At 34.2% G+C, this 119,153-nt stretch overlaps 18 protein-coding genes and 1 pseudogene across 21 annotated transcripts; 12 read left to right on the top strand and 7 right to left on the bottom strand.

Moving 5' to 3' along the window:
* The first annotated feature begins 9,358 nt into the window (after nt 1-9,358).
* On the top strand, nt 9,359-12,521 carry LOC125810999 (alpha-dioxygenase PIOX). Its single transcript, XM_049490489.1, has 10 exons — nt 9,359-9,482; nt 9,694-9,957; nt 10,399-10,548; nt 10,628-10,764; nt 10,844-11,057; nt 11,130-11,275; nt 11,368-11,595; nt 11,668-11,870; nt 11,962-12,205; nt 12,290-12,521. The coding sequence occupies exons 1-10, from the start codon at nt 9,369-9,371 to the stop codon at nt 12,519-12,521; spliced, it is 1,932 nt and encodes a 643-aa protein (XP_049346446.1). The 5' UTR covers nt 9,359-9,368.
* A 2,337-nt stretch (nt 12,522-14,858) lies between these two features.
* LOC125810847 (alpha-dioxygenase 1-like) lies at nt 14,859-19,689 on the top strand. The gene is made up of 10 exons (XM_049490339.1): nt 14,859-14,991; nt 15,365-15,607; nt 17,469-17,618; nt 17,740-17,876; nt 17,940-18,153; nt 18,319-18,464; nt 18,533-18,760; nt 18,846-19,048; nt 19,128-19,371; nt 19,459-19,689. Exons 1-10 carry the CDS (start codon nt 14,887-14,889, stop codon nt 19,685-19,687), a joined length of 1,899 nt encoding a protein of 632 aa, XP_049346296.1. The 5' UTR covers nt 14,859-14,886; the 3' UTR covers nt 19,688-19,689.
* Nucleotides 19,690-20,103: 414 nt separating this feature from the next.
* LOC125810997 (xyloglucan O-acetyltransferase 3) lies at nt 20,104-22,911 on the bottom strand. Its single transcript, XM_049490488.1, has 5 exons — nt 22,880-22,911; nt 22,471-22,580; nt 22,057-22,352; nt 20,622-21,012; nt 20,104-20,520 (listed from the first exon to the last, which is right to left on the bottom strand). The coding sequence occupies exons 1-5, from the start codon at nt 22,909-22,911 to the stop codon at nt 20,138-20,140; spliced, it is 1,212 nt and encodes a 403-aa protein (XP_049346445.1). The 3' UTR covers nt 20,104-20,137.
* Nucleotides 22,912-24,951: 2,040 nt separating this feature from the next.
* Nucleotides 24,952-31,097, top strand: LOC125810840 (uncharacterized). Of its 2 annotated transcripts, none has more exons than XM_049490332.1 (9): nt 24,952-25,096; nt 25,413-25,571; nt 26,771-26,830; nt 27,169-27,267; nt 28,115-28,207; nt 28,288-28,431; nt 29,931-30,038; nt 30,711-30,762; nt 30,852-31,097. In XM_049490332.1, exons 1-9 carry the CDS (start codon nt 24,998-25,000, stop codon nt 30,887-30,889), a joined length of 852 nt encoding a protein of 283 aa, XP_049346289.1. In that variant the 5' UTR covers nt 24,952-24,997; the 3' UTR covers nt 30,890-31,097. The 2 variants fall into 2 exon arrangements, with proteins under 2 accessions (XP_049346289.1, XP_049346288.1); XM_049490331.1 differs by having other exon boundaries at nt 28,100-28,207.
* Nucleotides 31,098-31,553: 456 nt separating this feature from the next.
* Nucleotides 31,554-38,983, top strand: LOC125810839 (uncharacterized; annotated as a pseudogene). Its single transcript, XR_007441889.1, has 10 exons — nt 31,554-31,606; nt 31,897-32,046; nt 32,318-32,476; nt 34,251-34,310; nt 34,908-35,007; nt 36,284-36,391; nt 36,471-36,614; nt 38,043-38,150; nt 38,587-38,638; nt 38,718-38,983. The product of XR_007441889.1 is annotated as an uncharacterized LOC125810839 (transcript).
* Nucleotides 38,984-39,291: 308 nt separating this feature from the next.
* LOC125810845 (uncharacterized) lies at nt 39,292-42,492 on the top strand. The gene is made up of 4 exons (XM_049490336.1): nt 39,292-39,696; nt 40,425-40,478; nt 41,043-41,102; nt 42,099-42,492. Exons 1-4 carry the CDS (start codon nt 39,376-39,378, stop codon nt 42,222-42,224), a joined length of 561 nt encoding a protein of 186 aa, XP_049346293.1. The 5' UTR covers nt 39,292-39,375; the 3' UTR covers nt 42,225-42,492.
* A 1,778-nt stretch (nt 42,493-44,270) lies between these two features.
* LOC125810823 (uncharacterized) lies at nt 44,271-52,725 on the top strand. The gene is made up of 18 exons (XM_049490311.1): nt 44,271-44,550; nt 44,679-44,870; nt 44,940-45,095; nt 45,310-45,603; nt 45,876-46,093; nt 46,198-46,272; nt 46,416-46,482; nt 46,890-47,212; nt 48,529-48,762; nt 48,863-49,050; nt 49,138-49,279; nt 49,372-49,480; nt 50,118-50,220; nt 50,312-50,480; nt 50,669-50,767; nt 50,866-50,924; nt 51,975-52,080; nt 52,322-52,725. Exons 1-18 carry the CDS (start codon nt 44,304-44,306, stop codon nt 52,484-52,486), a joined length of 2,946 nt encoding a protein of 981 aa, XP_049346268.1. The 5' UTR covers nt 44,271-44,303; the 3' UTR covers nt 52,487-52,725.
* A 628-nt stretch (nt 52,726-53,353) lies between these two features.
* Nucleotides 53,354-55,611, top strand: LOC125810831 (mediator of RNA polymerase II transcription subunit 4). 2 transcript variants are annotated; one of them, XR_007441887.1, is made up of 3 exons: nt 53,354-53,401; nt 54,011-55,361; nt 55,514-55,611. XR_007441887.1 is itself a non-coding variant. In XM_049490322.1 (2 exons), the coding sequence occupies exon 2, from the start codon at nt 54,034-54,036 to the stop codon at nt 55,228-55,230; it is 1,197 nt and encodes a 398-aa protein (XP_049346279.1). In that variant the 5' UTR covers nt 53,354-53,401; nt 54,011-54,033; the 3' UTR covers nt 55,231-55,611. The 2 variants fall into 2 exon arrangements, 1 of the variants encoding a protein (XP_049346279.1); XM_049490322.1 differs by having other exon boundaries at nt 54,011-55,611.
* A 3,976-nt stretch (nt 55,612-59,587) lies between these two features.
* On the top strand, nt 59,588-61,071 carry LOC125810837 (peroxidase 63-like). The gene has a single exon (XM_049490329.1). The coding sequence runs from the start codon at nt 59,825-59,827 to the stop codon at nt 60,809-60,811; it is 987 nt and encodes a 328-aa protein (XP_049346286.1). The 5' UTR covers nt 59,588-59,824; the 3' UTR covers nt 60,812-61,071.
* Nucleotides 61,072-63,543: 2,472 nt separating this feature from the next.
* Nucleotides 63,544-65,937, bottom strand: LOC125810828 (U-box domain-containing protein 40). The gene has a single exon (XM_049490319.1). The coding sequence runs from the start codon at nt 65,698-65,700 to the stop codon at nt 64,240-64,242; it is 1,461 nt and encodes a 486-aa protein (XP_049346276.1). The 5' UTR covers nt 65,701-65,937; the 3' UTR covers nt 63,544-64,239.
* A 5,516-nt stretch (nt 65,938-71,453) lies between these two features.
* On the top strand, nt 71,454-72,282 carry LOC125810844 (zinc finger AN1 domain-containing stress-associated protein 12). The gene is made up of 2 exons (XM_049490335.1): nt 71,454-71,579; nt 71,750-72,282. The coding sequence occupies exons 1-2, from the start codon at nt 71,475-71,477 to the stop codon at nt 72,206-72,208; spliced, it is 564 nt and encodes a 187-aa protein (XP_049346292.1). The 5' UTR covers nt 71,454-71,474; the 3' UTR covers nt 72,209-72,282.
* A 150-nt stretch (nt 72,283-72,432) lies between these two features.
* Nucleotides 72,433-76,331, bottom strand: LOC125810838 (uncharacterized). Its single transcript, XM_049490330.1, has 8 exons — nt 76,270-76,331; nt 76,108-76,184; nt 75,821-75,951; nt 75,616-75,665; nt 75,007-75,497; nt 74,166-74,246; nt 72,942-73,004; nt 72,433-72,702 (listed from the first exon to the last, which is right to left on the bottom strand). The coding sequence occupies exons 2-8, from the start codon at nt 76,150-76,152 to the stop codon at nt 72,646-72,648; spliced, it is 918 nt and encodes a 305-aa protein (XP_049346287.1). The 5' UTR covers nt 76,153-76,184; nt 76,270-76,331; the 3' UTR covers nt 72,433-72,645.
* Nucleotides 76,332-78,552: 2,221 nt separating this feature from the next.
* Nucleotides 78,553-83,830, bottom strand: LOC125811057 (ferredoxin-thioredoxin reductase catalytic chain, chloroplastic). The gene is made up of 6 exons (XM_049490547.1): nt 83,521-83,830; nt 82,879-82,991; nt 80,117-80,166; nt 79,916-79,987; nt 79,184-79,244; nt 78,553-78,954 (listed from the first exon to the last, which is right to left on the bottom strand). The coding sequence occupies exons 1-6, from the start codon at nt 83,624-83,626 to the stop codon at nt 78,910-78,912; spliced, it is 447 nt and encodes a 148-aa protein (XP_049346504.1). The 5' UTR covers nt 83,627-83,830; the 3' UTR covers nt 78,553-78,909.
* Nucleotides 83,831-87,798: 3,968 nt separating this feature from the next.
* On the top strand, nt 87,799-91,735 carry LOC125810681 (NADH dehydrogenase [ubiquinone] flavoprotein 1, mitochondrial). The gene is made up of 3 exons (XM_049490154.1): nt 87,799-87,941; nt 89,063-90,535; nt 91,477-91,735. The coding sequence occupies exons 1-2, from the start codon at nt 87,939-87,941 to the stop codon at nt 90,521-90,523; spliced, it is 1,464 nt and encodes a 487-aa protein (XP_049346111.1). The 5' UTR covers nt 87,799-87,938; the 3' UTR covers nt 90,524-90,535; nt 91,477-91,735.
* A 512-nt stretch (nt 91,736-92,247) lies between these two features.
* On the bottom strand, nt 92,248-99,447 carry LOC125810750 (CRM-domain containing factor CFM2, chloroplastic). Its single transcript, XM_049490232.1, is given in 13 exon segments — nt 92,248-92,937; nt 93,026-93,156; nt 93,558-93,789; nt 93,888-94,157; nt 94,893-95,018; nt 95,121-95,180; nt 96,415-96,707; nt 96,792-96,948; nt 97,028-97,333; nt 97,464-97,594; nt 97,669-98,176; nt 98,696-99,258; nt 99,261-99,447. Coding segments are annotated over 13 exon segments (3,147 nt in total). The 5' UTR covers nt 99,406-99,447; the 3' UTR covers nt 92,248-92,712.
* An 867-nt stretch (nt 99,448-100,314) lies between these two features.
* Nucleotides 100,315-103,750, bottom strand: LOC125811127 (uncharacterized). Its single transcript, XM_049490621.1, has 6 exons — nt 103,418-103,750; nt 102,832-102,867; nt 102,025-102,226; nt 100,904-100,982; nt 100,705-100,822; nt 100,315-100,559 (listed from the first exon to the last, which is right to left on the bottom strand). Exons 1-6 carry the CDS (start codon nt 103,591-103,593, stop codon nt 100,535-100,537), a joined length of 636 nt encoding a protein of 211 aa, XP_049346578.1. The 5' UTR covers nt 103,594-103,750; the 3' UTR covers nt 100,315-100,534.
* Nucleotides 103,751-105,073: 1,323 nt separating this feature from the next.
* LOC125811072 (uncharacterized) lies at nt 105,074-106,455 on the top strand. Its single transcript, XM_049490564.1, has one exon. It carries the CDS (start codon nt 105,238-105,240, stop codon nt 106,246-106,248), a length of 1,011 nt encoding a protein of 336 aa, XP_049346521.1. The 5' UTR covers nt 105,074-105,237; the 3' UTR covers nt 106,249-106,455.
* A 198-nt stretch (nt 106,456-106,653) lies between these two features.
* On the top strand, nt 106,654-110,008 carry LOC125810996 (F-box/kelch-repeat protein At3g23880-like). Its single transcript, XM_049490487.1, has 2 exons — nt 106,654-106,755; nt 108,885-110,008. The coding sequence occupies exon 2, from the start codon at nt 108,887-108,889 to the stop codon at nt 110,006-110,008; it is 1,122 nt and encodes a 373-aa protein (XP_049346444.1). The 5' UTR covers nt 106,654-106,755; nt 108,885-108,886.
* A 902-nt stretch (nt 110,009-110,910) lies between these two features.
* LOC125811071 (protein NRT1/ PTR FAMILY 5.8) lies at nt 110,911-114,617 on the bottom strand. Its single transcript, XM_049490563.1, has 4 exons — nt 114,393-114,617; nt 114,031-114,248; nt 112,003-112,523; nt 110,911-111,816 (listed from the first exon to the last, which is right to left on the bottom strand). The coding sequence occupies exons 1-4, from the start codon at nt 114,445-114,447 to the stop codon at nt 111,006-111,008; spliced, it is 1,605 nt and encodes a 534-aa protein (XP_049346520.1). The 5' UTR covers nt 114,448-114,617; the 3' UTR covers nt 110,911-111,005.
* Nucleotides 114,618-119,153: the final 4,536 nt, after the last annotated feature.

The raw sequence follows: 119,153 nt of genomic DNA, 5'->3' as shown, positions 1-119,153 counted from the left end.
AAGTATCTGTCCGTTATTAATTAAAGTATCCGCTCTGCTATATTAAGTATCCACACTGCTATATTATGTATCCGAAAAACACTAAAAAAAAGGATTTTTGGTAATTAATGAAAGAGTAGGGAAAGGAAGTTGTTTTATTTAAAAATATATATATAGGGAAAAATGACTTAGTTTTCGAAAAACCGATTAAACTTATGGTTTAAGAGAAATCGGGTTTCCAAAAGGACAGAGTCGCCACTTAATTTTTTTTTTAGTAAAAATCAAGAAAAACTATAAGGTTTCCAAAAGATTTAAACAGACAAAATCAATTGAAAACGGGTTCGAGTTCAAATGTACATTCCGAGAAGGTGTTAGGCCCTCGGAATGCCTGCTAACTTGCGGTTGACCGGCGATTTGACTAAAAGTGATTTTTTGACTAACTTTGAAATTTTAACTAAATAAAAGAACTCATTTATATTAACTATATATTTTTTTGAAATTTTAACTTAGTAAAAGAACTAATTTATATTAACTATATATATATATATTTATTTATTTATGAAATTGACTTAGAAAGAAAACTAATTTATTTTGAAATTTTAGCTTAGTAAGAAAACTAATTTATCTTGAAATTTTAACTTAGTAAGAAAACTAATTTATTTTAACTTATTTATTTATTACCATTATTATTTTTATCACTTTATTTATTTTAAAGGGGAATGAACTAAAGGGGAATTTTCAAAAGGGGAAATAACATAAGTGACAAGACAAATAAAATTAAAGCTAAGTATAACACAAAGATACTTTAATTTAAAATAATTTAAAAAAAATGGCTATCTTGAGGAATTTAATTAAATTAAACCATAGGATAATCAAAGTGTTAGTCAAATACAATATCAAATAAATAGGAAAGGGAAAGGAAAGACAATATTGATTTTGGGCCTTTTGGCCCAAATCCACAAATCTGCTAAACCTGCAAAAAATAAATAAATAAGTAAATTGGGCTTTTGGCCCCATTTCCATCCTCCTTGCTCACGATATACGCCAAGTGTATATTCGATGTATACACCGTGTATACCACTAATTCTCGGACTCCCAAACCTGTATTTTGTTTTAAATTCCTTAATTCTGCATTTTTTACTCTGCACATTCGCGTTTTGACCTGTATACCATATTTTCTGACTGTATATCGTTGTATACAGCAGGTATATTAGTCTATTTTCAGCTTCCCGGAACCTCAAAACCTGATTTACAGCCCTGCATTTCACTTTTGGGACCTGTACTTCATTGTGATTGACTCGATAACGGTGTTGGGTTTCAATCCGACTCCAAATGCAAGGGAAGAGTCTCGTGGACTCAAGGCAAGTGTCACATACAAAAGGAATACAACAAAGATTAATATTCACACTTAAAGGGCGAACCATGAATTATTTTAACAAAATTCGCAACTATATACAATAAGAAAAAAATAAAAAGAGTTGAGGAAAAAAATCACCAATTGGTCATTCGAAAGAAAATTAAATATGCTAAAATCATGCTTAGACTACAAAACTAAATATGCTACAATCATGCTTGGACTATAACATATAATAGTTGTGCTCAAACTGACCGAAGTTCCACTTAATGAATTGAAACTTCACAAGAGAATAAGGCAGCAGATGGAGGCATATTGACAAAAATGCGAGAACAAAAACAGAGGCGACCATGAACTCATCCATTTTTAATAATAACAACACATAGAGGAATATATGAACTAATCGAAATACTACTAACACAAGATATCTAATAAAATAATGAAGTAAACTAAAGAATGTATACTACTATGACATAATATATATATCACGAGAATGCCAAGAGTAAGGAAGATTCATCTTTTTTATTTTTTTATTTTTTACAGTAAGGCAAGTTAGATATGTAAAAAAAAAAGAAAAAGAAATGAGCATTATGAACAATAAATGACAGAATGCATTATTCCTTTCACAACAAACACAAAGATTTAACTCTAATATCAAACCTAAATAAAAAAATGGAAGGAAGAGAAAAAACACAAAAATAAAAAAAATCACGAGCTAGTAAACTTGCACTTGAACATCAAACTATTTTAAGCAAAACGAGTCATGGATTCAGCCGACTTCCTCAAAACAGAATAAAACGAACCAACAGTAAGACAACTAAAACTTTTAACTGTCAAACTTTCATCTCCAACAACTAAGGAAAAATATCAACTAAGACATTAAACGAGCGATTATCGAACTTTAACAGTGAATCAAAATGAAACAGATGCATTCATGAGAGGGAGAGAAAGAACCGACAGAGAGCTTCAATTCCCAAATGAAACGCCAACTAAAACGAGTTAAGATCAAAAGAAGTTTACCTTTCGGGGAGCAGCGAACTTGGGACAGCTGAGCTGGAGCGAGCTCTTCCACCACACGACCACGAACACCGACAACAAACCAGAGAAAACGAGCAAAGACTCTATCAAACCGAAATTCTCACTCTCTGATTTTAGTTTCTGTATGTCCTCCCAAATTCCAACAACTTCCTCTTAATATTTTCTTTACTTTCTTTAATGATTCTCTAACACAAGAATATTTTTAACTCCGAAAAAAAAAATAATCCCCCACAACTTGTAGAAGAACAAGGTATTTATAGTAGAGAATCAGGGTTCGAATTTTTTGGGGGGAAAGGGATAAAGCTCGGATTCAAAAGGCCAAATTTGAAATTCAAAACTTCAAATTCCTTTCACCAATTAAGGAGAGACACCTTTTCTTGCAATTTTTGCCCCATTCCGAAAGAGGAAAGGGGAGAAAATCGTGCTTCTTTCTCTGCTGTACCAGTTCTGGGTTTCTTGAATTGCTGGAGAAGAAGAATGATGTGGGGTCGGTTTTGGGTTATTTGTTGTATGTATTGTTGTTGATCGGTGCTGGAATTGGGCTGGGAATTATTTGTTGTTGGGCTGCAGAGAATGGGTTGCTGAAAAATTGAACTGAAAACGGAGTGGGCTGAAATGGTTTAAGGAAAAAGGCCCAAAATAGTCTCAATTGGGTTTAGGGTGGGGAAATTTATGGTTAAAATTGCAATAAAAAGGTTAGGCAAATGAATTAACAATCTAGCCAAATTGAATTTTATTAGTGAATCCGACTAAAGATTAAATGAAACAAATTAATATTAATTAACGAGCTTCTTAATCTTTACAAAATAAAATAATTAACTTAATTATAAACTAATTAATTTAAAATAGAAACTATTACTTAAACCAAATTAGTTGGCAAAATATTTACCTAAAACTAAAATACTTTTGAGACAATAATTCGAATATTCATAAAATATACTAACTAATAATATATATATATATATATATATATATATATATATATATGTGTGTGTGTGTGTGTGTGCGCGCGCGCGTGTGTATACATTATTTAAAAGTTCCCAAAAAATGACAAAATCACATAAAACTAACTTGAAAATATTTTGAATTTTATAAGGTCAATTATTTCAAATCGTTTAGAATTTATGAAGCTCGATGATTAATTTATATTGTGGAGGTTCAAAATTGGGTGTCAACAGAAGTAATTTCTTTCTTATATTATGTCATTTGCCTAATTTTTACTAAAAAATACTTGATTAAAATTGTTAGTAAAATGTATAAGAAAATATACACTAATTATATATATTATGAATTTATATGCAAAAATATATACTTTTCGGTTGTTATTTTAATGGGCAAACGGCTAAATAATGTAAAACTTCCATTGTGTTAAATAGTTCAACATAGTAAATAGAGAAAATGATAAAGGAGAAATCATTATGTAGGGTAACGTGCACGATTGCTAACATTAATTATGGTATGGTACAAATGGATGCGAAATGAAAATGATTACTAAGATATTTTGTATAATAAAGAGTACAATTATTTTAAAACCAGTTTTCCTCAAAAATTTCTATTAAATACTCGTGATGATAGACCTAATATTATATTTCTTATTATCTTTTTGCATACTCTTCAAACTCTTTGACGTGTTCCTATATATATGAAATAAATTTGTCAATTCTTGAGCCACTTTTTCCACATTCACCAAATAATGTTAACTTACTACCCTATCAGCAGGGCGGCTCTAATAGATCGATGGTCAAAAGTTAAATTCGAATATATATTTTTTATGAAGTTTATTATAGCCAATCATTATTTAAGTTTTCTTGAGATATAATATTCATAATTTGTCAAACTTCTATTACTTCTTTACTCTTTTATGAAAAAAAATATTTTCTACAAATAATACTCGATATCTTTTTTTTTTAAATGTACTTTTTTTTAAAAATTGAGGCCTCTCAAATTTTGGGCCTATGGCAATTGCTTTTTTTCTTCAAAGCCGTAGAGCAGCCCCTGCCTATGAGTCTATGAGGATTTACGTAACAGTCATTCTTAATTTAAATTCAATTAAGAAAATCATTTTTAAGTCTATTGTTATACTCTATTTAAATATTAAAATACTTTTATAATAATAATATTGTACACAAAAGTGATGAAACGTCAATTTCGTGACTTTTCTTTTTATAGATATTATCTATTTCAGAGAACATGAGGGGTACACTTTGGCACGTCTATTTTCAAAATATTTCCCATTTGGTTCTTTTTAATAAAACATTGGAAATTTTTACTTTAAAAAAAATATTTCCTCCGTCCCATTTTATGTGGCACTTTTCAGATTTCGAGATTCAAACAAGTCTATCTTTGATCGTAAATTTTTCATAGATCTTTTAAACATTTTGAATTATCAATTCTTGTGACTTATAGTACTTTTTACGTAGTTTACAAATATATAAATTTCATTTAAATTTTTTTTGAAAATTTCATGCGCAAATTCCCGGTCAAACTTAAATTGTTTGACTTTCAAAAAATGAAAAGTGTCACATAAATTAGGACAGAGGGAGTAGTTATTATTATTTGGTTTTTGATAGCACTTGATAAATCATGAATCAAAGAAGTTGACAAATATTATGTATTCCTATCATTTTTCCCATCCATCCAATCTTTAATGCTACTTTAGCATACCGTAATTAAAAATGAAACTTTTATTTACATAGATTTAAAATTAGGGTTGTTCATTATTATGGTTAAAAAATTAAATCGAATCGCAATTCGAATCAAATCGATTAAAAATTGATATTTGGTTAGGTTTGGTTTTAAATTTTGAAAAAATTGATACTATTTGGTTTGGTTTTGGTTTTACTAAAAAATAACCAAACCGAACCGATAAATTATATATATAAATTTTATAATTATTTATATATCATTCATAAATAAAATATAAATATTTTGTTAAATTTTAAGTAACTTAAGTCTTTAATTTTACCATTTTCTCAAGCCCAACACTTAAATTTTAGTCCATCTATTACAATCATAAGTTCAAGTCCATAAAAATTCATTATTTTAGTCTTTACCTACCATACCTTTCATAAGATAGTTACACTCTCTCTTAATTGAATCACTTTTTTCGTGTAATGATAACTTTAGTATTGTTTAATTGCTTAATTGAACCGACAATAGTTTTTCAGTGGATTGCTCATGTACTAGGTGTTTGTGTCTATCAAGATACGTATGTCCTCAAAAATTTATTACTTTCAAACTGAAAAAATCAGAAAAGGGCACCAAACCGAACCAAACCGACGGATATTTTTTTCGTTTGATTTGGTTTGGTTTTAGATATTTAAAAAACCGACTAGATTGATTTGGTTTTGATTTTAACCAATAACCAATCCAAACCGAACCACGAACAACCCTAATTAATTAAAATGTGTCAATGTTTTTTTTTCCTCAAGAAAAATAAGCTATGTATTACTACTTGTGTCAACTTTTAATTGGATACGATTGACAAGGAAAATTTCAAAATTTTCATACGTGTAAGATCAAAATTCTTATTGTGCCACCATAAATTAAATTAATGAAATCCAAACGAGTTTGAATGAGAGGATTAGTTGTGAAGAAGATAATTAAATGACTACTTAAGTACTTTTAGAAGATTAATTTAATGATAATATAATTTTCTTATTGGTTTCCACTCCAAACTTGAGAGTTGAGACCATTCTTGTACTCTGATTGGTATTGAAAACTTTAGATACCGATGTATTCAAATTCTTTGGTTTGTTATTCAAATTAATACGAAATTCCTATGATTTTACTCTTCATCCCATATAATTTAATATACTCCATTTATATTTGTTGATTTCTGAAAGAAATTTCTTAGGAGGAATTGGGATAGTTGACCATTACAAATTGAATAGAAGAAATGACATTTTCAGATCTTTTATAAAAAAAGGTTACAAAATTTTAATAGGTGTGCCAAATTAAAATTTGATAAATAAAAAGGGATGGAGGGGGTACACTTATTAAGAAAATAATTATTAGTATAGTGAATTTATCATTTTACCCCTATTAATTGATAGAGTCTTAAACATATTTACTCACTACATTTTTCAAAGACATTAGCTCAATGTTAATAAATTAAGGATATAATAGGAAGAAAATTATCCTTTCTTGGTTTGTGAAAAAATGACAAGTAAAAAGGGAAATCAAATTAAAAAATATTTGACAATTAAATAAGGAAGGATGGAGTATATTGGTAGGAAAATAATCAAGCAAATGTGATTGGTTAAATTAGGCTGGACCGATCTCTACTACTATACTTCAACTCTATTATCATTTCATGACACGTTTTTTTATGTTATTCGGTGTTCGGTATCTACATTGGTGGTAATGTGCTCATGAGAAAAGTAACTCTATACCCAGGGAACTCGAAACCAAAACCTCTAGTTAAAAATGAAGGATTATTTACCATTCTATCACAACCCTTAGTGATCATGACACATTTTTTATTCCATAAATATAATTTAAACAATTTGCCCATACCAATGCTGGAATGGGCAGTTCAATCCATCACAAGTGAATCCCACAATACGTGACATTTTAATAGATCTAGTTTTTGGTGCTATAAATCTAATTATTGTCTAAACTAAATGTTTATGATATAATCAGTACGTACATGGCGTAGTTGAAACTGCAGCATATAAAAACATTGACTGGGTAGTTAGAAAGTGTACAAAGTCACACGACATGATATCATTTCTATATGTTATTTTTTTTCCAAGTTATACAATTTTAAACTGTTACTTACGTAATTTTAAATTTTTTGATTGCGTACATTCAATTGTTGTTCACATTTAACACTGCCATATTTAAATGAGAGTCCGAAATCAAAAGGGCAATAATTTTTTTCGAAAATTCCAAAAAGGTAACTCAATTAATTATGAAATCAAAAAGGCAACAATTCTTTACACCGTCTAAATTAGGTTTCCAAAAACAAGACTCAAATTTCAATGAGCCTTACAAGGCTCATAGGAATTTGAGCCTTGCAGGCTATTTTTTCTTTTTTTTAAATATTATCGTTTTATTTTGTTGTTTGTTAAAAGTCTAATTATAATAGTAATAATAATAATAATAATAATAATAATAATAATAATAATACATAGTTGTTGATATGATGCATAAAGATAGTTTAGGCCTTATTGCTAGCCATTACTTTGTGGCTTTTCAAACGAACTAAATCCAATAGTTTAGACGTTATTTACTACTTAGTTGATATTTTTTTTCTTCAACTTTTTTTATGTGAAATTATAATTTGATTTATTCACTTGTAGAATGATAAAATTCAGCCTTCTTTATTAGTCATACTTTATTTTGGTGGAAAATGCCCTATTGATGAATATGTTGAAAACATGAGAAAAATTATACTTCATATCAAGGTAAAAAAAAAAACAATATACCCTTTAAATGAATTTATAGTAAACATGAACCGTGCATATATGTTAGAGTTTGAAAACTTCAATTTATATATATATATATAATTTGTAAAAATTGATAGAACATATAAGGGACATGATAGAAAATATAAAAGACAACACTTCTAGAGATTATCGTCTGTCTTGATGAGGTTGTTGTTGTTGTTTATGTCTACCGGTTCCACAGGTAGTGGGTACGTGTGGCCTTGTTGTTTTTCGAGGGTTGTTGATGTTCTGCCAAATTATATTTATTATTGAATTCTATTAATATTTTATAAATGTCAAAATTGAAAATTTATCGATTATAACAACATACATATTGTTGTGAAAGTCCAACTTCATCATCATTTTGATTTTGTGACATGTCATCCTGGAATAAGATGTAAATCATTAACATATAATTTAATATAAATAAAATATTCTATAAATTATTTAAAGAGTATATTGTTTACCGTCGAAAAACTCAATCTCCCAGCATGAAATGGTGAGTTTTGAAATTGACGTTGTCGTACAAAACCATAATTTCCTTCGTTGAATTCTTCAAAACCCAAATTTACAAAATATTTTTTATGCATCATATCAACAACTATGTATTATTATTATTAGACTTTTAACAAACAACAAAATAAAACGAAAATATTTTTTTTTTTAAAATAGCCTGCAAGGCTCAAATTCGTATGAGCCTTGTAAGGCTCACTGGCGGCTGAGCCTTACAAGGCTCATAGGAATTTGAGCCTTGTTTTTGGAAACCTAATTTAAACGGTGTGAAGAATTATTGCTCTTTTGGTTTCATAATTAATTGAGTTACCCTTTTGGAATTTTTGAAAAAATTTATTGCCCTTTTGATTTTGAACTCATTTAAATGGTGACAAAGCAGATTAGGTCACTTTGAATATGAATGTAAAAAATAGTTTTAGAGTTAACCTAGCTAGCTGCCTGCGTTGACCAACTCATGATGTGCGATACTTTTCTACAATTTTCTTAAAAAATCAACCTAAATAGTGGTTCATCCAATGGAACAAATTAAAAATAGATGACACTTATAATATGTGTGTATTCACATGTATAGTGAATATATAATCTATGTATATTAACTAGAAAAGTAAACAGTGAATTCAACTAACTATTTATTTCTTGTAATATAATCATATGATATTTAAAATTAACTAGTTCGACTGATTAAATTTCACACCATGAATTAAGGGAAAAGTTCTACTTATCAATAATTTCTGCATTTACAATTTGAACCCAAGACTTTTTGAAGAAGGGTACTTATGTACGTAGAAAAATCTCATACATTCGTCAAATGCAAATTTCAAGTTGATCTGCTTCATTTAATTTGGCAAAACAATAGAATTGTCAAAGGACCATATCTAACATGGATTTATTTATTTATTTGGGGGGGCCGGCAATCGTGCCTTGTGCATCTGTTACGTATCTCTATATATAGTGAGGAGTTGCCTTCATATATACTACAAAGCGTATATAGAACATCACATTACATACAATTGTATTGTTCTTTTTAATTACTATCATATAAACTAGGAAACATGACTATGATTATGCTCAAGAATCTCTTGTTCTCCCCTCTTCGTGGTTTCATCCACGGAGATTTTCATCAGATACTTGACAAAATGAATCTCCGCGACAAACTTTCATTTCTGGTAATCATTTTACTTAGTCTATATCTTTCTGATGCCCTAATTCTTACTTACCATATAATCACTTATCGCTTCATATATATGTTGTTTTAAAAACGTGTTTCTTCAATTATTTTAACTTTTCATACAAAGATGTGTCTGATGAAAGAAAGAATATTCTAGATAAAATCATATTATTAACCATATTCTCTTAAACGTGCCGATCAACATGCAGATAGTTCATATCATTGATAAACATAACTTGTGGCATCGGGTACCGGTGTTTTTGGGGCTAGTTTATCTTGGACTTCGTCGGCATCTTAATCAGGAATATAATTTGATCAACGTCGGTAGAACACCTACCGGAGTCCGATCAAATCCCGGGGACTTCCCTTATAGAACTGCAGATGGAAAATATAATGATCCTTTCAATGAAGGAGCAGGAAGTGAATTTTCTTTCTTTGGGAGGAATATGATGCCTGTTGATCAACATGACAAGGTACTATAACACTTCTTCTTGCCCTTTCGTTTAATGTTATCATAAATTAATTAATCATAATCAAAGTCATTATGTTCATCAAGTTGTATATTCTTATGGTCCTCATGCTAATACTTATATATAATTTCTACACTAGCTATCGTCTATAGTGTAGTAGGTAACATTTCTTTTTAAGTATGATTAATCTTACTTTTTATGAACCGTACGTCACTTTTTATATATATGAAAACGAAGCTGCTCCTTTCCTTGATAATGATTTTTTTGGGTATTAAACGATGTAATATATTATAATAACACCATGTAATATTGACTTGTAGATATTTATGTTTACCTCTTAAAATTAGAACTTAAATTATTATTTTATTTTTTTAAAAAAAAAAGGCGAGTTGGCATGTTAATGAATGTGGTGTTTTCAAATAAAAATTTGTAAAATGCATGCAGTTAAAGAATCCGGATCCAATGGTAGTGGCAACAAAGCTGCTAGCACGCAGAAAATTCATAGACACAGGAAAACAATTTAACATGATAGCTGCCTCTTGGATACAATTTATGATTCATGATTGGATCGATCATTTGGAAGATACTCAACAGGTATTAATTCCCAATCGAACCAATTTAATAATGACAGTGGAAAAATAATGTACTATTCTAATTGTTTGTTACCATAAAGATTGAGGAGCTTAGGGCACCTGAAGAAGTTGCAAGTCAATGTCCTCTCAAGTCCTTTAAGTTTTACAAATCAAAAGAAACTCCTACCGGCTTTTACGAAATTAAAACCGGTTACTTGAATAGGCGTACCCCTTGGTGGTAAGAATATACTTATTTCATAAATATAGTATAATATGTGTTTAGCCGTTAAGTAATTTTTGCTTGCGTGTACATGAAGGGATGGAAGTGCTATTTATGGGAGCGACGTAGAGATCTTGAAGAAAGTAAGGACATTTAAAGACGGAAAATTGAAACTATCAGAAAATGGACTCCTTGAACAAGATGAAAATGGAAAAATCATCTCTGGTGATGTTCGCAACACTTGGGCTGGACTTTTGTCACTGCAGGCGCTATTTGTACAAGAGCATAATCTTGTTTGTGATGCCTTGAAGGTACGTACGAGTACTCAAAGACGGATCCAAGATTTCATCATACTTTTATATTATAATTAAATATTGTTGCAGAAAGAATATCCAGAATTGGAGGATGAGGAGTTGTATCGTCATGCAAGACTGGTGACTTCTGCTGTTATAGCAAAAGTTCACACCATAGATTGGACTGTGGAGCTTCTCAAAACGGACACCTTATTAGCAGCAATGCGGGCCAATTGGTTAATATATATATATATATTCTCATACAAATTAGTTATTTCTAACTTAATTTGTCATTCGTACTTAATTGACTATATATATATTTGGACAGGTATGGATTGTTAGGGAAGAAATTTAAAGATACATTTGGGCACGTTGGAGGTGCCATTTTGGGTGGTTTAGTTGGAATGAAAAAACCCGAAAATCATGGAGTGCCTTATTCCTTAACTGAAGAATTTGTGAGTGTCTATAGAATGCATCAACTCTTACCTGATAAACTTCAGTTAAGAAATATAGATACAACTTGTGGACCAAATAAATCTCTCCCTTTGACTAACGAGTAAGTCATTGTGTGTATATAATTATTTTACCTAATAAGTGGAGTAATATAATTGCAATAATGAAAATACAGAATCCCAATGGGAGATTTAATCGGAGGCAAAGGAGAGGAGAGTTTATCAAGAATCGGGTTTACTAAGCAAATGGTTTCAATGGGGCATCAAGCATGTGGAGCACTTGAGCTTTGGAATTATCCAATATGGATGAGGGATCTTATTGCTCAAGATGTTGATGGAACTGACAGACCAGGTCATGTTGACCTTCCAGCTCTCGAAAGTAAGTAAGTTTATTTTATACTAGAAATTGAATTATAATTCCAGTACTATCGATTTCTTCAAATTCTGAATTATATGTGACGTGCGTGCAGTTTATAGAGACAGAGAAAGGAGTGTTGCTAGGTACAATGAATTTCGTAGAAGGATGTTGCAAATTCCCATCACTAAATGGGAAGACTTGACGGATGATGAGGAAGTTATTAAAACACTTCATGAAGTATATGGTGACGATGTTGAACAATTGGATCTGTTAGTTGGAATGTCTGCAGAGAAAAAAATTAAAGGATTTGCCATATCTGAGACTGCCTTTTTCATATTCCTTCTCATGGCATCAAGGTATGTAATTGGTATTAATTAATTGGTACTTGCATGTGAATTTACATGTTGATTTATAGAATTAATTAATCTGAATAATTGCAGGAGGTTAGAGGCAGATAGATTTTTCACAAGCAATTACAACGAGGAGACATACACAAAGAAAGGATTGGAATGGGTGAATACTACAGAAAGTTTAAAAGATGTGTTAGATCGTCATTATCCCGAAATGACTGATAAATGGATGAATTCAAACAGTGCATTTTCTGTTTGGGATTCTTCTCCACAACCTCACAATCCTCTTCCACTCTACTTTCGCGTCCCTAAACATGATTAATCTATTTACTTATCGAAAATGAAATATGAAGAATTGTAAGGTTTACTCATTCCATTACTATGCCATTTTACGAAACAGTTTCAGTTTGTTAAATTAATGGTGTTTATCTATCTTTATTTAATGTTTCTTAATAAGATAATTGTATTTTTTATGTTATAATAATATATATTGGAGTATAATGTTCTTATGTTGCCTTGTAAAAATTGGTCTTAATTTTTTATGAACAATAAATGAATCGGAAATTTTACTAACATCAAAGAATGATTTGAAGTTAATAAATAAAAATGGAGGCACATTTTAAATTATTAATCATTTGATCCGAGCTAAACCACGGACAATACATTATGACACCATTTACACACCCAACTCATTTAGGCCCATTACTCTCCCAGGGCCCATCTCATTGTTATATTACAGAGGCGGACCCACGTGGTATTGTAGGGATGCACGTGCACCCATTTACTTTGGAAAAAATCATGTATATACATGTACATCTATCTTGAGAAACTTATAGAAACTAAATATAATTAATAGTGTCCCATAAAATATACGAAATGGTGCTTTGTACTAGTGATACAAGCTAATAGATCCACCCAAATGACCAGGGATCAATCCCAAAAGTTGTGTGTTCGACTATTAATTTTATGTACAAGTATGTATTAAGATTCAATATAATGTTCTATCTTTCATTCGTTTAATTTCATCTGCTGAGCCAATATTTTTTTGAAACTGTTCAGTTTGTAATAAATATGACTTTTCTAATTTAAATAAATGTTAGTTAAACACATATTAATCAACAAATTGGTATAGCTGATCAAATCTATAATTTACCTTTTGTATAAATGATGACGAAGGAGATTTGCTCACTTTTCAATTTGCGTGCAAAAATAGTTTGCAGCCGATGGCTTGACTCATTCGAAATTGAGTGGTCCAATCGAAAACGTAGTTCATATATTTAGCACCAAGCACTTCTTTGACCTCAATTTTCTTTTCTTTTTTAAAATGAGGGAATTTTATTCATCCTTATAACACGCTTGTCAATCAGCCAATCAAACAGAAACTTAAATTGTAGATAGAGCAAGAGAAAGTGAATTTTGATTACACTATACATCATGATAAGTTCACAACAAAAACAAATGTTTTAAATTTCTTCTTGTCGGATTTGATGTTGTACTCATACTAGATGGTAACCCTAACATATATATATATATCGTGCATGCTAGGGTGGAAAACCAAAGTTGGGATGGATTAAGATGGGTTGAATCAATAGATAGGTTAATGTACTCCATCCAACACTTTTTAAGATAGGCTAACATGAGTTGAGTCAAGATGCACTAAACACTGAGTAATAGTTTAATCCGGTTTAAAGTTAATTCAAATCGCTATTTTCCGGCCGCTGCTAGTATGTCAACAAAGGAAATGACTTTCATGTATCAGCTAATATTATGATTTACATATAGAATTACTAACAGATAGTGTATTTGAGTAATTTCAACAAGGAGACATACACGAAGAAATTAACAACTTAAATGAGTAAATAAGATAACTAAGAAATGGATGAACTCCAACAGCACCCGGAAAACCCTTCATCAATATATATACTTATCAAAATTTAAAAGGCCAAAAAATATGTGTTTGACTGTTAATTTTTGCCTGCAATTTAAATTTGTATTAAGATTAACTCAGTTCTCTATTTTCACTTGTTTTATTTTATTCGTAATACTATGACTTTTCTGATTTAAAGATAATGTTGCTTATCCTATCATGTCCGTCACACATACAGAACCAATCATCCAAACCTTATTTTTTTTAAAAATATTCTTCGCAAAAAAAGGGTTAGGAGATTACTATCATCCAAACCTTAAAATGCAGATCTAGAGCAACGCAAAGTGAATTTCGATTACACTATACATCATAAGAACACACAAGATCACAATTCACAACACGTCAAATGTAATTCTTTTTGTCTTGTCTTATTTGATGTTGTCATTCATATATTTTTAAGCTCTTTCTTTTTAATCCACCCGATAATTTTTTCAAAAAAAATCGTGGTCCTATTCTCAACATGACATATACGGTATTATTTTCTCGTGGAACTATTCTTCTTTCTTTCCTCGTTTATCTTTACCTAACTATATTAGACTTGTCAAAGCTATAAAATGTTCTACGTTTTTTAAATTTATAGTTTTATAAAACGTGCTAATACATTATTTACGAGTATTGTTTTTGTAGGATACTCGTGCCTTTATGCTTCTATACTTATCTCTATATATAGAAGGGATATGTTTCCACCAAAATTAAGCATTTAGAGCCCCATATATATTACAAGTGATATTTCTAGCTTGTAGGAAATTAAATTAACAATATGTCTTTTGTTAATCTCTTACTATTTCCTCTTCGTTGTTTCATTCACAAAGATTTTCATGATGTCGTTGACAGAATGAGTCTTCTCAACAAACTTTTGTTTATGGTAATATATTCTTTACTAATTATGTTATTTTTTCTTTGTTGTCCACCCAAACTAAGTTTTAAACGATATTGAATTGAAGAATATTTTTGAGATACCAAATACGAGCTAATTGATTAAGAAGTCTAGAGTCTTTCAGAAATGACATTTCTACCTTCACAAGGTGGAGATAAGAATCTGCGTTTGATGTATGTTATTATTGTTCGATTTGTTGGTTGTGCTCCTCAATCGATCTGTAAATAAATTTATTTGCTATATAGTCTAGTTACCTTACCTCTTGGTATTATGTTACAGTACAATCAAAATTGTTTTAAATTAATCCTTTTTTGTACGTACGTACATTTTATAATTAAAGTTGTGACATGCATGCGCGCAGATGGTTCACTTGGTTGATAAATTGAACCTGTGGCATCGGCTACCGGTGTTCTTGGGGTTACTTTATCTCGCAGCACGGCGACATCTTCATCAGGAATATAATTTGATCAACGTCGGTAGAAAACCTACTGACGTTACATCAAATCGGGCCGTTGGAAAATACAACGACCCCTTTAATGAAGGAGGTGGCAGTGAATTTCCTTTCTTTGGTAGGAATATGATGCCTGTTGATCAACATGAAAAGGTATAAATTACTTGCTTATAAACATTTTCTAATTTATCTACTCATTTGATAAATACTTATAAGCCAAAAATTTAATCAAAAGTAATATATTAGTCATCCCCCAATTTATAGGGGCCTGTTGATATAATTACTTGGGTTTAAATAATGTGTGTGATATTAACAATCTCAAAAATTGAACTCATTAGATATAAAATTTTGAATCCACCTAGCAACTTATAAGCGATTGTGGATTTACCAAGGTTTTACCTATCTAAGCCTTTAGAGCCTGTTTGACATTGTTGTTAGAAGGTCAAAAGTGTTTTTTTTTTTAAAATAAAAAATTAGTGTTGGCAAATCCTTAAATGTGTTTTTAAATGGAAGCAAAAACAATTTTTTTTTGTTGTTATAAACTAAAAATCTCTCTTCTTAACAGAATCAGAAGCAGAAATAGAAAATTATTTTTTTAAAGACTAAAATAACCCTTCCATAATATACATATTTACGTATATACCCTTATTAATTAGCATATCTCATAACTCATAAGTTTGATTATGTTTCATTTAAAAAAAATATTTTTATTTTCCTTACCAGGATACTATTAAATTTATAAGTTTTATAAAAGTAATCAAGGGTACATACTTTAACCATTCTAAGAAAGAACAATTTATGGCACTTTTATTTTCTAAGAAAGAACTATTTTAATTAGTGGCAAGATTTTGAATTGTCAAAGGTTTAGGCAAAAACACAAAGCTCTTCTGGTGCAAAAGTGACCTCGCATTGCATGTATGGTCCCAATTCACAAAACTTCATTTCAGATTTGGATTTTCTGAGGGGACCATACGTCAAAGCGCAGATACATCTGAATTCAATATTTTAAAAATAAAATAAAAAATTATGTTTAAAAATTTATAAAAATTGCAAGAAATTAAATTATAAATATGAACGGATGATAACTTTAAAGATATAATCTATATAATACTGAAAATTTTAAAAATTAAATTAATAATAATACTTAAATTTGCGTTTGTGTGAATGGCTTGCATGACTAAAACAGTACTTACCATGCACCATATCATGATCTTATAAATAATATATATAATATTTGTGCATAAAACTTAACTCAACTTTGAATATACTCTACGTATGTATAGCAGTGAATAACGATAGATAGCAAGGAAAACGATGCTACCACAAAGGACGTACTCCTATTTCCTTTGCTGTGCAACCACGGGTGTCCCTAGTTTCATTTGAGTCCCTTTTTAAAAGCAAATGAAATCAATTAAGCTGATTTTTCAAATGATGAAATTAAATCAAATGAAATTAATTAAATTGATTTTCATAACTTTGATTTTTGTTGGTATTTTTGGTTATTTAATTTTGGGAAAAGGGTAAAAAATACCTCTCAACTTTATTTTATTGGTTGATTATCCACTTACCGTTAAAATAAAGTTATTCTTACCCTTGCCGGTACTAATTTCATCATTTGTACCCCTCAATTGAATGGAAATCCCCAAATCAACTAAAATAATCCAATTTTAACTCGATCCGACCCACTTAAATCATATAATCCATTTCTTTTACCTTGATTATGACAACATATAGTCAAGCGCATATTATGTTGACTAGTCCAACATAACATTACCAAAGCCACTTTCAAGGAAATGATAAACTTTCTTACAATAATTTTTGTTTGTTTGTTTGAGCAAAAACTAAAGACCTACTTGTGAGTTGTGATATACTAGGAGATATTTGAATTAAACATTAATGATGAATAGTTGATCAAAGGACTCAACGACAAGTTATTTTGAGCATGATTTAGATTTTTGAAATTATATATCAAAATAAAAAATTTAAGAAATTTATTTCTTTCTTAAAACTGTAGTTAAAGAATCCAGATCCTATGGTAGTTGCAACAAAGCTGCTAGCACGCAGAAAATTCATAGACACAGGAAAACAATTTAACATGATAGCTGCCTCATGGATACAATTTATGATTCATGATTGGATCGATCATTTGGAAGATACTCAACAGGTCAGTTTGGTAATGAAATGCTTTCAATCAATTTGTGAAAATTAATGATTCGTTACGTACTGTAATTTAATTAATTTTAATTTGTTGGTAACCAACCTTTTATAATTTGGTGCATACATAGATTGAGCTAAGGGCACCTGAAGAAGTTGCAAGTGAGTGTCCTCTCAAGTCCTTTAAGTTTTTCAAGACCCAGCAAACTCCTACGGGTTTATGTGATGATATCAAGATTGGGCACTTGAATATGCGTACTCCACAATGGTAAGATTTCATACTGCAAATTTAAGTAACTGGAATTTGTGTAATTTGTACTTGTAAATGAAGGGATGGAAGTGCTATTTATGGGAGCAACGCAGAAGTTTCGAAGAAAGTGAGGACATTTAAATACGGAAAATTGAAACTATCAGAAAATGGGCTCCTTGAACAAGATGAAAATGGGAAAATCATCTCTGGTGATGTTCGCAATACTTGGGCTGGACTTTTGTCACTGCAGGCACTCTTTGTTCAAGAGCATAATCTTGTTTGTGACACCTTGAAGGTACATATATAATTACAGGATACTGTCCAAATAAAATTTGAAATTAGTAACCTGGAAAATAAAGTAAGTTATAAACTACTCCTACAATACAAGTACTTAAAATGCACTGTTTATCTAATTGGTGATTACTCTTACAACCTGATGAGTTGATTTTCAAATTTCCAGAAAGAATATCCAGAATTGAAAGATGAGGAATTGTATCGTCATGCAAAACTTGTCACTTCTGCTGTAATTGCAAAAATTCACACCATAGATTGGACAGTTGAACTTCTCAATACCGACACCCTTCTAGCAGGAATGCGCGCCAATTGGTCAATATATACTCTCAAACACTAGTTATTTTTATTTTGTCAAATAGTGACTAATTTTATGTTTGCAGGTATGGATTGCTAGGAAAGAAATTCAAGGATACATTTGGGCATGTTGGAGGTTCCATTTTAGGTGGTTTTGTGGGAATGAAGAAACCTGAGGATCATGGTGTGCCTTATTCCTTAACTGAGGAATTTACGAGTGTCTATCGGATGCATCAACTCCTACCTGATACGCTTCAGCTAAGAAATATCGATGCCACGCCTGGACTAAACAAATCTCTTCCTTTGACTAATGAGTAAGGCAGCATTAATTAAATTATTGTAAGTAGCTAATAACTAATTAATTTTACCTGATGTAATAGTTGCCTATTGAAACTATAGGATCCTGATGGAAGATTTAATTGGGGGTAAAGGTACGGAGAATCTATCAAGAATTGGGTTTACTAAGCAAATGGTTTCAATGGGGCATCAAGCTAGTGGAGCTCTTGAACTTTGGAATTATCCACTGTGGATGAGAGATCTTATTGCCCAAGATGTTGATGGAACTGACAGGCCACATCATATTGACCTTGCAGCTCTTGAAAGTAAGTTTATTTCTCATGACAGACAAATTACTCAAAAAAACCTGTATACATATAACTGATCATGTTGTTCGGATGCCAGTTTATAGGGACAGAGAAAGGAGTGTTGCTAGGTACAATGAATTTCGTAGGAGAATGCTTCAAATTCCCATCTCCAAATGGGAAGATTTGACAGATGATGAGGAAGTCATTAAAACTCTTCATGAAGTTTATGGTGATGAAGTAGAACAATTGGATCTGTTAGTTGGAATGTCCGCGGAGAAAAAGATTCAGGGATTTGCTATCTCTGAGACTGCCTTTTTCATATTTCTAATCATGGCATCAAGGTTCGTACTAAGAGTTAAAAAAATCAATCCATTTATGCATAATATTAGTATGATTTATAGAATGACTAATGATTTAAAAATTTACAGAAGGTTAGAGGCAGATAAATTTTTCACCAGCTATTACAACGATGAGACATATACGAAAAAAGGACTTGAATGGGTGAATACAACTGAAAGCTTAAAAGATGTACTAGATCGACATTATCCAGAGATGACTGAGAAATGGATGAACTCCAACAGCGCCTTTTCTGTTTGGGACTCGTCTCCAGAACCTCACAATCCTATTCCACTCTACTTTCGCGTTCCTCGGACATAGGCCCCTCCCTCCCTCCTCAATATACTTAAAATCAAAATAAAAAGAAGTAATATGTGTGTTCATTATTTTTTACCTGCAAATATGTACTAAGATTCCATGTACTATCTTCCCTAGTTGTTTCATTCAGTGAGCCGTTTTATGAAACTATTTCAGATTGTAATATGAATTTCCTGATATTTTTTTTCCAATAAAAAAAGAGAAACATGTGGTTTTGTTTCATACTTTTCTACATCTTTATTGTTTCAAACACATACTTTAACCAACAAACTTGTATAATTGGCTGAATTGAACAATTAGCATTATTATACAACAATTTAACATCATTTACAATTATTAATTCATTTAGGCTGAAGGCCACTAACATTACTCATAAGACATGTCCCTCCCTACCACAACTCAAAGAACAAAATTTTGAATTGAATAAAATGAGAATGTTATTCTTCACTAAAATCAATGGAAATTGGGGAATTTTCTTCTAAGAATTTCCTGTAAAAATTCATTCCACGTATCAATCGGCCCTGGCAAACACCAATGGATACAATCACTATAGCCCTTCATCCATTTATTGCCCCAATAGGCTCCTGGATGTCCATCTGGTCTCATTAACATGGCTCTTGTCACGTCCACAACTTCAAACATGTTACCATTTTTTTCTCCATCTTTTCTTGCTCTTTCAATTTCTTCGATTTGAATGTTCCGAAATTCCCAATCTTGATCACCAATTTTAACTTCATCTCTAGTAAACGGTCTTGTTCTGTTGCAAAATCCTCCTTCATTCCATGCTCCTTGCTCGAATTGGCCAGCGGAGAATGTCCTCAAAAGCACAACAATACCTATTCAAAAACCGTGCAGACTTTTTAGGAATGAGTTCAACGTATTTATGATTAATTTTAAAAATTGAACCCATCAAGATTAAAACCGAGTCTATATATACCTGAGCATTCCACGCATTTGTTTATGTAGTTGAAAGCAGCTTGAAATGCTCTTCGAATGGCATAACCAGGGCCAAGATCTTGAACCCCTGCTTCCCCACAATAAACACATCCAATAAGGTTTCCATTTTCGTAAAGATAATTAGGTCGAAGGAACCAATGTCCATCTGAGAAAATAACATAATCTATGTTGGTTAAATGTTGAGTCCAATTCCCATTTAATTTGTCCAAATGCAAGTCAAATCCGCCCGTGAATGAACCATTGATAACTCTCTCAGTAGCAAAGACAAGAAATTCTGTGCGGAGGACCATGAGAGTGAAGTTATGACGAGGAAATAACCATGTTCTGAATTTGTCTTCAACATCCTTGTACATGTCTGTTGGACTTTCTTCCTGCAAGTTTTTGTACCAAATTAAATCTTACTTTTTGTTGCATAATTCTTTTTTTGTCAAAATCTCAGTTGTTGCATAAAAGATGATGATAGCTTAGTGGTTCTTTGCGGCAATATTGCACATGATATTTGTGTAATAATAATAATAAAAAAAGGCATAATGTGAATATAAAATCTATGTTGCATGTGAAGGGAGCAGTCGAAGAATGAGTCACGTAAATTTGACATAATTTTAGATAGAAAGAACAAAATGTAAAGATGGTACACCTAGCCTAAGCCCAACCAAATTCCAAAAATCAGCTCGCCAAGAGAATACAAAAGTGATAAAATAATTAAAAATACTCCCTCTGTTCTTTTATTTTTCGAGAGTCAAACAGTTTAAGTTTGACCGAAAATTTGTGCGTAGAATCTTTAATCTTTTTTAATGAAATTTATATATCTGTAAACTATGTGAAAAGTACTATAAGTCACAATAATTGACAATTCAAAATAAATTGAAAGATAAATGAAAATTTATTATCAAAGATAAACTTATTTGAATCTCAAAATTTGAAAAGTATCACTTAAATTGAGGCAAAAAAAAAGTATGTTTTTAATCTAATAAACAAAGAAGTAGTATTTTTTATGAGCATTTGTGGAAGAAAGTAAAGATGGGACGTACAATAATAATGTGTTAATTGCGAAATTAGCGTCCGAATGAACGGAACATGGGGAAACAATTGTCCTCCAAGTGTCAAAGTCAAATTGACAACAAAAACATACTCGATCACATCTTGTCATAATTTTCCTTATTTTAAGACCTTAGAAAAAAGAGCAAAGATCACGCATCTCTATGCAATTTTAATAGTTTCAATAATTATTGGTGCACCAAATTACGCAGTCCCTAGAAAGATACACAAATAACTATGTTCATTCTCTGTACTCTATTTATAAAAAAATTAGCCTGAATTTGGAGGTGTAGTTTCAAATTATATCATGTAACTATGTGTAGTTGAACATGATATTGAATAATTATAAATTTAGGAAGAAAAGTAGAATGACTAACCGAAGATAAAATACAGAGTAGGGACTCCATATGATTCCTAGCGAGGGAATCGCCTATAAACGCCATCGTCTTTCCTTTAACAAATGTTAAAAATGTTTTAGCATTAAAACGGGGAAGCGTACATTCTTCTGGTTCCCATCTCCACTGCATAAATTCTTCATCTGCCCTTCCGTTCAACAAACAGTTTTTCGAATGAGGAATTGTTGGACAGCTAAAGTTTGTATAATACAGAGAATTACCCTTCTCCTCTAAAACCCAACTACCATTCAACAAGTCACAATCGGACCTACTGTAATCTGCCAAAATATAGAAGGATTATTATTGAGGTTGACACCCAACGCAAAATTAGTGATTAATTAATTAAAAATCTTACAATAAGTGGATTAAAGAAAGGAGTTTTGTCAACTTAATTACCTGCAGGTTGAGAGTGATTAATAATTTGTAAGGAGTTAGTAGGAGGAGCTGAATCTTGTTTGCTTGCAAATTTGAGGATTGGGCTGAAGGGAAAATGAAGCATGTAGCAGCTGAAAATCACAGTTAAAAAGAGTGAATAGAGCAATAAAAAACCTGGGCTTCCCAAGTTAAGAAACTTGTCCCCCTTGAAGACATTATAATTTTGAACATTCTTTCGTGTCTGGACAGAATTACACAAATTCATCTTCATTTGACAACAACGAGAGAAGAGAAAAATATGAGTCAATTTATATCGGTGTTGTGAGAAAAAATAGCAGGGAGGGACAGAGAGAAATGTGGTGCGTGCCCTACTTTTAGAGAACAATGGGTTCATTTTTCTTGAGTAGGTAGTGGTTAGGTACACTCTCACTGAACCCATTTGCACGACAGGTCATAATCCATCTTATACACACATGACCACTTCAGACCCAACATATATATACTATATAATCCTACGTGATAAACAAATTTAGCAATTTATCATTAATGTTCACCACATGAATTTAACATACATGTACCATCAACGTTACGATAGAGTGGTAAGTACTCTTTCGTTCTTAACTAAGAGGTATCGGATTCCAGTTCCCTTAGGTACAAAGTTGTCTTTGTTAGAGAATGTGTTTACCCCAAAATGAAACTTCCAGGCGCGAATCCAAATTTAATCAAGTTTCAATGTGGTATTGGACACCAAATGAGAAAAAAAGAATTTAACATATAAAATATTTCTTGTTCATCTTTACTTATCCACTATAGTCATTAATAATCTGAAAATATTTTTATAAGTGATTAGAAATTATTTTTTCGCCATGAAAAACTTATCCGTTCACTAAATATGATTTAGAAACACTTCATGAAATTTACAGGTTGAATCTTCGTCTTATATAGCGAGGACTTTTTCTTTAAATTTCACTCTTAACTTTTATTTTATGTACGTTGTTCAATAATTAAGAAATTTGTTCAAAGGCATAAATTCCAAAAACAATTTGATTTATGATTTGAAAATTTTCATTTTATTTTTATGAACGAAAATTCTAATTAAACACTAGTAGAATCTCTTGATTGACTATTTAATTTTTCATTGTAATAACTAATAATAAGCATTCAATTATCCACCTTTGTAATTCCCTTTCCCATACCCCCAATTTGAAAAAAAAAAAAAAAAAAACAACTTTACATTACTCAACTTAATTCATGTTTTGATTTGATATGGAATAATAACAAGAACTATTTGATAATTTAAACAAAATAAAACAAAAGAAAAGGGTTTGATATAACCCTTAACTGTCATTTAGAGGTAAGGTATCCCTCGTTATAAAAATGACTTACATATATTTTTTCTGCTACAAAAATGACTCACATATACCTTTTTTCATGGAAAGTGAAAAAATAATTTTAAATCATTTTTTTACAAAAAAAAATAAAATTTCAAAATAGTTGTGATATTCTGGCCAGTGGGGAAAATTGTGCATAATAGCGAACAATTAATTCAAAATAAATTTTATAGCTATAGTTTGGTTTAATTCTAATTCGTAGAAAACACTTTGCCATTCTCGTCTCTCTCCCCTAAATCTCGCTCGCCACTCTCAATTCTCTCCCTCACGTCTCTCACATTTATACAAACACAAATGTATAAATTGTGTTTGTGTTTGTATAAAGTGAAAGAGACTATATATACAAATACAAATACATATCTCTCCGTCCTATACACTTACAATTATACTAATACAAATTTTTCCCTGCCCAATTCTCTTTTGTCTCTCTCTCTCGGTTTATATAAACACAAATTATACAAATACAATGAACAATTTGTGTTTGTATAAAGCGAGAGAGAGATTTGATATACAAATACAAATGTTTTAACTCGATTCAATTGTATACAAATTTAAATTTTCTGCAGATATACAAACACAATCATTGATACATATACATAGTAGTTACATATATACAATTATGTATCCAATATACATATACATTTTTGCTTGTGGAGTAGCCTATGGGCCGGGCCGCTTGGAAATATTGAGCCCAATTGAGGTTTCCACCAAACAGCCCAAATATGCAGTTTCGGATCAAAATTAGCTGACATATTACACGACTTCCCAAAATGAAACTTGAGAGATCAGCATCAGCTATTGACAAAGACAAAACTCCATTAAAACTCCCTTTCTTCACCTTCCAACCAACTACTCCCTTCACTCTCCTCTTCCGCTCGGTAAGAATCTTCCTTCCTTCCTTTCACTTTTCTCTGTTTTCGAATAAACCCTAATTCGATATATCTCTGCCCGAAATTCGAGTCTATTTTTGAATAAAAAGAAAATGCCCTAAATCATATAGTAATAATACGTAGACTGTACATTGTTTTGTGAGTCTTGAAAATTGGCTCTTGTAGTTGTTGTTCCGTTTCTTCTTTTGCTAAAACTTATGATTGTGTTGATACAGTGCTGGAGTTACTTGCAAACTCAAGTCGAAACGTTGGAGTTGGAAACATAAAATGGGGGACGAGAAGGATGCGTTTTATGTCGTGCGCAAAGGGGATGTGATCGGGGTTTATAAGAACTTGAGCGATTTGCAAGCTTTGCTACGAACATCTGTATGTTTTCCTTAGCCTTCTAAGGTTAAATAAATACTTTTCTGCTTTTGGGCCAAAGACAGTTTCCTTTATAGTCATTGTTATCCATTGTACTGCTACTTTTTTTTTTGGGTCTTTTATAGCTCTAGTATAAGAAGAGTTTAATTATTCCAGCTTTTGAACAATGATGAAGAAATAGAGCAAAATGGATACATTATAGCCAACCCAATTAGTTTAGGGTTGAGGCTTAGTTGATTGATTGATTAATTAGAGCAAAATTAATAATACTATCAGATGTTTCTTTTTTGAATGTATTACTTTAATTCTAATCTTTCAGATTGGTGAACCAGCCATAAGTGTTTTTAAAGGGTATCGCCTGACTAAGGAATCTGAAGAGTATCTGGCCTCTCATGGACTCAAGAATGCAATGTATTCTATGGATTTCAGTGATGTTCGAGACGATCTCTTTGGGACTCTCATCCCATGCCCATTTCGGGTTAGAAAGTTAATCATTCTACTGTTGTTGAACTGGCATTAGACGCAGTTGTCTTATCTATTTGGTAGTACTGTCAATTTGATGATAGTTGGGTCAAATTTTGGCTATTTTCCGGCTTTGAAAGATATATATCAGTCCTTTTGTTATCATGATTTAGACGATAGAATTGCGCCACTAGCTTGACTGACTGCGTGAATTTTCTCGGTCAGGCTGAAACTGCCCCCCCCCCTCCACCTTTTTTTTTTTTTTTTGAGAATGTTAACTTTTCTACTATATATTCACAGGTACTAGAAAATTGAAATAATAATAATATTTGCTGGCGACGATTTTTTTTCCGGTGATTTTTGAACGGATGACACATTAAATAGATGTGATTGGATAAACTTTTACCAAAGGAGAACTTTGAGTTAAGATGCATGAGAGGGGAAGTGAAAGTTGAGCTAGATTTATATGTACATGAAAAATAAAATTGACTGGTGGAGGACTGGGAGGAAATCGTTTCTTTGCTGCATTGGATAAGAGAGCAAACCGAGTGAATACTGTTGAAAAGCTAGCAATTAAAAACAAATGAATACTATTGAAAAGCTTAATGTGAATAAGCTGAAGAATAATTTTTTGAAGTGTTATCTGGTTATGTGATACGTAGTAGCATTTCAAAGAGAAAATGTGATACTTGCCTATTCTCGTGGCACACACCTTCCTGGTGATAATGCTACTGCCATATGTTATATTGCTTCAAGACTAATTCTCATATTTGGGGGGAGGGGGTCTGGATCTGTATCAAATGCATAACTGTACTACTGTTACCTTATGGTCACAAAAGCTTGCTAATAGCTGTACAAATGTGATTATTGGGATCCAAATTTAATATTGATTATAGGTTCTGTCACTTTGGATTTGTTAGTTTTTTCTTGCTTTGTCATTGCCGTCATGTCGAACTACTTCCTCCATTGTGTCTTGCAGCCACTAACTGGTAACTACAAAGTGAGCATAATACTGCTTTTACAATTTTCAGCTAGACCCAACTTGAAATGCTAAGATTTTTTTGGCATCCAATTATTGAAATGTCTGTCTCCTTTTGCTCTGTTGAATACATTTTGTTCCATGAAAAGAAACAACATTAGCATGTTTTTTTAGTTATAATTTTACATCAAGCACCATTCCATGCGGATGGATTTTAATGTTTCATGTTTTTGCAGCAACCCGGCTCTTCAAAAGATAAAATTGTCGGGAAGAATGTTCAGGAAAAGAGGATGCAGGTTATCTCTTAATGGCCAATCCATATTATTCTTGCATTTATTAAATGGGGCATGTCTTTCTTGAAAATCATAACTGATATACTTCATTTAGCTCATCAAACTATATCATCAATTATTGCCGAGCATTAATATATTCTGAAGTAGGATAGGATGGAAAGTTTGTACACGTTGTCTATTATTAGGCTTTTGCTTTTCCTGGAATAGGAAACTAATTGTCTGGCCTAGTGATGGTGGTTTCCTCGATAACTCTTTTAGTGTAATGAGAACTAACATCTAGTAGTAGAATAAATGTCGTGGATAAGTATTTGATATTCACTTTGTTTTATTCCTTCGTTCAGATGGAGTTGGTGGCATCTCCTTCATTTGCAGCTTCTGGTCAGCAAAAACTTGCTAAATTGGACAATTTCCTAGAAGCTCCCCCAATTTCGTCATATCCTGTAAGTTAAATTTTTTTTGCATCAAGATGTGCAAATTTTTTCATTTTCTGCTTTACCTGTATGTTGATATTCTGAGGGATAGGATCGTGTTAGCCTGTCACGACTGAAACCACCCAATGTCCTTCATCGGGCAAACCAACAAGAAATAATTCTTCAATCACTTTGGCAATAAGAGGTAATAAAAATCTAGAACAGTGAATATAGCATAAATAACAATATCTGATAAGCCTCAGGAACTGATGTCACAACTCACAAGTCATGAGTCACTAAGAATATGAGGTACAATTCTGTATGAGATTAATGCATAATCAATCTGAAGTACAAATCAGAACAAAGAGACCCTAAGTTACCATGAACAAGCTGATAGCTCAACAGCTCACACTGGGATGTTGATAGATCTTGAATTCTCACTCACTCCGCTGAAGCTTGAATCCATATCTGCACACTCGGTGCAGAAGTGTAGGGTGAGTAAGAGTACTCAGTAAGTATCTTTGACCTCTCCAAATAAGATAGTGGCAAGAGACAATATAGAAGGTACTCACTTTTAAACCTGTGCATTTACTATATACAATAATTACAGAAATAGTAATGTGCTTTGAACTTATGTTTTGAGCCACTGTATTTATTTTGCGGTACTTCAGTTCCAAGTCAAAATATCATGTCTCTGTGACATAAATAAGATATTGTAGCTGAGTTGGTCTTATTTCGCCAAATAGGGTGGTGTGACTCGCTTGTAATATGATGAACACACTGTTTTCTTTTAAGTACTAGTATCTTTATGTGATCTTTGCTTGAAGCTTGGAGGAACAATTTTGTAAATAGAAACCTTCAGTCTCCCTACATGCAGTGTTCATGCATTCTTGAGTTTGATGGGGCTTCAAAGGGGAATCCTGGTCTAGCTGGTGCTGGGGCTGTGCTGCGTGCTGCAGATGGAAGTATGGTATGCTCCCTATCCTTTTAGAAGATGTGGTTTGTCACCACAAATTTACAGGTTTTCGACTTTGTGATTCTTTTCTGTAGGTTTTCCGGCTGCGTGAAGGTGTAGGTGTGGCAACTAACAACGTTGCTGAATACAGAGGCGTAATCTTAGGGCTAAGATATGCTCTTGAGAAAGGTTTCAAACACATTAAAGTCAAGGGCGATTCGAAACTTGTCTGCATGCAGGTCTTCTTTCTCTTCTTCTTACAGCTGTTTTTTTTTTGTTTGTTTTAGTTTTCGTTTCATTTTTAATTTACTTTTAGTAAATTAGTCAATTTTTTCTGCTTTCTCACTTTTAATATCCTGTCAAATTTATATATCTTCAGTAATTTGTTGAAACCACTGATTTCTAAAACAATTGCTGAAGAGCTTTTGCCATTGAGTGTCTGAGACATATTCATTAAACTGGGCTACACCAACAGAAAGTGGACCATTCCAAATAATGAGACACATGGTTTTTAACCAACTAGTTTTTGGACACGTACATCCCAAATTAACTAGAATATGATTTTGCATAATCACATAAAATTAACACAAATTAATTAAGTAAGATTCATGAATGTGATTCTTAGCTCGCGACTTGATGGTTGAGCTCAAAATATGCCCATATGAAATTTGACAATTAGAACAAATGTATTTCAAGACTCAATGACCCCCCACCCCAAAGCACCACACACACAGAGAGATAAATGAATGTGTGTGTATAATTCATTTAATCATATTTCATAAATAGTCATAGCAAAATCAACCAAATGGAACATCAACAAATCTAATTTTAAAAAAAATGAATTTTGTGGAGGATTTAGAGAGTGAATATAGTTTACCTTTTATTGCACCAATACTTTCAGTTCTATAAAGGTCTCTCCAGCTTCCTTTTAATGCACAATGTTATCATTTTTTTTCTTTTTTCAAGCATTATCCAACCACACTCCATGTCTTCACCTCGACTTTTTTCTCACAAATTGTAATTCTGCATATTATCTTTTTTCTTTTGATGAGTCAGTTGATTAGGCCAGCTACATAAAAACATGAAATACTATAATAAGAGAGAGAGAGAGATGATCAAAGAAGGCTTTTAAACAGAAATGACAAAAGCTAAGCAATATCCACCAAGTTTCGAATTGTGCATCACTGCCCTCGAGGATTTCTCGGTTATAATTAGAAAATGGCAAAGCTAAGAGCTGTTGTGGAATAAAAGAATGCAGCAGCAGGCTAGCAGTTTGGCTGCCCACATTGTCTTGGGAAAACTTGCTTCTCAACATCCCAATTTGAATCCCAGAGAGCATAAGGTGTAGGATAATGATTAATTCAAGAAACTTATTTTACTTGGCTTTTATTTGGCTTTAGTTTGACTGTTTTGCTGAATGCCTATGATTTTACAGTGACAGGTTTAGGAGCGACTATAAAGACCCTATAGGATTTGAGACATATTCAGCCTATATGTAATTTGATAGGAATTATGGGTCGGTATAGCTTGCCTTCTTGATGGTACCTCATCCACTCCATCCCAAGAGACACCTAAACCAGTTCAAAAGTGAAGCTATTCTTCCCTTGCAACCTATGTGATCTTATGCTGAGATCATATGTGCTTTTGCCGTGCTATTTATATTTCATTTAGTTTTATGTTTTTGCTGGAACTGCTTCTGGGCCGGTTTCTCGTTTTTACAAATTTCTTCATGGAACAGACTCAAGGAATCTGGAAATGCAAGAATCAGAACATGGCTGAGCTATCCAAGATTGTTAAAGAGCTTAAAGATCAGTTTATGTCATTCCAGATCAACCATATGGATAGAGTATGGCCAATTTTTCCTCTTTTGCTAATTTGGAGCTTACTGAGCTTGTCTATCAGAATTTAGATTTTCGAAGTCATTATATCTTGCAACTGCATGTTGTTTTTGTGATGAAAATGGAATAGTGTGGTCTCCTGTGACCAAAAAAGGTGCAAGTGGTATCCTTCGGGGTGGCCCAGTGGTTTGGGCTTGGGACTTCCATGTCAGAGGTCTCAAGTTCGAAACCCCTTGCCAGCGAAAGCAAGGGGTTTGCCTTCTGGGTCGAGCTCATCGCACCGGGCTTGCCTAGTGCGGGTTACCTCTCCTATGTGGTTTGTGAGCTATTGCATAGGAGCGGGGGTTTTACCTTGTGCGCACCCAAAAGGGTAGCGGCTGCGGGTTTCCCTTGTCATAAAAAAAGAAGAAGGTGCAAGTGGTGGTACTTGAATGTCATGTTTAATTTATGCACTATATATAATTTCTCTTTCTTGCTAATTTGTTCTATGAAATTGATTTTATCACCTTGTTGCTAGAAGTGAATAGTCATGCTTACCTAGTGTATCAATTCACTCTGTTCTGGTTGCTCTGCATGACAAGTTCAGATTTTTCCTACACACATAATTGTTCCTTTCTTTTTAAACATTAAAAGCTGTCTTTTCATCCAATTCCGAGGGTTTTACTTGTTTAACATATCAGGAATCCAACACTGAAGCCGATGCCCAGGCAAATTTAGCCGTGTATCTCAAGAGTAAGGGTCTTTATCTTGTGGCCCCTTTCTTGTGTTTGAATAAGTGTCTCTTTTCCCGTGAGAAATCTAATAAGAATATTTTCTTGCAGATGGCGAAATTCAAGTGGAATGTGACATGATAACTTAATAAGTCTCAAACTACCTCAACTTGTTGGGATTTAGGAAAGGATGAATGACCGCCAAGACGGACCATATTGGATTTTCAGTTGTCTAAAACTACGTCTTGTAACATGTAGATATATGATCTGAATTATGTGCATGTAACCTAATTATATATCTGGATTGAAAGTAGCTTCTGGTGTAACCTAATTTGCAATGAAAATTGGTTGGGACAAGTACCAGGCATCTTTTTTATAGTACTGATATTGTAGCACGTTGAAACCTGTCTTACTGTTGCTGTTGTCACGTAAATTAGTTTCACTGACATATTCACACACAGGGCTGTGTTTTAACATTGAATTATGAGAAGGAAATTCAAAAAAAGCTTTTATATGATTTTTCTTTTCCAGATCTTGCTTTTGATGTGGAAGCTTACCAAATTGAACATAAATAAAGTATAGTAGTTGTTTAGTTTAGTGTTTGAGTTGTACCAAATAAAAAAATACTAAGTAATTGCGTAAAGTATAAGGACAGAACAATGTTCAGAGATTATAATTGGGCCGGAAAGACACGTATCTGGACAGCCCAAATATGCAGTTCGGACCCAAATCAGCTGACCCGTTTACCCGGGACTAAACGAAAGTGGGGAAACTATTAAGACCTGAGATGAGCAGCTGGCAAAAAAATCCAATTCTCTCTCCCCCAGTCCCAACTACTCCCTCCCTTCACTCTCTTCCTCTGCTCGGTAAGAATCTTCATTGTATTCTTTCTCTTTTCTATGTTTTCAGAAACCCTAATTCGTTTATCTTTGTGTCTGAAATATGATTATTTTTTTAATACAAAAAAGCCCTAATTGAGATGGTAATTGAGTATCATTGATACTATATTAACTGCAACTGATCATACATGCAAGGTATTATGTATACTGAAAATTGTTCAGTGAGTCTAGAATGGAGTTTTTTTATGAGTGGAACTTGGACTTTTAGTATTTGTTTTTGTGTTTTTACTAAGTAATACTGTGTTGTGTTGATACAGTGGTGGAGTAACTTGCAAAGCCAAGTAAACGCATTGGAGTTGGACACATAAATGGGGGACGAAAAGGATGCTTTTTATGTCGTGCATAAAGGGGATGTGATCGCTGTCTATAAGAACCTGAGTGATTTACAAGCTCTGCTACGATCTTCTGTATGTTTCCTTTAATGTTTTTTCTGCTTTTGGGCCTTACACGGGGTTATCTGTTGGACCACTTTTTTGGAGTCATGTAGAGCTCAAGTATAAGAAGAGTCTAATTATTACAGCTTTTTAACAATGATGAAGAAATAGAGCAAATTGGATACAATATAGCCGACCCCACTAGTTCAGAGTTGAGGCTTAGTTGATAAGAGCACAAGTAATAATATTATCAGATGTTTTTTTTTTTTGAATGTATTTTCTATTTTTTTCTGTGATCTTTCAGGTTGGTGAACCAGCCATAAGTGTTTATAAAGGTTATCACCTGGCTAAGCAATCAGAAGAGTATTTGGCATCTCATGGACTCAAAAATGCAATGTATTCTATGGATTTCAGTGATGTTCGAGATGATCTCTTTGGGATACTCGTCCCATGCCCTTTTCGGGTTAGAAAGTTGATCATTTTACTGTTATTGAACTGGTGGTAGATGTAGTTGTTTTATCTATTTGACAATTTTGTCTTAACTGTTTGATAATAGTTGGGTCAAATTTTGGCTAATGTCCGGCTTTTAAGTTTCATACCCAGTAGTGTGCTGCAACCTTGACTGACTGCATGATTGTTCTCGGTCAGGCTGAACTAATCCTTCTTTTGATCTTCCAACTATGTTATCGGCAATTGAGTAGGATTGATTCTCCAGTTAGTGACCTTTTACTGGTAACTGAGTGGTAGTGATTACCAATTGTAGCTACTCCATTTAGTGACTTTTTATGTCTTTAGGTGTATGTCTTTTGCCTAGCTTTGATATCTTCTTTTGCATGGCGCTGGTGCTTCCATGTAGCTCCTTTTTCTAAAGAAAATGGACAAATATTGAATGCAACTGTTATTTATCGCTTTGACATGATGTCCATCTCATTGTTCCTCTTTGATGCACTTTCATCTGATTGTTGAGATAAGAGATAGCTCTTCAGCGCTCTCTATTGTCTTTTCCTTCCAATTTATCTCATGACACAACATTTTGGCGCAGCAGAAATGGTTTTGAGCTCATGAGATTAATTTTTCCTATGTAGGATAGGTTCTAAATAATGAAGTGCCTTGTGTTTTGGAAGAGGAAAATATCACTCCATCTTCTACAATCATATGAGGACAATCATTACTGGAAGAATTACTCCGGGATGATGTGTCTTTATATCTTTGCTTATACAGTTTTTATTGAACACTTAGCTGAGGCCCGTATTTGGTAAAAGAGATTCTGAATTTTTTTAAACTAAATATATTTAGGTATATAGAAAATTTAAATAATATTATTTTGCTAGCATTGATTCTTTAATGGTGATTTTTGAACGGATGACATTTAAAATTGATGTCATTGGATAATTTTGTACCACCAGCAGAACTTTAAGCCAAGATGCATGAGAAAGGAAGTGAATATTTACTTAGATTTCTATGTATTTGAAAATAGAAATTGAAAGGTGTAGGACTGGAACTGGGAAGAAATCATTTATTGCTGCATTAGATGAGAGAGCAAACCAAGATGAATACTGTTTTAAAGCTAACAAAAAAAAGATGAATACTATTGAAAAGCTTAATGTGAATAAACTGCAGTTTTTTTTAAAAAAAAATCTTAAGTGTTCATCCGATTATGTGGTACGTGGTAGCATTTCAAAGAGAAAATGTCATACATGCCTACTTTTTGTGGCGCATACTTCTTTTTGATAATGCTACTGCCATACGTTGTATTGCTTCAAGACTAATTTGGTTCATGGGTGGAAAGGGGTCAGATCTGTCTCCGATGCAGAATTGACTACTGTTACTTGTGGTCAGAGAAACTTGCCAAGTAGCTTTACATATGACATTCTTGGGATCCAATTTGATATCGTTGATAGGTTAATTCACTTGGTTGATTTGTTAGTTTTTCCTCGCTTTGTCATTGCCATGGCACTACTTCCTCTATTGTGTCTTGTGACCACTGACTGGTAATTAAAGAGTGCAGATAATACTGCTTGTACATTTTTCAGCTATACCTAAGTTGAAAGTCTTAGATGTTTTAGCATTTAATTATTGATATGTCTGTTCCCGTTCGCTCTGTCAAATTCAGCAGTCTATGGTTTATAATTGTGCCTTGAAGAAAACCAAATTCAGCATGTTTTCTAGTAACAATTTTACATTAAGGACGATATCATGCATGCAGAATTTTAAATTTTTTTGTTCTGTTTTTGCAGCAACCTGGCTCTTCGAAAGATAAAATTATCGGGAAGAATCTTCAGGAAAAGAGGATGCAGGTAATCTCTTAATGGTCAATCCAGATTGTTCTTACATTGATTGGATGGGGTATGTCTTTCTTGAAATGTCATAACTGATATACTTTCTTTATGCCCAACTTCAGTCATCAAAACAACTATATCATCAGTTACTACAATGCCTTAACATGTTGTGAAGTAGGATGGGATGGAAATTTCGGATGGTGTTTATTATTAGGCTTGTGCTTTTCCTGGAATAAGAAACTAATTGTCTGGCCTAGGGATGGTGGTTTCCTCAATAGCTCTTGAAGTAAAATGAGGATACTCATCTAGTGGCGGTATAAATGTCAAGGATAAGCCTGTTTGCTGCGTGTAGTTGCTTCTATTAACGAAGTTGTGGTTCACATTTATCGTTTCTAGTATAAATCTGATTTATTGTCCTAAGAACTCAATTTTATCGATGGTTCAACTCACAAGTTTTAGTTAATCTTGTCTTCGCCTTATGATAATTTGTTCGGTCCTCCATTTTGTTTAATATACCTTTCTAATTTAATTGAGTCAGCATGTGAAAGTCTTGCTATTATGAAAAGGTGTGTGTAGTGTCTTTGATATTCACATGATTTTTTTCCTTACATTCAGATGGAGGTGGTTGCATCTCCTTCGTTTTCAGCTGCTGGTCAGCAAAAAACATGCCAAATTAGACAATTGCCTAGAAATTCCCCCGATTTCGTCATATTGTGTAAGTATATTTTTTTGCCTAATAATTCTTGTATCAATATGTTTAAATTCTTGTCATTGTCTGCTTTATCTGGATGTTGACATTCCCAGGGGGGGGGGATGATTTGGTGGGTGGTGTTAGCCTTGGATAGGGCTTGCTCCTATGTTTTGACTTTATGCTGCTGATGTACAAAACTAGTGAGGAAAGTGATGCTTATTAGAGCTGATTTGGAAAATAAAAGGTTGAAAAGTCCTGATTCGGCAACCACTGAACCAAGGAGGACCGAGTGATTCTTAAATCAAACTGTGAAGGGCAAAGTGGAACTTTGTTGGTTAAGGTTGCACAAAAGTCCAAAGTTTGAAGATGGTAACAAAATTTACATGTAATCTATGTTGCTCGGATTCTCCAATAAATAGTGCCGCACCCATGCTAGATCCTCCAAAAATGCACTACTTTTGAAGGATCCGACATGCTCTCGTCAACATTTTGAAGAGTCCGAGCAACATAACTTGTATTAAGTTTATTTTAGAATGTAAGGGGTCGTTTGGTATAAAAATTAATAACACACTGATTAGTAATGCAAGGATTACTAATGCAGGGGTTAGTAGTGCAGGGATATGTAAAGCAGGGTTTATTTTATCTTGTGTTTGGCTCATTGTTTCCCACCCATCTTGTGTTTGGATTAAAACTCTATAAAAAGTTTTTCTCCAATTATACCCTTGAATTATTATGTAATTGGGTCAAGCTAGATAATTGCCGGACAATATTATTTTTCTATGGCTTTCTAACTAGCTAGGGGTTGAACAATTTTGTTGTCATGTTTGCTATTTTTTCACTTGAATTATTTAAGGATAAATAGTTGTCATCTTAATGAATTAATCACTCACAAAATGTCAATTTTCAATTTAAAAAAAGATAAACCATCTACTTTTAAAACCGAAAAGACGGTAAACAATAGGAAAATTGAATAAATCATCTACATTTACACATAAAAATTGTAAGTTGTAGTTTTAATATGTATGCAATTTTATAAATTGTTCAAAATACAAATAATTAGAAAACCACTATATATATATATGTAGATGATTAAAGAAACAACGTAAAAGAATCTATTTGGACTTTGTTCTTATGTGCTAAAAAAAGGAAAAAAGGTTCCCGTTGAACTTATGTTTTGAGCCATTTTGTAGTGTACTAATTCTGTTGGCACTTCAGCTCCAAGTCATGATATCATGTCTACTATCTGTATGTGATCTTTGCTTCTAACTTGGAGGAACATTTTGTAACTTGATACCTTCAGCCCCCCTACGTGCAGTGTTCATGCATTCTTGAGTTTGATGGGGCTTCAAAGGGGAATCCTGGACCAGCTGGTGCTGGTGCTGTGCTGCGTGCTGCAGATGGAAGTATGGTATGCTCCCTTTCCATTTAGAAGATGTGGTTTGTCGCCACAAATTTACAGGTTTTCGACTTGTAGTTCTTTTCTGTAGGTTTTCCGGTTGCGTGAAGGTGTGGGTGTGGCAACTAACAACGTTGCTGAATACAGAGGTGTAATCTTAGGGCTAAAATATGCTCTTGAGAAAGGTTTCAAACATGTAAAAGTTAAGGGTGACTCAAAACTTGTCTGCATGCAGGTCTTCTTTACTCTTCTTACTTCTGTTTTTGTTTTATTTTCATTTTCCCTTTAGCAAATTAGTCAATTATTTCTTCTTTCCCACTTTTAAATATCCTGTCAAATTTATATATTCCAGTAACTTGTTGAAACCACTGAGTTCTAAAGCAATTGCTGAAGAGCTTTTTCCGCTGATGTCCTAGCAATTAAGAGTGTCTGAGACATACTTATAATCCCCGGGCTACACAGATGCCCCAGAAAGTAGACCATTCCAAATAATGATAAATTTGATCTCTATTGATGGACTATGGTATTAAGTATTACTCCCTCCGTTTAAAAAAGAATGACTTCCTTTCTTTTTTAGTCTGTTTCAAAAAGAATGACCTCTTTCCTTTTTTGGTAACATTTTAATTTCAGCTTTCCACGTTACATGTTTAAAGTCACAAGATTGAAGGGCAATTTAGTACATTTGACATAACTTTAATTTAGGACCACAAGATTCAAAAGTCTTTTTTATTTTCTAAAACTTTGTGCCAAGTCAAACCAGGTCATTCTTTGTGAAACGGAGGGAGTATCATCTTAAGTCATCCCTAGTTAGCCTGGGATGGAGTAGCTGTAGTATTATCTTAGTGTATACTCCACAGGTTGTAGTGTATACTCCAAAATCACACAGTGGAATCCACACTGTGGATGAACATGACTGGGTATGTTAGGGAGTATAAGATAGTTTAGAAGTGCACTCGAATAAGGTAAACTACAAAAACTAATTTGAGTTTATTATTATGTAATTCTGCATATTACTTTTTTCTTTTTATGAGGCAAAGTCGGTTTAGCTACATAAAATCTAGAAACCAATTAATACTATATTACATTCAACACTTGACAGTGTTTTAAGAAAAGAAGAGAGAGAAATGATCCAAGGAAGCTTTTAAAAAGAAATGGGAAAAGCTAAGCATTATCCACCAAGTTTTGAATTGTGTCTCATTGATCCTCGGGGATTTCTCTGTTATATTAAAAAATGACAGAGCTAAGAGATGATGTGGCATAGAAGAATGAGCAGCAGTAGGCAAGCAGTTTGGATTCCCACATTGTCTTCGGAAAAATTGCTTCTGTTCATCCCAAAGTGAGCTGGAGAATAAAGGTGTAGGTTAATTTGATTGTTTTGCAGAATGCCTAAGAGATTTTGCAGTGATGGATCTGGGAATGAGTATAAAGACCCTATAGGATTTGGTATAAGCTTTCCTTCTTGATGGCACCTCACCCCTTCCATCCTAAGAGACACTCAAACCAGTTCAAAAGTGTAGCTATTCTTGCCCTTGTAACCTGTGTGACCTTATTCTGAGATCATGTGTTCTCGCAGTGCTATTTATATTGCATTAAGTATTAAGTTATTGCTGGAACTGCTTCGGGGATGATCTCTCGTTCTTTAAAAATTTCTATCATGGAACAGACTCAAGGAATCTGGAAATGCAAGAACCAGAACATGGCTGAGCTATCCAAGATTGTGAAAGAGCTTAAAGATCATTTTTTGTCATTCCAGATCAACCATATTTACAGAGTATGGCCAACTTCTCCTCTTTGCTAATTCAGAGCTTACTGAGCCTGTCTATCAGAATTTTGATCTTCGAAGTCCTTATTATATCTTGCATCTGCATGTTATTTCTGTGATGAAAATGCTATAGTGTGTGTATGTGTGGTCTCCTGTGACCAGAAAAGGTGCAAGTGGTGGGTGCTTGAATGCCATGTTTAATTTATGCAACGACGAGTTTCATCTTTTCTTGCTAATGCGCTCTATGAAATTGGTTTCATCACCTTGTTGCTAGAAGTGAATAATCATGTTTCTCCGGTATTCACTTTGTTTCGCATTTCTCTTCATTTGAGTTTAAACTAAACTTGTACGTATGTACTAAACACATGATTGTTCCTTTCTTTTAATCATTAAAAACCTATCGTTTCATCTCATTCTGAGGGGTTTTACTTGTTTAACATATCAGGAATTCAACACTGAAGCCGATGCCCAGGCAAATTTAGCCGTGTATCTTAAGAGTAAGGGTCTTTCTCTTGTACTTAAATAAATCTCTCTTTTCCCGTGACAAGTCTGTCTGATAAGAAAAATTTCTTGCAGATGGTGAATTTCAAGTGGAATGTGACAAGAAAACAACTTAATAATGTGAAGTCACCAACTACCCCAACTTGCTTGGGATTTTGTGAAGATGAATGACACCCAAGACCGATGCATAATGGATCTTTTGTGGTCTAAAGCCAACGTCTTGTTTGTTTTTTGTAGATATATGATCTGAATTATGTGCACGCATCTGGATTAGGGAAACTTCTGTTTAGGAGCCTGCTCGAATCGATTATTCTCTTCTCATTTGCAATGAAAATTAATTGGTTCTCTAAAGTTAATATTCTAGCACTTTGAAATCTGGATATCTTGGATTGCTTGAATTATGTGGAAAGGAAATTTATCGGCAAGAGTTGGCTACAAGTGGGTTTTAACAATGTTAACAAAATAAACATTGTATTTAAACTAATAATACAATGATAATAAATTATTAATATTAATATTACTCAATCTTTTAAAATAGTCTTAATAAATGAAAATAATTTAATAAATTATACTACTTTATATTACCCAACATAATTGGTATTTTAGGAGGAAATAATCTACTACCAGCAGTATTATATTCGAAATATACTTATTTTGTCCCAAATATCCATAGGTCCCTTCCATTTGTATTCTTGCTTCTGGATAAGAGTGAAAAAATCGTCGGAAAAAAAATATGGCGACCGTCTCAGCATTTTCCGTTTGCAGAGCTAAATCTCATTCTCAAATTCCCCATTCTTTATCTAATGCAGTTCCCCAGCTTTTCCCAATTCAATTTCTTCGGTTTCAAAGTAACAGTGGCATTTGCGGTGGTTATTCTTGCTCTCCAAGTTCGGTGAAAGCGAAGGTACCATTGAGAACTACTAGGATATGTTCTGCAAATGAGGAAGATGGTGCTACTGCTGTTGCCGAAGAAGAATCTGCTGCTCCCACTACATCTGATCAGACTGTTTCTGTTTCCGTCTCCCCTTCCGACGTCCTCACTATGTTCTTTCAGGTTAACCCCTTCTTTTCTATTTTGGTAAAGTTTCTAGTTTTTTCAAAAATGAACTCAACCAATGTGAACCCTTCGGGTTGAAGTTAGGAGGGTTGCAGTAGGTTAATGCCTAGTGTAGGAATAATTAATTTGGTTGTAATGAATTTCAGTCTCTGCTCATATTGGTTTGAACTTGGTTCTAGTGAAGTTTCTAATTTTGTCAAAAAAATCAACCAGTGTGAATTTTCTGATTAAAGTGAAGAGGGTTGCAGTAGGTTGATGCCTAGTGTAGGAATAGTTTATCTGGTAGTAATGAATTTCAGTCTGTGCTCATATTGATATGAAATGGGTTCTTTTGAGGTGTCTAATTTTATCCAAAAATTCTAACTATGTGAATTCGCTAAGTTAGGATAAAGGAGGAGGGTGAGGTTAATTCTCAGTGTAAGGCTGTAAGCATAGTAAATTTATGAAGAATTCTGGTAGTACTGGTATTTAGTAGTGCTTGCTCTTATTGGACTATTGGAGTGAAATGGGTCGGATAAGAATGCATATACAGGATTGGTATAGCCCAACTCCAACTAGTTTGGCAGTGAGGTTTAGTTAATTAATTGATTGATTGTCTAATTAGTGCTCAATGTGTTAGTTTTGTTTGATTTTTTTTTTTCAAATTGTTACTTGTCTGTAACCCTTAAGCTTCTTGTGGATTCTTCTGTGAATGGTAAACTGATTTTATACCTTTCTTATCACAGGCAGAAGGAACAATGAATGAAGCTGCTATTCCTTCTGTGACTAACGCTTTAGAGGTAAATTCAGTGTGTAAAATTCAACTTTTTCTTGTACATGGTAATTTGTTGACACTTTCGCAAAAGACGCTACTTGTCTGTGCATTTGAAATACAATGTAGTTGTAGTTGCAGTAGCATGGGACTCTGAATTTTTATTTTTCTGTGTAATTTTAATACTAGTTGCGGAGCACCAGAAAGACTCGCTATTACATTGTAGATGGAAACAAACAACACGGGGTTTTTGCACTTTAAAGGACAAATTAGAGAAAGCAAAACGTTCTGATCTTAAAGAGGGATTTAAACTATTTTTTTCTTTGGGACTAGGCATATCTGAAATCTTATAATCTAGAATCAAAGAACAGGTACAGATATTCATCCGATTCTTGGTGTTCAGAAGCTGCAAGAGAGAACAATTGATTTTGTGAATGTTTGATGAAGAGCTATATCTCTTTCTCCATCTCTCTTCCAAAACATCTGATTTTAGCTAATAATTGGAATTGAAGAATACTTGCAGTTTGACCTTATCAAAAAAGAAAAAAAATATTTGTAGTTTGACCTTTATCGTCTGTCCATATGCATACAGGATATTGAAGGCATTACAGGTCTCAAAATTCAAGTTGTCGAGGGCATTGCAAGTGTCGAGGTGATTCTCATATATAATGCTTCTCTTACATTGACTTATTAGCATATCTGTTACAGGAAAATTATTGTAGAAAGTTGACATCTCGATCAGCATATGCGCCTTAGAGATACTGCATTAAAGTACTAAATCTCTGAAGCATGCTTTAGGTTCCTTACAGATTTCCTAAATTCAATATGCAACAAAGTGGACAACTTCTTGTGCTGCCTTTTTGGCTTCTCTAGAAATGATAGTAACAGTCTATCTAAATGAACAATATCCTTTACTTTTCATGGAGAGGGGGGAAAATAATTTCTTCTTCAAAAGTAACCTGAAAAATAATTATTTGTGAAAAGAATGTTGTTAAAGTACTTATTACATTTTAATCTTTAAGATATTCTGTAGAAAATTTAACAGTGTCAAAGCTATCTTTTGAAGCTTCTATTTCCCCTAGCATACTAACAGCATCAAATCCAAAAATTGAAGAATTTCATTAGCATAGATCAAGCATATAAAAGAGGAAGGTAAGGTTACTATCTATTTCCATCAGAATTTCAAATCTCAGTTCCTTATTTCAGCTTACCACCTTCAGTGCATATTAGTATCCTTGGTGCCATGGAAGTTAGGATCTCATTGCAGAGAAGAGAGCCGGAAAGGATTTGTGAGTGTCTAGGATTTTCATCATATAATTCTGCATCCAATAAAATTTTGCTGAATTCCTTTGATCTGGTTATACAATATAAGGTCATAGAACCTGATAAAAAAAAATATAAGACCTTAGAAAACTGACGAGGTGAGGGCTAAAGGTAAGTTCTATCTTTCTTTTTGATGAATAGAACAGGAGGAATCAGTCTTGTGGTGAATTATGTAATAACATCTCTATATCTACACATGGAGAAACTTTTCCTTTGAACTTACTGTTGCAAAAGTACATTCAGAAGATAAGGCATTTGAAGAACCGAGAAATGAAACATGGTATATCCTTGGTTCAGTGTTAACCTTTCTTGTTATTTGATGTAGTTAACAAAGCAAACGACAATACAAGCTACAGGGGTGGCTTCCAGTTTGGTTGAAACAATACAAGGTTCAGGCTTCAAGTTGCAAACATTGAATCTGAGCTTTCAGGATGAAGAAGATATTAGCTAAGGGGTGGATTATAGAGTTCAGAGACATGATGATATCTTTCACGAGCATCTTAAGATGTCTCTATTTCCCTACTTGGATGCCATTAGTTCAGTACTTCAGTAAGCCTATATCTGTAACATTTTTGTATTATGCAGTTCTTCGATCTATTTTCCCCTAGCAGATGTTCCTTCCCACAACGTATAGAACACTTGTGAATTACTAATGAGCAGCAGAATCAATTTGTTTATTTGAAACAAGTGGTATACAAAGGGAAAGGTACTTTTTATGAGCCGTTGGAGTCATAATACTTGCAACTTGCAAGTCAGGCCCAAATAGGAGGGAATGTCATGTTAAATTAGTTTATTCCTTGATGTATCTTGATTTGAACTTACGGTCAAGAGCAAGAGGATAAACTTGATTATTGAAAACTGACCAAAATGGACAAGTTACAACTTACAATATTGGATAACCCAAAATACGAGTAGCAACTGTACCAAATTACTCTATGTTGGCAAGGAATCGATCCAAATGGTAACTAGTAGTAGGTCATTTCTCAATTGTTAATGAATCTGTGACATCGATCGATTAGTCAGGCCAGTAAACAGCCTTGATTAATTGATAATTCCATATTATAAGTCATCAGCTTCTGCCACTTGGTGATTTTTTTTTGTCTATTATCAAGAGTTTTACAGAATGCAACTATCGAAAAGGACAAGAAGAATTTGCTAGGAATTGTCTATTTCTAATGCCAGCAACTCAATTAATTAAACAATTGTGAAAGGCATGCATTTTCCTATAAATAGCTTGTCTGAGAACCTGGGATTAAGCAGATTTCGAACAACCACCTTAATTTCCTTCAAATAGGCAAAGATGGCCCTCCAAAGGTTTGTTTTTATAGCAGCAATTATGCTTATCTTCATGGCTAATTTAACTGTGAGAGCACAACAAGTAGGAGCACCTACTCCAACTCCAGGGGGTCCTTCAGACAACTCTAATGCATCACCAAATGGATTCGTTTCGACTCAGCAAATATTGCTTGGTTTTCTGAGCATTGGCATGTCCATGTTTCTTTTTCTCCTCAAACACAGAGTTTGACACTTGGATTTTCGATCCTCCAATGTTTCAAGTTTCTCAAGTTAATGTGTTGCTGTTGAAGTGTGACCTGTGTCTGTTTTCTTGTTATCAGTTAAGGTGTATTTGTATCATGTCAATTCAAGTTCACTCAGTGTCCATTTTCCAGTGGAAGCCATAGTCAGTTTGTTTGCGTTTTATTATGTCTATGAATACAAATACACGACGTTGCCTCTTATTTGAAAAAAAAAGAACTTACAATCACCTCAAACTCGTGGGCAAGATTGTGGTAATAAGTTGACAAAGCTCGTGTAAAATTGAGCATTCTCCCAAAGTAATGCTGATTTTTTTTTCCGAAACATAACCCCTTTTTATTATTGTATCAACAAAATACATAGTTTAAACATATCTTTTGCATTCTGAATGATCCAACTTGGGAAAAGAGATTTCATTCAACAAAGAAATAGAGTATCTAGCTAAACTATCAACTATTTTGTTCACAGATCTAGAAATATATGTAAATTCAACATGCTTGAAAGCTTTCAAATGTCTTATTGATCAAAATATAAATCAATAAAACTATCTGCCATTACAGTTTGCTTCTCTTAACTATTCTATTTTTGTATCGCAGTTTTTACGTCTAACATGACAACATAATTTCCCAAGTTTGTCCTCTCTAATTATGTAATTATATTAAGAAAAAGACAAGGGTCAAACCAGACCCCTAACACCAAAGGCTTTGATGACAATTTCATTTAATTAAAAAAACAGGATCCTTGTATATAGGGAAAAAAATTTGTCATTGTTTGCATTGAATCTTTCTCAAAAACAAAATAAATGAAAATTTGGGTAAACTATACCAAATATAACCGCAAGTGTTGGCAGAATTGGTCAAAATCACTACAATAATTACTGGAATTTTGGGTTTAACAGAGTTCGTTAATTAGTAACTACAGTTGGGACATCAAACAGAAAATAGATCGACCAACTTGGAAATTGGAAGACGGAGAACTGATACATACACAGGTCATGAGGACCGATGGGATCTTGGGAGCCGGAAAGAGAGATGGCCGGAGATCCGCCATTAATACTGCTCGGAATAAGCAGAAATGGCTGAGCAGAAAAGAGAAATGGTTGGTGGCTCTTGGGGTTGTACTTCATGCAGTGTACATGTTAAGTATCTTCGATATTTACTTCAAAACCCCTATTGTTCATGGAATGGACCCTGTCCCACCTCGTATCGGTGCCCCAGCTAAGCGCCTTGTTCTTCTGGTTGGTACGTTGCACTTGCACACAACTTACTCGACGATTTGACACAATGAAATATATTCGTGTTTTTTTATTTTTCTTGCATTGAATTGGCCAGTGGGTGATTGCTTTTTCTTTTTTGTTGATAAATTGCAGCCGATGGTTTACGGGCTGATAAGTTTTACGAGCCGGATTCAGAGGGAGGTTACAGAGCTCCATTCTTGAGGAACATTATTAGGAAAAAAGGTCGATGGGGAGTGTCTCATGCTCGTCCTCCAACGGAATCTAGGCCTGGACATGTTGCTATAATTGCCGGGTTTTATGAAGATCCTAGTGCTGTCACTAAAGGTAAGGCTTTTATATATTTCTTGTTTAACCAACTGCCTCTCAACCTCAACAAGCTCAATAATTTGGCAGGTTGGAAGGCAAATCCGGTTGAGTTTGATTCAGTATTTAATCAGAGCCGGCATACATTTTCCTATGGTAGCCCAGATATTGTTCCCATATTCTGTGGGGCCTTGCCCCATAGCACTTGGAATTCATATCCACATGAATTTGAGGATTTTGCAACTGGTGCGTTACAGTTTTAAGTATCCGTTTATATTAAATATGTATTACATGCTAGTAGTTTTCACAAGGTTAAGTGATTACGAAAATGATATTATGTTTCATTTGGTAGAGCCCTGATTTTCTCTCCTTGGAACAATCAGTGTAGCCACCAACTTTTTGGTTCTTGCTAGTCGTTTACCAAATACCAATTTATCAATTTGATAGTGTTTACATGCAGATGCTTCTTTTTTGGATGAGTGGTCATTCGATCAATTCCAGAACCTCTTGAATAGCTCCAATAAAGACCCCAAATTGAAGCAGTTACTAGAACAAGACAAACTTGTTGTTTTTCTGCATCTGCTTGGCTGTGATTCCAATGGTCATGCACATAAGCCCTTTTCATCCATCTATCTAAATAATGTTAAAGTGGTTGACAAGATAGCGGAAAAGGTTTACAATCTTGTGCAGGACTACTTCAAAGACAATCAGACCGCATATATATTTACAGCAGATCATGGAATGAGTGACAAAGGTTTGAATGACGCTCAATTGTTTTTCTATTTCCTAATGAGTATAATAGACATTTGACCATGTAAACACAGCACAGAAAACAGTTTATATATATGATCATTTGATAAGTACAGTATGCACACAAGTTAAGCTGTTTTCATGCTAGAGAAAATCTTCACTTTCTCAGCAAGTGATGTTTGTGTTTAATTACCTGGATCTTTGACTATGTTTGTTCTGTGATTGAGCAACTACAGCGTAATGTAGCGTTTTGATTCATAGCAATTTTTGGTACAGGGAGTCATGGAGACGGACACCCAACAAACACGGACACACCTCTTGTGGCATGGGGAGCCGGTGTCGGGAATCCCTTGCCAATTTCCCGCAGTGACCATCACGAAAATACTGCTCGCTTTATTGATGACCATCTGCATGATACAGAAACACCCTCAGAATGGGGACTCAGTGGCATGACGAGGTTGGATGTTAATCAAGCTGACATAGCACCACTGATGGTCGATTACCTTGTCCTCTTCTGAAAGTCCTATCTTTGAAGTGCCTTTCGATCATATCAACTTCTTCTAAAGTCTGACTCTGATATGATCTCTAAAAATTGCAGTCCACTCTTCTTGGTCTGCCATGTCCTGTCAACTCGGTTGGCAATCTGCCTCTTCAGTACATGAATCTGAACAAGGTAGCTGCATTACTATAAGTTCCCTGTCTATTTTGTACGGTACGACTGTGTGATGGATTGGGAGAGATATACTGGTTCTTTGGCACTATTGTGTTCTTTGTATTGAGATCAAATGCAGGTCTTACAATCACTTTTATGTCCAGGCAGAAGAAGTTGAAGCTGTGCTAGCCAATACAAAGCAAATCCTCAATCAGTTCCTTCGAAAGTCACGTATCCTTCCCTATAACTTAAGATTTTTTTTTACTTCTAATTTCATTCTGCCTCACTCATCTTACATGTTATTTCCTAATTTTCTTTTTGTTGCACTTTACACCTTTCAGAGTTTTAAATGTCAGTTAACATAGAATCTTATTAAAAGAAAATGTCAGTCAAAATAGAAGTAACTGGTAGAACAATTTTGATTGAAGTAAAACATATATTAGAATTAGGACAAGTTACCAATTCTTAGACCAATAGAGGGGCAAAGTGATAAAATTAATTCCTATTCTGTCATTCCAAACTGCTTCATCAATGTAAAACGGGGGTGTGGTGCTTGTCCTGTTTTCACATTCTAAAAATATTAACGACAGTCTTGATTTTTCATTTCATCTTTTGAGCATCCTTGACAAAATATGTAGAGTTAAAGCAGTCGACCTCATTATACATCAAGCCTTTCAAGCCCTTGGCTAGTTATTCATCACTATTGCGTGAAATTGAGCAACTGATTTCTCTCAAAGAGTATGAAACTGCAATGAAACTATCTGAACAGCTTAGGAGCTTGGCACTTCAAGGACTTCACTATTTCCAGACATATGATTGGCTGATGCTGATGACTGTAATCACTCTTGGCTATGTTGGTTGGATGATCTATGTGATACTCCATGTCTTGCAATCTTATACATCCCTACCTGCAAATATTTTTAGCAAGGAGCAAGTACCTAATCCAAGAAGTACAGTTAAGGTACCTGTTTTGCTCTATATGCACGTGCTGTTGTGTATTTCTTTGTGTGTGTTGGTTAGAGGAGGGTTGTAAAGGGAAGGTTCAGAATAAATTATCTGTCTTTTTGGTGTTGAGAGTATGATAGATTAGTAGGAAAAAGGGAGGAGGAAATTGGACATATAAAAGCATTTATGCATGAAAAGTATTCGTGTTCTGCAAGTTCAAGTAATTTTCTCTATCCAAACTAAAACCAACAAAAATACCTTGACTGTTGATATATGATTTTAATTCGAGGCGGAGATATACAAAGGGTTGTCCGGTTGTATTGCTACCTCTTTGAGATAGAGTACATCTAGTCACAAATATTGATATGCCAAAATTACACATGTTCCTATATCGTAAAAGATAATTATTTCATAGTTCCAGAAAGTTCAAAGGTGAGACCGTAATCACTTTATCTATGCATTGTAAGTGGGAGGAGCAGGTTTTCCACCAAAACTTTAGAAAGTTAAGACTTACTAAGGAAAGAAGTTGAAATCTAAGAGCAAAGTGGGAGTAATGACACCTGATGTTCATTTGGACATATATTCTCTCGTTTTTTTTTTTTCTTTCAACCCTCAAAGGTTTCTCCTTTCTTCTTTTTCTAAAATGTTCCATGAAAGTCACACCCATCTTGGGGACTATATTTGGTTATATTTTGTCTCTAATCTGCCTGATCTCCAAAGCTATTGAATCCAGTGTTGTCAAAGGCACGCTTAAGCCTGAAACGAGGCACCTCGCTTAATATGCACTTCACCGTCGTCATCAAGGCTTTAAGACATACAAACCTTGCCAATGAGTGGTTCTTGAAGAGGCGGCACTAAACAATTAATATTTCACTTTATTGATTATTTTTATTTCAGTGTCTTTGTCCATATATTTGTTATTCGTGCTTTTAATATTAGTCTTGGACTAAACATATATATTTTATATCCATTTGCATCTTTTTCATTAAAGCCACACTTTATTTGTGCTTTGCGTTTAAAGACCCAACAAACGTTAGAGTTTTTTTGCGCTTTTCTCTTTTGATAACACTGATTGGATCAAGTGTTCATCTGGGACTTCTCATAAGGGAAATTCTTAAAAACTTATATTATCACGGTCCTCTATTGGTGTATTCATGCCTTCTCTTATTATACTATTTTGGCATTTAGAAATTGATGTTATTAGAACACGTGTCATCCTCCCACAAAAATAGGTGGATATTCTTGACAGTCATTCGTAAGGTGATACTAGAAAGAATTGTTATCTGACCAATTGATTCCCAAGCTCTTGCTTATATTCTTTTTCTATGGCAGATACATCTTTTAGGAGGGCTATTGATGGGAGTAGCATGCACTCTTCTGTTGGTTGAAAAATCTCCTCCCCTTTATCACGCATACGTCGTGATGACAATGTTTTTGTGGACACAAATATTTAGTGAATATCAATTTCTCAAGGCATTTTGCAGATACTTGTGCGGGAGAGTTAATGATTACTATCTTAAACTCATTGCAACTGGTGTTTTTTCCGTGATCATTCTTGAGCTTCTGGTGAGGCTCTATTCCTAGTCTATATATGTTCCTTTATACAGCAGTGGATTTGTTCTTGACCATCTGGATTCTTTAATCATTGTGTGTGGTTACCTTACAGGTGAAGAGCTTCACAGATAGAAAGCTCTATACTTGGTGTTTCTTAACTACAGGGATTTCTGTTCCTTTTTATCTGTATAGATCATTACCTATGAGATCTGGAGTACCATTCTTTGTATGGCTGGCATGTTGGTTTTTGTCGGTTTTTACTCTCATGCCCCCTCAAATTCCAGAAAATACCCTGCTTGTGTAAGTAACTTCATATTGAATATCTTAACTTGCAGATCCACTTGTAGTAGGTCGATTGAATTTGATGTACTGAACTTCTGTATGTAGGGTTGCTGGGGCGGTGATAATTATCACAATTGGCATAGTTCTTCGATATGTGGAATCGCATGCTAAAGATAACAGATACTGGGTTAGTCTTGTTGCACAAGACTCGAAGAAACTCAAGTTCCCCTTGCTCTTTCACTTGCAGGTAAGCAATGTCGTTTATGAGCAATCTTGTCTAAATTATCTTAAGCTTTTACTGAGAGATTTTGGAATTATTTTTTTTTTCGTTGGGAGTAGATCCTTTTGGTTGGCTTGGCATCTCTGATGGTTTGGCTTTCAACTACTCATAGAACAGAGAAGCAGGAATTGTTAGTCCTCCACCAACTGGTGAATTGGTCCATTGCTGGTATTCTTTTTTTCTTTTATCCGTATGCTAGTGTAGCTCAGTCTTAGAATTGTTCTCGGATGTCCTATGAACACAATTAATGTAGCCTTTACACCAATTTATTCCTTCAATTGTTTGTTTTTTGTTAATGCAATGGGATGTTAAACAGTGAATTCAAAGTGGTGAGATTTTACATTTTCTTAATACTTGTTCTAATAAAATGCATGCTATCCAGACTTTGTTAAGTCTGCACAGATTACAAAGAGATTGTAGATCATTTGTGAGTCTGCACAGATTACAAAGAGATTGTAAGACTTCAATGACAACTTCCTTCCATGTGATTTTATGAATAATTACTAGGCTGTATCCTGTCATAAAGAAATAATTTCTTTGGTAAACATCTACTAGTTTATGGTAATGTATCAGTGTATCACCTTGTTGCATATCAGACTGTCCTTTGTTACTCTTGCATTAATTTTTCAGGCTCTTTTGGTTCATTTTAATGATTAACTTTTATGAAGCTTTTCCTGTCTAATTTTGTTTCTGTATAACTATTCCTTTCACTAGTTACTGTTCTTCAGCCTGAAATTTCACATATTTTGTTTTCTTTGTGAACATTTCAACAATCCTTTATTTATCATTTGACTTGTTTCTTTAGGCTTCTCGATGATACTCCCACTCTTTTCAGCTACTGGTCTCTTGTCCAGGCTGACTTCCATTTTCCTTGGCGTTGCACCTCCCTTCCTGCTTCTATCAATCGGGTACCTCCATCATTTTGTTGCTTAGGCTAGGAGTAGATTCAATTTTATAACATTATGAGTCAGAATTTGAAAGCTTTTGAATTTCCTGCAGCTATGAAGCAGTCTTCTATGGTGCTCTCAGTCTTGCACTTATAGCATGGATACTGGCGGAAAATGCTTATCTCCATATAAGCAAGTTCAGATCATCAGCTCCAGTCAAATCCATGGAGGATGATAATAGGTGTCTGGAGTTATCCGATATGAGGATCCCATTAACCTTCGTAAGTTTTACGTTCTGTTTTTTCTTAATGATGTTGTAGTTATGGAAAAAAGAAAGACAGTGACATTGTTTTTAGCCTTGTTAATTTAATACTTTGGGGGTGTATGCATCTAGCTCTGTTGTCTTTGCATATATCCAAATAGTTGTATTGAAGTGTCTTAAATTGCTGATGAAATTTCTTCTTTTTAGATGGTCTTTTTCAATATTGCATTCTTTGGAACTGGTAATTTTGCAAGTATTGCAAGTTTTGAGATCTCTTCTGTGTATCGGTTCATCACTATTTTCAGTGTAAGTGGAACTGAACATCCTTGTTTATGAATCCTTTATTCCTTATTTGCCTTTCATTTGCATATGGTGACATTTGGGATTGTTCCTGTTTTTTGCAGCCTTTTCTGATGGCGGCATTACTTATTTTCAAGTTGTTGATACCATTCATACTTGTCATGTAAGTACAACTTGCAAATTTTCCTTATTAACAGTTTGGATGGAAAACTACTGTAATCCAATGATTGTGGTGGAGTTTCTAGGGCTTGGGGGTTGTTTTTCTCTCTCAAATTCGTCCAAATAAGGTGTGAAATTTACCGACCCCTCTTACATATTTAAAATATTGGCTTCACGTATTGCCTGTTGCAGTGCTCAACTTTCACCCGTTGAGATGCTCGTCGCAGCCTGGAGCAACTAGAAAATATTGTTGAAGCGTTGCAGCGCCCAAATTTCGACCGCTGCTACGGTGGCTGCTGTTTTCCACGAAAATATCCAAATTATTTCCAACTCCAAATTGTTCTCCACTTGCTTTAATCCACTCCTCCTCATTTCCAAACATCCATATTACTTTCCAAACACAACTTTTGAGTGTTGAACACTCTTGTGGCACCTTAATCGTGTTATTAGTTGTGTTAGCCATAACTAGAGAGTAGCAATCTACAGGGTAGTACACCATCTTTCTATGTTGGGTGGTTGGCTTTCTTCTTGGTATTACCTTGCAGCCTTTACATGTAGAACTGTCATTTCTTCTAGTATGGAAGAAGTTTATTTGGTCATGATTACTGCACTCTTACAAGTTATCAAGTGCATTCCCTGTTTTAAAATAAGTGTTGGCTAATACTATATGGTAAGCTAATTCAAACTCTTAAGATAGTTGTCCTGTCCTATCTTCATTCTGGTGCCAATGGAAACCCTTTGAATCTACCTACATTTACATCATATGTTTGTTGGTCATTTGGGATCCATTGGGTCAAGGTATCCTTATCTTCTCATAAGCTTTAGTATATCTTGTCTAGCCTTATTTGCAGAGCACAAGAACTACCTGATCTTCACTGAGCACAAAGTGCATTATAGGAACCTATATTTATACATCAAGAAGCCTTTGGAATTTTTGGAGACCAAGAAAATTTGTATTTGATATGCAAGTAGAAATATTTTGGAATTCTTGGTCTTGATGAGATCAGTTGTGTACCATGGATGACTTTTATTTTCTGTTGGGCATTAACTGCAGATGTGCATTTAGTGCAATCACTAAATTGGTGCAAGTTCCATTGTTGGGATGCTATTTTCTGGTGATCTTGTGCTCTGATGTAATGACAATCCATTTCTTCTTCCTGGTAAGACTGTCTTATTCCTCCTATGGTGCAATTCTCATATGTTTTTCTACCTATTTTCCATCCAATGTGTCTTGCTTGAAAAACGTAGGATTCCCAGTACCAATATGTTCTTCTCTGTCAAAATCTTCAACAGCTTTGAATTTTTCTCTTTCATGCTTTTGATTGTTTTATCTCCAGGAACATGATTCTGGGGATTCATCATGGTTAGGATCCATCTTACTTGTTTTCTGATTGGTAATAGGTCCAAAATAAAGGAAGCTGGATGGAAATTGGCAACAGCATTAGCCATTTCGGAATTATGAGTGCTCAAGTTGTGTTTGTCCTTATGCTTTTTGCTGTTACAAATGTATTCACAAAAGACATCCAAGTTAGATCAGCTCAGCAGTTTTCTCGTAAAAAAATGTGATTCATTTGAAGCTTCATCCTTTTCAAGATCCCACATTTCTGGGTTGCAATTTTGCTAGAGTAGCAATTAGTTCACACAAATCATTGTATTGGGCTATGCTCCATGAAGTATATCATTCTTTTGGATGTCCCATAGTTCAGGGTGGCAAAGCATATAGTTCTTGCCAAAACAGAGTGGATATATAGTTGTACCGAATGTATGATGATGAGATGATTAATTCCAAAATGGTGTTGAGCTGATGGATTAGAATTGGTTGTTTCTTGTTACTTTAAATTTTGAGATGTGAAATCATTCCTGGAATTGCGGCAGTGAGTTCATGTAATTTTCAGAACTCATTGATCCGACTAATATAAATTTACGGAGCGTTTTCCTCTCTCCCTCCGTTTGTTTGGCAGTGGACAAAATGTATTCTCTCCTTCATCTAGAAAAATGAGCAACTTCTATGGCTCATACAAAAAGAAGTTGAACATTTTTTTTTCTCAAATCATAAAAATAAATTCCCGGTCCAATGTTATTATATCTTTTAAATTCAATTAATGTTATATATTTCTTGATCAAATACTCTTTTCAAAATTATGGAACATCGTAGTTACTCCAAAAGTAAGTTTCATCGAATCACTTACTCTTTTACAATCCAACTGAATCATTTTCAGCTCACATTGGTAAAGGAAAAACAAGAACACAGATATGTTTACGAAGCCAAAAGTCACTCATCTGGTAATTTATGTACATTGGCTAAAAATAAAATAGTGGATTTAAGGCTATTTTGTGTAAATATCTAACTTGAGGCCCAATTTAAACCCGTTCCAAGTCGACTCGACTCATATTATCGCCCAAACAAACCCGTCCTTCAGATCTCTCTCCTCTGCAGAAAAATTTGAAGCTGATTCCTCCATTTTCTTCAACAAACGAAAGGTATACGCTCTATTATTTCTCTCCTTCCTTTTACTTTAACCCTATTTTCCCACTGTTTCCAGTAAGAAAAATCAGGAAATTTTTAGTTTCTTATCTCAATTCGTTTCAGTTAAGTTTCAAATTTGGTGGGTCATGCGATGTTTTCTGCATTTTGCTTCCCGTGGTTGTTTTTTGGGGGTTTATGTAGTTTTATTAAAGATATATAAGGTTATCACTTATTTTATTTGCCTTTGAAATACCTTAATTATTGTTTTGATGGGCATTAATCTATATTGGTTTTAGGGCAACAAGTAATTTGTGATTTGATGGTAAAGATAAATACTCATTGTAATTTGTAAAATTTACAGATTCCATACATTGAATCTAATGATTGTTTCTAGGAAATTGAATGTTGATACTGAAAAATTACAAGTTCAGTGTCCATTAACTTTAAAGTTTGAATTTTGGAAATCTTTTCTCCTCTTTCACATGTGGGTGTATGCTTTTCCATCTCTAACTCTCTCTCGGATTGGAGGAGCAACAAATGGATGCTTTTCTTTCCATAGTTTAGTAATATTGTGATTCATTGCTAATGTTGTTTATTGATTTTTTTCTTTTTACCTTTTCTAGTTTTTCAATCGTGGTCTTTGAAGATGTTACAAAATGTTCAACACCAACTTTTGCAATCGCCGGCACGGCTAGGCCTGCCAACTCCCAGTTCACCTTCTCTACAAAACACAGCTCCTCCTCCTAAGTTCTCCTCGCAAGTGTCGCAACCCAATCAACAGGCAAATATATTAACTACCACTACCACCTCATCAACGCTCCTTCCTCTTCTCCCACCTCTCTCTAGAGCTCAGTCTCTTCTCATTCAAATGGCATCTCTTGGTTCAAGGCTCTTTGAAGTCTCACCTAACCGGTCCCATTGGCTTAGTGCTTTTCGTGGCTCTTTCCCTTCATTTCTGCCTTCTACAGCACCAATTCCACAAGATTCCAGCCCATCATCCTCAAAAGAAATCCTCTCAGTGTTTACTTCTCTTCAGACACAACTGTTTGAAGCAGTTGCTGAACTACAAGAAATACTTGATCTTCAAGATGAGAAGCAAAAACTCACCCGTGAAATTAGGTCAAATGATTCTGCAATTCTTGCCTTTGCCAACAAACTCAAAGGAGCTGAGCGTGTTCTTGACAATCTTGTTGATGATTACGCTGACTATCGTCGTCCCAAACGGGCCAAGTTGGAATTCGATACCGAAGAATCTTCAGTAACATCTGTGGCGACTCAGTTGAAATTATCTGACATTTTGTCATATGCTCATAGGATAAGTTACACTACTTTTGCACCACCTGAATTCGGTGGTGGACAGGCTCCTCTCCGGGGAGCTCTCCCACCGGCTCCACAGGATGAGCAATTGCGTGCATCTCAGTTATATATCTTTGCTGATCTTGATGTTGGTTTACCTAAAACAGATGAAGGCAAGGAGAATATTTTGGAGCCACTCATTGAACCTCCGGCAGAAAGTAACGCACTTGCCAATCTATCATCAATTCAGGGCCTCGTCCCTCCAAATATTGTAGTGCCATCTGGTTGGAAACCTGGTATGCCTGTTGAGTTGCCCACTGATCTCCCTCTTCCTCCACCTGGGTGGAAGCCTGGTGATCCAATTGCTCTTCCTCCAGTGGATTCTCGTCCACCTCAAAAGGTTGAGGAGGCACCTGCACGACCAGTACCTCCTCCAGGACTTTCAAGAATGCCCGAACCAATACAAGTTCGACATGTGCAGCTTGATATTGATGATGATAGTAGCGATTATAGTTCTGATGAGGCCAGCTCTGATAGTGAAGATTGATGTGGTGTTAGCTGTTTTGAGTTGCTAATAAAGGTATAGCATCTGCAGCTTGATATTACTTCTCCTTGCACAAAGCAGTGGTTTCTCTTTTTGCCTCACTATTGGATAACTTCTCTTCCCTCGAACAAGAGGTACCCCTGCTCTCTTCTGTCTGCTTAATTGGGGGGCATTTTAGTTTCAATTTCATGTTCTTTAGCTTTCTCTACCGTGTGTGTTGTTTAGTAACAGGTCTTATGTCAACAAACTCTTCCCTGCTAACTATGTGTCATATTCGTCCCGACAGTGTTTGGAGAGTCAAGATCTAACTGTGAGCTTCTCTTTTTTCATGAAAAATGTTTCTTGTTTATACTAGTTAACCTGAAGAGTAAGATCATTATGATATTCCGAGTTTATAGTTGAAGACAAAACAAAATTAATGCATCTCGAACACTGACTCTATCGGGAGTTGACAAGCACCTAAGTGTGTGGCCTAATATTCACTGAAGTGGGATCAAACCTATGAGGTGCCATGTTCAATTCTCAGAGGAGTAAACAAACATTGAGCGATCTCTTCATGTTTATCCCTGGTGAGTTACTTTTTATTGGGTGCTGGTGGAATATTACAAGTCACCGATGGAATAGTTGATTGTGCTCAAGGAGGTACAGAAATGCCGTTATCCGGAAAAATATCTGTTGACTTTAGCAGATAGTGAACTTGAAATTCAATTGGACCAGTAGGGATTTTTTTTTCGTGTGATGCCTTTATTTTGATGTTTTAATTTAGGCTTAGGGAGCCCGGAGCCAAGTTTCCCTGCTTCACTTTTGGTTCGCTGCTCTTGGTGGCAATGGTTTCCAACAAGTCATATCAAAATGTCAAACATGGAATTCATGTTTTTACAGTCTCAAACTAATTTTCAGTCCGTAGATACTTAATCAATCTAATAGCGCATTTTGTATATCTACAAGCCATATGGTACATTTCTGCCGTGCATAGAATGAGAATCCTTGTTTTGAGAAACCTGAATCAGTTTGGAAACTCTGGAATCACAGCTGAGTGATTCCAGAGTGGAGATGAGTTTACAGCTAGAAGAAATTGGAATTTATGTTCAGTTAGACTAAGCCATCCATTTTGAAGTGGGGATGTTAAGGCTTACAGTCCCTTCCCATGCCCTGATCCTCCATGTAAATTTATTCCCTTCTAAAATTTATTAAAAGAAATAAAAGATGTGACAGACAATAAATACATTCTATCATTAGACTTGTACTCAATTCTTTTTACCAATTAAGATAGCAATATGTCACATGTACTTGAATAATAATTTTGGAACTACAAAAATCAAAACTCTCAAAAGAAATAAAATTGACCTCTTGCTATATGGCATCCCTGCTGCTACATGCAATCTGCTTGCACCTGTGGGAAAAGTAAGCCATAGTTTTTTACTCTCCTTTACCCAAGTTAGAAAAATCCCTGCTACAAGATATACTATAATGTACTTGTATATTGGCTTTTGGTGTGGTTAAAAAAAGGACTCAAACAGAAAGGAATCTGAACTTATTTAAGAAAAGGAAAATATTTTGAATTAAGACAATGAAACAAACAAGAGGTGTCAGAGGCTGATTTACAAGTACTCCATTCGGATGAATTCAATAGCTTTCATTCCAATCATATATATGTATTGAAAATTACCATGTAGATTTATATGTACTATGAATTTAATTATTATTATTATATATTATTTAAATTACATTAAAAACCATAAATTTTAAATTTTGAATTCGACTATTACATTATATAGCTGTCAATAAGAGAAAACCGTGCATGAGCTGTGAGATAACTGTCACTGCGGAAATGGACGTTTCATTCTCTCATGGCAATGGGACCAGCCTCTTCATTTCTCTATCGTCCTATCCCCAACACTCTTGTCTGTTTTCCTTTGACGTTATTTTCTCCGTTTTAATTTATGTGATATTTTTTTAAAATGATATATTTTTATATTTAATAATAATCTAATTTTAAACCTTTTATTTTACCTTCAAATGAGGCTACTAAATCCGCCCTCACATAAATTGAATGGAGAAGTTATTTTTTTTAAAAAAAAAAACTTACATTTTTTGAAACTACATATGTATAGACAAAAAGAATTGGTAAAATTACAATTTCTAATGGTTAGAAGTATTGAAAAGAAGCTGTGTTTTTCTCCATGTAATAGTATTATTATTTTTTTCCATTTCCTCTCCTTTTTGTCCTTAATTTCAAACAAGTGCAACATTAGTAGATTAAGATTAATAGCAATTAAGAAAAAAGAAGAAATAAGATTCAATAATAGGTCATTTAAATAAGCTATGAATAAGTTGAAGCTTATGAGCGAAATTAATCTGTAATAATAATAATAAAGTAGCACATTCTTTTTAGGCAGTGCCTACTAGCAAGAGCCACTAATTCGGTGATATGAATTGCTTTTAATGAATCCTACCCCGCAATCTTTAATTTAAACCACAATAATAGGGCCCTAACTTTAAATTGGGAGGACAAAACAAAATTACGATTTTTCAAAAAATTCCCCAATTAAGATAGAGGTGACTCTATAAGACTTATTAAAAGAGAAAACGTTTTTTATTTAAATAGACTTATTCTTAGTGTTAGAATCCAGAAAACCTAATTAACGTGAAAGATCATATCCATCACACCATTATTATAAGTGACAGTGACATGTTTTTGCTGAAAAATTATATTGTTTAAAATAGACAAAAAATATATATTTTTTATATTTTCAATGATATATATGTTGGAATGATTAAGAAGGTTGAATAATTAAAGCAGAGAAAATAATAGAAGCAGCATGTGATTAAGGGCGACACATACGGCGCAGACTCCGTCCTTAATTTCTCCTGTGTATACTCTGTCCCGTATTTGCTTTGCTTTAATAAAATAATGAATTAATTTGATGTTCTTTTCAACAAAATTCTGAAATATAGTACAACTCGAAAGTCACAAATCACATGTTTACCAACTTTAATTAGAGCTTAACCCTTTGGATTACATCCTGCTAATGACACGTATCCCTACCCCTCACATTAAACCCTCAAATGGTTGGATCTCTTTTGCTCTCACCCTATTTTTTTTTTAATTTCATTTTTTGATGTTCAATACTCGCATTAGAGATAACTCTTTCAAATTCACGTTGAATAGGGCTCCATTATGGAATATCGCTTTCTACCATGAATTTTTCTATAGCCAAAATTTGAACTTAAAATCTCTAATTAAGAAAGACACAACTCCCTCCACTGCACTACAATTTAAAAGTTTACAACTATGATATACTTTACTTTATAGTAGGGATAAGATGTTTTTTTTTTTTTTTTTTACCGTGGTTTTCGGGCGTCGCTTTGCGAACCCGACTAGCTGTACCCACCGGGTCCCGCTGTTTCAAGGCGGGTCCACCACGGTTAGTTCCACGGGGCCCTGGAGACGCGGCCGGTTTGTAATGCCTCTAGGGATAAGATGTTAATGGGTAATCTTGTGGTATAATTTTTTAATTGCTTTATTGTATTAGTTGGTCCTTGATAATTGCCATGTCATCCAGTCCAAAAAAAAACTAAACCCAAAATGCCAAAATGCAGTAAGAGCACCGACGGGTCAATTCAGAGTACCGGGTTTTTACATGTGGACCCATCCCGTGATTGGTGGTTCATGCAACTCATAGGATTCTCTTGCTAAATTTCACATTTCATGTGACAATGTCTTCTCTTTCATTTTTTAAAGTATTTTTTTTATTTCATATTTCTGTTTAATGATGATGACATTTGAATATGCTTAAACCTCAACTTAAAATTACTTTACCAATTTCCTTTCCTTTATCTATAATATTCCTTTTTGCCTCATTCACATACAAGAATATCCTTTCATTTTATGTTACCATTTTCTTTCTTTCTCCTTTTTTAGGAAACTTTATACAAAACTTTGGAGCTTAATTTTATTTACCTCAATACTCATAGAAAGATTATACTTAGTCCACTAGAGTGAGGTTTACTCTACTAACAACATTAAATATCTATTTCCCTCGGAAGCCTAATGATCAATGAAGTTATTGAAAATCACGATGTTTCGGATTCAAAATTCAATAGAAACAAAAATTACTAGATGATTCTTCTCATTTGTCCTAACTTAACGATCATAAAGAAAAAAAAACATTGTCTTTTCTTTTAATTTTCACTCATATTTTCAGAGCTCTAATATCATGTTCAATATTTCATAATTTTATTTTTAAAACTCAAACTCAAGATAATATGAGTTAGAATGAATGAATATTTACCGTCCATTTGAGTTGTTTTTGAATGTACCTAAAAGAAGAATATATAATGAGTTGTAAACAGAAAAGCACTTGGACTTATGGAAGAAAATGAGAGTAGAACATGTTTCATTAAATATAATTTTAAAAAAATAAAATCATTGAATGAAGAGAAGAAGTGAGAAATATGAAGACCCCATTGAAGCCCTCCAGCTATTTCCCATCCCCACATCTTACCTATTTCCCTCTCCTTTTTGTAGCCAGTTTTTTCTAAATCCAAACACTAAGACTGAGCTGAAAAATAGCTTAGCAAAAACACAGAGCAAATGGGTTTAACTCTTGTGTTTTTTCTTTTCTTCTCTGTCTTCTTAACTCCTTCTTTATCAAAGTACCATTCGCCGCTAAATACTGCTTATTACCGGAGATCATGTCCAAGATTTGAACAAATTATGCAAGAAACCACTACAAACAAACAGATCACTTCACCTACTACCGCCGCCGCCACCCTCCGCCTCTTCTTCCACGACTGCTTCGTCGGCGGCTGCGACGCCTCCGTACTCGTCTCCTCCACTCCTTTCAACAAAGCTGAACGTGACGCAGAAATCAACCTTTCACTCCCCGGCGATGGGTTCGATGTAGTCGTACGCGCCAAAACGGCGCTTGAACTTGCTTGCCCTGGAGTTGTCTCTTGCTCCGATATTCTCGCCGTTGCTGCCCGAAATCTCGTTGTTCAAACCGGAGGCCCGTTTTATCCAGTTAATTTGGGCCGTAAAGATTCTTTTATTTCAAAAGCTTCGTTGGTTGAAGGAAATCTGCCCCGACCCACAATGACGATGGATCAAATCATTAACATTTTCGGGTCAAGAGGGTTTTCGGTACAGGAAATGGTAGCATTATCCGGTGCTCACACAATTGGGTTTTCACATTGTAAAGAGTTCAGCTCAAATCTTTACAATTACAACAAAACTTCGCAATATGATCCTTCTTACAACCCCAGATTTGCTCGAGCTTTGAGAAATGCTTGTAATAATTTCCAAAAAGATCCAACATTGTCAGTTTTTAACGATGTAATGAGTCCGAATAAGTTCGACAACAAGTATTACCAGAACTTACCTAAGGGTTTGGGTCTGTTGTCTTCGGACCGGGGTCTGTTTTCAGATCCGAGGACAAGAATTCATGTTGAAGAGTATATTAGAGATCAAGATGCATTCTTTAAGGCGTTTGCTTCAGCAATGCAGAAGCTAAGCGATCATGGTGTTAAAATTGGGAGAAGAGGTGAGATCAGGCACAGATGTGATTCTTTCAACAATTAAACTACTTGATTATGTTACTGTACGTTCTAATTTTGTTGGATTTAATCACTTACAAAATGAAAGTAAAACTTATAATATGTATACAATGTTTTTTACTACCATTTATTTAGATTAGAAAGTTCTTCTTTTGCTCTGCTTCAGTTCTGTTTTAGAACTACTACTACTACTTGTGATTACTGTGTGTTGAGATTCTAAAGTACTTGAGATGCATCTAAGAGGCTGTTTGTTCAATAAGAAAATGAAACCGTAAATAAAGTTTGCAACTTTTTCTTCCCTTTGCAGCTAGTTTGAAATATTTCCAGTTTCCTTTTGGAACTAGTGTTGAAAATGTTTCCTTTTTAGTTTAAAATGTTTGATTGCTGGATTGTTTTGTTTCTTTATGGTTTGAGAGCAAGTGTTGGAAAAAGTGGAATCGTGTTTTCCGGTCGATGTCTCCTTTATTAGAGTGATTACAGGGGCATTGCCAACTCAAGTTCACCTGGTATCATGCCACTAACTAAATGAACAATTACTTAGAGAGAGATACATAACGCGTTTGGAATTGATTCTTGTAGAGGTGTCCAAATCAAATAAATTTTGGTGTTGATTCAATAATGACTTAAGCAGGGGCGGCTCAACGTAACTGGGGGTCTAAAGCGAAATTTTCTTTGAGGCCTAAAAAATTTCATACATATTCATTTAAAAATTATTTTTCTAATTGTTTAGATGCACATTATTACTTCAACTTTTTAATAGATGATTTATTTGAGTAATTTTTAAAAAAAATTTAATTAATTTTAGGTAAGATTTTATCAATTCAATGTTGAAAAATATCCTTTTACTAAAGCAATCATTATATGAATTGTTAACATAATTCTCTAAGGAATAAGTTGACAAACTTTAAGCAAAATAAGAGTTAGAACCATAGAATCTGATTCAAGACGTTGATAACTTGATATACCTAACTTGAAAATTTAAGTAAAAAAAAAATTGCGATTCACTTTGTTCAACACTGTTCGACTAATGATTCAGATTTCTAATAGAGTATTACTTTAACTTATCAAAGATTTGAAGAAAAAGAGTGAAAAAGGAGTTTTAAAATAAATAAATAATGTGAATGTTAGAAATGTAATAAGAGAAAACAACATTTTCTTGATTTCTTCTATTTGAATGGAGTTAAGGAGAATAAAATAATATATATATATATACTTTTTATTATAAATTATTATTATTTTTATAAAAATAAAAACACATAATTTGTTCTTGGTAAAAATTTGATGCCTCCCAAAATTGGGGGCCTAAGGCATGTGCCTTAACTTTTCTAAGCAAGAGCCGCCCCTGGACTTAAGCAAGATGCATTGGTTTTAACTGTTTTTCTTTTCGAATAGCAAAATAAAAATGGATGAGATGTTGAGTCTTTTTACGCGTGTTGAAGTTATGAATTTGATCAATCTCAACTCAAAACTCATGTTGAACTAAAACGTAACTCTGAATGGATTGGGCCACGACTCGTTTGATCTGCTCAAGTTTGACTCTATTCATCATTCGTCTTCATTGGCAAGAACATAATGTATGCTACTTCAAAACAAATAGAAGAAGGTATTATATATTTAAATGTCCTGATTATGCTGACCATAAGATGAGCATAAATGCATGAGAAATTCAGAATTGCCATTTAATTGAGTTACGTCTCCGCCATCTCCGCCCTGTTGTCTGGGTTCTGCTCCCATCAATCATCATTAAAACTTTTGTAATGACACTGAAAATCAAGAAATACTTTAACTACGGCATCTTCATGAAATTACAATACTAAACATTGATTTTACTATATTACCCCTAATTAATATAAGTCAAGTACATTAAATAGTATGAAAAAATGAATAATACTTAATAATAAAGTAGAATAGGTATAAAATGATAAAGTATCTCTTGAATTTCTAAGTTGGACAAGTAAAAATGGACGTTAATGGGCGACGGGAGTAACAAATTAGGATACATAACTAATTCATTTTCTTAGTCATGTGGGTATGTAAGTATATTTACTTCCACTTTTCTAATTTCTCAGTCACTTATCTATATCAGGATTGTTTTCAACAAGGAATATTTCTGAGTTCTTGCAGTATGGAACCATGTAACACAAGCACAAGATAAATTTTCAAACAACTAAACCTCTTTTGAAGAAGCAAATTCATTTTGGACGCTGCAGTCCAGTCCATTTCCTATCGACACCATTCATCTGAAATATTTACTTTCGACACGAAACAGAAATTTATCTGTAAAAAGTCACGATAATTGCAACAAATTGGAGATATGAACGCATAACTTAATAAAATATAATGGGTTCAATGCGAAGCACCTTAGCTATTGAACCCATAAAACTTAAATCCTGCATCTACTGCTTACTATATATGCAGATAGAAAATTAGAACATTTGTCTATGGATAAGTAAAGTTCCCAAGAAGATCCTAAAGGAGTAAAGGGCATGGAGATATTTCAGAAGGAGAAAGCACAGCACACAGTTGTAAGGTCAATCTTTTAGAGATGAAGATCAACCATCTCACTCTGACAAACATATCAATTGAAGATGTAAGGCATAAATAGGAGGGCCTATTTATATCGTTCATCAATCAAACCAAGTAATTGAAACGAACAAAATGATATGTGCAGCAATATAATCTGTAATGAGAATCTTTCTAAATTGTCGGCATGCAAAAGTCAGCATTAAGTAAATAAAAGAGAATGGAAGGGCTAAGCAGGGTTCAGAAGTTATACATTAACTTATCCCAGTGTAAAAATGCTTGAGCAATTGTAACTACTGCTCAAGCACTAAAAGCCCAGTGTAAAAATGTTAGTGCAGAAATTGTGACCTTCCCAGTAGCACCACACATCAGAGTAAAGATTGTGCGAATGGTACACTCTCTTCGTTCTTGCTTTTACTGTTTGAGCACCAAGATGACAAACAATTACTCTGGAGTTCATTACATCCTCTCTGCAGCAACGTCTATTGTAATGCAGACCTTAAAGAAACATGAGAATGACAATTCTCTCACAACCTCCGCAGTTGCATCAATCAATCAACTCAAACATAAATCCCAAATTACTAGACAGCGGCTGGTGTATGCCACGGACAGTTCATAGATAAACCTCAGGCACACAAGAAAGTGAAAATAGCATTGCTTGAAGAGTATTAGGAGACAATGAGTTCATGTTAAAGACAACCTCTTTTTTTCCAAAAACAAAAATACACTATTCAGAATCTTTTCTTTACACTTCCAACATTATTTACCCAGTCAACTGTCACATGATCTCAGAAAACACGACTGAGGAAAACCAAAACCAAAATCATGCTATCAGCAGCTATGCAAAGAGAACACCGCGCCTAATTACAAGTCATTTCTCAGAAAAAGGAATGAAATAGCATACAATGAAGAAACAGAAACAATCAAGAGCTATGAAGACCTTATCCGTGCCTGACTGATATCATCATCCGAATTAAGCAACTTCTCCCAATCAACTTCCTCCTCCTCTTCATCCTTCTGCCTCAAAACCTCCAATATCTTTCTAACTTTGTCCCTGGTCCTTTCACTTCCCATTTCCTCAACTTGTATCAACAACTCCTCTGCAGCAGCCTCTTTTGCCAACCCTTTAAACCTAAGCCCACCATGACTAAGTCCATACAATGCAGCAAGACAATTTTCACGCATCGACTCTGAATCAAACTCCCCCTTTCTCAACATACATACAAAACACTCCACTGCACCCCCATCAAGCATTGCTGCTCTCCCTTCAGAACTCGCTGCCAGGTTACAAAGTATCAACAGAATCCGACCCATCATATGACCCGTTTTAACCATGCCTAGTAATGCCTGAACCGCCCCAAGTTTCACCAATTTAGCCCTGTTACTTTGAACTAAAGAAAGATGATATAGAGCGAGAGCCGAATCATGCCTAGTTCGTTCCGATTCAGAGCGAAGGGCATGAAGAAGTGGAGGCAGAGCTCCTAATACCCCAATTGCAGTTTTGTTCTGATCATCTAACGCTAAACTGAAAAGTGCACCAGCAACATGTTCCTGTGATTCTTGGAATCCACTTTTCAACACGTCAATCAAAGACGGAACAATTCCAGACCGTAAAATTTTCACCTTGTTTCGATTCTCTAACGACAAATTTACCAATGCCGCTACTGAATTTACTTGTACAGAAACATACCTTGAAGTGATGAGTACACGCAGAGCTGACAGTATACGAGGAGTGCATAACTGGAACCGGGTTTCTTCACGGGTTCGGGTCAATTTTCGAAACGAGATGACAGCTTCTTCTTGTTCAGATATTTGGGAACTCTTCAATTTCACAAGTAGTTCATCTTCTTCAATGGAATTCGGGTTTAGGGTTTCAACGTCAGAGGCCGACGACGAAGAGTAATAAGTGGGTCCACTTCTAGGGGTCACAGATTCCTCTGAACTCGTTGATATGTGTCTCGGTACCCGGTTCAACTCAGTTTCCGACTGAATAACCCGGAGGCCATTAAATCTTGCAGTATCTTTAGCGAGGTTTTGGGGGTTTCGGGTGGCCTTCAAAGTGAAAACGAGATTTTCAGCTGTGAGGAAATTGATGGGTTTTGGTGGGTCAAGAAAAGAAGAACGGCAAAAATTGAGGATTGCAGACTTGAGAGCCAAGTTAGGGATAACTGTGGAGAAATCGGGTATAGAGCCATCAGGAAGAACAGGGGTAAAAGAAAGTGATTTGCAGGCATGAACACAATGACGCTCAAAAGTGTGGCCAGAAGAAACGATTACAGGGTCAGCCATGAGAGAACCAGAAATAGGACATACAAATTCTATAGGAATAGGAAGTTGTTTTGATGGAGATTTGTGAAATGAAATTCTCCATCTTTGCTTGCTAGTACCCATTTCAATGAAAAAAAGTTTCAAGATTCAATCTTTGAGGCTCAAATATGAATGAAAACAAACGTTTGGGTTTATGGAAAAGGTTTCAAAATTCAATTTTGAGCATGTTGAGGAGATGAAGCACAAGTGTACAGCTTCAGGGACAGTTGTTGAAAGCAAACATTATGACAGACTGAGATTTGGAGAGAGGAAGCTGATAGTGAAACAGAAATTTGGAGGATTCAGTACCTGAGAGCTCTGTATTCATATTTTTTTTTTCAACCATTTTTGTTTTTAACTCAAATTGCTCCTATTAAGATTTAGGATTTGGAACATAGTGCAATTGAGTTTTTAAGCAGGATGATTATTGGAGGGTAAATACTACTTATCTTTAATAAAAAGTGTATAAAATAAGGGCTTGTTTTCAATATGAGACTTTTGAATGTTAAATTTATTCTGGCTGCGATATAAATATAATGACCTCAATTACTTAAATAGTGCCTTAAGTTTGAAGGTAAGTTTCTTTTTTAGTTATTACTCCCTCTGTCCCTAATTAATTGTCCACTTTTTCTTTTATAATTATCTCTAATTACTCGTTAATTTTGATAAATTAAGAAATGATAAAAAAATTTTACCTATTATATCATCAATTAAATGACTAATTGCTTTGAAAAATGCAGAATTTTTCATCCACTTCATAATTAATAGAGATAAAATGATAAACTCATTATGTCATTAATTAATTTTTTAATATGTGTGTCAATTCAAAAATGAACAAGTAATTAGAGATAGAGGGAGTATGTTAGTTAAAATAAAGTTAAACGCAAACTTAAAGGATCGTATAATGACCAGGGATTCATGATATTTATAAATATAACATGGACTCTAACTTGTAATTTACACTTCAATTTTGAGAAACTAAAAAAAAAACAGTAATGAATAAGTAGCTTTTAAGAACTGATGTGATGGAGGAGAAGCAAATTAAACGTTGACAAAATATGAAGAAAAAAAAAACTATGAACAAAAGTAACTTTTTGAACTTTTTTTTAAAATTTTAATCGTCACGAAAAATAAGTAATTCATATTAAGGATATAACATGAAAAAAATATTTTTCTTTAAATGCTAAAAGTAAAAAATAAAAATAAAAAATTATTTTTGAAATAATAAATGATTATAAGTGAAATTACTCCCTCTATCTCTAATTACTTGTTAATTTTTTCTTTTTTAATTGTCTCTAATTATTTGTCTATTTTAACAAATTAAGAAAGGACAATAATTTTTTACCTATTATACCCTCAATTAATTACTTTGAAAAAGATTGAACTTCTTGAAAATCTTAAATTTTATTCATGCACTTCATAACTAATAGGGATAAAATGGTAAACTCACTATGTCATTAATTATTTTCTTAATAGATATTTCAATTTAAAAGTGGACAAGTAATTAGGGATAGTGGGAGTATTTGAAAAGTTCCCAAGAAGGAGTAATTATTTTATGAGTGAGAGGTAATGCAATTGGTGCAAACTGCAAAGACATGAGAATGAAAGAGAGATATTGGTGTCTTTTATGACTTTTTTTTTTGGTTAATTCTTGATGATTAAAGATAGCACATGAAGTTGCTACTTTCATAGAAAAAACAGCAATTAAACTTTATGATATTAAAAGTCTAAAAAGTGTTGGCAAAAAAAAGCAGTGATATGACACCCTTGCAAGTTGAGTGAAACCTCCAAGAAGAAACAACACTCGTGGTAGTCTCATCATTCTTCTTCTTTTTCTTTTTTATTATTAGCATTTACCAAATACTTACTTAATTTACTTTTAATTGTCATGTTGCATTTTTTAAAAATTAATTTGATTAATTTTTAAAGTGAAATTAGATTACATTAATTTGATATTTTAAACAAAAAATTTAGATATTCAAGAAACTATACGAAAAGTAGTATAAATTGTAATATTTTGCATATCAATATAATGAAAAAATACATTGTAAAATGTTAATCAAAATATTTATCGTTTGACTTTAAAAAAAGAAAATTATAAGAATTAAAAGTAGATGGATGTAGTAGTAATTATTACTTAGAAAAGAAATTAAGAAATAAAACTATTTGATTTTATTCGTTCTCAACAATTATGAAATAAGTAATCATTTTAGGAGATTCTTTATCAAATGAATGTTTTTATTACATTTGTAGTCTTTGGAATATTAGAACCAATTATATAACATATATACATAGAGAATTTAATAACTTTTTCACCAATATTATATTTATTATTATTATGTATCAAAAAAACCTACCTCATGAAACAAACTTTCTTTTCTCCCAATTGTATTACTAGTCCTTTTGATTAATCTTCAAAATTAATTTTCTGAGTAAAGTCTCCATCAAGGAAAAAGCCTTCTTAAAGTCTCATTAATTATGTCATCCCACAATTATTAGCAATTAAAGTCCATAAATTCTGGATGGTCCTTAACCCTTTTGTCTTTAATTTGTTTCTAATATATTCACGTAGTAATGTCACAAAATAGTCCTCCCTAATTTTGAAAAGCAAAATGTTCAATCAGTTAACATAACAACCACTCAAATAGAGATATCCTTTTTGACTTTGTCGTGTATCATATTTACAAAATTCTTTACTAATTACTCAATTTATCTATTCTACCACGACAAATGACAATTCATTTTCATAATAATTGTGGGACATTAACCTTTTTCAAACCACCAGCATCTGTATTATTCAATCGACAATTAATTGGTTCCAATTGAAATATTGGTTGAAAATTGACACTTTATTGTGGGATTAGATTTTTGTGTTGGCTTCTCGAGAAAAGTATGACCATAAACTATACTAAAAAAATTAACCTTAAATCTACTTCCTCCATTCACTTTTACGTGACACTTATTCATAAAATAAATTTTCATTTTTATTTGTCATTTTTGACATATGAAGAAAATATAATTGTTTTTTTTTATATTTTACCCTTAATATTAAATACTTATTCTCCAAAATATTTTTCAAGATCTAATATTACACATCAATTAATAGGGATAATATGATACAATACTTATATCTATACTTTTTTTCTTAATGAATGTGTCAAGTTAAGTGGCAAGTAAATATAAACGAATGGAGTATTTAACAAAATAAATCTAATAAAATAGTCATACTAAACTATAAATACGGAACATTTTTAACGTCCTTTGCATGCTCAAGAACTGAGATATATGAAGCATGAATAACCTAATACAATAAGATCTCATATTGCATAGACTAATAATAAAGATGAATCTAACTCTGATATCATATTAAGAAATTAAATTGTGAAATTAATAACTCAGTATAAAAAATCAATTCATGGCGTGATATAATTATCAAGAAGCATGTAAAGAGACAAAATTGCATTCCCTCAGCTTGCAAAATTTTGTTAAAAATTATATTATTCCTTGAAAATCTATTGCTTAATTAATACTCATGCAATAAAGATTTGTTATGCTATAGAGCTAGTAAATAAGTACATCTATAAAACTTTACGCAGGTTGCTTATACTTGATAATTTATTAGCCTTAACTGGCTCGCATTTGCTTCATGAAATATATAATAATTACTTACCTAACAATTTATTTTGATTAAAGGTAATAATAACTAATTTAGGCTTAGCATCTGGAACAAAATATTTATTAGTAATATTAATCTGATCTACCATATCCGAATATCATAATATTTGACGATTAATAGTATTTCTTTTTTATTATGGGTGTTGTGGTCCTTTACACCAAGCTGAAAATTAAAGTAGATATAGATATAACATTATAAATAATATACGAGAGAGCATTTATGCTTTAGAAGAAACGTTATAAAAGCAAAGGAATTTCCACTTTACAAATGGGCAAGGGACTTTATTTATTTATTGGTATGGAAGAGCTATAATTGACTTTACGACCAAGAAGGATGTGAATTTTGTCAAGTCAAATGTTACCCTCTTTTTTTTTGCGCTCTTCAATTGAATTGTTTTTTTTAATATTGTTGATAAATTAATGACATAAATTTGACCAATGATGTTTCATAGTCACTCCACTTCTCTATTGCTATTATGGTTGATAAATCCCATGATTTTTTTCCAATGATGTCTCATGCATGATTGCATGTGCATCCTGATTCCTGTCTCTTGATTTATTAATTAGAAGTGAACAACACAATAATTAGAGGAAGGGTGGGAAAATAATTAGAGCATGTGTTAAAATACATTAGTATGAAAATTTTGCACTATTAGCCTACAAGTGTATGACAAACCTTGGAATTGGTGAATTCAGCAAGAAAGTTAGACTTCGAAATTACTGTATACATTGATTGATAATGCAAAACCTTTTGCCAACAAATTATTGTGTTTATATGACGAAAGTTATTTTTTGTGAAAAATATTTTTGATAGTATTTGATTGGTCAATGTGATTCACCTCCTACGACTCCTCGTTCAATTCTTTTAGAATTCGTCCACATAAATTCATAGTAGTAAAAATCAACAGTAATGTGTTTGTGTTAGTGTTAGTTAGAGCAAGGAATATGCAATAAAAAGTTAAAGATAACAGTAAAGAAAGTAACTTTGGTACATAAGTAAAGTAAGTTATTTTTCTCATTTTCATAGAAAATATCTTATTTGATTAATAATTTCTACCTTATTAAACACCAAATATGAGTAGCTCTAATAACTTTATCATATAAAACATGTATATTGTCATAGCCGAAGACGAAAACTTTGTGCCATTATTGGGCCTTGAATGGATACAGTTCGGTTCATGTTTGCTTTCTTGTGCAAGTTCAGGCCCAGAAGTTGAGGCTTGGGCCCCTCTCCCAGAGTTAGGAGTGTTCACGGGTTGGTTTGGATCAGTTATTGGTCAAAATCAAAATCAAACCAACTTAATCAATTTTAAAATTATCAAAACCAAACCAAGCCAAATATAATATACATTTATCGGTTTGGTGATTATTGGTTTCGGTTTGGTTTAGTTCGGTTATTCGGTTATTAACCATACACAAAAATAAAAGAAACAATTCATCTAAAATGTGAAAAAAGTGACAACAATCCATTCAAAATAAAAAATAGTTAGAAATGACTTAAATTATTAAACTTTCAATCACTAAATTTACTATCAATAAAGCTTTAAAATTCACTATATTGGCCTAGAAGAAAAAGACAATAACATTTTCAGTCTCACAAAGAATTGACATAGACACTCATATATATGAAATCAATAAGATAAATGTTTCATCTTGGACATTTTTGCTTTCAATAAGTAAATTATAAAGAAATTTTAATTAAAATATGTATAAGATCTTTAAAATTATTTATAAAAATAATATATTAAGTATGTATATTAATAAAATATATGTATATAATTTATTGGTTCGGTTCGATTCAGTTATTTCTTCGGTTTTTTTCGAAAAAAATCATAACCAAATCAAATACTATCGGTTTTCAAAAATCTAAAATCAAACCCAAATAAAATCGGTTTTATTTTATCGGTTTGATTTGATTTTTCGATTTGGATCGGTTTTTATCCAAACCGTGAACACCCCTACCCAGAGTATGCAGCAAGCCATGAACTTTCTGGATCGTACTGGGTCACTCACATTGATCGACCCGAATCCGATAGATGACGAAAGCGCGTATGCAGCACCTCCACGTCTGCGCCGACCTGTAAATTGTTCTGGCTTATTGCCCAAGCCAAGCATCCTAAAATCCTACTATTAACTCTTATATATAGCCATGAAAACTCCATTCCAGGCAACTACAACAACAAATGGAAGGAGGAACAGAAGCTTATCCAGATTTAGGAAAACATTGCCAGCTATCTGATTGTCATCAACTCGATTTTCTCCCTTTTACCTGCCATGCCTGTCAAAAGGTTTGCCACTTTTAACCTTCCACCTTCATTGTACGATTTTGCTTTACTCAATACAAAAAAAATTATTGTAAAGTTCAAATCTTTTTATTTGTTGTTGTCATTAGAGCTTAACATACACCACTGAATTGGGCGGTAAAGAAAACGTTGTTTTGATTCAAACCTCTGTGCAGGTATTTTGTGTGGAACATAGATCATGCAAGTCTCATGAATGCCCAAAATCCGACTTTAACAGCCGAATGGTTTTGGTGTGCGAAATTTGTTCTATGTCCATTGAAACTACCGGCTGTCAGGTTGAAGACCATAAAGCAATATTACGAAAACACGAGGAATCTGGGGATTGTGACCCTAAGAAGAAGAAGAAACCTACCTGCCCTGTGAAGAGATGCAAGGGGATTTTGACCTTCTCCAACACTAGCACTTGCAAGACTTGCCGGATTCAAGTTTGCCTCAGACACAGGTTTCCTGCTGATCACGCCTGTAACCGCACTTCTTCATCATCACAGCCGTTGGTTAAGGAAGCCAATAACAAGTTTTTGACTGCTTTGCTTGCAAGGGGTGGGAATGATTGTGGGAATAAAAGTCGTGCCTCATCCTCACGCCCTGCTAACCCTTCTGTTAAAGCTTGTTGATCGTTTCACAGTGCATTACTGTTCATTTGTCTATTGTAATTACATTATTTATGTACGAAAACATTATTTATGATAAAACACTGAGTTTAAGAAAGACATAACACTACGGAATCATATCAATGTACACTTAATCTTCTCAATAGGAATATGCTTCCCATGTCAAACAGTTCTTCTCTAAAATAAATTCACAAAAATATCAGCCTCGCCCAAAACGAAAGAGATAATTTCACTGTTATATACTGTCTTTTATACAACAAGCATTTAAACGAAAGAGATAATTTCACTGTTATATACTGTCTTTTATACAACAAACATTCTTCCAATACTCTAGCATTTTTCCGCCACCCTTTATATACATTTCCCAAGAACAGCCAGTTTGATAACTTCAGCTTAAAAACAATAGAGGAGCATTGCATTGAACACATAAAACTACCATATTACACAGGCCTTCTAGTTTGGGAAAGCATAGCCAGTAGAATCTTCTTCCTGGGTCCCTGCAAATCCCCAGAATGCAACAACAATTAGAGGCTAAAGTGGGAAAAGTGTAGCAACTATCCAACAGTTCAGTATAATCGAGAAGCTTAGCCTTCTTCCCACCCCAACGAGATAATATCCCTTTATTTTCAGGGAAGTGAATAGGTGTCACCATGCATAGCAAACTTAGCATATATGAACTTGCAGTAGAATTTGTGAAGTGTGATTTTCCAAATAAGGTGATTGAAACAACACGTACCATTGGTATCCCTAGTTCCTTCAGGTCACGGTCCCCCATTTGCTTCAGTGCAGCCATGTCTACCTGAAATGGGTAAAACAGGCATCACATAACTAAAGAAAGGAGTTGAACTAGGATCTCTCAAGTTCTTGGCGAAGTATACTAAATCACTTAAACAAAAACATTGAGTGAGGCACGTGAACAAACAGATAAAAGACATGGACTGATTATTCAGTCGAACCGTGTCACAAAGGACATGGATGGGGAAAATAGAGGATGATTGAGAATGTTATGGGCCAATGGTGAAACTTTCAATTTGTGAACAGCAGTGAGGCCACTATCCTTTACACTAGTAATAATCTCAGATTAGAAGTCCAAGATGAGCACATGGTTAGAAAGGGAGGACAACAGAAGGGATGAAGGGCTTCAATGTGACAAATAATACCTCTCAGGAAGCATTATAAACAACAAAAGACATTTATATAAAGAATTTGAAAGGCCCGTAATGCATCTATTAACAAGTTCATTAGTTGGGAGGACAGACAAAGAGGTAGATCAAATGGACTAAATAGGAAATGTCATGGGATAAGTAACATGTGACCTAATAAATAATATGTGATACAGACAAACGAAGAAACTTTAAAGATTGATTTGGGTTCGAATACATAAATCTAACCAACTATTAGAAAATTTGTCACGTAACATATTCATCACATCAGGGCAGAGCCAAAGGGGTGCGAGGGGAATCAATTGAACCCCCTTCGTTGAAAAACTACACTACGTAGATAGGAAAAATTTATTTTTTTGTATATATTTTCGTTGTTGAATCTCTTTGGCAAAAGAACTTTCTTTTGAATTCCTGGCTCCGTCACCGCATCACATAACAGAAGATACTTCTCTAAATAATGAGCAGCCTGCTAACTGTATATATGTGTGCAATAGGAATCAAGTACACCAGGAGAAAAGATTTAATGCAGAATATTAAGTACCATTTTAACTTGCTCCTCATAAAAAAATAATCCTTTTATTATGAAGACGAGAAGGTTGTCTATCCAACATGAAACAACGTAATGCCATGACCTTGTTACTCTTTGCAGTGAAATCTAGTTCAGCCTTGAAACTTTTTCAGCCACAGTACCAGTATTGATATTTAGAATGTTCATAATGCTGAGATAATGTAATAACAAAGAAATGATAAAAAAAACTAAAACACGTGATTCATCAATTAACAATAGTACTATTCACCTCCTCGGCTTGAAAGTGGATAGCGTACTTCCCCAAACCGAGTGAATTTAATAGACTGGCTACGGTCACAGGAGGTTGATCCTGTACAACACCAGATAGAACAATGTTTAAGATATTCATATAAATTCTGTCCATTTACAAATATTTCTTTTCATACCAGCCATAAAGGGAAATGAGACAAAAATCCACAGTAGCTAAGAAAAGATGGTGTTATGAGAAAGACATTAATTGTGAGAACTAACAACTAATTTGGACTTTGTTGACAAGCAATGCAGAAATATTGACATATGTATAAACTAAGAAGTTTTCAATATAACTCACTGAAATTTCAATACCAGGAAAAGGAATGCAAAGAATGCTATGTTGCAGGAAGGAGAAATAGAAAAATTGTTGGAAAATCACACAGATAATAGTAAAACAACACAGACAAAAGAAATTTCCAAAAAGCATTAGCAACCAAGGCATTCTTGAACATGGTCAAACAATGCCATAGTAATTTAACTTCCATCAGCAATCCATTATTTTAAATATAAGCAGTGCTAAATTCCAGCATACAGAGAAAATATAGGCAACAATTTGGCTCGACAAAAAATAGCAGGAAGCATGTCAGGGTGGATTAGAGCCAGAAAAACTATCTCAAGTAAAAACTGATCTACTAATTTATGTAACTTGTCTGTGTTGTTCCCCAGAAGGACAACTAAAGAGGTTACAGCTGAGCTCATGATCTTGAATGTCACTTAAAATTACTACCTCAGTAATCCAGTTCAAGATAAGACTAGCATTCTACCAACAATGATTCAAGATAGAAAATCAGTAAGATAAATAATCAGTAGGTTCGTACAGGATACGGGCTTTGTAGCATGCTTCCATTTGCAGAGGGAAGACTTGTCAATGGATTCCTGGCAGCCAGTGCTGACCTCATGGTCACAGGGGTAAGGACTTTTAGCTGAGAAGAGTCGATGAGGTCATTTCCTGCCATATGAACCATTCTTGAAGCTTCAGCTGGCCTTACTGATGGTACATGCTGAGCTGCAGTGATATTCCTTGAAGAAGAGAGTTCTTTAGAATCGTTTGGAAGTCTATAAGGGGATCTTGGTCTAACACCACCAGCAGTTTGTGATGTATAGGAGGATCTAATTGCCTCTATCTGAAGCAATTCACTAGCTCCTGACGACGGTTGGCTGCTGGTGACAAGCCTCCTGTGAGATTGAACACTTCTTGTCATCCTCTTATGCTGCTCCCTTTTTCTTTCTTCAATCTGCAGAAGAATTTCCCTTTGCCTTCTTCTGTGCGTAAGTTTCAGTCGGAGGTCATATTTCCCAATGCGTGCACCTTTACATTACAGTAACAGTACCAAACATGAGGTAATATGCTAGACCAAAGAACGACACAGGAAAGTGGAATCATCCAAAAAATAAAACATGTAAATGACAAATATTTCAGATAATACCATTCTGTCTGCCATATCTGGAACCTCCTGCATCTTTATCCCCTCGCACACTTGCAAAAACAAAAGCAAAACTTCCACTATCAAATAAAATCACAACTACCACTCTAACATTGATAGTTTTATCTATCCCTTCCATTATTCTGAAAACAATAAATTAGATACAGCCTACATTAGCTCTACCAGAACAACAAACAAAAGATTTTACCGTTTACGAAGGGATTTCGTAGGATCCTCAGAGTCAGTCCTATAGGTCTCTCCTAATGACCTTTTGCCTCTTGACGATGACTGTTGACTGAAACCATTACCCTGAGAAGCTGATGATCGCTTAACCACCTTCTACAAGTTTAACAATCCCAAAAAATATGGAATTTAGGAAAATTGAACCTTCAAAAGCTACAAAGTAAGTAACCTCCTAAACAGATTCACGGAATGTAAAAGAAAAGCGAAACTGAAATCCATTAAGAGAGATACAAAACAGCAGAGAAAGCTCACTTGACCAGAGCGGCCCAAAGTGATGGTGACCTGAGGCCTTGCCATTTGAGATGGTCCAAACTTATGCACAGCTAAATCTGAAAGGATTACAGTGAAACAATCGATAGTCAATAAAAACGAAGGAACCCTAGAATCGGAGGTGAAAGAGAATGAGATACCTACCTGGTTTTACTCCATATGTCTAGACTCCAGAGTCCAGACTTAGCAAGGTCGCTATAAGAATTGTCCTTCCTCTTTTTCCCCATTTATTTTGTCTACTAGTCCATGACACGTCATCCGTATTCTTCACTTGCGCCGAGAGAAAACTTATCTTTTTTGTTTAGATTCATAGACATCCATATTTTTTTTCACTTTCAGCACTAATAGTCCTTTATTTTACGTTTGTTTGTTCTTTCTCCCCTTATATGTGATTTCTACTAAATAAATTCTTAATCAGATTAGATTCAAACATGCATACAAAGAAGAGTATTCTTTATTCGTTCAAATAAGATAAATGTGATCGAACAGGCACCAATATCAACAATGAAATTGATAAAACATAGAAACTACTACAAGTTTGTTCAATATACCTAATTTTTATGTGTGCGTTTTTGCTCCAATCTAAAGTGTTTGGCTCGACCTTCTTGTGCTACAACACTTTTAATTTTTTTATTAATTATCTATGAACTTTGGAACTCAACTATTTATCATACTTGTACGAGATTCATGTTATTACTTTTCGAGCAACAATATAATATCTAGGAAGTGCAAGAAATAGTCGAAAAGACAGATGTGGGTTCTTCATTTAGCTGCAACGATGCTTGAATTGAACAAAATAAGAAACATTCTTCTTCTCACATTTTTTTCATATGAGTTACTGATTTTACTAAATAAAAAGGACGATGATTGAAAATTTCTTACACTAAATTGTTGACAAAACCAATAATTAAAAAAGGCAAAGTTTGGAAGAGGACAAAAAATGCATCAATATTGCAAACATGAGAGATTATTAATACTCTATGAAGAACAAGGATGTTTTTAGGAATTTACCTAAATCTCATAGTGTTAAGAGCTAACTACATTATTTTCCTACTCTTTTTCAATTATAAAAATTTCTTAAAATTTATGGATTTTGGTTACATTACTAGAATTTCTGATACATCACTGGATTTCCGAATACATCATTGGACATCCGGATACATAGGTGAGGGATGTATCTGCGAGGGGAGGGATGTATCAGAGAGGAAATAGGACCTCCGGATACATCAGCAGACATCCCGATACATAGGCAAGCGATGTATCAGAAAGGGGAGTGATGTATCTGAGATGTATTAACAAGAGGAGTGTGATTTATTCGAGAAGGGATTTTTAATTTTTTTTAAATGGTAGGAAATTTTAGAGATTATGGTAAAATAAGATGTGTATTTAGGTTATTTTTCCTTTTAAATCTCAGCCCAAAAATAAAGGGACTACTTTAAGCATTTTCTCTTAACAGTCATACTTGGCAATATTGTGCTAGTATTTACAATTTCAACTCCTACTCCCACTTAGCTCTATGTTCTTTACTCCATTTTGATCCATAAGCAGTTAGATTTTGGGTATAATTTCAGATAGACATAATCCAGATGGTCCCTTATGACTATATTGGCCTTTTAAGATTTATTTTTGATCACGGGCTCTCTTTCTTTTGTAATTTTTTTGAAAGTTAGTAATTCATAAGGTAGGGGTCAATGTCAAACCCTCATTAATACAGACAAGCATAGTACTCCTCTTTTGTAGCTTCTTTGATGATTAATTCATAAGGTAAGGATCAATATCAAACTCTCGTTAATACAGACAAGCATAGCTCGTGGAATTGGCTCAAGTTTTTTTTTTCTTCCAAATATTAGTCCTTAATGTTTGCTATAAATTGTTACTTCAAGACGATCTCTACTTCTCTCTAACTTCCTTATAAATGATAGTATTTCCAAACCTCAACAAAATGAAAAAGTCATATTTACAACTGTGAAAAGTATTTTTAACTTTCAACTACAAATATTTGATCCTCAGGGTGACAGTACTCCGGAAGTATCTTGACTAGATGAAACAACTTTCATCACTCTCATTCTCTCAAGTGAATGTACAAGAAAAGTTTCCATTTTGTGAAGCTCATTTCGTTGATCCCGATTTTTCCTTTTAAATGGATCCTAAATTTTATCATGATTGTACCTTATTTTCCCTCTTACTTGGTGTCAACTTTTTACCTAATAAATGGTCTCTTTTATCCCATCAGAAAATCAAAGAAACTTAAAAATGAATTACACAAAACTTCTCTCCCTACTCCCTAGCCTCGCATTTGGGATACATTTGCCGAGTGCAAACCGGTAAAATTGTATCCCATGTTAGCGCCAATGTGTCAGCGCATATAAGAGCCAATGACACATTGACAGACGCTGTTACATATAAAACGGCTTACATTGCGAAGGTGAGATGTCTCCATTTCATTATTAACACGTCAGGCGCCTGGGATTGAACTTCACAAAGCAGCTATTGGAAATTGATTCCCGTTTTATACAAAATCAGGATTTGCATTAGCTGAAGCTACCCAAAATCCCCTATTACTGACTCATACAATCTAGATGCATCACACAACAGTTAGCATAATTGCACTCTGGTATTCACCCACCCAAGCTCATTTGACGAGATCAGAATCACAACAATGTAATGGATGGGGTTTCAGCAACATGTCACATCAGAACTTTGATTGTTGCTCTTCATCTACAACTCAAATATACATGTACAACAAAAACGTAATAATCATAGCATGTATAAGATGTCCGAGCATCACATGTTGGCTGTTGTTTCCTTAATCTCCTCCATAGTAATTGTCTGTGAAATAAAAGGAAGAAGACTGGCCTTAGTAGCAGATATAAGTGCAAAACACACACTAGGCACTGAGGCACACATGAGGCACTGACAGCACATAATAGTAATCCTTTGTTTTTTAACATACACTTAGGGAGTCAGATAGCCAAAAGAGGAAAAGGGCTATAGACCAAATACTCAAATCTAAGAAGGTAACTATAAATCAAGCTTCGCATATTTGCATTTAGTTTACCTGTTCTTCTCCAGCAAAATCATTATCAGGGGTCAGAAAAAGCATGCAGTGACACTCCTTCCTGTAATGCAAGATAAGAAAGATAATAAAGATTCAGAAGTAAACTGATTAACACGGAGGCTTATGTTGGAGATTTTATAGATGATAAAATACTACTATCCATGATTACTTGGATTCAGAGAATGGAGACTAAAATGGTGATGACCAGATATACATGATGGCACACGTAATTGAGCTAGAAACATTAAATGGCTTCTCCGATCAAGGTTTCCTTTACTTGTCAAGCAGACAAGATTTTCTTTGCAGATTTAAACAGAAACCACAATATATCAAACCCTTCTGTACAATTAAGCTCTTAGCATGTTGAACAACCAAAGGATACAAGGGCAACTGACAAGTTATCTTTAAATTCATGCACCCATAACTGTAGTTGCTGACCACCGTCTCACATGCATTCCAAAAATTTATTATTCAGATATTCAAGGCCTGAAAGCTCAAAGTAAAACACTTAATGAAGCCTTATCTAACCAAAAAGTTAGAGGCAAACCCAAAAGGAAGTATCTCTGGCAGAAAGGAGGAAAAATGTCATTACAGAATACAGAGAATGTATATTGATTTCGATTTATTGGATCCCCTATTTCTGATGCTGTTTTCACTCTCAGCAAACAAAAAAAAAACCATGACATGACCAAAATACAACCAATTCTATGAACACAAGCAAAAACAACTTACCTCTCTCTCATTGGTACACATGGACAATTCCAGAAGCCCTGCTGCGCTTCTGCAGCTTTGTCATCATAATGCCTGAAAATTAAAATGACAACAATATGGTACAGTTCATGGTAATGATGAAATTACAAAGGTACTGTGGTAACTGGGAAGTAGCAAAGCATGAAAACCATCAAAACATATGTGTTGGGAACAAATATTTACCGGCAGGGGCAGAGTGGAGCGCCCAATGTATCCTTGTGCTCTGCCAAACCCTAAGCATGGGTCAATGAATACATTAATTAAATTCCACCCTCGATGTAGGAATAGATGTTTCAATAATAAGGAATATAGAAACCACTATGAGTAGGGGACATCATAACAAGAGCAGTACAAAACTATAAATCAACTATGCTCCACCAAAATGAATGTCTTTCTTATGCACATAAATCAGTCAAACGTGATATGCTTCTTATATGGATTTCTAGTAAAACATCTTAATAAGTTGTGAAAGTAAACAGTTCCCTAACTTAAAAAAACAGTTACCCATAAAATTGAACGGGTCGCTGTAGCAAAACTGCTTGAAAGGATAAGGATATTCCAATTAGTCATAGAGTATTCTCTGAATCTAGACTTAGACTTAGGTCCTATACTTGACTAATCCCTCCGTCCCATATTTTTATTTTGAGAAGGAAACATTTGTGTATATTTGACTAAAATAGTACATAGGTTGTACTGAAACTATATTTACCTCTGTCCCATATTATGTAACACACTTTCCTTTTTAATTTGTCCAAAAAGAATGACACCTTTCTCTTTTTAGAAACTATTACTCTATGATATGACATGTTGGAACCCTCGCCACCATTAATTTAAAAGGAAAAGATATGTGGTAACTCTAACCATCACTCATTTACAAGGATACTTTTGGTACTTTGCATGCATTTGACTTGCAGTTTCTTGTTCTATACTACTATCTGTTATTACTTGTACTTTGACTTTGACTGTACTATTATTTTGTTGTAGCTATTGTTCATTTTCTTTTAAGAATGCTTTGTAAGGTTTGCGTACACACTACCCTCCCCTGACTTCACTTGCGGGATTACACTGGGTATGTTGTTGTTGTTGATAAAGAGTCTTTGTATAACATATATTCATTCATGTCCAGCTCACAAACTTCATAAGTATCTTCTCGATTCAAATTTCTAAAATGTGATAGCTCTATTCTTTGTACAGCAACATAATTTGGAGAACCTCATAAGACACAAAGCATCCAACACCAAAAGGGAAAAGTCATAGTGACTATCAAATAAAACTGATCTTACAATCACTAGAAATCAAACTAATAAAAGATACTAATAAGCCAAGTTCTGTCACACCCTTGGATACATCCTTATGTTTGATGCTCTATCAAAACCCAATAGGATACTTATCATAGTTGCATATAAGATTCACTTCTTTCCATAGGTTACTATTGATGTGGATGAGGCTTTAATTTTGGCATCAACTTCCCATTCACCTCGGTTGTTATTGCTAATGTTTTTGGTATCATAACGTTATCATTGTAGTTATTTCTTGGTGGGTAGCTATTATATCAATAAGTAAATGAGGGATGTAACTCAACACAACCAAGAACACCAAGGGGATCCTCAACTACCTAACACAGTCTAGAAGAGCACCTTCCACATTATCAAAAGACTTTTCCTTATGCGTGTGCCCCCATTGTATTGATGCTTCTAGTGTTCATAGCTCTCTTTCAATACAAAAGCTTTTCCATGGTTTGCTATCACATTACAACTTTTTAGTGCCTCTTCACAAAGAAGATAAATCAATTCTTCTATCTTGTTTATGAGATGATAAAATCTATTCTTCTATCTTGTTTATGAGATGATAAAATCTATTCTTCTATCTGGTTTATGAGATGGTAAATCCTTTACTCACGTTATTAAAAGTTTCTCAATTTTTATTCCCTTCTTTGTGTTAAAAGTCCCTCTTACACCTCTCCTTTATTATATAACAAGCTTTGTGCTATTGTTCTCTCTTATCTCTCATTATAAGTCTTTGATATCCCCTCAGTTCAAGAATTTCCACAGCTCCACAATTTTAAATTTATACGTTCACGAACTTACACAGAAATATGTTTCTAGAAGATACACAAAAACACACCTCAACCTAGAATATAAACTGAAGGATACCTGGGAAAAAGTGATTGGTTATTCAAGCTTTAAAAAAGAAGGTGTCACTTTTTTTGATAAGATAATAAGACCAAAGTAGCACTTCTGAGCAACAAAACACTATTCAACAATAATCAATCATCTATAGAAGCAACTTTTTGGAACTGAAATGATATCACACACTTGCAGCTTGTCCTAAACTGCATGTATACAGAATGTCATTACCTTGGAGTTAGTAAAACGACAATACAGTTTCCAAGCAGATACTATAAATTCTCACTTTATAGCCTAGGAGGGAGTATTCTAACGTTCAGAATATTGTATAAGTTGTCGTACTCTGACTGCACTGTGCTTACTGATGACTTTTGGTCAATTTAACAGCATAAATATCTGTGAGAAATGGTAAATTTTCAACATGAAAGTTATTACTTTTACAGTAACTTACTTACCAGCTAACACAGAAAACCACGAGCTGAAATAGTGAGTTTGACATTAACCCACTCTGTTTAGTTGCTAATGCAGCAGTCACAAAATTATAGTGGCAATACAAAACAATATTAAGAAGCTATCGAAGACAGCTTTCATGGAGACGAAAGGCCTCAGTCCCAAATTCAATCCCTAAGACATAATCTCAGTAAGTAAAATAGAAAAGAATAATTAAGTGCCAAGCCTAGAGATTAAATGGAAAATAGGATCTGAAACACATACTAAAGACATAAACATACAAGTGAGTATAGTAAATGCACAATAGAGGTTACTATAAGCTGCAAGCAATCGAATGATCATTAAAAAGAGAAAGGGAAAAGAAAGTACCTTGATGACCACAGAAGTAACACCTTTGTCCATGCAGAAATATGTTTCTGACCTGCGAGCATACTGCTCCGAGAATTTCCTCATGATTTCAACAGATTTCTCTGATGGCTCCACTACATATGCAAACAACACGCCCATGAAATTAGCCATTTCAGTAAAATCAATAGATCAACTTCTACTGAAATCGTTTATTTGATCTTCCCAATTATATTTTGATCTAGCTGAATAAATACGTATTATCATTTCTCGGAAGAAATCACAAGTAAATCTTTAGGTGCTTATCCCTGGTAAACAAAATCAGCCTTCAAGATCTATAACAGCAGTATATACACTCTAAACTCAAGACTAAAATGTGAAGAAATTAAAGCTCAAAACGTTATTAACATCCAATTAGTCTCCATGGATCGAATTTCAAGATCTTAACGCCATACGCAAACTAATAACTCAAAATCGAAAAGAGAAAACACTGAAATCGAAATAACATTGAATACGCAAACAAATACAAAAACAGAATTCACAGTTGCAAACACTAGCTAGTTGTTACTCACTAGCAATAAATCAAAGCATTTTATTTCCAAAAATATGGCAACCGAGAGGAAATCAGAAGAAACTATAAACTGTAGGAAGTTGAAAAATGAGTACTTTTGGCTACGGTGAGGCAGCGATGAGTAGAAGGCTTAGGACGAGTAGCAAAAGATGAAATTCCAAAGCCAACGCTGTAGGAGGTGGAAGCTTGAAGAGTTCTCATGGCGGATTCCGGCTGTTATTGCTTCGTTATCTCGTTTTTCGCTCCTACTTTCCGATTGAGTAAAAAATGTGATTCTGTTAACCACCACAACTTCGGAAGGGAAAAAATCTCTTTCGTACAGCGTTGATATTTATATATTACTATCCGTTCTCTCCTTTTCTTTTCACCTAATATCTGAAGAAAAATTAATTAAATAAATTAATAAAAGGTCTCGCGAGCGCCACTCGTTGCAATATCGTGGGCGAAAATTACAGAGCCACTTGTTCACTCGCTTTACTTTGCTACGTTACAGCAACTTCGTGTGGGCTTTTGGACATCTTTTCTATGAATGGGCTTTTCGACTCCATACCCCTACTCTTCTTTTTGAAAGTGATTTTTTCGGGTCATTTGCACATTTTGGCCTATTTTGTGATGGTCTTTAATTAATATCATTCATAATCAATTTTTTATATATATCAATATATATAAATTTACATTTTCGTATCATAATAGTCCACATATTTTATTATTGCATGACTTCGATTTCTATAGAACGTATGCTCTATTGTCATAAGTTCGATTGTTCAAGGACAAAAATTAAAGATTAGATCATGTAACGGGAAAAATGTTAAAGAATAACTCATTTAAAGAACAAAGCGTACAATTTTATAGAGAGTTTCATAATTGTTATTTAGTACATAATCCTTTTTTTGTTGCAATTTATAACCAATTTAACTTTTTTTTTGTTGAGTCAATTAAAAATCTTATGAGAAATATTAAATCACAATATGAAATTTTACAAGTTATTACGAATGTTAAATCACATTCTAATAGTTTGTCTATAAGGTTGAGCAATACACGAGCAAACATACTTTGAGTTGAATGTTGTCTAGAAAGAGAAATTTTCGAAGATTTATTTGCATAACTCTTAAGAATAGAGACAAAATTGCACATGATCCCTTATAAGAGGGATATTTATTTGTGTAGCTAAGAACATTTGTAGAAACAGTTATTAAATCATTAATAATCATCTGTTAAGTAATAAATTCATCTACATTAACGGAAAGATATATTATAGCAAAACGAAAGAGAATTGTATCTTTATATATGAAATTGTAATTAACTATCAATATTTAAATTTTGAGGGCAAAAATAAGTTGTGTGCGTTTAGGCCTCATTGGCAGTAATTACCTAATCTATATAAAGTACAAAGTACAAAACCTACCCAACTCAAAAAGACACCTTTATATATTTTACAAGTTTGCTCTCACTTTTCACATAACAATGAAAGATAAGACTGTCGACATTGGTAATTTGATCATTCCCAATGAGATTGTCTTTGAAATTTTGAAAAGAATTTGTGCCAAGTCTCTAATGCGATTTAGGTGTGTTTCGAAATACTTTTGTTCCCTTATATCGGAATCCTCATTCATTGAAGCACATCACAGAAGTTCGGCCTCACAATTTCTACTACATCGGGTAACTTATACTCCAAAAATTGTCATATATAATTTATCTCTGAAAGATGAAAATTTAGCTAATTGCCTTGTCCGGTATTTGGATGAGACATGTTTCCGTACTCTTCACAATATGCAATCGTCGTCTATCAACGGCATATTTTGTCTATGGAACTACAATGGAGATGTCGCTATTTGCAATCCTTTCATAAAAGAACATGTCTTTCTTCCTAAAGTACCAGATATTGAAAAAGTTTCCCAGTCAATAATAATTAGTAGTTACCTCTTCGGTTTTGATCCCACTGCCAATAAACATAAAGTATTAATGGGGTACATGGTTTTCTTTGAAAATAGGTTAGTACATGGGATCAAATACTTGATTTTCACCATTGGAGTGGACAAGTCGTGGAGGGATATATCCGGCGGGTGGATGCCCAATATTTGTACTACAAATAACTATGTTTGTATTGACGAAGTTATTTATTGTGAAAATCGATTTAGACCTAATATTGTTGTGATTAGTATTGTTAGAGAAAAGTTAATTAGAACGATATCGTTCCCCGATGAAAGAGTATTAATATTGCCGGGGATGATGAATACAATAGTAGAAATAAAGGGACAAGTTGCACTAGTTGTAAATGACGAGGATGATGTTGATGAAGGCTTCAGTAAAATTTGTGTGTATATTCTCAATGGTACTAGTGAAACGGAGGCATGGGTAAAGCATAAAATTGAGCTACCATCATTGTCAACAACGACATCTTTATTTACAACAAATCATAAAGGAGAGATTGTATGGATTCCAGATACTAAAACTTTGCACATGTTCTTATATGACATTGGATTAAAAGAATAGAGAAAAGTTGAGATACATGGGAATTATGAACAACAATGTATCACGGATCCGTATAGTGTTTTGTTATATCTTGTAGAAAGTATTAGGCCCTTGAGATAACTTCACCTAGGCCAAAAGTGAATCTAGTATTGAACCACCAACAAGCTATTGTGGTGGAGTGGTAAGCACTCATTCATTCTTAACCAAAAGGTCTCACATTCTTGTCTTTTTGGTACGGAATCATCTTTGTTAGGGAGCGCTTTACCTCTCAATGTGGGACTTTCCAACGCAAAACTAAATTTTGTCGGACCGGACACTAATTTTATGTTTTCTTGTTTAGAATAGTACTGTTATAATTACTCTTCTAATATTGCTTTTTTTCGATTCTATTACTATTTGTTATTTTCTCTGCATTGGTTGTAATATTATATGTTTTTTAAATATATATATATATATATTATATATATATATATTTTATATATTTTACCTTAGTCGAGTTTCTATCAGAAACAATATCTTACCTTCTTATGATAGGAATAAAACTACATATACACCACTCTTATTATTATTGTTGTTATCGCATTTAGAACAATTTATAATCAAATGCTTTCACATGTGTGTATTGAGGAGTCATTCGCACTCTAATGTCTTTATTTTTGGATAATATTTAATTTTTGGCCGTCAACTCATTAAAAAGAGTAATATATGTGCATATTTGATCCAGCTTTTTAAATAGGGACAAAATTTAATATATGGGAATATTTATATATGTTGCTAATAACATTTCTAGAAACACAGTTATAAAATCATTAATAATTATCAGTTAAGTAATAAATTCATCTACTATTAACGGAAAGATATATTATAGTTTGCAAAACGAAAGAGGATAGTATCTTATTATCTTTATATAAAATTGTTAATTAACTTTTAATATTTAAATTTCAAAATAAATAAAAGAGCAAAACAATTTGTATAAGCGATTATACGTCTCATTAGCCGCCACATAAAAGGAAGGAAGTACCTAATCTATATGGAGTACAAAGTAGAAAACCTAGTTCAACTCACAACACATTTAGCATTGATAATTTGATCATTCTCAATGAGATTGTTTTTGAAATTTTGAAAAGAATTCGCGCGTCTCTAATGCAATTTAGATGTGTTTTGAAATACTTTTGTTACCTTATATCAGAAACCTCAATCATTAAAGCACATCACAAAAATTTGATCTCACAATTTCACCGCATAATTTTTACTATATCGTGTAAATTATACTCCAAAAATTATCATTTATAATTTATCAAGATTTAGCTAATTGTCCCATCCGGTACTTGGATTAGCCATGTTTCCGTACTCTTCACAATATGCAATTGTTGTCTATCAACGGCATATTTTATGTATGAAACTATAATGCGGTGGCGATTCAAGTTAATTAATGGCCTAAAATCAAATACAAATCGGATGCCTAACTTTTTTTTTTTCTTTTTTTTTTTGAAATACAAATTATTTCTTTCTTTTTAATGAAAAAGCTTTATTTTTTCTATGGTCTTCAACGATATATATATATATATACCAAAATATTTTTTAATCTTGTGGTCTAAATATGTTATGTGGAAGTTAAATTTAAAAATTGACAAAAAGAAAAAAACATTCTTTAATGCTTCGAAACAAAGTAAAAGAAAGACAAAATGCATATATATATATATATATATATATTATACACTTTTACACAATATGTATATCACTGGTGTACATGATGTGTATATTTCGATCATATTGGTAAATTAATGGCCGGACGATAAATATCCTTTAACGACGTTTGTCACTAAGGCCCATTACGACATTTCCTGAACATCAAGGCCCATCATGTTATTTCCTACCCATGAAGCCCACTACGTGGACCGTCATGATTCACTAATCGCAACAGCTTCATTCTCCCTTTTTTTTCTTTCTTTTTTTTGAGAAAGACAGCTTCAATCTCACCCTAATCTGCTGGAGAATCAGCTGAATTTCACCGATTCATCACATTTCTGCTTCAATATTCATGGTAAGTTGCTCTATCTGATCTGTATCGTTCTGTACGCGCCACCTAAGTCCAAATGAAAATTTGTTGTGAAAATATGCCTTAGGTGCATTTTGATGCGTCCTTGGTATGTTCATTTATTACTTTTTTGGTATTCTTCAGAGGATTTTTATTGCAAATTTGTAGTTTCAGAGATGTGGCTTAAGGTTAATTTTAACTGATCGAATGGCCATTGTATTCCTATAAATAAGAATGATGAGGAACCCTAAATTATATTTGGCTAGCACATGTGGGTATTGCTTTTGATCTTATTTGATGCCTGGATAAGTTGTTAAGGATAGCTGTTGCTTCATTAATCTGCTTTCATTGAAAAAATTTGGGTTATTTTTTGAGATTTGAGTATGTTAGAGGTTATGCAAGTTCATATTTTGAACCTAACTTCCTTATCAGAACTCTCTAATTCATATATCCTGTAGCTTCTTTTCTCTGTTTGTGTGTGTTTTTAACTTTGTAGTTTAGAATGAGTTATATGTATATAGATTAATAAGGAGTTTATGTAGTCTTCCATTGTACTTGGAATTAAGCCCTTTCAAGGTAAGCTTCTTTTTTTCAGGGAAAAGAAAAGTTTTTTACTCTTATTACTTTTGAAGGCTTATGTAATTATTTGAGAGAGGTAGATGTAAATTAAATTAGTACCTAAACTTTGAAAACAGTTAGTGGAAGATGTCTTGCATCAGAGTTTCCTCCCTTCCCCTCCCCCACCCCAGGACACGGACACATACACATCAAAAGGAGGATATGGTTTTTGTTTCTTCCCCTATTGCGCAATTCCCTTAGCATCAAGTATTTTAACAATCTATTTTCTGAATAATTTTGGAGATGTTACTGTTACTCTCTTCTTATGTTTCCATTCAATCAACTCTGCTTTGGTGAGTTTAGCAAAGCGTACCCCATCTAAAGCCTGGAAAAGAGGTGGGTTGTGGATGATCTCCTAGAACAGTTGAAACCGAGTATTTTGCAATCATGATGTATAGACCCATCGCTTAGTGCAGTACAATACAATCTTTTACCTTTGTGATTATGCGTGCTCAATCTCGCCTCTTATGAGGCTAAAATTACTTATGTATGGCATGTTCTTCTAACAGGCACCTATAAAGGGCCTTCTTTCTCTGCAACGGACTGCATTAGCTCAACGTTCTAGTGAAAGATGGGGCCTATATGGTAGGTTATTTAGCACTCAGGCTGCATCAACTGCTAGCACTCCCCAACCTACACCCCCACCCCCACCTCCCGAGAGGACTCACTTTGGTGGCCTTAAAGATGAGGATCGTATTTTCACAAATCTCTACGGATTGCATGACCCTTACCTCAAAGGTGCCATGAAGCGAGGAGATTGGTACAGAACAAAAGATCTTGTCATCAAGGGTTCTGACTGGATCGTGAATGAAATGAAGAAATCTGGTCTTCGAGGACGTGGTGGTGCTGGTTTTCCATCTGGTCTCAAATGGTCCTTCATGCCAAAGACAACAGATGGCCGTCCTTCATATCTTGTCGTCAATGCTGATGAAAGTGAACCTGGAACCTGTAAAGACAGGGAAATCATGCGGCATGACCCACACAAGTTGTTGGAAGGCTGTCTGATTGCAGGAGTGGGGATGAGGGCTAAAGCTGCTTATATTTATATCAGGGGAGAGTATGTGAATGAAAGGAAGAGCCTTCAGAAGGCTAGACAAGAAGCCTATGAAGCTGGATTGTTGGGGAAAAATGCTTGTGGATCTGGTTATGATTTTGACGTATATATTCATTTTGGTGCTGGTGCCTATATTTGTGGTGAAGAGACAGCTCTTCTGGAGAGCCTTGAGGGCAAACAAGGCAAACCAAGATTGAAGCCTCCATTTCCAGCTAATGCAGGACTATATGGATGTCCAACAACTGTCACAAATGTTGAAACAGTAGCTGTTTCACCAACCATCTTAAGGCGTGGGCCGGAGTGGTTTGCTAGTTTTGGCCGGAAGAATAATGCCGGGACAAAGCTGTTTTGCATCTCAGGCCATGTTAACAAGCCCTGCACAGTTGAAGAGGAAATGAGTATTTCATTGAAGGAGCTGATAGAGAGGCACTGTGGTGGTGTTCGTGGAGGATGGGACAATTTGCTTGCTGTTATACCAGGAGGTTCATCTGTTCCATTGCTTCCCAAGAACATATGTGAGGATGTACTTATGGATTTTGATGCACTCAAAGCTGTGCAGTCAGGGTTGGGGACTGCTGCTGTAATTGTCATGGACAAGTCAACTGATGTTGTAGATGCAATTGCAAGGCTCTCATACTTCTATAAGCACGAGAGCTGTGGTCAATGTACACCATGTAGGGAAGGCACAGGGTGGCTTTGGATGATCATGGAAAGAATGAAGGTTGGCAATGCAAAGTTGGAAGAGATTGACATGCTCCAAGAGGTGACAAAACAGATTGAAGGGCATACCATTTGTGCCTTGGGTGACGCTGCTGCTTGGCCAGTGCAGGGTCTTATTAGGCACTTTAGACCAGAGCTAGAAAGGAGGATCAGGGAGCACGCAGAGAGAGAGCTACAACAGGCGGCTGCTGCTTGATTTTTTTAAAAGGTCGGTTCTTAAACTTTTGTTACATATACATTGTAGTGTTGATAGTAACCATGGATCATCATCTTAATAAAACATTCATCTAAAAAAATTTATTCGTTGCATGCTGTAAACTTTAATAAAGTGAAATTGGTTTGCAAACTCTTTATATCTAGTTCCCTTTTTTGTTGGGATAATGGGTCTTTTTTTATGCTCTTATTGTTTGGATTGTCAAAGATCATAGTAACATATACAAAATACTCCAAGCCCAAGGCACACCTCTCGGGAACTTTATCTCCTGCCCTTTTGTAGTACTACTGACCTCTCGCTAGACCAATGCAACTTCAATTATTTCTGTCATGACAAAGAAGTACCAAAATTTCCTTCCCAACCCAGAGAAAGCAACTCTTCTTTTGACCAATATAAGGAGAAACAAACCAAAAAAAAAGAAAAGAGCAGGAACAGTCATAACACTTGCGACTTTAGTGGATGTTGCATGACAACCCTGTGCATGGGGATGTGTTCTTTGATCACTGAAATTGAGGGACACGCCTCTCCAAAAATTAAGAAATTAATAAAAAAAAGCTTGAAAGGTGTGCCTGTAGCTATAATCTAATTGAAATAGCAAAATGATCTAAAAAGCTCTGCGATCTTCAACATTTTGCATGTTCCATCTTCGTGTATGAAGTTAAATATACTCGTCAATAGTCACATCCTATTGAATTGCTACACAGAGCCTCTGTAACCAGCTCTGCCTTTGACAAATTTAAGCATACACACTTCACCACTCTGATCATTGTTGGTACAATGCTATTATAGATTGATTCCTCCCCACCACCCCTGCCTTCCCCATTGGTCATGTCCCTCAAATATTGATTTTCATACTTAAGGGTCTGAATAATTAAATTACTTGTATGTGTCATGGCATGGCTATTTCATAATCGTTTCATGTCTCTGCTTTTCAGTTTGCTGTTTGATACCATGGAATAAATTTTGAGAAGTACCAGAAGTATGAATGTGGGAGGGGAAAGCAGGACGCAGAGCTTCCCTATATCCAGCCGCTTTTTATTGTCAAACTTGTGTAAAACTATTGTTTACATTGTTGGCCCAATGGGTAATTTATGTTTCAGAGCTGGTACATCTAATGTCTTAATGTTTCCTTACATTATCATTGCCATGGCTTTGATAGTTGAAAGATGCTTTAATATTTGTCATGTTGAATAAGAGCTACACTTTGGCAATTCCAATCTTCCCCATTAACAGCTTTTGTACTTTTGGCCTCGAAATTCCTTATCTGCTCATAGTCTTACGCTCTTACTCCCACTTAGATGTCACATCTTTGAGAAATGATCAAATACTGCAGGGAATGCTGTGAATTACTCCACCGAGGTATTAGATCGGTTGCTTCGTTGTATATGAAGCTGACAACTCTTATCTTCTCTCATTTTGCGGGTGAGATTCAACTAAAAAATAAATTGACCAACATTTTAAATGTATTATTTTAAAAATTTGATATGAAAAATAATTACGTTCTATTAAATAATATTTGAATATCTAATGTTTATTAGAAAGAATTTGCTAAAGACAATGTCATATATTAAGTTTTTGGTGAATTTAGTTGTTTACATACTTGTTTTGTCATGAACATGACTAATCTAAAACCAGTATGTAATCTAAAGGAACATGTGCAATGTGTGACATTTATGTCTTTATATTACTAGAAAAAATTAAATAGATGACATGGTAACAGATGCGTTCTATTGAAACTTCTATTTACATAAAATGTAGGTCAGCAACTAGGGATAATTGAGAACTGATAGCGCCTATCTGAAATAAAAAAAAAAAGATGGAGCTTGTTCGAAAACAATTAAATTAGCAGCGCCACTTAACTGACATACAGTTATAGGTTTCATCCCAGAATCTCTCCAGTTGATGCACAATGACCATGAGACAGGAATTATCATGTGGAACTTATTCCAGTTACTGAAATTCTGCAAGGAGAGAGGCTCGGTGGGAGCCGATTCCCTTTCATTTGTATTGGAGAGGTGATGCACAATTTAGATTCCAACTCCACACCAGAAAAGCAATTGTCAGATGCATGCAAAGACAATTCAGAGACCATCATCGGGGGCACGAAAGGGTTGTTAGACGAGAGCTCAAGGCTTTGACCCTGACAAAACCAGTTGGCAACTTCTTGTTGCCTATGAAGCAACCTCCATATCATGGTTGGACTGCAAGCCACATTCAAGTCTGATTGCTGATATAAGCTCAGGAGATATTGACATCAGTTCCTTGTGCTCTCTGCTGTTTCTCGAATTTCTGGTGTCACTTCCATTAGAAGAAGCACGCTCTCCACCTGGTCCCCAACCTCTATACAATATGACTTTGCTTGGCTCTTGAGAAACAAGAACAGCACCTGTAGCTTGCTGCAGATAGGTGTCAAAAGATAGGCTTTCAGTAAATATGGGGGTAGTGCCAAATTAAACGAGCAACTAAAATAGCCAATAAACAAACCTCCAGCTTAAAAACCACCTCCCTAACTGAAGTCCCTTTTGCCCTTCCTTTGACATTCACAATCGCAAGAGGATACTTCTTGAAGTGTTCTTTGATATTTTTTGCAACTCCAGTAACAATATTGCTCCTCCCTGATATAAAGGTGCAGAGGAAGACAAAGTTTAAGGTCAGGAGTCGCCAAGACTGCTTACGGGAAAGAAAGATCAGCAGCATGAAACGCAGAAAATGCGGAATTCCCAATCACATCAAATAAATTTCTCCTGCTCTTTCAAGGTGAAAACTAAAACTAAATGCGTCCCAGTTTACCATCAGGTCCACCACAAGTGAAATATTCTAATATCCCAACACCAAATCTCATAGCAATGAGGATTTGAGTGAATGTCCAACTCAGTGAAAGCTAAAGCTTGCAGTGTCATCTCGCTTAAGATGGAAACTCCCCACGGTTGGCAAAAGGTTAATGCTTTGCAACTCTATACAACAGACTACACCACGGTAGGAGGAATACAGAGAAAATAAAAGAGGTTCTCATTACCAACAGCAAGCACTGGTTGCTTCTTCATCTTGAGGGCTTGTTTTCTGAGAAGCAACCTCTCCCTGTTGGAAAGCTGTACTTTTCTGGTAGGCATCCCTTCGGACCTACTCCGGGTGGATCTAAGTGCTTGTTGAGGTTTTACAGAAGGAAGTTGAGACACCTCCTTTTTATTGTTAACTTCCCGAGGTTTGTTGAAACTTCTGGTCTCAGAAAAGTGGATCTTAACTTCTCCCTAGAATCAATGAGAAAAGCATCCAATTTTGTTTACCATTAACCTTGTGATGGAAAAGAAATAGAGTGTAATAATTGTGAAGAGAAAACGAAGTTTACCCTGGAAGACTTAGAAACAGATTCACTCACTGCACTGCCAAATGTTTTTTGATCCACATTCACATTGAACATACTTTTCGACTCTTTGATTGATGAAATAGATTGATGCTGAGGTTGAATTGTATCACCCACAGCCTCAACCTTGCCCTCATATTGGAAAAAAGGATCAATTGGAAATTCTTGCTGAGAATTGTGGTCGGTGTCTGAGGAATCACTTGATAATTCTTTCTGAGAACTGGGGTCAGTGTCTTCGGCAGCATCCCCAGAATCCTGAATATAAAAGCTAAATAAGCTTCTCTCTATCAATACACACTGCAAAAGTGAAAAAGATGCAAGAAATGATACTACGGAGAATGTGAGGACCACATACAGATGAAACATTTAACCATTGATTGATATCAAGCATTTTGAACTTATTTCATAATAGGCATAGCGCTTTTTTTCCATATTGCTCAGTACTCATCTAAAAATGTTTGATTCTAGAAGGATTGTTTTTACAATGATATTCAGCATGTGGCTAGGTAGTAGGAACACCTATGACAGATAGAAAAGGTTACGAACAGCAAATTCCTTAAACTACAAATTTGGGTCATGTGGGCAGCTATGTTGACTTATCATTAATTATGATGACTAAAGAAGACAATGACACAGGATTCTACAACAAAGTTTTCATACGTGAAAATAAGAATGCGGGTGGTTATATGTCCACAATCCGTCTTAACTCCAGATCCATTCATCTCTTAAACATAGGTATTAACTACACATGTTGTCCTAATAAACTTAATGAAAGCATAAAGAAATGCCTACGACTTGAAGGCAAGTTGTTTGTGCCTATTGGGGTATCTGAAAGACTTCTGAAGGTGACACTCTAGCTTGTACCTTATATATAGCTGATAAAGGATCTCGAATCCAACAAGCATCAAAGATATGAGAAGCAACGGGAAACATAAATTGTTCCTTCAACAGTAACAGAATATAGTGTACGATAAATGGATTAATTTTCACCTCAGTAGGACTTGCTAAACTAGACTGGCAATTAGTTCCGCCTGCAGCATCAGATATTCCCGTCACTGGTACCTGCCTATCAACTATATCCGGGGACTGAATATGAACCATCTCCTCATTTTTGGCCTGAATCAAAGCAAATCGTGCAACATTTCAATATAATTCAGAAATGAGCTAGTAACTGGAGCACAAAAATCAAAGCAACTCCAATAAGGTAAGATAACACACCAACCGTGACTGCAAAGCCTCTATATTTTGTGTAAGCTTTAAGACATGTAATTTCAACGACTGCATCAGAAAACAAAGTAAAAGAAAGATGAGCAGTGGGAGAGTTTTGGCAGAAGCATCAGAAAGAAAGACAAGAAACCTCACAAGGGTAGAGAAGCTTACAGACTGTCATACAAAATGGTTCACCTGCACCTCAACTCAAATGTGTTGCAGAAATACATTGATACTTTTTCGTTATTTTCCTTTCTATTTTTTTCGATGGTAAAGGTACAGTGATAATAATAGAAGGAAAAACATCTCTAGAAACAAGTGCCAGCAAATTTAACTAGTTGTGAGAACAAGAATTAGAAACAGATACATAACAAATGGAAGTTGCCTTCATTAATAAAAAAACATCAAAGTACCAACACAAGCTATTCCTTATGTTGAGTTACGTAGTTAATTGTCTAGATTGGTTAAAGGCTTCCAAAGTGGTTTATCGAGTTCTTGGATTACTAGTTAACTAGATTGGTTAAAGGCTTCCAAAGTGGTTTATCGAGGTCTTGGATTACTCCAAAGTCTAAGCATGACCATACGATTTGGGGCTGAAAGCTCAAATTCTTTCACATGGTACTAGAGATAACCTTTGTAAGTCTATCATTGCACCCGAATCAGGTTACACATGCAAGACGGTGTTGAGTTATATGGTTGTCGCACTTGGGCTGTGCAAGAATTTCCAATGGAGTCCATAAAAAGATGGGCTAGATGTTGGATTCTTTCACAGCTAAACTTACCATGATTCCTTTTTAACCAAAACCCCCATGTTTATGCCTAGACGTTTAAATGACTCGACGTACTTCCACGAACAAAAGTGGATCACATAAAATAATACGATTTTGATACTGAGTGACAAAGTTGGTTATTCTTCAGACCACATGAGGAAAGTTTTTTTTGGAGATTTTCCTTTTTTCGAGTAAAGTTGGTTTCTTTCTATGCATTCTAACTCTGAAATTGGCTGGGATAAGTTACATTTCAATTCTGCAACTCTTCTTATAGTCTTTTAGTAGAAAGTGAGATGTATAGCTGCAATGATATTTAAGCAGGTAAATCAGACCGTTTGATTATTTTTTTTGAGATTAACAAAAGAATCAGAATGTTAGATTTTGAATGGAAGGAGAGAAAAGTATAGTTGATAAAGGGATCAAATCTACTTCAAATTTTAAAACCATGCCAAAGTCCATTACTAAAATAAAGAGGTATTATATCTGGAAACTTCTAGAAGCATTTACTGGCACCTTAACTACTAGAACATTACCTGACGTCGCTGAGCCTCTATAGAACGCTTCATTGCTTCTCTTTTACTTAGAAGAGTCTGAGGCCTCAACGAAGCAGGCCTTTCATAGTTCTTTCCTCGGTACACAATGATCGCATGACCCTTATTAACTAGCTCAACAGCAACTAGTATTCCCCCACTCTCTGCCTCTAACAACCTAGCTATTTGGTGGACCTCTTCAATGGTTTTCCTCCCGGTTATTACCTTTACCAATTCCCTATACTTCCAATGAAGGTGCATGTTCTCGACTGTTCCATCAAAGACTCCCCGCCTACCTGAGCATGAGCAGAGAAATACATGAGTCAACTTCCATAAATTTGTTGGCAAAAGAAATAGGCTTGCAGTACAGAGGCACTCACCAAGAAGTAAGAAAGGCTTCATTCTCAAGCCAATCTTCCTCAACATGAATCTTTCTTCTTCAGTTATTCCCTCTTTATCCATATCAGATTGTTGTGGCACCTCATTCTCCTCAAGCTCCAGAAGGAGGTTCTCTGCCTCGGCTTTCTTTTCCAATGCCTGGCATGAAAACATAAAACATTCAAAAATAAATATTAGAATCTGCAAGTGGACAGACGCAACCATTATGAACACATACAGTGGTTAATTTATCTGCAGTTCTCTTGATAGCAGCTTCCATGGAAGTAAGTTTCTTTTTTTCTTGGACACCTTTCTGGTTATTTCTGCGTGCATGTCCATCATCAGAAACACTTCCCGTAGTGGATTGTTTCCTTTCCTTAGCATTTGCTACTGATGAATTAAAACCATTCCGTTTTTCCTCTTCAAAAACTTGCTTTCTCCGTTCTTCTATTGCTGAAGAGACTGCAGAGGGCAAGAAGTCCTTCCCTCGGTAGAAGACAATAAATTCCCTATCCCTCGAGAGCAAGGTTCCTCCAGTCAGCCACTGCAAAGTTTACTTTCATGTGAAACACAATAGGATAAGTTTTACAATGTATAATCAGTTTCTAGAAAAGACCAAAGTGTTGCATAAAAACAAAATTATTTCATCAAAGGACTAAACTAATTTCACAAACTTTAAGCTCTTCCGCCATCAGTTCACTGTTAGTGTTCTGAACTCCTCTTTTGACGGCAACTTTTGCAATTTCACATTTCTCCCAAAGCTTCACAATTGCAGCAGCCAATCCTTGGAGTTTTCTGTTTCTCCCTGACAAAAATACACGAGCAAGTATAACAAGTGTTTTCTAGTTAAATAACAGTCTGAAATCAGATTAAACTTACCTAATACAAAATGGCAAGGCAAAGGTCGACCAAGTCTCCTCAGTGTTGTCATTTCATCATTTGTCAATTTAGGTTTTACTCCATAAGGAAGTAGACGGAAAGGTCTCTTGTACCCAGGGACTATAGCTGGCAAAAGATCTGCATCGATAGGCAGTGGCTCACAACCCCACCAATCGGTAAAGCGAGGACCAAGTCCTTCCAGCAACTTGTCTGCTTCTTCAGTATGTTCTGCCTCTCCAGGCAATTCAAATCGGACTCTGTCTGGAGAACCTACACCCTGGATTACACGTGGAGGAGATTTTCTGTCCGATGCATCAGATTTTACCGCATCTGTGCCAGATGAGTTAGTCATATGCTCTTCCGTACCCATGAACAAGTCCGGGGTAGCATCTTGTGCACTGTTATTCTCAAAGCTATTTTCAGAGAAATAAGGATATTTGTAATCAGCTCCTCGATACAAAATTATATTACTTCCAGATCTCCAGATAACAAGACCTCCAGTTTTCTTCTGTGAATATTTAAATAAGCCAAAGTAATGATAAGAATTATGGCAGAGGTGTACTGCACATTAAAACTAACTTACGAGGTATGAATTCTACCTATGAAAAAGTAATACGGTTAAAAACCAAACCATTATAATTCTTGATAAGTAAACTCATGTCATATGGAGCATAACATATCTGAGACATCCAAAGGAAACTTAAATTCATATACTCAGAATTAGTGATATAGAAAAGTGCAAGGCAAACAACCATAGGTATACAAGGATCAGTAAACCACCTGCATACATTCTTCTGGTATCCATGTCCTCTTATGCAAATTAACACACTTCCTTTAATTACGTATGCAACACAGAGGGCTAAGAAATTGCCAAAGTGAAGCTGTTAAAATTATTTTCTTTACATTAACCTACACATGAAAATCTTGGAAAAGTCTCAAATGAGTTCATCCAATAAAAACAAACCCAAGAATGCAGTTTCAATTTCTTAAAACTATGACAATTGAGTATTGGGGTGTAAGTATTAACCTCTAACAACTCATGAGTCCTCTTCATATTCAACCTACATATGTCCTCACACGTAATTTTAACGAGCTCCATACGTCTCCATCTTTCATGAATACCATTCACAATCCCCTCGGTAATCCCAGCTTTTCCAATCTTCAACTTTTTCCTGAGCGCAATCCCAACTGTCCTCAGCCTCCTCAATTCCTCAGCTGGTAAAGTAAGCTCCGCCAAACTTGGTGCTCTCTCTTTCTTATACTCCTTATTCTTTAACCTCTCTTTCTCCTTCTCTTTCAAGAACTCATCCCTCAATTCATGAAACTTCTGTATAGAGTTCCCTAAACCAGGCTGCGGTACTGGGTTTTCAGGCGTACTCCAACTAGTGTCAAGTGTGTGACCCACACGGTACTTGGGTAGTTGCGTAGGCAAAGGAACAAAAATTTGACCGGGTGAGTTAGCAGTGGGATTAGAACTCAAAGCATTTTCTTGGGTTTCTTGATTCTTGGGTTCTTCAACAAATCCAAGACTGCGTAGCTTGTCGGCGATTCTTCGGATGGCGGATTCCGGTAAAGCTTCAGTATCAGGGATGTGGCGAAAACAGGAAGGGTATTACGAGGAAAGAAGGGTTTTAGGGGAAAAGAGGGTGTAGTAGAGAAGAGGGAATGTGATGGTGAGGGGTTTAAGAGGGTTTTAGAAGGGTTTATGGGATGGAAGTTGCAGAAAGGAAGCAACATTGGTGTTGGGGAAGATGATGCTATCCTTACATTGACAGATGATCTAAATGCCTCAAAAGATTTTGCCTCCGCTATATTTTAGCCCCTAGGAACTGGCCACTGGATACCTATTTATATTAAGTTAATTAATGAATTTCAAATATATGATTTATATAAATAACTTTTAAAACTTATTAATCATAATTATACGATATGCAATTTTATTTTATTTTAATTTGTTAATTTTAAATAATTATTTAATCAATTGTTAAGTTTCTGACATTTAAAGACTACTAAATCAAATTCATATAAAAGGTTACTTTGTTTCATAGCTTCAACTCCTGATATGTGACTCTCTTGATAATATAAAATGGATATTTTAAATTGTGGTCTAATCAAGTGGTTAAATAATTTCAACAAAGAAAAATTACTAGATAATTTCTTACTCGATATTTAGTGGATGTTAGCAACTTAGATACCTTAAACAAAACAAAAAAAAACCTCAATACCACCATTGTTTTTTTTTAAAATTCATATAAAGGATTGACTCTAGTATGAATCTTTTGTCCTTTTGGGATACAGAAAATAAAATTTAGTTACAAACGCACATCAAGTTCAACAGAACAAAGCATGTAAATGTTTTTTTATACTTCAACAAACTAAACATATTTCTTCCTAGCACTTTGAAGGTAGCGGAAAAGGCTGCATACATATCACCCTCCTCGGGGACTTATGAGATTACATTAATATGTTGTTGTACTGCAACGCTCGTCTCCAAAACAAGAAGGAAGTATTAGAAGTTATAAAACAAGATTGTGATAAATTGCGCAAATTTAACGTACATCCTTCTTATTACATTTTTAGAAGTTCTCTTCCTCTGGCCCCAATATCTGGAGACTTGTGGAATAGTTAAAGGGATGTTGCATCCCATTATTTGCATACAACTTTAATTATTTTACAAAACAGAAATCATACAATATGTCCAATGCATAAGTGAATGAATGATAATGAGCTTCACAAGTATCTCCTATTTACAGTTGAATTTCATTGATCACTGTATTGATACCATAAAACCTTTTTTCACATTCCTTAACCAGTTTCAGCCTTCAATTGGAAAGGACTTGTCAGCAGATTGTATACGTAAAGGCGTTCATGCAATGACCGTGTGACTATCCCTGCGTATGGATCATGTAAAATAAGGAATGACATCAACCGCGAGACAAACAGTAATCTTTTTATTTATTTATTTATTATTGAGAATCTACAACATCTGACATTTTCTTTAGCAACTTTCTTACTGCTCTAAAGTCTTAAACTCACATTTTAGCCTGCAAATACTGATCCACGGTGAGAGGTTTGGGACCACCAAACCAATTGATCATAAATATCTCTTCGATCTCTAATTTGTATATCTGGAAATCATGACTCTTGGGCCAACCTGCCATTGGTTCAAAATAGTTACATGTGAGTAAACATAGGACGACGGTAGTACTTTAGAATGGCAGATCAAGACATTTACCTTCCATCTCAGGGTGTTTTGTGAATAAAGCAGTTTGAGCAAAGCTAGTTTCCTTTGGATCTCCAGTAACCACTTTCAACTAAAACAGCACAGAGACAAAGTATGATAATGTTAGCAACAATGTGGACGATATTTTTACACTTTAGGACAAAGGAACTACAAAAAGAAACAAGCAACTTTTAGTTTTCTGGACATCCAAGCCATAAGTTTGCATATCAGCACATACTTCATATGCTTAACAAGTGAACCCATCAACGTCGTAATTGCTTCAATTAGCACAACATTGATGCAGACCAACTACAGTGCTATAGTGAAAAATTGAGGGCAAATGATTACCAAGGAACCAGTTAGTGGAAAGTTCAGACTACCAGTCTGTTTCAATATTAAATGTGTGCAGCAATGTGCAAGTATACTTTCAAAATTCCGCGAACAAGCATAATATTGAGTTTTCAGGATGACTCAAATTACCATAATAAGGTTCATAGAAGAGCATTATCATGTTCTATCATCCACAAAATGCACAAATTAATTTGGAGTGAAAAAAATGCCTTGAAATGTCTTTTATATCCTCATGTATTGCGTGAATTTTTATTTTTTTTAATAATATATCCGCATGTATTGCGTGATCATCTGAGAAACTAACCTCGAATATATCAATATTTGGATCAAAATCCAATTAAGTTTTTTGCCAATAAAACATCAAGCTAACTACTAGCTAACCTTGCATTTAGTAGGTCCAGTTACGTGTCAAGATCTCAGAGCTCAATTTTTTCTTGGAGATTCTCAGTCGTAGATGAGTCTCTCTAATTTTCTTTTATAAGGTTTGGCAAGAGGGCCCCTTCCTCATTATCCTTGTATAGAACCCACAACACAAAGTGGGGCTCCATTTTCCCTAAGGTCTTTTATCCTCCTTTGTAAGTATTTCCTTTTTACTGTTCATTTCTAAATGTAGAACTAAGGGACACTAAGGGGATGCACTGAATTTTGGAGTGAAAAAAATGCCCTGAAAGAGTGGGATACAGAATATTCGGCATGCTACAAAAAACTCTTGTTTAAAAGACACCTGCATCAAAATAAACAAAATCTCTTGTATAAAGGAGAAGAGTTGTTAGTGCAACCACCATTCCTACGAGGGTAATTTTGGCACAAGATGGGTTCTCAGGATCTTTCTTGCCACAAGTTCCAATGGCGTACTCACTGATTGTAAATGATGATCTCTGGTCTTTCAATGCATTTCTAGCAGTGGGATCAAGCGTTGTTAAGTAGAAGTATGGTATACCACGGCCTTTATCCGGTAACCCATCACTAAATGAGACAACATTCCTGCACAACAGAAAGTACTTCAAGATAAGACTACTAAAACAAGCTTGAACAGCATCAAATCCATAAAACATCTCATTCCACAAATCCTCCATCTCTTGTCCTAAAGTTTCTCGGGGTTCAAGAAACATTAAGTTCTATGTTGATAGAATTCAAAGCCCAAACCCCTTCAAAATCGAACAAAGAACCATCTCCTGAATTAAAATTATCACCATTCCACCTTCTTATGTAGACATTTCCTTTTCCTAAAGTGATACTTGACTTACGATCATGCAGCTTTAGAATGCAATAAAAGAAATACTGTAAATTGTATGCTAAAAGTCATGGTAAAAACAAATACATTTCTAATACCAAATAACATGATGACAATCCGGTTGACCCCTCCCCTATGAAGTAACATAAAATAAAAGACATCTCGAAACCTTCTTCTTTCCTTTTTGGTAGTAAAATGAGAATTCTGAGCATCAGGAAATACATGACTGCAGAAAAGCTTTCCAAAAGAGTCCACTTTTAGGACTATCAGATAATCTTGATCCATCCATAAGCAAAACTTAACAAACAAAATAGCTCCCCAAACAATTTACAGAGATATAGTCTAGCATACATACCCGAACGGTGCTCCTCCCATATCACTTGCTATAGTACTGCAAAAGAAAGGTCACTGAATCAGCTTTCAGTTAAAATTATCTGTTATAATTTATTTAGTCAGTACAGTTATCTGTTATAGGCAATAAGTTGACTTTAGCTGCCACAAATGAAAACATCTGTAATGCAGATTTAACCCTCCATTTTAATTTGTTTGTTGTTTCAGAAGAAGGTCCCTTCCTTTTTTGGGACTCTTTAATCCAACTTTCCACATAGCAAGTTTTAAGACTAAACATTACTCATATCTTTAGTTTAACCCCACAAGATTCAAATGTTTCTTTACTTTTTAAAACTCCATATCAAGTCAAAATCTGACAAATAAACTGAAACAAAGAGAGTAATTGAAAAGTTCTACCACACAAGAAACAAGAAAAAATATGTTTTTACACTTAAAGCAATCAATCAAGAACCCTCGATCTATCTAGGTTATGAACTATGAAGCAAAATCAAGAACAATCAATCAACAACCCTCGATCCCAAACTAAAAATAACAAACCATAGTAAAAGATTCGATCTTTCAGACAGAAAAGAAGGGAAAATAGTACATACTTGAGAACACCCCAAGAACTCTGAGAAACGAGCCATCGAGCAAATAAAGCAGCAGCATCCGGCTTGGGTCTGGACATTGACAGTAAAAGAGGGCGCCCATGAACAGAATCTTGGAAAAAAGCCAAGAAGAACACCAAAAGAAGTAAAATCGAAGCTGCTCTGTTGATGATATTCATGATGTTTATTGTAAAATATAGGAGTATTTGCAGTTTATTGATGAGAGCGTACTGTCTGGTATTTATATACTTGTTATATGTCTAGTACAAGATAAGGATTACTAGGATTTTGAAATTATGACTTGCATCATGAGTAAAGCCAAACAGAAAGTGCAATTTTTTTACTCAAACAGAGCAAGAAGTTTTGGAGAGGAACAGGAAAAAGGATGCGTGCACACGAAAAGAAGTGCAATATTAATAGAGGATTCCGGCACCAAAATGTGATAAATAACGTGGGGTTTTATAGAAAGTGCCTATTCTGGTATTTTAGTTGTGTCATCTGTTAAGTATTTTGTTTGCTTCCATATTTCATATGCGTACACATAAGGAAGAAAAAGATATTTTCGGATTTCTTATGTTTAAAAATAAAAATCTTAGAAAAAATATGATTTTTTTCTTATAAAGGGTAATGAAATCAAATCCCCCTCTTGGCTCCATTAATTTAGATACACATGATAAAATCTACGTAAAATTGCAACAAATATCAAGCATTTATTCCTTTTTTTAAAAAAAATACTTATCTTTTAGGAAAAAATAAGTGCTTTGAGGGAGTAGCGGGAATTAATTTTTAAACACTAAAAAATATTTTTTTCCCAAAAACATTTTATGAAAATATAGTTAGAGGCACTTTTTAAAAGTTTAGTCCAATACTAATAGTTGCTAATAAATTCTTTTAATTAGATTAGCTAAGTACAAATTATTTCTCAATTCTCACCAAAAGCATTTTTTTCAAAAAAATATTTTGAAAAAAATTTATACACTTTAAAATAAGTTGATATTATAAACTTAATCAAACAAGTTATAAATGTGTCAAGGGGTCGGTAGGAGCCTAGGGGTTCGTCTATGGGCGTGTAAAGGAGCATGCTTCTAGGGGTTTGGACATGGACCGGCCTACAATTCGTTATTATGAACTTGGTTGAATTGATTTATTTTTAATGCAATAATATAATATTGATATGTAATGTAGATCGTGATGATTTTTTATAATTTTATTATAAGGGATGAAACTTGTCATTTAAGTCTCACATCGATTTAATGGAGTAACTTAAAACTCATATGACCTTGATCTCTCTAATCTTAATAACTAGCTTTTGAATATGACTATCCTAAATTGTATCATATATGAATTGGCACACATGTTAAGAAAGTAATGATTGACATAATGAGTGCATCATTTTATCTCTATTAATTATAAAGTAGATTAATTAAAATTTTAAAATTTTCAAGAAGTTCTACCTTTTTCTCAAAGTAATTAATTGATAATATAATAGTTTAAAAAATTATTTTTTTTATTTGTCGAAATGAACCAATAAAAAAGAACAAGTAAAAAAAAAATGAACATAGGCACGGACAGACCAATGACCTACTTATTCATTTACTTGCTTTATTTTAATTTTTAACCCATCTAAATTTTGCACAACTTCACTTATTTTTTAGAAAGAAAAGAAGGGAGTATATGAGTCTTGGAAAGTCAGGTGAAAAGCAAATTCAGACAAGTCTAACTTGAGGGACGCAGACTAAATAGGCAGGCACAGCCTGGCCAGATCAACGAAGCTTCTCTTCAACATAGAATTTCTTGAGATCTAACGATAATCAAAGTCAACAATGGGGCTATTCGGCTATACTGTCGCCGGCGGCGGATTCATACTAATCGGCGCTTGGGAATCTCTTGTCTCTTCCTCCGGTGCCCTGAAAACTTCATCACCGTCGTCCACTACCCAATCGCCGCCACAAAACCCATCTACAGATAAGATTGAGCAAGATTCTGTTTTTTCTTCATCTATCACCTTTGTGTTAATCTTAATCCTTTCATTCCTTTTCGTTCTCGACTCCTTGTTATCCTTTTTCGACGCACTCAACTCAAAAGACAACATTGGTTCCGTCCTTCAATTGCAGGTTATCGCCATTTCTCTTCTTTTCTTTCTCTATTCGGTATTAGGTCTCATGACCCGCTTGAAAAAATCATTTGATTTACCTTCACCGATCCTCAATTTGCTTTGTCTCTTCGCTTTTGCTGAGGAATTTGTGTTGTTTTATCTTCAAAGGAAAGACCCAAGTGGAGTTGAGAATCGTTACTATGATCTCTTGCTTGTGCCTATTGCTATTTGTGCATTTTGTTCATTTCTAGAATTGAAAAATCCCAAATCGAATTACACTAGATTAGGACGTGGGATTGGGTTAATCTTGCAAGGGATGTGGACTCTTCAAATGGGGTTTGCTTTTTTCTCCGATTTGATTGCACAGGGATGCTATTTGCATGAAAGGAGTAGAGGTAACTACACGGTTAAGTGTAAAGGTCATCCTCAGTACCATCGAGGTGGAGCGATTGCTACCCTTCAGTTCAATTGCCACCTTGCTCTTCTTGTAGCTGTGGCTACTTTTGTATACTCAATTGTGTGTAAAAAACACGGCATTGGCCGTGAACATATGCGGTATAGACCTATTGGAGCTGAGATGCAACACTTGGAAATAGATAGTCAAGCTCATTTTACGTTGGAGTCTGATGAAGAGGATGACAATGAGAATGGGATAAAAGAAGAGATGAATGTTGAAATGCAAAAGGCTATCGTACCTGTTCCTGAATCAGAAACTAATGGCTATCATACCCATCCTTGAGGAAATCCATGGTTCATTTTTTTGTTACTAGGTATAAAGATATATTCTTTGCAGAGGGGTTATGGTTTAGAGGTTGGGGTTCCCTTTGTATAAAGGATTTCAGATAGAAAAAAGAAAGTTTCAGTCTTTTTGTATTTGATGATTCTAGTTCAAATTGCAATGTTGTGTTAGAAATTTTCTTTGAAGTGATTTAAGTATATTTTCCTTTGTTGTGTGTCTATGGAAGACTTGCTCTTTGATACTAATGATGAACTAACTTTTCTTATCAAAAGGAGCTTTACTATATTTCCATTTCACAGCTCATTCTCAATATTTGGAATTTTACATTGTAAATGAACTTTCTTTTAGGATTTTAGAATTCAGGTTGGTGAATATCAACTATATTGCACTCTACGACCGGCAAACGAAGGAACTCACCAGATTCCACAAATCTGCCTACAAGATTAGTAGTTTGCTCTTTCCCGTCGATTTCCAGATCGACCTGACCCCAACAACGTGACCCGCCAGGTTCTATCTCTCCATCTCTGTCATCTGTCGTTGTGGTTTTGGTGTTGATATTTGTGTGCGGGTTTTCTATACTTTATCGTATTTATTTTGCTATAATGTCTTGCTAGTTTGTAGTATAGCTTATCATATTTCATTCTTGCTAATTGCTTTCTGGATTGCTGAGTTATGTTATTGTTTATTAATTGCTGGATTGTATTAGTTCTTGGGCTGCGTCACTGTCTAATTTGTTGCTTGCCTACCTACTTGTATTGTCTTGTTGATTTGTGCCGGTAGTTCCTCGTTGTGTATATTACTTCCTTGATTTGTTTCTTCTGCTTTAGTGCTTTGGTTTGTGATGATAGACTAGGGTCATGTTCTCGGGGAGGGGGCGCGGGTAAGGGGCGGCAATTGGGTTCAGAGTGCATCTATGCTGGGATTAGGGTTGTGGTACATTGGGTCGCTGATGGGGAAATCCATAGAGTTAGTAAAGATCCTTAGGAAGAGGAAGATTAGTATAGCTTGTGTCCAGGAAATCAAGTGGGTAGGGGGTAGGAATGAAAGGTAGAGGCAAAAAAGTTGGCTTATGTGAAGATGGTGGAGAGCAAGGACGAGGAGGGGACTACAGAGATGCTTATAAAGCAACGAGGAATGGGCCAAAGTTGGCTGTTACGGCAGCAAAACCGACTGCTTTTTAACGCTTGCATGAGGAACCAGAGGACAAAGGAAGAGAGTATACTTGCTGATAAAATGAGAGGTAAGTACTGTGAGGAAACTTAGTTACACATGTTTAGGGGTGACAATTGAGCGGGTGGGGTAAATTTGGGCGGGTCAAAATGGGTTAAGACCCGACCCAACCCAAATTTGTTCGGGCCAAAATGGATTTGGTCAAAACGGGTTAGGTAACTGGTTACTGGTCATAACCCAATCTGCCCAATTTTACTAAGTTTGAATAGCTTTATTTGTTATTTTATAAGCTTTCAGTACCTAATAAAATTATTTTTTTCTTTATTATAACATATAAAATCAAAAAAAAGTTTTTAAATAATATTTTGACAAAATTTCTCAAAAATCAATTTGGGTTACATGTCAACCCAATTTTTAATGAGTTGAAATGGATTGGGTTGAGATGGATTTAGCTAACAAATGGGCAGGTCAATAACCAACCCAAACCTAAATGGGTTGGGTCGGGTTGGGCTTGATTTTGCCACCCCTACACATGTCGGTTGCATTAAGTGCCTTTGTAGGCATGTTGTTTGTTGAGTAATTAAATTCTGCGAAGAATGACTTTCTGTTTGAAAAGGCATTTGTTTGTTGAGTAATTAAAGAACAAACATAAAGGAAAAGAGTAATAGCTCAGGAGTTCATACTTGAGTAATTAAAGAACAAACACATAAAGGAAAAAACCCCCCACAAATCAATGAAATTATGTAACTCAACAACGTGCATATTCTTAGGGGTATGGGCTTGCTGCTTGGGTCATGAAAAGTTTTGGGCCCAAATATAAGTTAATCTTTATAATAAAAAGGAAAACTTACATAAATATACTATATTAAAAAATGTTTACCATTTATAACAATAAAATAGGGCACACCCTTAAATGGAAAACCTAATTCTAACATCAAATTATTCAATTTTTCCGTATTTTATTTAAGAGAAGGAAAAGCACATGCTCAAATTAGGATAATCTAATATTTGAGAAGTCTAAGTAGTCCCCAACTCCCGAACCCTTAATTACAATACCTCTCTCCTGCGACCGTTTCAGTTCAAACCCCTCCACTGTTGTCAGCGATCAGGTTTTTTCTTGCCTTGTATTCTTTGTATTATCTAACTTTTTCAGGCCAAATTTCTGGTCAGATTTAGTCTTTTCCAACCATAATTCTTGTCTATGATTTCCGATAACAAGTAAGGTGCCTCAATTAAAAAATAATAATAACTTACTAGTATGGTAATTAATTTTAGATATTTCACTCATAGTTTGGAAATTTGGACTATCCTTAGTTTGTTATTAGAATTTGATTACCAACTTAAATTTGTCTTGTTGATAATTACGGGTGTTTCTTACTTTAGGTTTAATAACACCAGTAAAATACGATAACTTTACTTTGAATTTTTCTCCATAATCATATATTGACTTTGTTGATCTCTTCTAGGAATGGAAACTCCCATGCACATCCAAGAAGAAATAATTATGGATATGTTAAGTAGACTGCCTGTGAAGTCTCTTTTTAGATTCAAGTGTGTTTCAAACTCTTGGAAGGCTTTAATCTGTGAACCTAGCTTTAAGAAACAACATCTCAATCATGCCAAAAATGACAAATTGCTTGTTCTACGGATTGCTAAGGATAGTAATGTTTTCTTCTATTGTTCATCTTTATTGACGACAACAACACCACATCAAATCGTTAGGGATGTACAAGAATCGGTGTGTGTCCCGCAATGTGTGCCAGGGTATTACCATATCAATAATTACCATCTCTATGGTAGCTGCAATGGCTTGTTTTTAATTGGGATTAAGCAGAAACGTTTTCTGTGTAATCCTTCTACAAGAGAATCAATATTACTACCATCACATTGGGATAAGTTTTTTCATGGTTACATTCATGGAATGGGATATGACCCAACTAGTGATGACTATAAGGTCGTTCACATTCCTGAAGAAGATGAAAAGGCACCCACTGAAATTCTCTCCCTAAAAACTGGTTCCTGGAGAAAAATTTATGGAGGTGATTGTTCTCTCCAATCCGGTAATATGGAATGTTTGACATTACTACGAGGATCATTTCATTGGTTTACTTATTCCGTAGATTCGATGTTTTCTCTGATTTCATTTAATATTTCAAATGAGGTGTTTGGAGGATTACCATTGTCGAAGGAAATGCCCTTGTTGTGTGACACGATTGAGCAAGGTGTGACAGTGTTAGGTGGAATGCTTAGTGTAAATTTTCTTTATGAGGAGGAGGATACTACTATTTTTGATTTGTGGGTAATGAAGGAGTATGGTATGGAAGAATCTTGGACTAAATTATTTACGATGAGAGATAGCAGGGATGCTTATGAGGTGTTACCAGTCGTTCCAAAATATATATTTGCAGATGGTGAACTGTTGTTCTGTTCTGATAGAAGAATTGTGCTTAAAACATTCAAAGTATCAGACAAAAGAAGCAATCTAGTAGGGCCTCTAACTACGGATGAAGATACAGATACCACCAGGGATGGATTTGTTTACACAGAGACTTTGATCTCTCCAAAAGATTGTGTTATTGCTTTGAACTAGTATTTAGATTATTCATTAAATTTTTATTATTGGTATGATTTAGAAACAAAAAATGTTTAAATCTGTCCATACAGTTTGTGACTTGTTCTGTTCAATAGTTCATTTTATAGAGCATTATATTTTGCGCAAAAATTCTCTGAATATATATATATATTGCTTAGAATATTCCATGAGAGTTTAGATATCTTCTATAAATACTAGATACTAGAGACCGTGCCAATATAGCCCATTAATAATTTCATGTTTATGCAATCATAAGATTTTATTTTTTTTGTAAATTATGCACAAAAAGATAGAGGTTCAACAACTTGCTTTATATTTATTTAAAACTAATAAGGTGGTAGATAAGGGTAATTTTTGAATTTTCTAGACAATTTATTATTTAAATTAACTTGGTTACAAAAATATCAAAATAACGCAGGTGAATGTAAGTATCTTAAACTATAAGGAAAGGCCAGTAGTATTATGAAATCAAACTATAAAGGAAGACCAGTATTATGAAGTCAAACTATAAAGAAAGACCAGTATTATGAAGTCAAACCTGAAAGGAGTTTTCTTAAATTTATCTCTAATTTAAAAGAGTACAGTTACAATTCATATTGATTGGAGGTGGGTCTTTATATTTTAAAAATATAAGCTATAATTCAACTTATTTCTAGTCATTAATTTAAAAATCAAAGGAATATTTATCCCATCCAAAATGTGAAGGGTACTGTATTATCACATTCAAAACATTAAGTGGGCTTTTTTAATTTCAAATTTTGTTAAAGAGTAATTTTAAAGAGAAAAACACTAAGTTTAATAACCTTATTGATACAAATCAAAATTAAATGACTTTAGTAGATATTTTTTCAATATTTACTCATTAAAAGAGGATGTGATGCACTAGATAGGAAGTCAAAATATATCTTCCTTTATATACAAGCTGTGCAGAACCTTCACTTTCTACTTAGAAATGAATGTGCAAAACACAACATTCCACAATAACAAAAACACTCTAATTAACTGTCCTGCTTCTATAAAATCGACAGAAAACCATAAACATAAAAAAACTGGTTGCACTTGACAATGCCAGAAACCAGTAGTAGTTGTCTAAACGGGCTTTGCTCATGTCATCGGCGAACCAGTTCTGCTTTTCTCCTATTGAACTTGTCAAATGTTCAATCACTGTTATAAGGAATGAGCTGAAGAAACTACCACAACCAAATACACTAGTATAAAGAGCTATGCCTAAAGTTCTCATATTTATGGGAACTTCAGAGTAAAAGAACTCTTGCATACCGACAACTGTGAATATATCTGAAATTCCCAATAATATGTATTGAGGCAGCAACCAAAATATGCTCATTGGCAAAGCTTCAAATTCTGAAGTTAAAGTACCTAGATTTCTGGCAATATCCAGTCTTTTTCTTTCGGTAACAGCTGCAATTATCATTGCTATCACTGAAAGGAACATCCCTATTCCCATTCTCTGCATCACAGTGATACCTTTCTCATTACGTGTCAAAACACGAATGAAGGGGATAAAGCATGTGTCGTAAAGAGGCATGAGCAGGATTATAGATATTGTGATTGAACTCTGAAGTGCAGCTGGTGGAATTCGGAAGTTGCTTCCAATGTTTCTTGTCATTGTCATACCTTGTTTAGTGAAAAATGTTGCAGGTTGTTGAAAAATCACTGCAAACATCAGAAGCATAGTCCATACTGGCAGTAGAGGTAGTACTACTTTTAGAATTTCTACTATCCCATTCTCCGGCTTTTTATCCGTGCTGCCTGAATCTTGTTGGCAGAGTGGTGCATTTTCAAGTCTAAGAACAAAAAGGCAAGCCACAATGAGCATTAGTTGGCAATATGTTGTAGCAGGTTAGAAATCATTTTTAGTTTTTTAACTAGGTTACCGATATGTTAGAATTGAGTTGATTGTATGAAAACATTTTAAATTGTCAATACATAGAATTTAAACTCGTTTACAAAAGCTTTAAAGAAAAACTTACTCGATCTCAACAACTTTCGACTTGTTGGTATCTGGTACAGCAATCTCACCACAGGTCAATCTTGCGGTAGCTGCTCTAATAGCTTTAACTATATGACCTCCCAAAGACTTGATATGGATAAGTTCACCATCCGTGTTATGTTTATAAAACCTGTTGCCAAATCTGAAGACTACAATTGACACTATCATGGCAATCGAGGGAATGGCGAAACCTAACCCCCATCCTAACGTGTCCTGTATGTACGACATAATGGACACTCCAAGTAGGCTGCCACAACATATGCCAAAATACCACCAGTGGAAAAATGTACTCTTTTTCTTGGAGCTCTGGTCATTCTTTGTACAGGGCAATTCTTCTTCGTCATCCAATTGGTCCGCTGCAAAAGCTTGTAAGGACGGGTTGTAACCCGCTTGGCCTAGTGAAATTAAATGCAGAGACCATGATAACGATGAAGAGAAGCCCGATTTGTCCACAGATGTCCATGGCCATTGTAATGCCAATGATGTCAAAGCTAAAAGACCCTGATTATTTGATTGTCAAAAAGAGTCATCGTCATTTAGTATATTTCCCTTTTCATCGAGACAATAATATTAATCTTAAGTTCTTAAATCATACTCCATCCGTTTAAAAAAAATGATTTCTTTCCATTTTAGTCTGTTTCAATAAGATGACTCATTTCCTTTTTTGGCAACATTTTAAATTCAATTTTCCACGTGGTATCTTCACAAGATTAAATGACATTTTGGTACATTTAACATAACTCTAATTTAAAACCACAAGATTGAAAGTCTTCTCTATTTTATTAAACTTCGTGTCAAGTCAAACTAAATCATTTTTTTTAAAACGGGGAGTATTAAAAATTCGACAAATTAAAAGCCTCTTCCAAGACAAACAACTGTTTATAAGTTTACATAACAGTGGCAAATCTTTTATAAGCACTAAGGCAGACAATAATAAATGGGCGACAAAAGAAGTGACACCTGAATCAGCAATAACGTAAGTAAAATGAGTTGACAATGAAACAAAACTGTTATACATACTTTAAACAGAATTTGTTAAAAATGTATTAATTACGTGCAAGATTTAGGTTATAATGCAATGTTTTTTTTTTTTTTTAATAAAAAAAGGAGGTGGGTGATGACTCAGGCTCCATGTCTACAGTCCACCGTGGCTGTTAACTAATGATTTCCGTGTAGATAATCCATCTACAAACACTACTCACACCCAAATATGCAACAATAAACATAGATTTTTCCCCTTCCCCGATAGTGGCAAAAGTCGTCTTTTTTTAAGATTTACTTTGTTTTTTAAATTGAAATAGGCACTTGTTCTATAATAAAATGAAATAAAGGCATACTCGTGAAAGCACTAAGGAGTTTGCGGCAATAACATTAATTAAATTACCATTAAATGTTTTTGCGGCAATACTAAAAAGGAAATTTATTGTCACAAAATGTCTCTTTTGTGGTAGTGCGAAGTTATTCAGGATAGCAATACCAGCATTATCATCCAAATCCTTTATGGGATAAAATATGATACAAAATGTATACGGATACTAACTAATTATACTCATAATCAAACACGAAATAAATGCTAACCAATTGAAACTAATACTATTCTTATTCTTGTAAGCACACAATCCTAGTACGGTGTTCAAAACTTTTCCTATTTGTGAGATGTTTGGAATATTTTTCAACGACGAAAAAACTAAAAATTCTAATAACCAAATTTCGAAGAAAATGTAAAGAGTGTCACATTTACCATTCAAACTTGTAACCTAAGCACTACATTTGCAGCTAGGCTGTACTAGAAGCTTCTTTAATGTTAAACTCAGAAGGTTTCAACAATTTGTATTCATGAATTAAAAAGTTTTGCCTTTTAACTCTACTCAAACTAGATAATTTTCTAACAAAGGAGATTCAATTACTTTAATCATAGGTATCTTTTGTAGAAATGCAGAGTAACATTGCGTACAATAAGACCTTATGGTTTCGTGCATAGCGAGAGACGAATTGAAAGGAAACTTACGGCAAAATATAGAGAAGAAGAAGCCAATACAGTGGTGTAGCGGTCCAAATAAGAATCAGCTAGTGGAGCAACCAGCAATGGCAACATAGACGTAATACCACACCAATTGTTAACCATCTTTGCCGCAGCTGAATTGCTCATTTTGGCCACATCTGTTAGATATGTCACTAAATTTGATGCCACCCCTTTGAATGAAAACCTCTCCATTCCCGCTATAACTGCCAAATTAAAACCAAAATCCACACTTCCCATGTAAAAAAATTATCTTCAAACATATTCAGTATAATCCAGACGACCTTACCTTAATTACCCCACGCCTCAATTCTAAATAAATTGACATGAAATGAAAGGGAGGTAGTTACCTATGAGGAGAATACATGGTTTGTTGAGATTTCTTGGACTTTGTCCTCCAGCCATGAGAAATTAAGTTGAAAAGGAGAAATTGGAGAAGGTATAAACGAGGCTAATTAATTATATGTTGTTGCTTTCATCTGGTTTTTACTATTTCAGTCACTACACAAACAAATTAAACAGTGTTAATATAGTGCCATACTCGAAGATCTTATATTTATATTATTGGCTAAGCTTGCTCCATCCCAACAAGGCAATTATTAACAATATGCATATATATAGTGACTAAAAGTAGAAAAAAGAAGTCAAGTCTATTTCAATAAGTAAGATAACTTTTATATTGAGACGTATAATGGAACACTAGACAATCACCAAAAGCACTCATCAAGAGACAAATGATCCAGCATAGGAAACAAGTGTTTCTAAATTATTTCTTACTTTAGTCTTGGCAGACAATTTTGTCGCAGCTGATAAACAGGTGCTAATAAATAGCTCGATAATATTCGAGATACGTACAAACTAACTCAGATATCATGTTATCATGAGGAAAAGAATAATAATCCCTACTTCAAGTCTTATCAACTAGAAATTAGTCCGTACCTATATTATTTGAGATATTAGAAATAAATATCAGTGATTTAGAGCTAGAAAAGTGCACAAAAATTGACTCAAACAATATTGTTATGATTTTTAAAAAAAGCTCCTTTTATCGTAGGAATTTTTAGAAAAGATTCGAGCCCAAAATTTGAAATCATTTTTAAAAAAAAAAGTGATTTATCCCTAAATAAAACTTTTCAATATAAATTTACTAATCCGACCCTAAAACGAATATCAAGTGGATGAAAAATAAAAAAAGAAACAACTTTTCTAAAAGATCTAAAAATGGAACACTAGGACAATCACTAAATTTTTCCTTTAGGGAAATTAAAGTTGTTGATAATGAATTTGATTTAATTTTAAAAGGAGATGCATTATTAATTATACAACATTCCACGTTTCAAGTTGGCTGTGTCGTCACGTCGATTAAATCTTTATATGTCTTGATGCTAAAAAACTCTTAACATTTCTGACTCCAAAAATGTTTGTTAGTTCATTCATGATGTATTCATATTGCTTTATAATGCTTGTCATATGGCTGTTGCAACCACTTGGGTTACCTCAGAACCTGCCAGGTATATATTTTAACTACTTCTGTCAATTGGATAAGCACACAAAATCATAACAGTTTCATTTACAAAAATTGGCAAAAACCCACTGCAATAATCAAATCATAATCATGTACTACATAAATAGGAAATAGATTATGGTTTAATCCTAACGACATTTCTTTTTCGGTCCACCCGTTGGAAGGACACGGATTAAGATTACAAAAAAATATCGATTGAGATAAAAGATTAGTAGGTAATAGTAGACTAGTAGTGTATTATTTCATTAGTCGTTAATACTCATACTAATATAATCGTAGTGTATGTAGTTTCTTATTTTTCAATTTTTACAAAAATTTTAAAGTAAAACCTCGCGATTTTTCCCAATTTATTGACTAGTAAACCACTTGTTTGGTGTGTTGTACTGAATACAAGTACGCTTGCACTTGCTGCAAACGCCATTCTGTACGTGCACTATAGTAGAGAACTTCCAAAAAATCTTTTCCTATGTTTGAATTTTGATTATGTAATACTTTCTTTAAGATTTGACATATAAGGCTTATTTATCATTAATTAAAAAGTAATTTCAATCTTACAAATTTTACCTGTCTTACACTCTTTTAATTAACTAATTAGATTCCATTACAATAAAGGGGTAAATATTAAGGATAGTTTGGTTGAGTGACGGATAATTTATCTCATAACTTATACAAAGATGGTGAGATAAATAATTATAAGACTAAGTAATATTCATCATCAAGTACAGAATAAAACTATAATCTCGTAAAATATCTAGAGATTATAATTCATATCTTGTACTAAAAATGATTAATGGACAAAATAATTTCATAGGACGATCTAGAATAGGGTCCCAAATTATTACGGCGGCCGGTTAGTTTTCAGTCCCTATGTCAACGTATGCTGGTAATATGCAGGGAAACGTACACACAAATCACAATACCAAATATTCTTTTTACTAAATTACAAATAACTTATTATCTGATACAAACAAATCACAATAAATCAAAACTTAAAATTAACTTATGAGCTAAGGTCAACTCATGAATTCTTTTAAAATCATTCACTATGCTCCATTGTCCACATTTCCAATACTTATAGTTAAGAATTATAATTAATATAATGATGAGTCCAATAATAATACTCCAAATTTTCAATCCACATCATCAACTAATCTAAATGATGCAAGATCCTCCTTTTGGGATCAAAAGAAGAGAGTACTGTTGACATAAAGTGGTTACAATGACAACATAAAAACTAAAGGAAAAGGTTGTCATCACCAAGACACATACAAACAGCAACAATTTACAAATCTTTTAAATTGCCTGATCATCAATCAAGACACTAGTGTTAGTAAACAGCTCTCCAATTGGCAGTGAAGTAATGGTGGGTGGTTTAGTGATATGGAATTCACTTCAATTTCCTTTCTTTTGACTCCACTAGACCACTACTTTTTCCTAATTTGGCTCTTTGCTTAGTGCTTGGAAACTCCCTTAAGCTAATTAACTTTTGTTATTGAAATGAACATTCAGACTAACTCAACCTAAAAAGTTATTCTTCACTTTCAATTCAGGGTTGGACTTGGACGTATAAAGGTCAAACATCTGCAAATAAGAATTAAGATGAGTCTTACTCGGATATCATATTAAAAAAAGTAAATCTTACACTAACTTAAAACTCAAAAGATAACTCACGAGTAGAGGATGACTCGAACTAAATTAAAGAGACCGTCCATTCCTTAAACCACCGAGGTGGGACTCTTCGCAAACTTTACGACCAAACATTTAATCTTGCGAAGATTCTCTACTACCCAATCAGTTGAAGCCTAACAACGTCTAGTCATCTGAATTTTCACGCCAAAGCCCATATATATTATGCGCCATTTCTATAAAGCAATATCTTTATTGCAATAGATAATTTGATAAGAGTTACTAGCTTTTTATTATGTGTAAGTGCATCTCTCTATCTTGCATTAAACATACTACACTTAAAAAAGTTGTATCATAATAGAGGTGAGCATGGTCCAAAATCAGAGTAATAGTGAAACACCAAATTGAACATCGTACTTTTCCTAAAGAGATGTAGATATAAAGCAGAGGCACCAAAATAAGAATTTGAATCAATGGGCAGTAGACCACCAATGGTTTTATTGACAATAATTATTCGTTCTTTTCTATGCTTCGATCATCATATTATGTGTTGTTATTGTTCTCTTTTACATTACTTTATTTTCCTTTCAATCGTCATTTTATTTTGTTTTACTTGAGCTAAGGGTCCATCTGTAAACAATTTCTCTACCTTCACAAGATATAGGCGTAAGGTTGTGTACACACTACCTTCAAAATTCACTTGTGGAATTACGCTATCTTGTTATAATTAAACAGCCTATTAACTTAATCTTTATTTACTATTTACTCACTTCGTTTATTTTTTAATGTTTTATGTCAATTCTCCAAAGAGATCTTTATTTTTGCAAAATGTCATGTTAACTCTTAACTCAGTGAATGTCACTTGAGTACTAAATAATTTGTGGCTATGTTATTTGAACTCTTTTAAGAGTATTATCCTATTTGTGTTGGATTCTCAAAAGAGTGAGTATTACTAAATAATTTGTGCCTTTTGGACTCTTTTTTAGAATCTGAAGCACCGACCGTGTTTTTGAAGAGTCCTAAAAACACAGAGGCACTTAAAAGTTCAATAGTAATTACTTTTAACAAGTTAAAGGTAGGAATTTATGTAACACATACCGCACCTGCTTTGAACTTTAATCACGAGAAGAAGGCGGGAATGCAATGCGCCAATTAGATGCTCGTCATCGGGATTGCTCCGATTAAATGCTCGTCGTCGTCTTCGGAAAATTAATTGATGATTATGAATCTATAATCAAAATGAGAAAGAGCAGAGATGTTATTAAAATTAGCTTCCTTTACGAATGAAAGAAGTTGAGAGTTTCAGTCGTTACCATTTAGTTGTTCCCAAATCTCGTGGGAATCGCTAAGCTGTTTAAGTATTGTGAGATCATATTCAGAGAAAAACAGATAACTAGAACAGGCAAAGTTTGAGATTGAGAAGAAAAAACAAACAAGAATAGGCATTGGGATTGGGGATCCACTTACGTAAAACATTTTGTTGGCGCTTTTTAAGGGGTTTTAATTTGGATCTATCTTATAATTACCAAAAATTGCAAACTGCTCATTCACTTTTGTTAAACGAAATTACTAGTACATGTTAATACTTTCATTATGAGAACAGCATTTGACAGATTCAAATGAGGAGCAAAATATGGCCCATAAAGTGAACCAAAAATAGTAGACGTAGATAAATCTATAATGTCGACATCAGCTTAATTCCTTAAAAATTATTAAATGCAACAATATTAATACAATACTCTTACTTTAAAAATAACAGAGCGAACATGAATTATATGTTGGGGGAGAGAAAAGGAACTTTTTTTTTTATTTGGGTCAAGAACCTGTATGCATTTGCTAAAAAGGCATACTAGATGAAAGATATATCAGCATGCTCGAATGAAAATTTCAACAGGTCATTTACACTTTTTCCCCTACTTTGTATTGGTCTTTCGCATCATAATATCCCACAAGTTAAGAC

The sequence above is a fragment of the Solanum verrucosum genome, unplaced genomic scaffold (assembly GCF_900185275.1).
Source record: "Solanum verrucosum unplaced genomic scaffold, falcon-dt-bn FXZP01000032.1, whole genome shotgun sequence".
Classification (NCBI taxonomy): domain Eukaryota; kingdom Viridiplantae; phylum Streptophyta; class Magnoliopsida; order Solanales; family Solanaceae; genus Solanum; species Solanum verrucosum.
The sequence above is the reverse complement of the archived record's forward strand: the minus strand, read 5'-3'. Positions and strand labels throughout refer to the sequence as shown.

Coding starts and splice junctions, on each gene's coding strand:
- LOC125810999 (XM_049490489.1), top strand. CDS start 9,369: ATGACTATGATTATGCTCAAGAATCTCTTGTTCTCCCCTCTTCGTGGT. Junction 10,765..10,843: donor AATAGGCGTACCCCTTGGTG/GTAAGAATATAC, acceptor GTGTACATGAAG/GGATGGAAGTGCTATTTATG. Junction 11,596..11,667: donor TCTCTCCCTTTGACTAACGA/GTAAGTCATTGT, acceptor ATGAAAATACAG/AATCCCAATGGGAGATTTAA.
- LOC125810847 (XM_049490339.1), top strand. CDS start 14,887: ATGTCTTTTGTTAATCTCTTACTATTTCCTCTTCGTTGTTTCATTCAC. Junction 18,465..18,532: donor GCAGGAATGCGCGCCAATTG/GTCAATATATAC, acceptor TTATGTTTGCAG/GTATGGATTGCTAGGAAAGA. Junction 19,372..19,458: donor TTTCTAATCATGGCATCAAG/GTTCGTACTAAG, acceptor AAAAATTTACAG/AAGGTTAGAGGCAGATAAAT.
- LOC125810997 (XM_049490488.1), bottom strand. CDS start 22,911: ATGGATTATGACCTGTCGTGCAAATGGGTTCA. Junction 22,581..22,879: donor CTGTCGTGCAAATGGGTTCA/GTGAGAGTGTAC, acceptor TGTGATTTTCAG/CTGCTACATGCTTCATTTTC. Junction 22,353..22,470: donor TAATCACTCTCAACCTGCAG/GTAATTAAGTTG, acceptor ATATTTTGGCAG/ATTACAGTAGGTCCGATTGT.
- LOC125810840 (XM_049490331.1), top strand. CDS start 24,998: ATGGGGGACGAGAAGGATGCGTTTTATGTCGTGCGCAAAGGGGATGTG. Junction 28,208..28,287: donor GTGCTGCAGATGGAAGTATG/GTATGCTCCCTA, acceptor TCTTTTCTGTAG/GTTTTCCGGCTGCGTGAAGG. Junction 28,432..29,930: donor CGAAACTTGTCTGCATGCAG/GTCTTCTTTCTC, acceptor TTCATGGAACAG/ACTCAAGGAATCTGGAAATG.
- LOC125810845 (XM_049490336.1), top strand. CDS start 39,376: ATGGCGACCGTCTCAGCATTTTCCGTTTGCAGAGCTAAATCTCATTCT. Junction 39,697..40,424: donor TCCTCACTATGTTCTTTCAG/GTTAACCCCTTC, acceptor TTCTTATCACAG/GCAGAAGGAACAATGAATGA. Junction 40,479..41,042: donor CTGTGACTAACGCTTTAGAG/GTAAATTCAGTG, acceptor ATATGCATACAG/GATATTGAAGGCATTACAGG.
- LOC125810823 (XM_049490311.1), top strand. CDS start 44,304: ATGAGGACCGATGGGATCTTGGGAGCCGGAAAGAGAGATGGCCGGAGA. Junction 45,604..45,875: donor TCATGGAATGAGTGACAAAG/GTTTGAATGACG, acceptor TTTTTGGTACAG/GGAGTCATGGAGACGGACAC. Junction 50,481..50,668: donor TGAGGATCCCATTAACCTTC/GTAAGTTTTACG, acceptor TCTTCTTTTTAG/ATGGTCTTTTTCAATATTGC.
- LOC125810831 (XM_049490322.1), top strand. CDS start 54,034: ATGTTACAAAATGTTCAACACCAACTTTTGCAATCGCCGGCACGGCTA.
- LOC125810837 (XM_049490329.1), top strand. CDS start 59,825: ATGGGTTTAACTCTTGTGTTTTTTCTTTTCTTCTCTGTCTTCTTAACT.
- LOC125810828 (XM_049490319.1), bottom strand. CDS start 65,700: ATGGGTACTAGCAAGCAAAGATGGAGAATTTCATTTCACAAATCTCCA.
- LOC125810844 (XM_049490335.1), top strand. CDS start 71,475: ATGGAAGGAGGAACAGAAGCTTATCCAGATTTAGGAAAACATTGCCAG. Junction 71,580..71,749: donor CCTGCCATGCCTGTCAAAAG/GTTTGCCACTTT, acceptor ACCTCTGTGCAG/GTATTTTGTGTGGAACATAG.
- LOC125810838 (XM_049490330.1), bottom strand. CDS start 76,152: ATGGCAAGGCCTCAGGTCACCATCACTTTGGGCCGCTCTGGTCAA. Junction 75,952..76,107: donor CTTTGGGCCGCTCTGGTCAA/GTGAGCTTTCTC, acceptor TTAAACTTGTAG/AAGGTGGTTAAGCGATCATC. Junction 75,498..75,615: donor CAGATATGGCAGACAGAATG/GTATTATCTGAA, acceptor TGTAATGTAAAG/GTGCACGCATTGGGAAATAT.
- LOC125811057 (XM_049490547.1), bottom strand. CDS start 83,626: ATGAGAACTCTTCAAGCTTCCACCTCCTACAGCGTTGGCTTTGGAATT. Junction 82,992..83,520: donor CTGCCTCACCGTAGCCAAAA/GTACTCATTTTT, acceptor TTGCATATGTAG/TGGAGCCATCAGAGAAATCT. Junction 79,245..79,915: donor TGTGTACCAATGAGAGAGAG/GTAAGTTGTTTT, acceptor CTTGCATTACAG/GAAGGAGTGTCACTGCATGC.
- LOC125811127 (XM_049490621.1), bottom strand. CDS start 103,593: ATGAATATCATCAACAGAGCAGCTTCGATTTTACTTCTTTTGGTGTTC. Junction 102,868..103,417: donor AGTTCTTGGGGTGTTCTCAA/GTATGTACTATT, acceptor TTTCTTTTGCAG/TACTATAGCAAGTGATATGG. Junction 100,983..102,024: donor AAATTACCCTCGTAGGAATG/GTGGTTGCACTA, acceptor GTGCTGTTTTAG/TTGAAAGTGGTTACTGGAGA.
- LOC125811072 (XM_049490564.1), top strand. CDS start 105,238: ATGGGGCTATTCGGCTATACTGTCGCCGGCGGCGGATTCATACTAATC.
- LOC125810996 (XM_049490487.1), top strand. CDS start 108,887: ATGGAAACTCCCATGCACATCCAAGAAGAAATAATTATGGATATGTTA.
- LOC125811071 (XM_049490563.1), bottom strand. CDS start 114,447: ATGGCTGGAGGACAAAGTCCAAGAAATCTCAACAAACCATGTATTCTC. Junction 114,249..114,392: donor ACCATGTATTCTCCTCATAG/GTAACTACCTCC, acceptor TTAATTTGGCAG/TTATAGCGGGAATGGAGAGG. Junction 111,817..112,002: donor TCGAAAGTTGTTGAGATCGA/GTAAGTTTTTCT, acceptor TTTTGTTCTTAG/ACTTGAAAATGCACCACTCT.